Source organism: Fistularia commersonii, chromosome 24 (genome assembly GCF_037954325.1).
Source record: "Fistularia commersonii isolate RoL2024-O1a breed Wild chromosome 24, RoL_Fcom_v1.0, whole genome shotgun sequence".
In the NCBI taxonomy this organism is placed as follows: Eukaryota; Metazoa; Chordata; class Actinopteri; order Syngnathiformes; family Fistulariidae; genus Fistularia; species Fistularia commersonii.
The window spans coordinates 12,319,595-12,447,631 of NC_141307.1; the positions used below are offsets into that span (position 1 = coordinate 12,319,595).

The following is a 128,037-nucleotide window of genomic DNA, read 5'->3' on the forward strand; positions in this document are numbered from 1 at the left end:
AGCTGTCCTTAGCTCCCACTTTTGTGGTGTAACAACATTTACGATCTTGTACAACATCAAACAATAATGGCGATGACATTTGAACCGGCAGCAAAGTCTGCTTCTTACCCATGACAGCAGTTGAACCCGCAGGGCAGAGGAGGAGTTGTTTCCAGACAAAAACCCTCTGTGAAGCCATAAAGGAAAAAATTAGAGTCCCTCTCCGGTTGACGGAGGACGTGGGTTCTAACAGAAGCCATGTGGCAGACAGAGCGAAAATACAAAACGTGTGTTTGTTGCATGCATTTGTTGCAGATGAACGTAGGTAAGGCGTTTTTTTTTTTTTTTTGCCAAACGTCCTCGGGGTGAAGCCGCCTGAACCACCGCCAGACTCGTCTCTCCGCATTGGTGATCATTTTCACGGCGTTGTGGCTTCACGTTCCTGCCGTTTGTACGAAAGGCTGAGTTTGAGTTCAACTGCGTTCAGAAGTGTTACATTTGACCAGGCGTGGCCTTGATACTGTCTGAGTGGATTCTTAGGTCGCTCTAAATCAGGGCTGGGCAAACTTTTTGGCATTGACTTTTAAAATTTGACAGACGGGTTGGGTCAGCACAAGATAAGATTCATATACATAAAAAAAAAAAAAACATTTGTTGACGGTACATATCAGACTCGTCTGACATTTGTCTGAACATTGTCTGAAGTTTGCTTGCATTTCATGCACAAACTGGTTTTTCCCTCGTAGCTTGACGTCCGGCTCATTCTAGAGGCCAAGTAAAGGCTAAATCACAAAGCCAATCTGTGTCATTCAGCTCAAAATTCTCAAGTAGCTCCAAAAAAAGAAACCATCTTCTGTTCGAGCTCACACATTCATCGATCCAATCGTTCACATCAAGTACGAATTCCGTACAAATATTTAGCGGCCGGATTAAAAAGACCAACGGGCCGGATGTGGCCCGCGGGCCGGAGTTTGCCCAACCCTGCTCTAAACGATGAACTGCTTCCAGGAGGTATTTATGGGCTCTTAAGATGCATCTTTGCTTTGGAAAGCAGACCTCGGGCCGTGGGCCATCAGGCCAAAGACGTCCTGAGGTTTCCTTCGGCTCCTGCAGTAAAAATGATCTCCTCATTCCAAGGAGAGAGCAAAGTGAAAGGGACGGTTATTTTTCTCGCTTTCTTCTTTTGCACATTTGAATCTGATAGACGATGAAATATTGGTGGTAGAAATGGAACAGAGAAAAGTGAAGCACAGGAAGACAGCTATGCCAGCTACAGAAAACACACACACACACACACACAGAAAAGGCCAAGAAAAGCAACCGCAGGAGAAAACTGGAGTAGCTGTAGGGACTGCGGCGCTGGCGATAATGCGTACAAGAAGTTGTCTGTTTAACATTTAATGTGGAAAATAAGTTTGGCACACGGAACCGCGAGACTTTCAAGTTTATACCGTGTGTTTAGAAAAACCTGGCAAAGATCAAACCCTTCCAAATCACCGGGAGCTCCTAGAAAAGTCCGGCCGGAACACGACCAGGTGATCACGTGACCAGACGGCTTTTCCGACTAAAATGGAAAAACACTGCTGCAGCTCCTGCATTTCCTCGGAGGTTCGGGTCCCTCCTTTGTGTACATGTCTCTGAATCTCCCTCCCTCCTTCTCATTAGCCTGTCTCAGCATATTCCACATACCCCGGCTCCCCCTCTGCCCTTCCAGTGTTTCTACTGGGTGGAAAAAATGAGAGGGAGGGGGAAAAAAAAGGGCTGTTGTTGGAATATGTGTCAGTTGGCTAAAAAGGCTCCACATGCTCGACATCCGAGCGAGGGATGTGGCAAGATTCATTTTGCTTTTTCTCCGTCCTACTTTTCTCTCCGTAACGATCTCTTTTCTTTTGTGTTTTATTTTGTAACCTCCCGAACACATGATACGGTTTCTTGCCTCGGCTTTTTAATCCCGAGTGCACGTGTTGTAACTTAAAACTGCCGGTTTTGCCGCGGCGGTGGGAGTGTTTCGGCTCGGAGCTCGCCGTTTTAACTTTATCTTATCGCGGCGATAATGCAGGCCGGCAAACTGAGGCGCCCGAGACGCACATTCTGTGTTTTATTGACAAAAGTCTCAGCGACACTATTGGAAGAACACGAATTATAGGCTGGTGCTTCTTTATCAGGGCTTTTGAAAGAGTCCTTCTTCTTCTTTCGGCTTTTCCCGTCAGGTGTCGCCACAGCGAGTCAACTTTCTCCATCTAACCCTATTCTCTGGATCCTCCTCCCTCACACCAACTACCTTCATATCTTCTCTCACTACGTCCATAAATCTTCTCTTTGGTCTTCCTCCAGACCTCCTGCCTGGCAGCTCCACCTGCAGCAACCTTCTACCCAGATCTTCGCCCTGGTTTGGACATGATAAGGGGAGTGTTCATGTCCAAACCATCTCAGCCGTCATTTTGTCTCAGTCATACATGTCCTGCACCTCTCTGACAAATTCTTCTTCTCCTTTGGTCTTTTCCCTTCAGGGGTCGCCACAGCGAGTCAACTTTCTCCATCTAACCCTATTCTCTGGATCCTCCTCTCTCACACCAACTACCTTCATATCTTCTCTCACTACGTCCATAAATCTTCTCTTTGGTCTTCCTCCAGACCTCTTGCCTGGCAGCTCCAATTCCAGCATCCGTCTAGCAATATATTCACTATCTCTTCTCTGTACATGACCGAACCATCTCAGTCTGGCTTCTCTGACCTTCTCTCCAAAACATCTAACATGTGCTGTTCCTCTGATAGACTCATTCCTGATCCTCTCCATCCTGGTCACTCCCAAAGAGAACCTCAACATCTTCATCTCTGCAACCTCCAGTTCTGCCTGCTGTCTTTTGGTCATTGGAACAGTTTCTAGTCCAAACATCATCGCTGGTCTCACCACTGTCTTGTACACCTTTCCTTTTATTCTGGCTGATGTTCTTCTATCTCTTGGTACCCCTGACACTTTTCTCCACCCATTCCAACCTGCTTGGACCATCTCCTCACCTCTTTTCCACACTCTCCTACGCTCTAGACTGTTGACCCCAAGTACCTGAGATCCTCCAGCTTCTTGATCTCCACTCCCTGTAGCCTCACCGTTCCACCCGAGTTCCTCTCATTCACACACATATATTCTGTCTTGCTGCGACTAACTTTCATTCCTCTCCTTTCCAGAGCATACCTCCACCTCTCTAGATGTTCCTCTACCTGTTGTCTGCTCTCACTACAGATCACAATGTCCAAATTGTCTCCGCAACGATCTCTTTTTACGAATCCCATTCTTTTGTGTTTTATTTTGTAACCCCCCGAACACATGATACGGTTTCTTGCCTCGGCTTTTTATCCCAAGTGCACGTGTTGTAACTTAAAACTGCCGGTTTTGCCGCGGCGGTGGGAGTGTTTCGGCTCGGAGCTCGCCGTTTTAACTTTATCTTATCGCGGCGATAATGCAGGCCGGCAAACTGAGGCGCCCGAGACGCACATTCTGTGTTTTATTGACAAAAGTCTCAGCGACACTATTGGAAGAAAGCGTATCATGTGTTCGGGAGGTTACTGCGCTGATGCTTGAGCTGCCCCAGATCAGGTTAGAACCAAGTTAGGCTATGCAGTGTGTGTGTACGTTTTTGTCTTAAAAAAAAAAAAAAAAAACTAACCCCAGCTTACTGTTCTGTATATTTCCTGTGCATCTTGTATTTGCAAGTGTTATTTGCAGTGCTTATGTCCTCTATTGTAAGTCGCTTTGGATAAAAGCGTCTGCCAAATGTAATGTAATGGAAGAACACGAATTATAGGCTGGTGCTTCTTTATCAAGGCTTTTAAAAGAACCTCACACACATTCAGGGGTGCAAACTGGACTGTGTCAGGGCAAAATACCCGCTTTGAAGAATTTTTAGCTCACCGTTTCCTCATTGATTGATTGATGCATGCAGGTACTCTTGCTTGAAATAGAATCTACTCTTCCGGCTGCATCGGAGAGGCCAGTATTCAGCGGGTGCACTCACTGCATCTTCTTGTCTGGGAATCAGACACGTGAGAGTTTTAGGGTTCACTAACTACAACCGCAAGGCTAAAGCAAAAAAAAAAAAAAAAGAATGTTGCAGAAAGTATTTCTTTCTTTGTTGTTGTCACTCACCCCCCCCCCCAAAAAAAAAAAGACCCATTGCACTCTCCACCCGAACCCTTTCCACCCCTTCTTTCACCGCTCCCTCGCTCCTCCATCCCTCATCCTCTTAGCGGAGCAGGGGAGCATGCAGTGGAAAGAACCCAGCCAATAAAGACGCTGCCAGGATCCATCCAACGCCCGCATTTCACGTAGCTAGTGAGGGAAGGAACGAGAGGATGTAAGGACGCCCGGGTTTGGGTTGTTCTCATATTTCTACCTCTGCTGACGCAAAGGAGTACAAGTTGTGGGAGAAGATGGCTTCGGGGAGGTGAAAGAAGTGAAAAGGGAGGTTGGAATTAGGGTAAGAGTGAAAATGGAGAATAATAAGCATGTGACCGGAGTCGGGCCTATCAGGAAGCGGCCGACCCCCTAAAGTGCTTTGTGGAAGTAATGGTCGTGTGGTCAACATTTCTCAGCCGTAGTCATATTTAATTGGCCGCCTGCAACTTCTCCACCAAAACAAACCTGGGGGACGATCTATTCGCTTTCAACGGGTCTTCCGACATCTAATATTGAACACGCGCTCCGGAAAGAGGACACAGAAATTGCGGGGAAACTTGCTGACAGAATCAGGTTGGTCGGCATGAAGCCCGGAACCATGTAAAATCACAAAAATATTTTTCAGAGCATCATATGAAGAAGCATCACGTCAGCCCGTTTAATAGTTAATACCCTGATTTTAAGATTTAATCAACTCAATCGTACACCGTTGTTTTTATAAACCTGTCGATCTGTGATGAAGATATTTTTATTTCGGTGTTTTCCGTTCCTAGTTCTCGGTCTGGTATTAACATTTTGTCCCGCCCGGTGACAATTTTGAACCAGACCGTTCGCTTTAACTCTCATTGCGATTGTTGTCGCGCAGTTTCCTGCGAACTGATTTTTCCCGTTTGCACCGAAGAGCTGCGGAGAATTCGTAATGATGGGATGCAATTTGCATTTGAATCGGCGAGCGCCGGACTCTATACGCCGCTTTTTCTAGGCGGGTTGTGGTTTTGCATATTGCATTTTTGCAATGTGCAATGACGCTGAATTAGACCAAAGTCAAAAAGTCAAAGACAATTTTTTTTTGTTTTAAATATATCATCAGAAACGATATGATTCAGCTCCGTCCCCGTCACTTTCCCCCGGCTCGTTATTAAACGCGATAATGGTGAAAATATTATGCTTGCACGGAATTTCAGAGAAACTAATGGAATATGACGGCAAAGACCAATCCGCTAAATGGAAAATTCTTTCAATTTCTCAGCTGGAGTCGACTATAATGTAAAATTTCATAAAGCCTGATGGTGAAAAACGCATCATCACCTCAAGCTTCAAGTCGTTTTCATGTAGAAGTACGACGATGGGATACGACTTTTACACAGAACTATTTCCAACAAATAATCGGTGTAGAAATAATCTTCAGTATTTCACCAGGCATGGAGAGCAGCGGTGGTGCAGTGGTTCCAGAAGGTCCCTGGTTGGATTCCAACAAGTAGCCTGGAATTAGCCTGTGGAATTAGCATGTTCTCCCCTCGTCCACATGGGTTTTCTCCTGGTTCCACCCCACAGTCCAAAATCATTCAGGAGGTAAACGCTTGCCGATCTTGGAAAGAAAAAAAAAAAAAAAAGAATTAAATGGTTAGATTAATTCGTTATTTGCACTATAAAAGTATTGTTCATTTTACTTCACCGGTTTTAATTCATAATGGCTGGATTTTCGCATTTGCTATTCAAATACTGAGAATAGGCCACACCGTTGAGCCTCGATGTAGATCGTGCAATGACGGCTGACTGCTGGCGTGCTCTGCACCAGAACCGTGTCGCTAGAAAATCTTCAAACGCACTGTTTGTGTGTTACTAGTTTCTTGTGCTAAAACGTCTGCGACTCGTCACTAAGTGAGGCACGCCGTCCTCCTGCCTCACGGTAGGCGCCGCTCGTCTTTCCAGTGGTTCTTCTTGCGACTCCTCGCCTGCAAAATACCGTGACAGCGAGGGGATCGCATCCACGCACGTGACTGATTGTCATCACAAATGTGATGGTGATGAATCACAGCCATGAACCTCAACGCACGTCACAGGAATCACGCCTATCTGGCTTCTCGCCCAACGACAGCTGTGGCTAATGAATGAATATTTTAAGATCCACACCGTGGGTTCGGAAAACTTTTGAGAGACGCCGTTGTTAAATGCAGAGAGAAAAAAAAAAAAGATAACTACTAGTATAGGGACGGTCTAACTTGTAGATCTTTCACAAGTCCAAAAGGTGCGCCTTCACCCTGGAGCTTCTCAATCCAGGCGAGGCCGTGTGACCTAGAAGGTCGCTTGGGGGTGAAGGTGTCATTCCGGGGTCACGGCTGACAGCTGCGAAAGTCATCGCCAATCCTCGATCCTGACAAATCAAAGGGGCTCCGCCGGAACCGACTTCTTGTCAAGCTCGCCTTCTGCTTTTGTTGTTTTCGCATTTATCTTCTCCCCGAGCACGTCTCCGGCTAATGAGACAGTGAAAGATAATGGCCTGGTATAGCCGCCCTCTCCGCGGATGACGGGAATAAATATCTTGAAGATGTGAGCACTCCTCAGTACCTGTTCAGTCGGGGAGTCACGACGTAAATCAAACGCCGAACCGATATTTATTCGTCCGCTGAACTATTTACTTACACACAATAAAGGGGAATTTATGTGGCTATTAAGAGTGTTTCTGAATGGTCAGGGGGCTGCATCACGAGGCCACTTTATGGATTAGATTCTATAAAACACAAAAGCTGTGAACCGGAGCCGTCCCTCATTGGAAAGGTACGATGAGTTTATCACTTCTAACGGTGTGGATTCTTCAGCCTTACGACGGCGCTTTGACCCAGACGGAGCAGAACCGGGTCCCGCTTTGACCCCGGGAGAAGAGGCTGTAAAGAGTTTGCCGGAAGGATTATAGAAATGCCCCGGGCTCCTTTTTACAACCCCGCGGAGGAGGTGATGTCACCGAGGGGATCTCGCTCGGAAAAAAAAAAAAAAAAAAAAAAAGGTTTTGCAGAGAGGCGCGTAAAAGGGACGAGCAGGGAAAACGGCAAAGGCGGAGAGATAACAACTGAGGGAGAAGAAAGTAATCTGAGCCCAAGAGAGGGGGAAGCAAAGTTAGAGGGAGAAATTGGGAGTAGGAAGAGATTTGGAGCGATTGGAGTGCAGAGAGAGAGAGAGGGAGAGAGAGAGGGAGGGAAAGAGGGGAGGGGTAAAAAAAAATTGGACTCGCAATCTTCTTCCCCCAACTTTCTTTTCCTTCTCCCTTTCGCTGTGGAATAAACCTGGAGACAGACAAAATCACCGGATTACACTGGAATTGAATTTCCACCCCTTCGGATGTACGCAAGTTTGTTTTCACAAAGCGGATTCATGTGGTCGTAAACTTTTTTTTTGGATTGAGATCAGTTGTTGAAGGTACGGCACTCATTAGGTTTGTGTTTGCTGACTTCTTTATCTTTTCATATTGAAGTTAAAGTTGATAAACCAAGCATGGAAACTTTTGCAGGGCTGTGCAACAGGCGCGCTGGAAACACTGCAGGGAAGTCTGTGGCAGATCCGTAGAAGCTGACCACAAAGTCCCGACGCTTTCTCTGATTGGAAAATGCTTAACATCATGCAACGGGATGAGTGTTGTTTAGTTTCGAGGCAAATCCCCAGGTTTCTTCAGACTCCCTCCAGCGGCGATCACTTCAGATGAACTGGAGTATTTGGCCTCGCTCGCTCGCTCGCTGGCTAAAGTGATGCTGATTCCTCCCCCCCTTGATTCCGTGCACTGCCGGCCAAGTTGTTACTGTAACTCTTACTGTCTTCTACGCTTTTCATTCAAAGACACTCACGTGGCATGGAAAAGTCATGTGCTTCTCGTCTGACTCAACCCAACCTCCTACACTTCTCCTCAGACAAAAGAAAGGGGGGAAAAAAAGGAGGAAAAAAAAAAAGTGCTGAGCAGGAAGCTTGAATCCCACAATTGCTTCTGCTTTCCTCATTACTCAGCCATTCCATGTTTGCTGGCTTTTGCATCTCCGCCTGCTTAACCCCCCCAAAGCCCTGGTGGGATCTCGCTAGTTTTCTCCACCAAAAAAAAAAAAAAAAGAAATAGTGCAGCGTCTCAACAGAATCTAAGAATCCCATTAAAAAGGGGGCTGGGCTTCTGGAAGTCCAAGGACTTATTTCTCCAGGAGTGATTGTGCTCTACTCCCCCAGCGATACTGCACTGTCAACATTACAATTTGAACTCATGAACCTCGCACTTCATTTTCCCTGCCCGGGGCTGCAGACTGAGTCGGTCCTTGCAGGTCGCATTCTTTGCACGTAAAGCTTTCAATTGTGGTAAATTTAAGCCTATTTTCTTAACCGGATCAAACATTTTGAATAAAGTTAGGTTCATCTTGCATTGCGGTCAAGGACAAAGCTGATCCAAACAGACCTCGCTTGTTAGCCCGGCAACATTTCAGTTGGACACGATCTCTGGCTGTGCAGTAAGACGAGTAAAAACTTGCCTCGGACGATTTTCATAGCTGTGCAGGTTTTGAAAATTGCCTTTGCTGGTTTTCAAGTCTCCATCGCTCCGAGTTAGTGATATCTGGAGCATCTATCGAGGCCTAAGGCTGCCTTTGCTTGCTTTTATTTCCTGTTGCAGAAATCCTGAATTAAGGACTTTCCAGCTTCTCAGAGCTCGGTCGCTGTGCCCGTGTGCTGTGCGTTCATGACTCAAGGAACACAAAACTACCCTAATTAGCCCCTTTGCCCTTTTCTATTGTTGCAGCCAAAGCTCAGGACCTTATCATGTAGGGACACCTTCAAACATGCTACACATTTGGAAGGCGGTCAAATCATCACTGGCCGGTTCTCCTTCTTGTCCTTTGGGCTTTTCCCTTCAGGAGTCGCCACAGTGAATCCACCTTCTCCCTCCTGCATCCTCCTCTCTCACACCAACTACCTTCATATCTTCTCTCTCCACGTCCATGAATCTTCTCCTTGGTCTTCCTCCAGACCTCCTGCCTGGCAGCTCCAATTCCGGCAACCGTCTACCAACACATCAACTATCCCTCCTCTGTCCATGATCCAACCATCTCAGTCTGGCTTCTCTGACCTTCTCTCCAAAACATCTAACATGTGCTGTCCCTCTGATGGACTCATTCCTGATCCTGGAAAATGAACCCGTCGACCCGCAACACGAGTCATCGGTTCCCGGCGTTATTTAGTTTTAATGATTTCATAGAGATCAAAATTTACTATCACAAAAACATCACTCAAGTAAGGTCGGGACAATTGTGTTGATCGGCCGGGCAGCTTTCTAGGGTCATTCAGAAGTACCAGCGATCGAAAGGCAGTCTTTTTCTGCCTCAAAAGTTCACTGACAAGGTCCTCCCGGGACGGTTTTTGCAGTCGGAACACGAAGCGAAGTGCAAACAGCCACAAATGGGCCACGAGTTCCAGCCGTAGAAGCAACATTTAACAAAAAAAAAAAAAAAGATTGCTTGTACCTCTTGTGTTGGAACAAGAGAGGACACTTTGATTGCTCCCGCGTGCTTCCACTTGGTAAATGTTGCCGGTCTGTTTTGCAGTCTGTCCAGTTCCTGCCCTTCTTGGCATCCTTGCCGTACTGTATATTATGTCCATTATTTACGCAGGGCCTCTTTGCTGGAACTCAGATCAAATCCCCTGCAGGGGGACGAGCCTCCCGACAGGTTCATTTGGGGTCACAAGCGCACCGGTTTATGGGTTTCATGAAGAAAGAAGGGAAAAAAAATGATTCAGAATGTACATTTTCAATGAATGCCATTGGGGAGGCTGTCATTCATCCAGCTGCACAGTGCTAAGAGTGATGTAACAATCTGGAACATCACGTATTGCACGGCGGTGTTGGATTTTCCTTGTTATATATATAAATATAAATGATCCTCGCAGCCTGATTTGGTTGGCAGTGTCTTCTGGAAACAGTGACAATGCAGGTTTAAATACGAGACAAAAAAAATCGCCAAGCACTCAGCACAGATTGCCTGTTTTATGCAAGTCTCTATTATTGTCTTTGCATAACGTCGCTCTGTTCAATTTGGGAAAACGGTATAATTTTCGATATTAAAGGGAATTGTAATTCAGAGAAAAGCAGAAGTTTTTCTTTGCACTTTAAATGTCATTTGTGTGAACAGTCGCTGCCACTTTTTCCTCCTGCTCGCCTGCCATGCAGATTTTCATCCCCCTGTTGTTTTGTTTGCTTTTTTTACGCCTCAGTTTTACACCTCCAAGGAAATATCTGTCACATGTCAATATCTAATTAAGATTTATGGTAAGTGACAGTGCATTAAGAATAGATTTTCCACCTTCCTGTGGCATAGACATGACAAAAGCATGACTTTGATTTTAGTTCCAGTTTTTAAAAGTTTTTTTTGTATTTTTTTTTTTTTTTATGGAACCCATGAAGAATTGAACTCCACCAAAAATCTGGAACCCCAAAAGGAAATAATAATTAAAAAATATATATATATGAATGGTTTGGAGCTCAACGCAGACTGCCGTGATTGTCGATGTTGGTAACCAGATGTGCCGCTTAACGCTTGTCTTCAGGCTCTTCCTTTTGGACGACTTTCAAATCAATCATTGTTCTCCTGTCATTTTTTTATTTGTGACCTGATCACCGGGGCGGCGCAGGACACGTCCAATGGCGTGATGAGTCCAGTAGCCTCAGCTCATCCTGACCACATCTGCCATTTCTAACTGCAAAGTTTTTTGGTTGTGTATTGAACGGAAGGAGGGCGCGGCACGAATCTCGAAAGCGATTAAAATGATTGGATTGCGTCCAAAACAATGGCATTGAGTTGTAACGTTGGTTTCTCTGCGCTGACATGCACCGAGTATAATATTCTATGCAAACTTCATTATTGTGATTATGTGGCATGGAGATTATAAAGCGGCAACTTGTCACATCTCAAGTTTCGATTAACCTTAATCTCATCTGACTGCAAGGTGAAACTCAAACATCCAATCTCATCAGCAGTCTGGTGTTGTGATGATCCCCGTAATTTTGTGGCGGCACTGATCTTGACTGCTGGTGTAGTTTATACTTTTATTTGCAACCATTGAAAACAAAACGTAAAAAAAACCACAACCACCGTAAGAGCTTGTGCCCTATTACGGGTTCATATCAAAAGTAGAAAAATAAAACTTCAAATAGAGGATGACGTGACTTTCTCTAGTAAGCGCTCTCGCAATACAACCGTTTTTCCGGCGGAAGTAAGAAAATAAAATAAAATACCAAATTCGGAAAACACAATCAAACATCTTACCTAAAATAATAACACCTTTCAAGTGGTTATTTACCGGTATAATGGAAAATACGTGGCCCCCCGAAAAAAAAATAAAAAAAAAATAAATCAATGTAAAAAAATAGCAGGGCGTTACGCAGAGAGTAAATGTCTCGGTCTTTTCCTTGGGCTTCTGAAATGTTAACGCGGTCTTTAAAATGAAAAAAAAAAAAAGCAAGGAAACAGAACATCATTTTAAGCCAAAATCGAATGCATAATTCACAATACGGGATAAGTCAAGCGACCCTTGTTGTTGGAGAACGTCAGCCGGAACATTGTCCTCCACCGCGCCGCACAGGCGGGTCAGGCTAGGTGGTATTCACACCATGTCTTCAACTAGGCAGGAGTGCCACATTGTGTAACCCAAGGGGGAGCATGGGGGTCATTTCTCTTGGCAGATGGGACAGGTGTGTGTACAGAGACCTAGTCTGCTTGCTTGCCTGCCTGGAAGGCCTTGCTGTTCCTGTAAACACTACACAGAGTTATTGCTTCCTTACACATGCTGAGGGCAAGTCCAGGTCACCTGGGAGGTTTTTTTTATGTAAGTCAGAGTGGGCGGCATGCATGTGCTTATGCCTCTGCATCTCCGTCCAAGACAAAGGGGTATATATAGCGTGATTGCGAGGGGTATAAACGCAATAATGATTTCAATGTGGCGCTTATAAAAAAAAGCGCGTCCGTACATGTGTGTGCTTGTTTGGCCACGTGGAAGCATCTGTTGCGATACAACCAAGACTGCGGTCCAATAGCCTCCAGATGTATTTGTGTTTAGCGCTGTCCTCGCTCTGACTCTCCAGTGTGCACGTCGCTTTGTTCTTCTTTTATTTGCTTCGACCGTAAAATATTTTGACTTCATTTTCTTGCATGCATTTTTTGGTGCGCCGCACGTGATGCGAGGTCACAGCTGCGGGTGAAAGGTCACACAGATGGACAGGATAATGATCAGTACTGTATACAGTTATATTCCTTAATGAGGGACAATCTAGTTAATTCATATGCCACTAACAAAGCCTGCATCTTACCACATAATTAACACATCAACTGTGACTAACTCATAAATATACATCAATGTCTATTTGGAAGTCAAGCATAATGTGCAGCTGTCGACAGAGAGGATGTTGGCAGGAACTTGGCAAGAGTTCACTTTTTTAACATTTCTCTTTTTCTGTGTTTTGATTCATCAGCAGGTCGCTGAGGTGAGCGGAGGAGAGCTCCTGGGAATAAGATCATGTGGTTTCTCAGCATCTTCCTGACTCTCCTGGCCATCGGCTTTGGGACACGTGCCATGTTGACACCAGAACAAGGTAAATGTCCTCCTGCATGGCATCACATTTTGGGGATTTTTCTCCCCGTTGGGTCTTGCGGGCAGCGGCTACCTTCAATAATTGCTTATTAAAAATATCAGGGTTTTTGCATTGCATTTTTCACAATTTATTTTGTGAAAAAGGTTTCTTTTTGTTCTCCCAAAATGAATTTATTTTCCAAATACAGTTATTGGTGAAATGAGATTTGTAATTGTGTTACCAGTCACCTTTTTTTTAAAAAGCAACACGGAATTACCTGAAAATTAAATCAGCCACTACCTTTAAATCAGCTTTCTGAGCTTTTTTTTTTAATAAAATGTTAAACATTAAATTGGTTGGAGTTCATATATTATAAATACCTTTAGTAAACTTTATCATGCTGTGTATTCATGGATCATCACACCGGTCCACCATCAAAACTGTGACCAAAAATGACAGGAAATGATAAGTGTCAATATAATTGCTTTTTTTTTTTTTTTGTCCTATTGACTTTTCTTTCCCCCCAACTGCAATATGAGGGCTTGACTAAATATTCACTCTGGATTTGATAGTATGTATGTATGTGTGTGTGTGTGTGTGTGTGTGTGTTTGCATGTGTTTATGCCCTGCACATCTGACATGACCAAAGACCACAATGAAAATGGAGAATAATTACCGTCGGTTTTGTTTCAGCATGTCGCTCGCTGTGTGTGACAAACATCATGTGTCTAAACATTTAATTCAGATCGCTTTCTGTGGCCGTCAATCATGTTGTCTTTTTAAAAGTATAGAGGAAAAGGCGTTTGCTTTATTTCATGTTTTACGTGTGCACTGTAACTGTAGACGGTATGTAAAAATGTCAACATCCGGCTTTTTTTATGTTTGTTTTTTTCACCGCGTTATGTACGAGATAGATATTCTGTTTGTACATGGCTTTTCTGTGTGACAGCGGAAAAAAAAACAATCAAGAAATACTTGATAAAATGAAATCCCTTTTATCTCCCTGCTTTATTTATTCATGTCTTTCTGAACCGCTTTAGCCCGCATTACAGCGACAGACTTCAAGCAAGAAGTCTGTTGTAATGGAGGTTTGTAAAAGAACACAAATCACCAAATTACTGATTTTATTTATCCATCATAATTTTAGAAAGCGGGACCCTATATCAAAGTGGATACTTGTTGAATTAGGGGAAACATTATCTTCAGTCATCTCTCAGGGTTGGGGGTTAACAAAGTAAAACGTGATTAAAGGAAAACAAAAAGCAAACAAAACTGTTTCCTTTTTATAATTGGAAAAACAACCAAAGTTGCAGAACTAAACCTTTTCAAAAAAAAAAAAAAAAGAACTGAACAAAATTCATTTTTATCCTTGTTTTGAATAATAAACCCTTCTTAATACGGAATCTTTAAACCAAAGAGTAACAGAAACATGCTCACGGAAAAATCGCAGCAAACAGATTAATGTGATCGCGTAACGTGAAACAAAACAAACAAAGTAGCGGGAGAAACCAACCAACCAGCCATCCGTCCGTCCATCTATTCATCTTCCTCCGTTTTTCCGGCGTGGAGTCGCAGGGCAGCAGCCGAAGCAGGGGAGAATCCCCCACTGGATTCCCTGCTGGACACGGCCTAATGACTTTTCCAGGTCAACAAAACACATGTAGACCAGTTGGGCAAAGTCCCGTTCGCCCTGAAGAACCCCGTCGAGGGTAAAGTGCCGGTTCGCTTTTCAACGACCGGGACGTAAGATGCACCGGTCCTCCTGGATCTGGGGTTCAATGACCGGCCGCACCCTCCTCTCCTGCACCTCCAAGTAGTCTTTTTCAGGAAGGCGGAGTGTGACCTCCCTGGAGTGAGAGCACAACCGCCGATCCCCTTTTTTTTAAAGAGGGTCGCCACCTCAGGTTGTCGCTGCCCCCGTCTTCCCCACAAAACTGCAGAGGTGTGTCAGATAGAACCTCTGCCACAGAGGAGTTCTGTGACTACCTCAGCAATGGCAGCCCCAGAAATAGGAAAGCTCACCCCAAAGGTCCCAAACGCAACTTCCCCCTTGCAAGGCATGGCATCTGGACAGAGGAGGCTTTGGAAGTATTCCTTCCATCGATCCCCGACATCCTGAGTTGAAGTCAGCAGTCCACCATCCCCGCTGCACTGAGTTGCTGGACAGTGGACCAGAACCTCCTCGAAGCACTCATTAAACGCCTCCCATGCTTGTGTTTTATGCCTCGGCAACCACCAAAGGCGGGGGCCACTTGGCCTGCCCAAATCTGCCGGCTGAATCTGGACCCCCACAGGCCAGACAAGCTTAATAGGACTCCTTTAGCTTGACGGCATCCCTCACCGGTGGGGTCCACTAACGGCGTTGGGGATCGTCGCCTCGACAAGCACCGACCACTTTACGGCTACAGCTTTGGTCTGCCGCCTCAACAATGGAGGCCCACTTGGACTCAATGCCGCCTGCCTCCCTTGTAACATAGTTGAGGCTCTGCCAAAGGTGGGAGTTGAAACTCTTTTTCAGGGGACTGTCACTGTTGACTGACCGTTGAAATTCCCAAAGTAAGACGAGGGAGTCGCCAAAGGAAGTGCTCTCCAGCAGCCCCTCTAGAAATCCCAAAAAGGGTGGGGAGTCTGAATTGCTGTTGGGAGCCTCGGCACACACACCGGTCAGAACCCGTTCCCAAACCCCAAAGGTGGAGGGAGGCTACTCTCTCATTCATAGGGTTGAGCCTCAACATACAGGCCCTTCTCATTCGGAACAATTAAGAATAGAAAAGTGTCCAACCCCCGTCAAGCAGCCTGGTTCTAGACCACTAGCCGTACGTGGAGGTGAATCCGAGCATAGCTTCTATGGCTTCTGCGGCCGAGGATGAAATCACCGAGATCCCCCACTTCAGGGACCACCGGGCGGACAATAAATCTGACCCCTTTGGTTCCTCCATTGCACGGTGAGCCCAAGGATAGGGGGACCCAGCTGGCCTTTCAGGTTCCGCTCACCATCCAGGCCTGGCTCCAGCTTTGACCCTGGTAACCCATGTCAAGACGAGGGAAAACAATTCCATGGATGTCTCATCAAGGGTGGGGGGTCTTCTGAACCACGCTTTGTCTGGTCCCTCACCCAGGACCTTTTTGTCCTTGAGTGACCCTACCCCAGCCGTAAAGCCCCCGGCAACTTAGCTCCAAAGATCACCGGGACGCAAACAAACCTCTCCACCGCGAAAGGGCGGTGGCTCGATGTGGGGAGAAAGCATCCAAATTAAAATGAACCATTTCATAAACTAAGCAACCCCGCTGGTTTAGAACCAGTTACATCAGCAAAGTCTGTGGAGATGCTCGAAGGACAAAATGTTTTTTTTTTTTTTTTTAGAATGGTGTAAAACAGTCATTGTCATGGCTGTCAGCCCAGCTGACGTGTGCTGTGTGGATGCTCCGATGCATTAATATGTAAACCACCGCATGAAAGGAAAGTACTGTCTGAAACCATAAATGTATCAAACTGTGACCTCAAAACCGAGGTACATGCAGTCCACACATTTTCCTTGACACAAATGATTGCAACTGCTCGAGTGAGGAACGGGATGTCTGCCCTTTTTTTTTGAAGGCCCGGTTACGAACTGAACAATTCCATGTTTGTGAATGTCTACCGCCACCCAACGAACCCAGAGAGTCACTTAATCTTTGAGGGAACAATGATACGGCTGATTGTCCCTCCAACCTTGTCCAACTCTGGAAGGACCTCCCAAGAAACGGTGGTCTTCATCCTTTGGGGAGCCAATTCATGGCTTTTCAGGAAATAAGTGAGCCTCCGTCTCTCCAGACCTCGGCGTTGAGTATTATTTTGTAGTTTAAGTTCTTTCCAAATGTGACAAAGACTCGAAATAAATGCAAATCGATATGTGTCTTCCCCCCCCCCCCCCATCCATTTTTAATAATAAGCTACAGTAAGCTATATGAGCGGAGGAAACTTCCCTCCATTTCTTTTAGATTTGTTAGGAAAAAAGAATGGAAGCTGATACACCGTCAGTGAATCTGGACCTCCCCGTGGTGATGGAGGGGATTTATGCACTGACCCGCTCTGAATCTGCTCACCCCCGAATTTGTATCTGTGCCAAAGTTCATGCTTTACCGTGACACGCGCAGCTCAGCAGGACCAGTTACATCAAAAAGGAAACTTAAATGCTTATCCCACTATTTTCTTTTGTCAGCGTGGCACCGTTCTGGGACCTCCTTGCCCTTCGCTATGCATAAATGCGTAGGCATGAATCGCTGCGGCAAAGAAGCCACAGGTACGGGAGAGGCTGCAAAAGTTACAAAAGAAGTGACATTGATTGAGCCACGGAGCTAAAACAGGATATGGGATGGAGCTGAAACGCAAGGTGGTGTGCGGAGGAAGGAGATATTGGAGAAAAAAGAAATATCATTATCATTATTGCATTATCAGTTGTCACTTGCTTCTGTAGCATTAGCAAAGAAACAGGTTTTTTGGGATTTCTTATCATTAATATGACGACTAATAAGGTCCAGTTGAGGATGGCGGGATGTTTGGACGCGTAATTGGGGTTTGAACCGGTAACTCCTCAGTTAGATAATTCCCATTCCACATCTGAGACAACGTTTTTTGGTAAAGTTCGGTAAACATGTAGTTAAAAATCAACCTGTGAACTTTGGTCTGCAGCGTGACTTTTCACCATAAACAAAAGGATGCTTCCCCCTTAAATGGTTTGCCTTCAGCTTGCAGACTGGATAGTTGAACAAAGGTTATTTTGATGGTTAGTTTACATCTATGCTAGCTCATTTTGCCTGCGGAAATAACCTTTTCCAGCCTCCATAACCGTAGTGGATGTATTAACTGTACATTTATTTGAATACTTGATTAATCCCTTGCAGAAAGTGCTTGATCCCTTGCGATTGAACCCATCGGGTTTGACCCGCGAGCAGAAGGCAGCCACTGAGTGGAGGCCCGGGAGCAGATCGGGGGGGTCGGTGCATTACTCAACAAACTCCTGAGACAGGCGCCCAGGAACTGAACCAGGAAATTTGGGTTCCGAGGCTGCCGCCTGAGCCGGGCCGCCCTAATCACAGCGTAAAGCGGTAAAAGTAGGCATTTAAAAACACACACACAGGATACAAGACAATTGCTGGAACAACAGAATTTAATTTAAGAAGTTCGAGGTACCTTTGGAAGGCTTGTCTAAGTTCATTATTGTAGAAAGCTTGCGGATTTGTGTGTCATTAGTCCAGTCTGCGTGTGTGTGTGTGTGTGTGTGTGTGAGCATAATAAAACTGGGCCAGGGGCCGAGGAGGGGGAAAATGGGTGAGCTCATCCCCCTAAAGCAGTGTTTTAAGTCTTTCCACTCCTCTGTGCTGCCATTTTATCTCTGGAAAACAACCAAGAATGTTCAGTCTTGTCTGTCTTCTTTGCCCGAGAGGAACGGTGAAGGATTCTCTTCCTTCTCGTTTTCTGTCACAGTCCCTCCTTCATTTTTATCACCTCTTGTCACCCCCCCCCCCCTTTATTTTAATGTCATATAGGCTTCACTGATTCATTGTCTTGTATCAGCTTCATCACACATCAAACCCCGCTTTTCCCGGTGAGCCGCAGGAGCTTAATAGCCGGGGGACGTAGGAGACTGAACATCTGAGCGAGTGGGAGGTTTTCTGCTGATCAGCATTCCAGGAATATTGAGTTGCCATTTTGTAAAGAACATATAATAACTAGAATAACCTCCTTATTAAAAAACACACATCACACAGCGAGCACTCTTCTGACCCTTGTTCCCTAATGAAACTACCCTCCCGTTCCATCTGCAGCGGCAGAATTAACAGTCAGATAAAGTTGGCTTTGCATGGACGCTGAGCAACGGAGGGCACGGAAAGGCCATTCCTGAACCTTTTGAACCTCGTCAGATATGATGGCGTGAAGCCAGAGGGGTCGTGAGTGTTTCAGCCGGGCTTTCACGGGTCAACTTCAGTTTTTGTAACTCTGCAGATATTGAACATTAGAAACCCAAATAGTTCCTGACCAATACAATGAAACCACTGGATCTGGGGCTTCTTGGATTTGAATCCATGTTGTGATAATACACTGATATCGGGGGTAAATCCTTTTGAAAAGAGTCTGTCTTTAAAGAAAAAAAAATCTGAAGACAAAAAAACAGCCTGTTTTTTTTTTTTTTCCATTTATTATTTTTTTTTTTTTTTTTTAGTAATTGGCATGGAGGAGAGTGAGATTGACTCTCAGATCTGTATCCTGTTTAACTGCCAGCTAAGAAACATTTCATGCTTTGGCAGGACTCATACACAACCCATCAAAGAGGAAGTGAATCCGGCCAAGACCATCTGATTTTCCTTTTTTTTTAATTTTTTTTTAAGGCTAAATGCCGCTATGGCAGCAGAATCCTGGAGTGCCCCCTCACACTTTGTGCTAATTAGCTTGTCAACAAGCAAATGCTCTCCTTTGATCACAGCTTGAGGGGAAAAAAAAAAAAAAAAAGAGTTCAATCCCTGCAAAGCTTCCGCTGCCAAGATGCTCGATTATGCAACAGTCCACAAGAATATCATCTTCCCTCTAAATTTGGTAGAAAAAAAACTATTTTCCCAATATGTCCGGAGAGGGAGGAGGGGGTGGATGCTGCAAGCCCAGAAACCGCTAGAATTTAAAACCAAACAGAAAATTAATCAAATTTTAATCAAGCAAAGCAACCGACGAAAGCCGAACATATTTTTCCAGTTGCAACTGTTGGTTTAATTTAAAAAAAAAAAAAAAAATATATATATATATATATATATATATAGTTTCAGTGGGGTGGAGATATGATCGCCACAATTTCCTCTTTGATTATTACTGAGCCTTTTGTAGTTTTTGTGGACATATATTTCGAGAAGAAACTATCTAGGTAGATGTGACGAGATCGTATTTTTTAAATGCATGTAGTTTATTTGAGTGCTTTAAAGGCTGTTTAATTTGGAACATTTTGTTTTTGATAAAGTTTGCACTATCGACATTATTCAATGACGAAACGAAATAAAGTGAAACAACATAAAATAATACACCTGGATGTAAAGAAAAAAGTCAAATAGTCTCACAAAAAAAAAAAAAAAAAATCTGTTTGGGATTCTTGGCAGATCTTGTAAAGTTTCTAACAAAATCCTTTACTTTCAAAAGCTCAGTGAAACATTGTTCCCTGTTCACATCATCCTGGGCTTTTATTAGACACGTCATATGTTATTTCATAACATGTTCCACTGTTTGAACATCATCTCAGCACGGGATCGATTTACAGCCAGACGTTTGAGCCGTTCTTGTCACAGATGCATATCTGACATGTTTCTGAAACAAGATTTGAGGAAGGCGTGCTTTCATATTTTTGGGTGAAATGCCATTATTTCCATCATATGTCCATCACCGGGAACCTGATAGGTTTTGGCGTCATGAGAGAATCTAACTGAGTGTTGGGCCGAGTCACAAAGTCACCTTTCCTGAAGTGACCTCAACTCCCCCCCCGTCTTATGACGTGGTTTTCTTATGTTCTGTTTTTCTATCATTTCGACCTTCTCCTTGCCTTTTTTTTTTTTTTTTGAATACTTTCCATTGTGTTTCCAGCTTGCCTCAAGCCAGGATGTCTCTACTCCTGACAAAGCCTTCATCTTCAGTGTGTCTGATGGTAATGGGTTGGTGATGAAAAGAAAAAAAAAAAAAAAGGAGTTGGCTGTGAGGAAAGAGCTAGAACTTGGGTTATCCTGACTTCAAAAAGCCCTGCATATGGAGATATGAAGATAGGCAGTGTGTGTGTGTGTGTGCGTGGAAGTGTCTTTTTGAAAGGCAGCGGCAGTTTACTTTGTGCTGATTTTGCAAAAAACAGGTTTTTGGACAAAAAAAAAAAAAAAGTTGTTTTACGATCAGCGTTTTGAATTTTTTCTCTGAACCACGTGTGTGAACTAAAGGAAAAAACAAAACAGAGAAAAAAGTCACTCATAAGTAATACAATCGCCGCGCTTTTGTTTGTAGGTCGCATTAAGTTCGATTGGCTCAGACTTGTCCCGGCTTCCCATATCGTGTCTACGCACCGTCTGTTTTCCATTACTTCATTTACACTTGCAGACATCCCAGAAACACAGCCTGCAGACGCAACAAAACATGCTGCACTTTGAAACGCTGCCTTCGCGTCCTGAATCCATGTTGAGTCTCAACTGCGGGGTGTTAAAGATGAACTTGATATGCGATGAAGCACTAAATGTGATTTCATTCTCTCATCATCTGGCTTCTGTGAAATTGAATTCCGAAATCTTAATTAAATGAATTTTATCATCGGCTCTGTTTAGCCGTGCTTGTTGGGGAAGGAAAAAAAAAAACAAAAAAACTGAAAATGAACAGAGTCAAAATCAAAAGCAATAGCCGAAAGGTTCGGCTGTTCAAATATATGTGGAGTTTAACATTTAGAAGCAAAGCATTCATTACCTTGTGTTTGTACTTGAAATAATCATAAATAACGATAATTAAATGAATTTTATCACCGGCTCTGTTTAGCCGTGCTTGTTGAGGATGAAAAAAAAAAAAAAAAAGTGAAAATGAACAGAATCAAAATCAAAAGCAATAGTCGAAAGGTTCGGCTGTTCAAATATATGTGGAGTTTAACATTTAGAAGCAAAACATTCATTTCCTTGTGTTTGTACTTGAAATAATCCTAAATAACAATTAAAAAAAAAAAAATATTGGGAACCTTGCCTGTTTGAAACGTAAATCACAAAAATGTGCACTCTGATGGCAGCATCTTCTGGAATGACGCCACAGTAGTGGAAATAGCCTTTCACTGTGACCTTCAAATAAACCCTCTGTCTCTTCTTTTGTTTTTATATTTGCTTTAGTGCTGCTCTGCTATTGGTCAGTTTACTTTCACAACAATAGCTTATCTTAGTTTATCAGAAAAAGGTTTGAACGGACGTCCCCTTTGTTCACGCCGCACCTCCTTCTTCATTGTTCGCAATTATAATGTATATAAAGCGCTGCATATTCTGTCCCAACTATTTAACGTAAATCCTCAACAGTTTTAAACCGGAAGTAAAATCAAAGTCATCAAACAAATCCTTTTGGGTAAATGAATTAAACCAGAAATTCACAAGGGCGGCTTTTGGGGTTGCATTTTTGGGATGAACAATGATCCCCATATTGAGTATAATTATGATCCTGAAGATATATTTAAATAAAAAAAATAAATAAAAAAAAACATCTTAAAGCGGGAACAAATGGTAGTTAAATAAAATAGCTAAGATATAAATAATACTGAGAAGCAAATTTTCCTCAATGTTATAAGTCATTAAGTTATAATTAAGGGAAAAGGTTAGTCATAAAGAAACTAAAAGATGATAACGAAACAGAAGAATAAAGTTTTACCAATCTTGTAATTTAGCAAATCAAAGCAGTAATTTTCAAAATGACAATCAGTGTGAAACATAGACATAATATAACATCCTGCTACGTGTTTCTGTTTGCAAAGTCTCCCATGTTCATTAACTGGAAAGGGTTATGACTGCAGACCATTTTTTTTCAACATCACAAACAAAAATAGAAAAAGTTTTTAATGCATGAATTATTAAATGTCATGAAAAAAAAAATCTACTTATAGCAAGCAATCTGATGTATTTTGAAGATTGTTTGAACTTGTGATTTAGTCAAAGTGTCTCAAAGTCAAACTTTGTATTTCTTACTCTCCCTCTTTTTTTTTTTACTGTTTATACAATTTCCTGCTATTATTAATTATTGTTATGTTTTGCTTGAAACTCTGGCACAACAATTTCCTTCGGGACAAATAAAGTCATTCTTATTCTTATTTAGATGAGCGACAGTCTCTACCTGGTCTCACTTCCTCTTTTTGTCCAGCAACAGGCTTAAAACTTTTTTTTTTTTTTTTTTTTTTAGCAGAGCTATTCTCTGCTAAAGGATTTCCCACAATGCACTTCTGTCTCTCCTTCGGCGTTAAACCTCATCTTTTTCCGAGCTCCCGGGAGGCGTGGCTGCATCTACCGCAGCGTCTCTCCACGCGTCCAGCATTGATCTTTCTATTGCAGCGTTCAAGCTTTTTTATCATCTTGGTAATTAGCATGTGACTGTCAGCGCTGCTGGTATTCGTATGAATAGATCACTTGTGCCTCTCTGATCAGACCGAGGTTTCCGCCCGGTCAAAAGCAGCGTTTCCTCGCCATTTTGCTGGTTTCTGTCTGATTTTAAAGCAGTGACGTTCATGGCTGGTGAGGCGCTGGATTCTGTAGCCTACCTGGCGCCTACCATGAGGCAGGAGAACTACGTGCCTCACTTAGTGGCTCTTTGCAGCCGTTTCCTGATCGCTCAGCTCGAGAAACTAGCAACACACATGCGGCTGTTGACGAATGTAGTTCATGTAGCAAATGTGTTTAAACATTTTGTTAGCAACACGCCGAGAGTAATACGGTTCAGAGCATACCAGCAAGAAGAAATCATACGCGAGGCTCGACTTTCCCCGGCCTCACCGCTCCTCTCTTTTCAGTATTTGAACAGTAAATGTGAAAATCCAACAACTTTGAGTTAAAAAAAAAACTCTAAAAGAAAATACCTTTATAGTGCAAATTACTGATAAATGGAATTATTAAAGAACTATTAAATTATCTTGTCCTCTTTTCCGTTTTAAATTTTTTTCTCTTTCCGTGATTGGTAAGTGAGGCACGGCCTCTCCTGCCTCCCCCGACTGCATGTCACTGTTTGAAAGAGTGGTCCAGACATGCTGCGCATGTAGAGTCATCAGACAACTGCGGTGATTTGTTCTCATATAAATACCATCTAATTTGACATACATCTGTTCATTTATTCCACGTATTTACATATTTCATTTATGCGCGCAAACCCAGTGTGTGCTGGTTGTCTGCTCTGGTTTTCAGCTGCTAAAAGAGTATTAGTAGCCAATGTTTTGTCATGAAACAATTTGTCCTTTGTTAATAATTTGTCATATATATATATATATATATTAGAAGTCAAGAAATGAGGGCTCAAGGTAAATGAGTCCGGCTCGCTTTTTTCCAGCTCACACAGCGTCTGCGCCGGCCGGTGTTGTCCCGGTTCAGGGGCGAGTCGGCGAAACCAAAAGCCGCTCCATTCTGGCAATAGTTTGCATTGTCAATCACACAACCACAACCTTCAGGCGCCAAGTTTTCCTATGAATTTTCATGCATTACTTTATAAATTCATATATTCGGTTTCATGAGAATAGGCCGTACCGACAATGAGACGTAGCTCTATTTTTTTTTTTTTTTTTTTTTTCAGTGTGGATTAGTAAAGTGTACCATCTGCTCCCAGGTTTTTCTCCAGTCGGATTGAAGAAAAAGTGGAAATTCTGTGCCCTGTAGAACGTCTACCTCGGGGCTCGGTCCTCGGCCCCTAAGAGATCAATTAACTGCGGATCACAGTCTTTCACAGGGTTCACGTCTACCTGTACCAGCCCAGTTCTGTTTTTTTTTTTAACACTTCTCACATTTCCCCCTGTAGTTTGGCAGGCATGCTCTGACAGGTAACACTTTTCTCTGTAACCTCCCTTGACGGGGTGAGAATATGTCCATCAAAATGGAATCTACTGCGACAGACAAACCTGGTGTTTCTCTCCAGAAAGCTTTGTCCTCATTTCATCTCGTTCGGTCTGTTTTAGCAACTCTTTCTCCACACTCCGCTGTGACCTCTCTTTTTCTTTAAGATCATTACTGGAATGCGTATATGAATGAAAACCATTGTTCTTTTTCACAGAATCGCCCGTGAGAGAAGTTCTGTAATGACTGTGTGTTCTGGACAGCTTTACAGTGCAAGAACAACATCAGGGTTTTGGTTTTATCTCTGTTTACCTCTTGGAAATCCTTCAACTTCTTTTGTCTCTCTAGATGTACAGTGCCCATCCTTGCAAGTGGATGAGTGGAGATTTCCTCAGGCAGACAGAGAAAATATCAGAGGTAAAATACGCTCAAACATCCAAAGCTATATCTATATATATATATATATATATTGTCCTCGGTTTCATTTCCGGGGCTTTTAATGACTCCATTTTATTCGCAGGCTTTAATATCGTGAGGCAGTTCTCCTTATTCAAGAGTCCGGATGTCAAAAAGATCCGGAACCCTCGGGGACCCACCATCCTCCGCTTGGGCAAGACTGCACTCCTGCAACCCACAGAGTATGTTTTATATATCTGTCAGCGCCTCTCTTTGCTCAGCGAGCGCTCCGAGATGAACACCTACTGTATGCTTGGCTGTAGAACAGCGGCTCTGTGCTATGTGGTTTTAACTGTTTTATTTGTTTGTTTGTTTTCTGATGTTAATCCCTGAAACCTGCTGTGGCAACCGGACTTGGTTTTCCAAGCTCACGCTTTATACCTGTTGCAGTTGGATGTCGGTCCAAGTTGAGGGGGTTGGATATGTTAAGTAGCGTGTTATTTTGCTTTTTCACACGCTTTGAACACCGCGGCTCATTTATGTATTTTCGGGGCTAACAAGTTTCATGCCATCAAAACCTTTAGCCTCGTCACACCGGACCAATGCAATGACAGAGAAATACTGAGGTCGTTCAGTGGTTTTAGTTTGCAGAAGAACAAGACTGCGATCATCTGTTGTAGGACAAAGCGGGGGTAGAAAAACGCATGGACGGATTGTTTTTATTAATAATCTTTTGCTCCAGCCGTGTTGCAGGCGATGTTCGGAAAACTGCATTTCCAGTACGTTCTTGTGGATGTTACTGGTGTATATGAAAAGTAAAAAAAAAAAGTTTCGGTGTAAATATCTCATGTTACAACGTGGATACCTTATCAACATATATTCATGTTTAGCCGGTGCGGCTTATATTCAGGTGAACTCAGTAGTCGTGAAATTACGCTGGTTTGAATGGGGTGGGCGTCTTTGTATGTGACGTTTCGGGAACTAATGTGTGAATTCTGGGGGAAAAAAAAAAAAGAAACCCGTCGGATCTCTCGGGCTGAGGCTCGCTCGAGTCGCCAGGGTCCGGTTCGGCCCGGCGTCGTCTCTCCGTAAACATCATTTGTAAAAACAACACAAGCAAAGTGCCGGAACATCTAAAAGCTCTTCAGGCTGTTGGCCTTCAGTCGACACGTGTCTTGTTTTGCAAACCCCACAACGCCGGTCCTGCTCTGATTACTTTTCCAGAAACTCCACTTCCTCCATTACACCGCCAACCTTGTCTTGCAAAGCTGAATTTCACAGCCTTTTGGCTCTTTGATGGTGACCGCATGAACACGTCCCTGCTTCCTCCTGGCATGTTTGCGTCCTTGCAATGATGCCTTAATTAGCATTAATAAACATTTGCCACTTAAAATGACAAATTACAGGGGAATCGGTTAAATAGATGCATTTAGGCTTCATCTGAACTCGTTTCAAGGCAAAGACACCTGCTGCTGTAAAACCCAGAAGAGCAAAGCGTCTCGCACAACATGTTTTAGGGACTTGACATGTAGCAATTACTCGAGTTTTCACCGTGTTATTACACAGGACTTGAGTGTAGATTGTGTTTAAAATTCTGTGACAACTTCTTATTTATGTTATCTGCAGGTTGTGTTGCAGGGATGTTTTGTTTCATTTGATTTCTGAATTATAGTTGGTGTTTCAGGCAGCTCTCTACCCACACATAAAGCAGTTTTTTTTTTTTTTTTTCAACTTACCAATTGGGTCAGCCTGGAGTATTTTATCATTCTGTCCAGTGCTGTGAGCTCCACTCACTTAAAGGCCCAATAAATCTGTCCACAAAGCAGTCTTTTTCTGTAGAGACATTTTGTTCTCAAAGGGTCTCATATATTGTTTGTCACCAGCTTAGAACACAGCTGTTTCTAAGAAAAGAGCAGAGAAACAAAAAAAAAAACAAAACAAAAAAAAAAAAAAAAATGTCACTCCTCAGGACATCAAAATGTTTGGAGCTGAAAAGGAAAAAAAAAAAAAATCCATGTTATTTCTGTTCGTCCTGAAACTTCCTCTCACCCGCCGGCAGGGATTCACGGTGCTTTTTGGCGTCTGACTATTATATTACATCCCGACACCCCGACAGACCTTCTTTCGTTCTGTCCGTTACGAATGCTACCATTTTTGCGCCATTGTCGCCTTTCCCTGAAGTATGTTAAGTAGGAATACTATGCATCCGTTACCCACAAAAGCATCTTTTTTATGTCATAAATCCCAAATTTTGTGACCGATTCTCCTTTCTGACTTGTCAGGATTAAACCAACATAAAGCAGATGTCACGATATTGTAGTGGTAAAAGATGCAGATCTGGTTAGATAAGATAAGATAAGAACAACTTTATTAATCCCGAAGGAAATTGTTGTGCCAGAGTAACAGAAAATATAACAGTAATGAATAATAAAAAGAAAAAGGCAGAATTAGAAATAAAAATAAACTATAAACTATAAAGTGTCTCAGTGAAACTATAAAGTGTCTTAGTAAGCAAGTGACAAAAACTATAAGTGTCTTAGTAATAAGTGAGGTAAGGAGTGCACCATAGTATGATAAAAGGAAAAATTGTAGTGTAGCTGTTATGAAATAAAATATTGCACAGTTCTGAATATTGCACAGTGAAATGAAATATTGCAGTTTTTTTTTTTTTTTTTTTTTTTTTTAGGTTAAAGATAGGTTTTTTATGGCTATTATATTCACATTTTCTCAAAATAAAGTTAAAAAGACGGGTGCTAAAGCAGACCTGGGTATTTTGCTGCCCCTTGAACGTCCCTGGAGTCAATAAGAACATGCATAACAAAGCATTCTTGGTGAAATCTTGTCGCGGCACCTCGACTTTCTTGACTTGAAGACGTTTCCGCCTTCGTGGCAGAGGCTTCTCCAGCTCTGATGGCTTGCGGGGAGTTTCCAGATATAACCTCCAGGGTTCGGGGTCAACGTTACAGTGGCTGGTTGTGTCAATGGAGGAGTTGATCGGCAGAAACCAGATCTAAGGGGGTTGTTCGTTTCGTTTCAACTCGAATTTGAGAAGAATTCCCCACGAGCTGGATGACTGAGAACCTCGGCAGAACATGACACAGGCTATCGTCGGTTCGGCCCTCCAACAACATTCAGGTTACACATATGGCGCCTTGTAATAATGAACTGCCTGTGCAAAAGTATTTGAAGCATCCGGCAAATAAAGGTGTCTGGAGAAAACAGACATAATGGTGGAGAATGTAGTGTAACATTCAAAGGCATCCAAAAAAACAAAAATGATGCGACCTTATCAGTTACTCCCTTGATAAGTGTTGACGCGCCCTCCCAGTTCTGGTTGGCGTTTTTGTGTAACGGCATTCCTTAATCCGTGCATTAACGATCATTTCGATGTCAGACCCCCGACCCCTTCCTTGATTTTAAACTGCGCTCTTGAAAGAGTTTCATAAAAGGAACAGACCTCCTGTCATTCAGGCGGCTTGTAATTCAGTCTCCAGGTTGATTTGAAGTACGAGACGGGCGTACCGTAATTGGAAAGCGCCGCTTGCTTAGTATGGGGGACTAATCCACTCTGCTAATCCAAGCAAACAAAAATGAGTGACAGGCAAATGAGGACACTTGTTTCTCGCCACTCTCGGTTGTCGGCGACGGTGACGTGGGAGCCCATGACAGCCCGACATATGGAGTGTAATTTCAGCAAAATAGGATTTGATTGCTTTGAGTCTGGCTCTCTCATGCAGCCTCTGCGAGGAAGCGAGACATGGAGGAATTCTTGGCTGTCGCGGCCCGAGGTGAAGATTGCAACTCTGCCTATTGATAACAGAAATGCATTTAAAGAATCTCGGTCGAGAAATTCGGATCCTCAGAAGCCTTTTTTGGAGGAGCCGTTTTCATCGATCTTACGTAGGCCGGGTGATATTACTTTCATTCGATATCACGGCTATTTAAAAACATTGATTACATTAGTTTTGATAAATGGACAATTGAGTTTTGACTTGTTGTATTGTTGCTTTTTAATCAGTCATCCTCACCAAAAGCTGATTTATCTAAACCGCTGACCTGGGGTTTAAACTGTTTGGGAAACTCCTGAGTCAGCTTTCGGCATTTGTCCATGAATTGTCCTATTTCGATGAGGCAGATTAAGACGAGTCGGACAAGATGAGGGAGATATCATTAGTGGCAGCTGTGGTTCAAGTTGGCGGAGCGAGTATCGGTCCAATGGGAAGGTTGGAGGTTCGATTCCCGGCTCTTCCTGTCTCCACCTCCAACTCCCCTTGGACGAGACGCCGCACCCCTCGTTAGCGCTTAGCTTCGCCACCTCTATCTGTGAATTGGTGAACGCCTGCGTTAAAGCGATTTGAAACTGCAAGATTTGAAATTGTTATACAAGCAGAGAGCATTAACAGTGGCCCCTTAAGATATGATTCACTTTATGTACATATTTTATTGTTATCACAATGTCATTTGCAAACATCATGGTCCATGAAGATTTCTGTCTAATATCATGTGTCAGCCTGTCCATCACCACCATGAATGAACGGGAGGCTAATAGTCCCACCTCCACCTTGAACTTCTGTCACACCTGCAGCACAGCTCACCACTGTCTCGAAGCGAGAGTACATGTCCTGCACCAGGCTAACTCCTCCCCTGACACGCCGCCCTCCTCATGCAGCACCAGATCTTCGCTTAGCACCCTGTTGTGTGCTTTTTGCATCTGCAGTGCTCTTTCTAGGCATGAAGCCAGACCATTCCTGGAGTATCCTCTCACTCCTTCGGATCATGTTGAATATCCTAACCAGGAACTCGACTGCCACCTCTCCTGGATATCTCCATACCTCCATGGGTATACCAATGGGGCGAACTGCGTTAGCACTCTTCCTCCTCTCCAATGCCTTCCTCACTTTTCCATTTTGCAACATTTTAAATTCTGAAATACATAACATTTCAAGTAGCTTGATGAAAGAAGCAGCTGAATAGTTTGCATGACTGACGGATTCACGATCATGCAAACACAATTGTAGATTTTGTGAGAATATGCATCAATATGTGCACAGTCAGTTTCCAAAACAACACAATGTAAATCTTACATGACAGTAGGTGTATTATATTGCTCCATATTGTAACTGTTTGCATAAAACTAGAGAAATGGTGATCACTTTGATTCCCTTTTACTATATACATGAAGGGGTCATAAAACGGAGGACAAAAAGAAGCCGGAATTTTATTTTAAGATATAAAATGGTGAAGGCAGATTTACCATCTGTGTAGCAATCTGTCTCTGAAGGGAGACAGTTGCGCAGTTGCGTCTACATCTACCATGGGCCAGCTCTGCCCGTCTGTCTCACACTGGATTTTGGGCAGATATATTTTCCAGTACCGAAGCACTGGAAGTACAACCGTTTCCTCGTTTCCAAAATCAACTGATGATTTTGTTTTTCTTTCCCTGTATTCTGGATTCACATGTCTTTTCCATAATTCGGATTGTACAATTAGCTTATCGGTGTTAAGCTTCGATCCGTCGATCCGTCGATCCGCGTTGCCAAACTACAGACAATTTGGAAAAATCACACTTTATCATAAAAATATTCTTAATTTCCTGGTTATAAATGGCAGAGCCCAGGAGCTGGTATGTAGACTATTTCTGCGTGGAGAAAAAAACAACACTGATTGTGTTATGGAGAGCAGATAAGAGTCTGAAAGAGTCACAAGGTTTTAAAGGCTATTTATTTTCATTTTTAAATGGAAATTGGCAGTTTCTTGTCTTTTTTTTTTCCCATATAAATCTTTTTTTTTCAGGAAACAAGTGACTGATTGGTAGTTGCCCCGTTTACCTTGAGCAGTAACATTCCAGAGCCAGTCGTAATAAACGGAAATCTGCGAAGTAGCAACCTTTTTTTTGTACTATTCATACATATTTTAAACATTTATGACACTCCCCACACTCTTATTAACCTTTCCCATACTCTTAGAAACACTTCCGAGAGTCTTAATCACAGAGTAACAGTACAGGTAGCCATCGCACGTCAATGTAATGCTGTAATAGTATTGGACAAATTTGTGCATATTTTTATTTATCTACTACCTGTTTTATACATTCTACAATAGGTACATCTTTCCTTCTTCTTCTTTTTTTTTTTTTTTTTTTTCCCCGACTTAGTCCCTTCCTTGTACAGTGAGCAGTTAGCCATTCAACCCGGAAACAAATTCCTTGTTCTTTTCAAATTTAAAGTGATTATGATGCTGAAGGCAAGATGTGGAATGCATGCTGTACGCAGAGAATGGTGCTACGGTTGCCGAGCCAATCGTAGCCCAGGATACTGAACTCCACGCTCTGGGTGGTCGACACCAGAGAAAGCGCTTATTTTACCATAAAAATAATTGAAGTCAGAAATAAATGAAATACATTTAAAAAAAAAAAAAAAATAGGATAGTGAAATAAATTGCGATACAGTGAGACCAAGTGATGTGGCAAAGGACGACTGTATCTTCTTTGAATGGTATTTACAGAAGTGCCGGTTAAAATATGCAAATATTCTGAGATGTTATTTTCCAGGCCTGTAACGTGTCTACAACTCAAATATATCAAAAGCACAAAGTCATGGTAACAGTAAGGTGTTTAGAGACATAGTTTCCGGGCCGGCCCTCAGTTGTACCAGCAACCGATACGCTTGCTAAAACAGACGCCGATGGCTCCACCTCGCCTTTTGCGGAGACATTTAAAAATAAATGAAAGGGTTTTTCATTTTTGAAGGTAGGCAGACTCTTCTGTAGGTCCAAGAAGTTGATCTCAGGACGTTCAAGATAAACAGGCATGTATAATCTCAGCTTCCAACTTAATTAAACACCCCAGCTTCAGTTTCTCCATCTGGTTTCTTCTTTCAGTTAAACAATCAGTTCTACATCTTATGAGATAAATGAGATGAGAACAACTTTATTTATCCCGAAGGAAATTGTTGTGCCAGAGTTTCAAGCAAAAATGTAGCAATAATAGAAGATAGTAGGAAGGAGGGAGAATAAGAAATACAGTAAAATATAAATTGTCAATGTTAAGGCTATCAGTCTTTTAAGGTCTTAAGTACAAAGATTTGAAGAATTTGAAGATTCCCTTATCCTCTGTATATTTCTGTCAATATCATATATATATATATAATACACACACACACACAGGGTTTGTTTTGTGCTTCTGCCCTGAATGTAAAAGACAAAAGTCAGTTTCTTCTACTAGGTCTGTGTTTTTGAAAGCTTTTGTGCCCCACAGCGTTTATCACAGATTGACAGAAAAACAGCTAAATTCTGAATATATGTATGTTTTCCTTTCTCGCACCACTTTTGCCGATGCAAACTTCTCATCTTTGTATTTCCTACCTAGTTTTAATAGATTAATCCACCCGCCCCCATGCCTTAACATGTTTCTAAGGTTCTAATATTGCTGTTTAACCACCACATCAATTCTTACATTTCCCCTTTCTTTCTCTCTTTTTCTTTCTCTAGAGTTCCACTTTTAATATTTTCCCATTTCACCTTTACAACAACTCATCCTCTTTTTGTTTTGATGTCCTGTTGTTGGCCGTTTTCCCTTGTATCCTCTCTCAGTCATAAATCACTGTCATCCCAGTTAGAGGGGTGGGATACCAGCTGCCAGCATCAACAATTCTCTCTCTCTCTGCGTGCACGGACTTTGGTGTGTGTGTGTGTGTGTGTGTGTGTGTGTGTTTATGCAAAGGGAGGTAGAAAGAAATAGAGCAAGAGAGAATATTTCAAAAGTGTTCACCAGTTCAGTGAGCTGCATGCTCTGCGCTGGGCTTGTTTGTGAACCCTTCATCTCTCAATACATCTACACACCTCGGTGCAGTGAATAATTGTGTGAGTGTGTGTGTGTGTGTGTGTGTGTGTGTGTTTTATATATGCCAGTGAATTTGTGATGCCCTTGACCAAAACTGAGAGATGGAGCTTGCTGGACTGTATCTGCAATGAAAATTAGTGCCACAGGGTTACTTACACACAGCAGGCTTTATATTGTCTTTCTGAATGTAGTTAAAAAAAAAAAAAAAAACAAATAGTAAGGGATAGTAAGGGAAAATTAAGGGAAAGCAAAAAAATGAATATAGAATATTAAAACGCTCACCCTGGCATTCTCAATTATTCAGTGACCGAATGTGATGTTTGAATATGGGTGGGAGGCTTTGGACGTTTTCATGGATCTTCATGGTTAGAAATGGTTCAGTTCGAATGTGCTACTTACATGCTAAGATGACTCCAAAATGGATGAAAACCATTAAGAATGGGGAAAAAATAGAGATTGTTCAACCCCAGTTCCTGAAATGTGCAGACACACACCACACACACACACACACACAATGCACAATGCTTATGCAGGCTGTACAACTCAATAATGGTTTTGCTAATTTCACCATATTTTCAAAAAGTATGCATCGATTTTGCTCCTCTCACTCATGTCCTGCCATCTAAATAAGATTTATTTTGAAGTTATCTTATTAAATATCCTCACTCAGATTTAGGGCTTTACATGATAAATGACTTTTGCTGGAATTTCTAACTTCATGAGACGGCGCTCTGTCAATATTTACATCGTAAGTTGTTCTTTTCATACGTCTGACATGTCGTCCTGAATGCATTTTATTGTGTGTGAGCTTCCACCTGCTGCAAATGATGAACGTGTACTTTGATGCAGTTTATTATAATTTTATATATTTATATATACACTGCTCAAAAAAATAAAGGGAACACTTAAAAAAACACATCCTAGATCTAAATGAATGAAATATTCTTATGAAAGACTTTGCTCTTTACACAGTTGAATGTGCTGACAACTAAATCACACCAAAATGATCGATGGAAATCAATTGTATCAACCCATGGAGGTCTGGATTAGGAATCACACTCAAAATTAAAGTGTAAAAACAAACTCCAGGCTGATCCAACTTTGATGTAATGTCCTTAAAACAAGTCCAAATGAATCTGTGTTGCTTCCTGAGTGGACACTATGATTTCACACAAGTGTGATTGACTTGGAGTTACATTGTGTTGTTCAAGTGTTCCCTTTATTTTTTGAGCAGTATATTATATATTATATATTTTAATTTTATATACTTAAATTTAATTATATTACAATTTTATATATTATTTATTATATTTTTTTTAATATAATTTTGTTATAATTTTTGAATAAGTCCCATTCACGGATTTCTTATCTGTGATCGTGCAAGTCCATACAAGTCTGTATCATAAATGCATTTTTTACTTCTTTTGCACTGACTTCCAAAATTCCCCGGCCCGTTTGTGTGGAGATGCCTCAATTTCTGTGAATCTCTCTGGGTTCCAGTCAGGTTTTCCCCCACGGCCTCCCCGAGGAGTTCACTCTGGTGTTCACAATGGCATTAAAGAAGTCGGCGCTGAGGGATACCACCTACCTGCTCCAGATATCGGATCCTGAGGGCTACCCACAGGTGCGCCGCCTTCTCCAGCTCCGAATGCTTCCCGTGCTTTCATTTTCTCCCGTTTAACTCCCGTTCCCACCGTTTCCTCCGGTCGCTGACTTTTCCAAATCTGTTCTTAAACTCGCGGGTTCGCCTTTTACTCATCGCTCCTTTTGTCGATTCATTTTCGTCCCTCCTCGAGCGTCGTCATCAACTTTCCTCTTCGATTTCTTCTTTCTCGTCACATCCTCCCGATCTTTAATCCTCCGCGTCCTCCATTTTCTCCCCCTTTCTCTCGGTTCGTACCTTCCTCGATCATCTTCGGCGCTCCTCCTTCGCTCACCTTCGTTATTATTCATGCATGTTCCATGATGAAGCACTGGAGCTCTGCAGAGTCCCCATAATCACTGGAAGTCAGATTTAAGCGCTCGATGTGTATGATGGATGAGGCCAGGTCCGCTCATTAGGAGTGATTGATTGGCTCTACCGGTCGTGTGTGTAATTAATGTCTTCTTCGGCCTCATCTCTGCTGCTATGTTCTACAGCTGTTAGGTGGTGGTTCCACGTCCATATTACATTTCGCCAAAGCCACTGCCAGTCAGACAACTCCACATACTGTACAACTCTGCACATTAAACCCCATGCATAAATCATTTCTTTCTTTTTCCATCCCCCATCTTTCCCGTTAATCTACCGCAAATCAAGCTTTCTCTAGATCTCAACGGCCCAGATGGCGCTTTGTCGTTGCGAGCCAAAGGCGCCGACCCCGACGCCGACCTGTTGAGCGCCGTTTTCGCCGAAGAGGGCGTGGAGTCTCTGTTGGACCTGCGCTGGCATAAGGTGTCCCTGAGCGTGCGGCGAGATTCGGTGACCCTACATGTCGACTGCAGGACCTTTGAGACCAAACCCTTGGAGCGCCGCAGAAACATATCCACTAATGGACACACGCTGTTGGGCATTCGAGCGTCGGACGCCGGGCCGGAACAGGTACTACTTTGGACAAAAAAGAAAAGGAAAGAGAAAAAGGCAGAGAGGATAAAAAAGGACGGCGTTCGTGTTTTTAATTCTCCATACCCTCTGTCTTAACTATTAACGTGTTTAAGATAAGATAATTCTTTATTGATCCCCATAGGAGAAATCATTTTGCCACAGCGGTGGAACAAAAACAATAAATATGAATGTAAATTAAAGAGATAACATAAGATAAGATAAACTGTATTGATCCCCATAGGGGACTTTTTTTTTTCGTCACAGCAGCCTAACAGTTATGTGTCGATAAATACGAATATAACTATAAATACACGATTAGAAGCGAATTAGAAAAAGCAAAAGACATACACAAATAAATAAACAGCAGCAGCAGCAACATCAAGGATAAGAATGAACAGAATGGGGGGAAAAATAGGCAGTAGGGGTGAAAATAAATAACCGAAACTAAACATAGACGGAGTGACAATAGCGTCGACAGGAATAAGATCAAGTAACAAAAATAGGCAGGATGCGAGTGGGCTGAGACCAGCAAGGACAACAAAAATAGAAGAGTGAGGCCGTGACAGGTGAATGGGTGAGGTCGCGGTAGCACAGATGCTCCTGCGTGCCGTCCGGACGGATGGCCGTGGAAACCAAGGATTGTCCGACGCGCTCTTTGCGATGTAAGCTTTAAAAACCCTGCCCTATTCCATCCCCAGTCTGGACACGCTTGGTCATGCTAACCTTCTCACCGATGGCTCCCGATACCTGAAAAGACCTCAAAAACCTGTTGAGTAACTCACAAGCCATGCCTTGATCTTGTATTTTTGCCCCAACCTTACGAAGTCGTAGCTCCGGCACTGATGGTGTCCAATCATTCAATGAAGATTCTTTGTCATCCAGTTCGTTGTTTCCATCAGGTCAAGAGACGTTTTCTCCAGTTGACTGAAACAGTTGCACGGTTCACAGCCAAGGTTGAGCCGATGGGTCTCTTTCGTCCATCCCAGATGGGCTTTAAATGATCCAGTTTCCCATATTTTACATTTACCGTGGAGCACTTTGTAGTATTGCAGCTTTTACCAAAGCCCACGCACTTTATTTCAGTGTTTTCGGTGGCAACTGTGACGGCTATTTCTCCAGACAGCCCCTACCACCACTCCATATTTTCAATTTGAATGAAAGAACGAAATATTTCCAGTGACCCAGCGTTCATAAAAGCCCGTCCATGGAAATGATTTAATCTTTCCATTAACACGCGAGGCTGTATGTGTGTGTGTTTAGGCTTTGCCTCAGAGGTGTTGTTTTCTTTGAGGCAATCTCATTCACACCTGATTAAATACTGAGCAGTCTACCAAGGAGAATGCCCCGTAGAGAGCCGGGACTATTAACGCAGAATAGATCCAGTAAGCTGCGCATTTAGTTTAAAGATCAATTAAGTGCCTTAGTTCGAAAGCATACAAGCTCTTTTACAATACAGAAAGGACGTATTCATGCGCATGCACGTCCCAAAGGGTTTTAATAAACAACAAATGAACCGGTTCTCTACCTCCTTTTACCGACCTATTCAAAGATGGCTTCTCTAACCGTCGAACGTTCATTGGATTTTTCCGTCTCCTCGAAAATGACGCACTTTATGATGTCGCTCTCTTCTGCTCTCTCACACTCAGATGGACATTCAACAGGTGATGTTGTATTGCGATCCATCCCTCGCCGCTCTGGAGGTTTGCTGCGAGATACCTGGAGCTCGGGTGAGACCCATGTTTACTCTCTTTCCGATAAAACGCAGTCCGGAAACGGGATCGTGAACGGTTTCCTTTCCCGCCGTTTCAACGAAACCATTTCCATTTTCCAGCTCAAAGGCACCTTTGCTCACAAGCTTATTGTGGATTATTCATAAAACAAATCTTCTGTTTGCATATTGACATAAGTAGATACTTAGGCATTAAAGCGAGAGCTAATTTGCATGCTTTCATTTTGCGCGTCCAAATTCAGGATCATATAAAGTGTACGTTGCTTTAGATCCGGAGCCGAGTGTCTAATCTTCAGGAAACATCTGTCAATGCAGCTGTTTTAGCGACTTTAGCTCGGCATTGGGGATCGGAGACGTTGGCAAAGTGAACACGAGTGCCGTGCTTGATAAACTACAAAACCTGATTGATCGCTTTAATGGTTTTTAATTACATGATGATTTGAAACATCAAAGAGCTCAAACAAGCGTTTTTATTTATTTATTTATTTTTTTTTTTATACGGGTGTATCAAAGATCTCTGCCGTGAAGATTTTTGTCTCTTAAAATAGACAGCGGACTGGTTAAAACATTTCTGCCTCCAGCAGATTAAAAACAGAGGAGTCGGTTTTATTCTTTCCCAACAGCCATGAATGTTTATTTGCGACTCTTAGAAGAGGCCAGATGGAATAACAGGTGTCAATTCATGTGCCTAAAGCGAAATCTCATTTCAGTCAAATCTGTGCCAGTTAAGGCTAAAAAGAAAATGTAAATTATGGACATGAATACGAGTTTCATTAAAATGTTTAAAAAAATGACAACCTCTTCAAGTATCTTGCGCGCGCACCGATAAATCAACCACCCAGTTTACCAGATGAATGATGGCATTTACTTGTCACTTCAAACATGGAGCCTTTTTCTTTTAATTTTTTTTCTTTCTCAAACTGTAACTTTAATTCAAGAGGAACCAGCTTTCGCATCAATAAAACGTTGCAGCTGCTCCACAATGAGAGTCGCAGTCATGTCCTTGAAAGTTTTTAACTGCAGAAATAGTATACGCAAGTGCTGAGCATGCATTATCGGACCAAACACCGTGAACCGTTTCTGCCTTGGATCAACAGACCTATTATTGTTAATCAGCAGCATAGTTTTCCATGTAATGCATTGTCGTCCATTTTTTTGTCCTCAGCTTACTTTAGGTAGCGGTTATCATAAGACAGAAATACAGAAGAAAGTTGTACTGAACCAAAATGCATGGATGTATCTATATTTTACCATCAGGGCAGCGTATAGATAGACATTCATGTTTATAGAGAAACCGTCTATTTTCCAAAGGCATTTTTGCATTCAGCGAACATTTTCTTTCCTTACTCTCCATGGTATCTGCTTGCCTATGTGTGTTTTTCCATTACGGGGAGATTTTGTGCTCGTAATACAGATTGGACAAGACTGTCCTTCAGCAGTGTGAAAGCACAGTCCTCCAGATGAAGGACATGCTTCTGAAATACCCGAATACCGAAATGGAAGAAAGGATTATATCTTCTCCTTCCCTTCTTTTATTTTTTTTATGTGTGCCGGAGGGCTCCCTTCCGGCAATGTTTCAATATAAAATGAATAGTCGAGGTATACGGGTGTATGTGCAACTACAATCATTCCGATGACATTTAGCCACGAACACAATAACACTGCAAACAAAGTGTGTTGGATTATGATCCAAAATCCAATCCTGGACGACCGGTAATGTGGCAGTCTTGAGTTTTCTACACCGCATAGGATTCCATCGTCTACAAAATTTGAAAATATATATATTTCCAGAAACTTTGCATTTGAGAAACACGGTATCCATTGTCGTTTGAGCTTTAGGTTACATCTCTGCTCTCACGTTCGCATTTCAAATTGAGGCATGCAACCGTTCCCTCTCATCTGCACGCCATATAAGTCAAGCGACCATTAACTCTTCAGGTTTGGACAAGTTTGGGTCTCCAGTGAACCTACTGCATGTTTTGGGACCCAACAAGACAAGGGAAAAACATGGAGACCCAACCGGGGACCTTCTTGCGGTGGTGTGGTGGTGCAGCGATTGACATTTTGCACGGTGATTGTAATTCTAATTTGATTGATTATTCGCACAGTTTTAAATTGATAAATGGGATTAAAAACAGAAACAAACCAAAGACAGGAGAAGCCAGAGAATCGAACTCGCAACCTTCCGATTGCACCGTTTCAACAGCAGTCGGATGATTTGCCTTGAAATTACATTCTTGTATATTTCGATGAAACAAATTCTCTGCTTTTGAATCTCTGACCTTTCCTCTCCTGGATCTCATGGATCCTTTTCTTCTGTTTTTAACAATTTTTCTTCATTTCCAGCCATACTTTTTGGTGTTGTGCAAATTCTCCGTGGCCTGCATGTACAACTTGGCCCATCCTTTACGTATCCAAATCCAAAATCGTGAGTTCAGAATGTGACATGCATGGATAAGCCGGTACTTGGCCCTCCTGTGAAATGACTTCCCTCGGCTGATTCTAGTCTTTGTGCGAAAGTGACTGCATTTGATGTCTCCCGGCAGCTGCCTGCTCAGACCTGACCGGGAGCTGAGCGCACCCTTGCAAACACCTCCACGTCGCTGCAAAACCATGTTGATGTTACGGGAATACTGACGCGTAAATGTGATTTATGACACGGTTGTCGAATGCAAACATGAACTAAAGGTCAATCTTTGGCGCTCAGGTAGATGCAGTTCAGATACGCGGCATGTTTTGGGTTCATTTGAACACAAAAGTTGAACATACAGTCCTTATATCATGCATGTAAAGATGTAAAGAGCTCATAAATCCAGTCTCAGGGGATCGTTTCTGGTTTCAGTGCCCACCTGAAGCCTCCAAGAGTCGACGGGCCGCCGAGAACGACCCGTTGAGAAACACACTCGTCCAGGTAGGAGACAACCGCAAACACACACACACACACACGATGCTGAGGATTTGTCAAGACACACCCATAATGACAATGGCTTGGTGTTTTCACAAAAGCTCGTGCAAAGTCATTTGCAGTCCAGCAGTCTTCTTTTTTATCATGACTCAGCCACAGACTGTGGCAGACAAAGGAACACACATGGCTATTAAAAGCTTTGTTCTTTAGAGAGTTGGAGTTGCCTGAGATGCACTTGTTGGCAAGCAAACACACATCCCGCTGGATTTTGACCAAATGGCATTGCTGTTCTTTGAAAACATGCTTTCTCCTCCACTCCGCTGCGGTATCCAGCACTTACGGGGTTTCCATGACTTCAGTTCAGCTACTCTGCTAGTAGGAATAGTTTTAAACATCTGCAGGCGACGCTGAAACCGTGACAAAATACGGCCTTACGCAACATTTTGGAGCGGACGTTTTCTTAAAGTGTCCATTGTTTAGCGGTGAGTCAGTGCCGTGAGATTCGATTCTTAGACAGAATCAAAATGTTCTTTTACGGCGACTGACTTTTTTTTTCCTCCATTCATACTCATGGGATACGTATCGACCCGTCCGCTCTTTTAATGTTAAACTCGCCGGTATGCAGAAGACCGAAAGTCATCATTTGCAAAAACGGTTACAGCGGAGCAGGCGTGCCATTTCTACCCGTTTGTTTCTTGCTTTCATATGTCATTCTATCGCCGCCTGCTCTGCTCGCTGCAGAGTCTATTAAAATAGCCTTATTTAGCCTTTTCTAGTAAATGTTCCAAGCTTACGGTCGCCATCCTCCTCCTCATGACTGTGCAGCCGAAGAGTAACGAGGATGAAAGCGGCCGCAGTTTTCTGGTTTCTATCAAAGCTTTTCCCTTCTCACAGATATTTTACGGAAACATGCATGTAAGGAGACACAATCCTGATTTTTTTTTTTTTTTTTTTTCGTTCACATTTGTGTTGAACATAGTTCATGATTAATGAAATCAAAGATTCCAGTATGCGTGCCAGATGTTACTGAACCGTAGCCTGGCTTCCATTAAACTAATCTTCACTGAGTGACAGCACATTAAATTCAGAATAAATTGCGTTTCAGGTGCTTCATAAGTGCCTGCTATGCCGTCGCCTGCTCTTTTCTGTTATTGCAGATTGAACCGAGTGAAAACTACGGTCGACTCCTCCTGAAATCTAAAGCCAATCAATGTTCCCTGCTAATGTATTTTGTGTAACTGTAGTTATCATCAGATACCACACATACATCCTGACACAGGTCACAGGCTGGACAAAGACTTGGTATTTGCAAATGATCTCCACTTATGTCGCACTTTGACACCTTGCAGTTTTAAAGCACTTTACACTCGATCGCATTTATTGCACTCACGCTGAGCGGCCGTGCCAGGCGCTAACTCGCCCATCGGGAGCAACTTGGGTGTTCAGTGCCGATATTTCAGCATCCAGACACGAAGAGCCGGGATTCGAACCTTAAAACCTCCGACTGGAGGGAGAGCTGCCTCGCCAACTGATCCACTCTGACCGTTCTTTGCTGTTTTATTGATCTGATATGAAATTATTTGTATTTTGGTACTTCTGTTATCTATCAGAATCAAGAAGATTTGTCACCAATTAGTTAAGTATTGTCCAAAAATGCATTGCATTATTGCAAAGTTCTGAAAAAACAGGAGTGAATAGGAAAGAGGAATAAATGAAAGGTGCATTGCATATATATATATATATATATATATATATATTTTTTTTTTTTTCCATCTCTGCAAATGTAGATACAAATACAAGGCTAAGTGTATGTTCATTCAAGTAGGCTTTGTAAATATCAGAATAATATTAAGCATCTTACCAGGCTGTTGTTGCTTGGCCACACACACACACACACACACACACACACATATAATTATATATCTATATATATTGTGTATATAAAAAACAGTTTTAAGGTATTCCCTTTTTGAATTGCATACAGTGGGATTATTCCATGTGTTTAATGAATTGTCCATTAACCTACACATCTTCATATTAATATCTATTGGGGAACATTGTTTTGTGGTTGTTTGCTACATAGATTTTATTTTACCACAAATCTCCTGAAATGTTGGTGTTTTCTGTTTTTACGCTGCAAACCCATGAACGCTTTCAACTCAGCTTTTGGCTGAAAGGTCATCTACCCTTCAGAAGATCCACCACCTTCTTTATGTTGGCCTTCTCCAGACGGCGCTTTATCTCCATTTTTATACCAAATTCCAATATAAGCTGATTTACGTCACATTATTACTCGTATACGTCCAACTTCTTCTCTAAACTATGGTTTTCTCTTTATACTCAGATGCTCACAAGACGGCCCATTTCTTTACTCACTTGCAAGCCAATTCAATATGAACTACTTTTCTTCCTCCCTGCCTTGCTCGTTCACCCCCCCCCCCCCACACACACACACACTCACACACTTTTTATGTAGAATAACTGTTAAACTGTTAATGACCTCTGTTTTCAACCCAGACGGCTGTTATTTCTCCACTCTTTGTTGCACATCTGATGCAACAATCTGCAACGGGAACGAGGTTCGAATTGATGCACTCGGCTAGAAAACAACAGCTTGCCTATGCCAAAGATGTCATTTGACATTGGTGTTGTGTCGCTGCTCAAATACAATTCCAACCCTATCAGTCTTTAAATAGATTTGGTTTCACACTGCAACACATGTGCGTTTTGAAAAAGATGCTGGAAGTTAATTCAGTCACTTTTTCGATACAGTTTCAGCAAAAACAGCGAAAAGCAACACGATGTTGCCAAATGAAGACATTCGTATTGTTTTAGTGCCATTTAACCTACTGTAAACAGATATAAAAAAAAAATTAAAAAAAATTACAGCAATATTCAGTCCGCTGAGAAGAGAAGCAGGACCGACCTTTCTTTCTCCGCATCAACAGGAAGTCTTTGCATCCAGGAATCTGGCAGGGTGAATAAGTCACACCCACACATATATCAAAAGCGTATGCTATTGCATCATTGAATTTTTAATGAGATCTCCGCCGAGCCCAGTGGCTCGTATCGAAAACCCCATCAGAGTTTTTCCACTGATGATTTTTTAAAAATTAATTTCTTCACATGTTTTTTTTTTTTTTTTTTCCTTAAACATTGTTTTTAAAGTAATTGTATCTTTAAAAAAATGTTTCTATGAAAGTGGTTAGAAAAAGAAGCTCTGTCTATTTCTTGCCTCACCAAGGTCTGATTTACATCTCATTATGCTGCAGCCTCTGTTGGGAGCTGCTGCTGCTGCCTATTAATTTTGTCACTCACCTACAATAGGTATACTTTTTTTTTTTTTTTCACAAATAGAATACAAAACTCCAGATGCTTCATTATGTTGCTCCTGTGAGTGCTCACCAATGCAGCTTTTCACCGCCAATGACTTGGACTATATAGGTTAGCACCTTGCTCTACACACACACTTGCTCCAAAAGAAAACACACACCTCCTCTTTGACTCCACCACAAATTCAATTTTTTGAACATTTACTCACGAGGTAGTTGTACGACATGTGCATGGCGTCTACCTGTATAGTAGTCCAGGGGTCGGGAACCTTTTTCACTCGAAGAGCCATAAAAGACAAATATTTCTAAATGTATTTCATTGAGAGCCATATGGTATTTTTAACATAATGATGATAAATTAAATATGTCTAACTTTTAATGTGACCTCTGGTGCTGCATGGATTTGTTCGAAGTGCCGCTTTATATTTCACGGTTTCGTTGATGCGTCGAAATTTTATCATTGTACAGGACTGTCTCAGAAAATTAGAATATTGTGGTAAAGTTCTTTATCTTCTGTGATGCAATTGCAAAAACAAAAATGTCCTACATTCTGGATTCATTACAAACCAACTGAAATATTGCAAGCCTTTTATTATTTTCATATTGCTGATTATGGCTAGAATCTTAAGAAAACTCTAAAATCCAATCTCAAAATATTAGAATATCATGAAAAAGTAATTTTTTTTTTTAATTACTGTATCACAATATTCTCATTTTCTGAGTCAGAAAATTCTTGATACTAATTCCTGTAAATCCCTCCTTCCACGCAGCCCTTAATTCACGGTAATCATCGTCTTTTTTTTCTTTTTGCCATTTTTTCCGTTACAACGGTTGAAGCGGATAAACTTGTTGGCTATCAGATAAAATAAATTTCTTGACCTTTACAATGACCCGGACGTGCTATTGGTTCCCGACCCGACCGACGGGTGACCCGTGACATTCATCTTCAAAACAATTTTTTGTTTACTTTAAAATGACACCATATTATGAAGACATATCAAAAGTATTTTCAAATCACTTCCAAACTAATTTTTTTTTAACTCAAAATTGTCCAGGATCCATATGCCGTCACCGGGAGAGCCATAGTAGTCCATTGATTAAGCTCGTTGGATTTATTTCTAGCAGCAAAGACAGACCTTTTGTACATTTTTCCAGAGTAATATAATATTCGGAATGAGTGGGATCCGAAGACTTTTTCTTGTCGCTGAGTCAGATATATCAGCCGGGACCAATTTCCATCATGTCAAGCTTCTTATATTAATGCTGGATAGCAGATTCCTGCAGCAGCAGTGACTTGAATGGTTCGCCGCTACTTATTTGTCACCACCGGCTCTGCCGCATCTCGTATGAGCGGCTAACAGAAAAGACCAGATATGTTTTTAGGACCTGGCATGGAGTCAAAAAGGAAAAAAAAAAAACGCACTAAACTTAAAGTTATTACTGCACTTAGATACTAATGCTGACTGATGGTGGAATGTATTAAAAGGCACTTTAAGCCCTTTATATTGCATCTTTTGAAAAACTAAAAAAAAAATTAAACATCACTGTGAGGAGAACAGCCTCTTTACAGCAACTGTCTTTTTTCTTCTCTGCCGCTGAAGAGCACACTCACTTTTGAAATAACAAAAGCCAAGCTTCTGAGGTTTTAAGTGGAACTATGTTATAAAACGGGGAGATGAGTAGACCCACGCGAGGAGACCAGATCTCGGAAAGAGTGACTCGCCGTCGGAGTCAGTCATTGATAGATTTGTAGCTTCTGAGATGGGGAAAATAAAGAGGGTGTGCACAAGCGCACCTATACTTCCAGCTTGTGTGCAAACTTCACGAGATGAAACCTGGAGAGTTTGGGAAATCGGCCTTAATTACGCGCTAAAAAAAAAAAAAAAAAGTCATTATTTTTAATGGTTATCCATATATGGTGTGTGTGTGTGTGTGTGTGTGTGTGGGCTGTCTTGTGAGGAACAGCTGGTCGGCTCATCCTGTGCTCTGGGAATCAGACATTCCTATTGATCTGTCTCCCACGGGAGGTGGTGCGTGCATGTGCGTGCGCACGTGGCGTGCCCGCGTCTGTCTGTGCCACCTCACATCCTGAAACACTTTAGTTTTATGTAACAGGGCCACCAACTGGTAGCAATTTGAATTACATAGTTATTTCCCACATATTCTGAGTATCTCACACAGGCGGTCCATATTTAAGCGATTACAACTCTAGTATTTGCCAGTTGTTTGCTCCTCAATAGGAAGGAGAAGGTAAAAGTCATTGATCGCTTCTATTGATCACTTCAAAAAAGTGATCCTCCAGAGGGGTGACATCTCTGCCTGTGGGTTGCGGGTGATGCATCTCAAGAGAGATTCTTACAAGTGTGTCAGGACGCACGGCGTGCACGACGGGGTTCATTTGACTGGAATGTATGACGTCGTCACATATGCCCACACATGCTTTGTCATGCACATGGAAACATGCGTGCACGTTCCTCCATTCTGATCTCGTCTATTCCATGCAGCCCTTTTCTATAGCGTATTCTAATCCTCCTTTTTTTTTTTTTTTTTTTCTACTCCATCTTAGGGGGATGACTGCTCAGGCTCCCAGGGAGACGCAGTAAGAAACATTTCCATTGTGTCTCACACACACACACACACACACACACACGACATCCTTTAGCAACCCTGATATTTCACATCCAGAATGAGTCTGAAATGTGCTTCTAAAAATGAGTGATCTGAGTCTGCGATCGCTGATCGACTGTTTCCAACCTCAGTGCGCCGGGAGGTCCAAGGGCCAGAAGGGAGAAAAAGGAGAGGCGGTGAGCATCGGTCGTCTTCTCCACGTCTCCACGTGGAGTCCTGCTGACCACCAACCTGATTTCATCTGTTAATGGTCACGTGACCCAGATATGAGTACCGTTAAGCTGAGTGTGAATATACTTGTACATCCACGAGTTATTTCTGAGCATCCAAAGCTACATGTGGTCTTTTTGCAAACCAGTTAATGGCGACAGTAATAATAGAAGTGTGTGTGTGTGTGTGTGTGTGTGTGTGTGAAAGAGAGCAACATATGGGTCCTCCTGCTCATCCCTGTGGTTTGCCAACTGGTTATTGTGGTGTTTGCAATGCAGCGATGGTTGTGGCCTGATGTCTCTCCAGATCCAGGTTCTTGATCTGCACCCTCTGTTCAATCCTTTTCTCCACAGGGGTCGTCCGCTAACTGGGGGGAAGTAGCTGCCTACAAGGTGAAAGTTTTTGGAAACTTTGTGAGAATTGATAAATGTGAAGTGTGAAGCATCAGTTAATTTCACTCTCCCTCCTCCCCTCTGTTTTTTTTTTTTTTTTTTTTTCCATATTTGACTTTGCCTCTCGACAGGGAGAAAAAGGTCAAAAGGGAGATATTGGTCCGCAAGGTCTCACCGGCACCCCCGGGCAGGACGTAAGTGTTCAAATACACTGCTCAAAAAAATAAAGGGAACACTTAAACACATCCTAGATCTAAATGAATGATATATTCTTATGAAAGACTTTGCTCTTTACACAGTTGAATGTGCCGACAACAAAATCACACCAAAATGATCGATGCAAATCGATTGTATCAACCCATGGAGGTCTGGATTAGGAATCACACTCCAAATTAAAGTGTAAAAACAAACTCCAGGCTGATCCAACTTTGATGTAATGTCCTTAAAACAAGTCAAAATGAATCTGTGTTGCTTCCTGAGTGGACGCTATGATTTCACACAAGTGTGATTGACTTGGAGTTACATTGTGTTGTTCAAGCGTTCCCTTTATTTTTTTGAGCAGTACATATAACTTTGCAATCACTGCAATCGGCGGAATGTGTCAACCGGTTAGCCGCGTACGTGCTAACCGAACGCATCGCGGCTTCCGCGCACACACAGCCACGGCTGCTTTATCAGACTATGAGCAGATATTCACTGAACTCACAAGGCGTTACTCTCTAAGCCTAGACTCAGATTGACGCTCCTCCCCTCCACCTTCCGACCCCCGACTCCCGGCCGTAACGTTAAGTCAGCCCGTTAATGCCCGTCAGATTAGTCTAGAGTAACAAAGCTTGCACAATCAATGCTGCCTCATTGACTTTGCTGTTTGTCTCTCACACAGCCTGGCAGCCATTATGGAAGACTTAAACCATTTAATCTTCAATGCCCAGAGCCGTGATCCTGCAGACGCACGAAAAGTTTTTAGCGCTCGTGCTGTGACCTCGCCCCCGAACCTCCCGGAGCATTAGCATGTTTTTGCTGTTCACTTTGCCGAGTACATCCGTCCACGGCAAATATTCGGTTGTTGTTGATGCGACGCCGACGGGACGAGCAGCAAACCACGCGTACGCGCCGCTTCGGATAATACGTCCGCATCCAACTTGAAAGTCTCGAGCATATGAGGAAAAATCCGCGTTGTATTTCACGATATATGGATCGCTTTCGAGCGATGAAAGTTTACAAAGTGATTTCTCGGGACTGACGGGGATGATGTCACCGACCCGTGCCGACGCTGTCACTTTTCTTTTCTGTCTGTCACTATTTCGCAGGGTCGAGCAGGGTCCATCTGTGTCGTCGGCCCCAAGGGACAGAAGGTCCGTCTGCATTAAGTCTGACAGTTTCTACCTATCTATCAACCTGTCTGTCACATGCATTCAGCTCAGTCTGGATTAAATGGAGCTATGTTGAACTTGTTCTCCCAGGGTAAACCTGGCTCAGTGGGTCCCGAGGGCTTGGCCGGTGAACCGGGCAAGCCCGGGCTGCCGGGCCCGATGGGAGTCGGACTGCCGGGCCCGCCGGTAAGTGCATAAAAATTCAATTGGGGGTGAAATTTTTCACGGTGGTGTTCACAGGTTTTGGCAGATTTCCTTAATGCCCCGGTCCCTCTGTAAAGCCTGGGTGTGAGTGTGAACAAATTACATTTCTAACTCTCAGGAGAGGCAGCTTTCTTTGGCCTTCAGAGAAATGTAAAAAGTCTCGAGATGACATTTGAACAGAAATATATTCTCTTTCATGGCAGGGCCTCCCTGGCCTACCGGGTGGCCCGAAAGGAGACAAGGTAGGTTTAATCTTTTACAAACCACTTCTAAAATGTAACGTATCTGTTAAAGCGTTGCAAACCCGCGGCTTGTCAAGCTACTAGCCTTCTTTTCATTGACTGGGTTTTACTCTGAAGTGCACGTGGGGAAAACTCGCGACCGATCGTTGGCCGATTAGTCTCTAAATGCCGTCGGAGAGGATTTCCAGTCGCCCCGACAGCGTTCAGCATATGCATCGGTGTGTGTTAACAGGGGGATGCGGGACTTCAAGGAGAAGATGGATTGTCTGGAGATCCCGTGAGTGAGAGACTTTAAAAAAAAAAAAAAAAAATGGATGTCTTTTCTTTTCTCTGTAATGTGTGCTCTGGCTTCCGGAGACGGTATTCCAGCTGTGCGCCGATTCATCCGTGTTTGACTGGGTTTCTGCTGTTTGCGTAGGGGCCGAGAGGACCGGCGGGGCCTAAAGGAGAGAAGGTATAATGCCCGGAAAACATCGTCGGTAATCTCTTTAACGGCACGTCTCTGCGCTTTTTGATTTGCATAATGTGCGTTTGACTTGCGTTTCCTCGTCAGGGCGACCCCTGCGAAGTGTGTCCCGAGCCGCTTCGAGACCCGGGCGATACAGGGACTCTGCGAGGGGCCCCCGGCCCCAAAGGGGACCCTGGATTACCGGGACTCGGACAGAGAGGACTGCCTGTATGTGCACCGGGGAGGAATGTCGAACTGCGATATATTGCAAAGTGACCTCGCTGCACATTTCACTCGCTCGTCGTTAGATTTTCCGAACCGAGCCTTGAGCTTTCACGATGCTTATTTTGTATTCTTCCTCTTTCGGAAGTTACGGCGTTTATTCCGACCTCGGAATCGAACTGGGCCTTGCGACGGATGGCGGCGCGGTACGGCAAAGGACAGAAATGATCATATGCCGTCATCTACCAAGACAAAGCATTTAAAAAGGGAAATCTTCAAGGCTGAGGGGGGTTTGTGAGCAGGAGCTCACACACACACACACACCATCTGCATTGTGTTCGCTCAGTATCCTCGCTCATAACTGCACCGGTGGTAAATAATTGGTAGGGGGGCAGAAGAAGAAAATAAATCTTAAGACTTATGAGATTGTCTGAGCAACGATTTCCAATAGTGCCGGCATCCATCTGTCATACCTGCTTAGGGCAGGAGGAGGAGAAGGTGGAGCAGCAGGGAGGGAGCATCCACTGTAACCCCCGTCTAACAAAGCTGAACAAACACTACAGCTCCTTCTAACTGAGTTTTTCCCTCCGTCTCCAACCAGGGTCTTCAAGGTGCCGATGGCAAAGCGGGACAGAAGGTATAGCTGTTTTCTTTTCTCTGTGTTTTTTCCTCATGCAATTATAGTTCACTCACATTCAGCGGAATTGTGACTTAAACATCCTCATCTGCATTCCTGCACAGCGACGCACACACACACGCATTTGCATTGCATAGGGCCGGCCTCCCGAAGCACACCGGAGTGCACACACACGTGCACATTCAGCACACCTACACGAGGCCATCCCAACACATCGAGACCCACGTGTGCATGAGAGTAATATACACTGCTCAAAAAAATAAAGGGAACGCTTGAACAACACAATGTAACTCCGAGTCAATCACACTTGTGTGAAATCATAGTGTCCACTCAGGAAGCAACACAGATTCATTTGGACTTGTTTTAAGGACATTACATCAAAGTTGGATCAGCCTGGAGTTTGTTTTTACACTTTAATTTGGAGTGTGATTCCTAATCCAGACCTCCATGGGTTGATACAATTGATTTCCATTTAACATTTTTGTGTGATTTAGTTGTCAGCACATTCAACTGTGTAAAGAGCAAAGTATTTCATAAGAATATTTCATTCATTTAGATCTAGGATGTGTTTTTGAAGTGTTCCCTTTATTTTTTTTGAGCAGTGTATAAGCCAACCCCTGCATCCGTGTCGGTGGGGGCGGCACAAGACTAATTTCAACAATTTCCTTCGGGATAAATAAAGTTATCTTATCTTAATTTGCCTCTTTTGAATGTCTGTTTTTGTATGTTTTGGCAGGGAGAACCAGGATCAGATGGAGTCAAAGGAGAAAAGGTCAGCGAGGCTTTTTTATTAGAATGAGGCCAAAGCAAGAATTGCATATTCACAGCACATTATTTACTATCTATTAGTATTAGCAATTAGCATTGCACTCGGCCGTACCTGTGATAACTTACGGATGTTTTGCCTGAGATGGTGTCTAACTTGGCCTTGTCGTTCAGGGAGAGTCCTGCACCGTTTGCCCATCTCTTGGGGATTTGTCTCTAAACCCGGGACCCGGAGTTGCTCAAACGCTGCAGCTGACGGGCCAGAAAGGAGAACGAGTGGGTCTATCCGTATTCCTCGGGGTGTTTGTGCAAAACAAACGTATTTCGATGCAAAGATAAACACACCCTACGCTGAAACAACAGCAACCTTTTCTTGTGGGAGTGAGGATTTAAATGAAAAAAGAAACAATGTGGTAAAATACACGGGGTGGAAGTAGAGCGGTTGGTTAATTGTCTTTGTTTGACTGCATTTCTATTTCTGATTTTTGTATTTTTTCTCGCCTTTGTACACGGAGATAAGCTATGTCATTAAATTTGAGTATTATCCATTCTTTTTTTTTTTCTTTTTTTCTTTCTGTTTCACAGGGTGAGCCTGGAATTGTAGGACCACATGGTCCTGCAGGAGAGAAGGTAAGTAAAATAAAAAGCCGGGAATGAGAGCAGTTGACCTCAATAGAGGGTACATTCAAGGTTTTCATAGGGGGAATTCAGTCTGCAGGTTTCTGAATCGGCCCCGTAATAGACTTCATGAGGAAGATAATCACGGCAGTGAACTAATTTTGGGTCCAAAACTGTCTGCCACAGGGATTTTACTCAGTGGGGATCTTATTAGGGAGAGGCGTAGATTGTAGGAAAAAAAAAAAAAAAAAAACCTTGCTTGCCTGCAGGGGTGCACCTTTTTTATGAAATATGAATTACCAATTCAACAGACCCGTCCGTTTTCATCAATCTGTGAAAGTCAGATTAAAATGTTTTTTTCTTTGCTCGCCTTTAGGGTGACACAGGGAGTAAAGGAGCTGACGGTAAGCCGGTGAGTTCAGATTTAGTTTTAAAATAGTCTCCCGTCACATTGTCATCCGGTAAAGTCACCAACTCGCATCGCGCCCGTGTGAAACAGGGAAAACCCGGGCCGAGAGGATCCGCCGGCAAGGATGGACAGAAAGGTGCAACGGTAAAAACAATTTAAATGTCAAATATAGTATATCCTTGTAATCCTTGTCTCCCCTGAACCTAAAAAATGTTTTTTTTCACCGCCAAGAGATGAATAAATAAATAAATAGTTTTGCAGTTCGAGCTGAATGGAAGGTCACCATTTTTAAGATCTTGAACCATGCATTATTTTTTTTTGAGTATTTCAAGGCAAAAAAAAATAAAAAAAAATACTACCCATAGGTTTTATCTGGTGCGCTGCATGTATATGTGTTTATATATGAATATACACTGCTCAAAAAAATAAAGGGAACGCTTAAAAAACACATCCTGGATTTAAATGAATGAAATATTCTTATGAAAGACTTTGCTCTTTACACAGTTGAATGTGTTGACAACAAAAATCACACCAAAATGATCGATGGAAATCAATTGTTTCAACCCATGGAGGTCTGGATTAGGAATCACACTCAAAATTAAAGTGTAAAAACAAACTCCAGGCTGATCCAACTTTGATGTAATGTCCTTAAAACAAGTCAAAATGAATCTGTGTTGCTTCCTGAGTGGACACTATGATTTCACACAAGTGTGATTGACTTGGAGTTGCATTGTGTTGTTCAAGTGTTCCCTTTATTTTTTTGAGCAGTATATATATATATATATATATATATATATATGGAGAAATGTAACTCAAATTCATGTGATAACAGGGAGAGCAAGGGCTGCCTGGCCTGAGTCTTCCTGGACTGAAGGGTGAGAAGGTAAGGGAAGACAAACGCCTCCTTCCTTTGTGTCCATTAACCTAGTTGTCATGCAAACTAACTAACCCCCCTTACTCCCTGCACCTCCTCAGGGCGAGTGCGGTGTTTGCCAGCCCGCCGAGGTCGGCAGCGGCCCTGCCAGCATCAAAATGCCCGAGGGAACCCGGGGCGCGCCAGGAGAGCCGGGCCCCCCGGGTTCCCCGGGACTTCCGGGGCTCGGCGCCGAAGGCAAACAGGTGCGATCGCCGTAAAAGATAACGTCGCAAAAAAAGCTGCAAACTAATTCCATGGAAACGGCTAAAAAAAAAAGATCATTTGACATACTCTACGTGTCCCTGTGTGGTTTTCACCATATTGACCGGTCCTTGCATTTGCATATTCGGCAAAAACGCCAGAAAACATGCTTCGATTCGCAATTAGTTGGAGTTACTTATTACTTACGTAGCTGTGAAAAGCATCTCTGAAGCAAAGAAAACCACACATATATATTTCTAACACCGACTCAATGCAGCTGACTTGTTCTGCGCTTCACCACAACTGTCAGAGTTATTTGTATCAATCAGTTACCATCATCACATAATGTGAATTTCATCAAAAATAAAAATAAAAAAAGCAGCATCCAGCTGCTCTATTGTGCCGCAACACAAGACTAAAACAGATTATAGATCATGAGAGGAAATTGTGAGATGCCGTGGAAGGTTTTATCAATATTGGAAAAAAAAAAAAAAAATCCCCTCCGGATATGCAGAGATTCTTTTGTTTTTATAGAGAAAAGTGAAATAAATCTCTGCTGACTGCTGTCACCTCTCCAAATTACACACTTTGTGCTTTGCTGGTTAGCTTTTATCAAGAGCTATTTTACCTGAGAGGTAAAAGCCTGCACACTATTTGCTGATGACTGCATGTGTGTGTTATGTGGAAGTGTGTGTCTTTGTGTTTACGCAGACGCTGCTCGACATGTATCTGCGTGTATTTGTTACATCACTTTCAATTTGCTTACACAGGGACCTCCAGGCCTGGCAGGAGCTAGAGGAGATAAGGTAAGGGAACAGATAGAGATTTCAGATGTCTGTGTATTTTAAAAAATAAAAAACAAATTACCCTGGGTCCACCGGGAATACTGATGAAAACCGATCGCTGCCTGAATACTTTGTTCAAAAATACCTTTTTTTTTTTTTAATATAACCCAGTTTCAACTAAAGCCCTGCCTAAAATAGACACGGCTATTTTGACTCAACAATGGCCTTTTGAGAACGTCGGACCTCTTCAGCTAACAAGGAATCAACCGGACCAAAGGTGTTTCTGGGAAAATCCCAATATGATATGAAATAATGTCTCGGTGAGATCGGGGCGCTCTGTTTAATTCGGGTCACCGGGCTCGTCTCTCGAACGGTCAAAGCGCTTTAACCCCCCCGCTTCCCGAAAAAAAAACAGACAATAAATCTGCAAAAAGTGGAGATCGGCTGTCTTCAATTATTATGAAGCGCTTCTTCAATAAGTTCTCCTGGACTGCAAAGTCAGACTGATAACGAAAGCTTCTGCACGATGCCATCGGCAATAGTGACTTCCATAAATCATACAATAAAACCCTGATTGATGTTTGGTTCTGCTTCAAAGAGATTCTGCTGAAATGCCGGCACTGTGTGCACAACAAAGACATTGTAAAGTTGCGCTCCAAGTTACTTTCCTTGTTAACAAACAACGAGTCTTGATCTAAAATGTCACATATGCTTCATCAAACACCGAGGAGGCCGGACAACAACCGGGCATACCGTATTCATAGATGGATTTGTTTATTTTCAATCCGACGTTTCTCCGTGCGCCTCTTCGGTAAAGGGGTCATCTCATCGGTGTGTTTTCGTCCGATTCAATGTTTCCAGGGAGGCCGAGGAGAGCGGGGGGACCCGGGGATGGACGGTGCGCCCGGAGTCCCGGGACTGGCCGGGGAGCCCGGTCGGGATGGACTCACGGGCTTAAAGGGTGAAAAGGTAGTTTTATCTCCTGCCATCTTGCATCGCGAGATGGGAAAAACCCTTTCCATCGACGCCATCCTGCACCCGACGGACCGGCATTGTGTCTTTCTTTTTGCTGCCGCTGATTCTCTCAGGTGTTTCCCTGATCACTCTAATTTACAGGATCATGGCAACGTAGCGTTGCACTGCTGCCACATGTCGCGTTTGGAACACAATGTTAATTTCATTTTCAAACACATGTTGGTCTTTGTTTTCTCTACACAGAGCCTCAAGAGCTATTCAGAGATTTCTGTTCTCTTTGTAGTTAGGTTGTTGGATTTCAGATCATTTGTTTGGCTTTCCAGGGAGACGCTTGCACCAGTTGTCCATCTGTGGGTTCTGCGTTTGGCGATGGTGCGACTGTGTCGGGACAGAAGGGGGAAAGAGGAGACCCTGGTCCTGCAGGAGAGGGAAAGCCAGGCAGAAATGTCAGAAACATGCATTTTTATTTCACCGCTTCCCTCTATCTTCATGTATCCATGTGTTTATGGGCATCTGGTATGTTTTTAGGGTAAACCCGGCCTACCAGGGGTGCAAGGACCTCCGGGAATCAAGGGAAGCAGGGTATGAATGGCGGGGCGATGTTTACTTTTCGAACTGATACCGACGATTTCCAACGTCGCTGACCGATTCTTGTGTTGTTCTTCCTTCCAGGGAGAATCTGGGATGGATGGCGTCGGCCTCCCAGGACCACAGGTGGGGTGGACAAAACACACCGCACGCAAAAAAAAGCTAGGAAAAGCAATATCTTAAAAACTCTGTCGATGGAATCCGTCCCGTTTGGACGACAATGACAATTTGGTCGCATCTTTTACTGCTCATTTTATTGGTAGAAAAGATGTCCTTTAAATGGTATGGATTTTGAATCATCTCAGGCGAATTGTCGAATATTGCGATAACTCCCCGATAATTCTGTAAACTAAACGAATAACTGGTTAACTCAAAGATGAGTTTGCCGTTTTTTTCATCTTACCGTCCAAAGTGGCGTGTTTGTGTTTGTGGAAAAAGAAGCCGAAGAAACCCAGACAGCCCGAGATAGTTATTGATTAATCCCATCACGAAGACTGATAAGACACAAAGAGTATCAAGATAGTGTCTGCTAAGTTCTCGGGAACCCTTTGAGAATGAAATACAATCACAATTGCCGAATTACAATCCAAACCTTATCTTGGGTCTCGATCCTGATTTGTTTCATTCATTTTGGTTACTTTTGACCGCTTTTCTCCTTCATTTCATAGGGTGAAGAGGGACCTCGAGGGCTTCCAGGTGTTGCAGTAAGTTACACTCATATTTTATGAAGTCCTATTTTTCTTGACTATATATATCCCTTGGCCTGAAGTGAATGTTTTTACTCAGGGTTCTCCTGGATCCAGAGGCTCACCAGGCCCAGCCGGCCCTGCAGGAGAAAAGGTCGCGTAAGATATATTGAGGGAAGCTGCGCTTGTCGTTACAACCTGTTACGAATTCAAAACCCGATATATTAAATATTGCCACACGGTGAGGTTTATCATGTGGGTGTTTCCCGCTCGCAGGGCGACAAAGGAGAAGACGGGCTTCCGGGACCTCAAGGCCCCGTCGGCATGGGAGTCGAAGGGCCCCCGGTAGGATATAGGCTTTATTTTCAAATCTCCTTGTACATCGATGTCACAACTTTACGTACATTTCTTTAGCTTATCTGTAACTAACTGCTTTTTTTTTTTTTTCCTCTCTAACTGCTTCGCTTTTTTTTTTTTTTTTTACCCCACAGGGTAAAAACGGGATGCCTGGTTCGACAGGACCGCCGGGAGCTGACGGCAGACCTGTGAGTCACCTTTGTAAAACTGCATCATTATTTCAAGCGAATCTTGACAAACTTAAGCTGCAAAAATAGCATTGTTACCTCTACCCAAGTAAATGGGGAGATTTTTTTTTTTTTTTTTTTTTAAATTTTCTTTGAGTTTCTTTCAAAAATGTCCTTGATTTTAGGCAGCGTTTATAACCAAGGATGTTTGCCTCGATCCATTACAGAGGCAATGTCTGTTACCATCTCATCCTCTGTCCCCTGATCTGCACTCAGCTCATTGCCCGTTAGCTTTATTTGGAAATAACAAAGCTAAAGTAACTGTGCGTGTGTGTGCGTGCATGTGTGTGTGCGTGCGTGTGTGTGTGTGTGTGTGTGTGTGTGTGTGTGTGGGTGGGCTCTACTCTGTCTTGCAGGGATTTGATGGAGCTAAGGGGGACAAGGTAAGTCTACCGTTTTATTTGGATGAAGGGGTCTTGGAGGGGTTTGAAAATAAAGGGTTAGAACAGATGGTAATCGCAAGAGATGGTTCAACAACCACCTCCCGACACACACTTGTGTGCATGTGGGTGTGAGCACATATGGGTGTGCGCTTGCACCCACACACACACTCGCTGGCTGCAGGGCACAGCTAGACTAGCAGCAGAGGTGACAAGTGTATTGTTGCTGGCAGACGGAGTTTCTGGGGCTCAAGAGAGTGTGTGTGAAAGACTATTAATTACTCTGTGAGGGTGGGAGAGACGAGGAAGTGGAAGGCAGTGCTTTAGGGCCGGGAGGGGTGTGTGACGTGGGACAGGGCCTGTCATAAAAGCAGATTTAAGACAAAGAATAAAGGTTACACCGTGGAGTCTCAAACAAACTCAGTGGAAATTGGAAAAAGGGGTCATTTTTATTTTTTTCAATTCGTTTTCTAAAAATATAACCGTGTAGGAGCTGGTGAGGCAACATATGAACGCGCTACATTCACGGCACTTTAATACAATGCAATGTCTACTAGTTATATGTTAAGTTAGTTGCTGTGAGAAAGGAGGATACAAAGAATAGAAGAGATGGAAAAGGGCTTCATTACATTACATTATATTGCATTACATTACATTGCATTTGGCAGATGCTTTTATCCAAAGTGACTTACAATAGAGGACATAAGGACTGCAAATAACACTTGCAAATACACGATGCACAGGAAATATACAGAACAGTAAGCTGAGGTTATTGAGTTGTTTTTTTTTTTTGACAAAGACATACACAAATGTACACACACACACACACACACTGCATAGCCTAACTTGGTGCCTAACCTGATCTGGGGCATCAGCGCAGTAAAAAGTCCTGAAAGAGAACAGTTTTTACCTGTTTCTTGAAGGTTGAGAGAGATGATGCTAGTCTTGTTGCTTCTGGAAGTTTATTCCACCACTGAGGTAGTAGAACTGAGAACAGTTTTGCTTGAGATGGCTTAGAGCGAGCAGAAGGTGCTGCTAGTAGGTTTGTATTAGAGGAGCTTCAGTAGTTATAGAAGGTCATGAGGGTACACATGACATATCCTAAAGTGGAATTTGGATTTGATTACAAAGAGGAAGGAAAGGTATGCCAGAAATCTCAAAGGATATTTTCCACCGTGTATTTCAGGGCGAGCCTGGAGAGTGCAACTGTCTGATGCCTGTGCACATGGGAGTTGGCGGGCCTGTAAGTACCTGACGCAAACACACACGATAACGCATGATAGAACGCAATTAGTCACATCTCTTGTTGAAATCTTCTCGTCGTGGCGACCGCACTTGAATATCTTCACTTGAAGACGTTTCTGTCCTCATCCGAGAGGCTTCTTCAGTTCTCGGACGAGGGCCGAAACGTCATCAAGTGAAGAAATCCACGTCCGGTTGCCACGACGAGAAGATCTCGCCAGGACCCGGATGACAGAGAACCTCCACATATTAGTCAGACCAGAGCAGCTTTTATACACACTATTATATACAATGACAGGGCAGAAGACATCTTGGAAAAAGAAAGCAAAGTGTATTTCTTTTGCCATAGTTCATTTTATTTTTAACATCACGCTTTGTGCAAGCTCTAGGACGGCTCTGACTGTAACTACATTTTCCTTCCAGGGAGCTCCAGGAACTCCAATAAATACGTGGCAGCCCGGGCCTCAGGTGTGCTCTGTCAGCCACCAGATAACTAAACTTTGAAAGTTTGGTCTTCATTTCTACCTTATAACTTTTCCCCTCTATATAGCTGCCATATTCTTTTAATGCTTTGAGTGTCCGAATCCTTCCGATGGACTTTATTGCGCAATTTGGCCGAAGTAACGGTTTGTTTTGCAGGGGCCTCCGGGACCTCCCGGCCCCCCCGGCCCACCGGGGCCCCAAGGTATAACCGGAATTCAAGGACCGCAGGTAAGAGGGAAATAATGAACGGGATCTCCGCCTGGTTCAATTCAGCAAATTCTGTTCACCTGAATTGAACTGCAAGCTTCTTACGGTACAGGCTTTCAGCATGGGCGGCCGGGGTATTGCAGCAGAGCCTTTTGACAGGCGGTTTGAGTAAAAGTCAGGAGATGCATGTAGGAAATGGAGTCGAGACGGTTTTTGTTTTGAAGAGCCTGCAGCTGTCCGGATGAAATGGTAAAACGCACTAACCAGTCTCTTGCTTCACGGCTTAACCCCTGCAAAGAGCGACCGAGCAAGCGCTGGGGAAGGACATTTATGCAATGAACAGTTGTTTGAAGGTCCGCTTTTGAAAAGCAAAGGATGAAATGCGACATCATTTTTAGAAAAAAAAAAAAGTCCTTCCTGTTTATTTTTCAACCAGTTGTATTTGAGTGGACCTTCAAATAAAGTGTTCTTGGAGTCAGATGTCAGAAGTGGTGATGGTGACTGGATTGAAGGGTTTGTTTTTTTTTTTTTTCTTGTCAATGATGCTGAGTGGACACTAAAATCCAGAATACTAATGCAATACTTCTTAAAAGTGAAACAAGGGTATTTGTTTTTGTTTTTTTTTCCTAACACTTTAGAGGAAATTAAAAGATATAGAATACTGGGAAAGGAGCAGGTTTGGTCATTTCGTCTTTCCCCCTTTTGACACTAAACACAAGTGGAGACGGGAGTGGCTCGCTCTCCATCGGCGACAAATCAGTTCAACCTCAGTTCCTTCTTTCAGGGTATCCCCGGAAACGACGGGATACCGGGGAAACCCGGTTTGCCTGCACACATCGTAAGTAATTTAGAGAGTAAAAGGGGGAGAAGGGACTCTCTTTTACTGAATTAAAATCTGAAGGATCGCTGTCTGTGCAAAGTAGCACAAAAGCACAAGGCTTTGACACTCAAAAGGTATCTTATATATTTTTAGAGCAAGTGGGTGTTGGCATGTTCTCATTATGTAAACAGATTTCATTTTTAACGGCGTAGAAATGGAAAATAATCGGTCATAGGTGACTCTGAGTAGTTACAGAAATGCGCCCCGGGGAAAATTTCCCAATATAAGTCAAACCCGTGGCGGCTGAGGATATGATACGGTGAACTCCAGGTATCTTAACACGATTAACACGATTGCATTGGTGAAAATTAACCTGGAGTGTAAGTGTGTGTTCGTCATCACCGGGTGGGTTTAAGTTACACATGTACACGGAAATGACGGCCTTCTTTCCCTCGAGCAACAGCAGACATACGGTGGTTGTCTGTACGTTTATTGTCTCTGGGCCAATGACCAAATATCACCAAAGTAACATCACTGCTGATCTTACCCCTTCAAACTAGACATGTAATAAGTAGTTCAATGTCAAAGCCCCGTCTTGATTCAATTTTGGGACACATTTATGATCAACTGATCGAAGGGTCTTGAATGACACGTGGATTTGTGCTCTTAAAGTTGTAGGCGAATGAATCTGTCAAGCAATTAAACCAAAATGTGTGCATCTTTGAATTGCCTAATTTCAGCAGGTCCTCTCAGCACAGGTACTTTGACTTGTTTGTGCTCTCCCACATGTTTGTACTGACCTGTGAGATAAAACTATCGATGAAAACTAAAGCACAAAAATCAGGGTTGCCTGTTTTTGAAACGCACACAATATCAGCCCGCCGTCTTCGGTGCGTTAATGTACCGAGCCGTGTTTTATCACATATCACGGTCAATAAGTGCAAGGATTAAAATAGCCTGTCGCCCTGATGGCTCCAGTTTGGACAATGTCAAATGAGTTTCTAATGACTTTGTGGCCGGGCCAGGCGCTATTGATGAATTGTCTCGGTACAAAAGGCCCAACTGTTTTCTTTTTTTAGGGGGAGGAGCTGCTTTTAAACGTAATTGAACTTGTCGACTGAGTTTTTGTGTTTCTTAATTCGGTACAGACAGCGGGGTTCGTCTCTCTTTCGGTAGACTATTTTTTTTAATTGCTTTTACTATTTTAAGGCTGAGGTCGTTTCTTTTGGTTTGTTTTTTGTACATGAATATTGTTAAAGATAGCAACATTTAGTTATCTTGACGTCTCTGTTGTTGTTCACCTATGGAAATGTCACGTACATCCAAAATCAAATCAATGACACAGGTGTATCAACATATGAATTTCCAATTTGGTTGCAAATGTAAGTCGTTATTCAGCATATATCAAATAGTTATCCGCTTTTCTACTTTACCGCCAATCCTGATCTTTGATTTGAGCTACTTTGTACAAAGAAAATGCCCAAAAAATGTTCAAATCATCTGGTTCCTTTGTCTTTCTTTTAAAGTATGTCTGATATATGTGAGCTTTGCATATTTCCAAACATTGTCTTGGGATCTGGGAAACCTAAATTTACATTTCAATTTCGTGCATCAGTCAAACAATTGGTGGATAGACGTGACAATTAAAAGCATTTTTTTGTTGCAGCACTAAATGTATGCCTTAAAACTTGGCATGGGTGTATCTGGCGCTCGATCACAGCGCGGCGAAGTTGCCTCTTTCCATTCATGCGTCACGCATGTGTGAAATGGTTCGAGGAAACAAGTTAGAAAGGTGGTATTTTTTGGTGCAGTGTTCTTTGACGGTAAAATACTGCTGAAGGGATATCAGAGTTTTTTTTAGAGAAAAATAGCGATTGCTAACAATTGACATATTATCCTCCCCAAAAGATCCCCATTTCTTTCATTCCTGCTCTTTGTAGCTCATCTGATTTACTCCTCATGTATTGGTACGTCCTGTGTGAGAACAAAAGGGTTTCGAAATCATAATTCTGCCACATTTTAATTATTCTACGATGACGGTTTGGTTTATTGAGTCCCATCCATAGTCTACCGCTTATCTGGGATTGGGTTGCAGTGTTTGAAAAAGCTTTGTTTCCCTGGGTGACCCCACAATGGGCATAAAGCCCCCCAAAACATGGCTCCTGGGGGTCGCAGGGACACAGGGAACCCCGCCACCAAGAGAAGGTGGCGGCTCCAGGAGCAGTAATGTTGAGTCCTCAATGGAAAAGCACTAGAAAGTCCCTCATTTCAAAAAAAGGGGAAACTGTTTAAAAATGAAGTTGCCAATACAACTGCAATTTTTTCCACTATTTTGAACCGCAGTCAATTGTTTTCTTTGGCTTGTCAACTGCAGAAGTGTTAATTTAGGTGACTCCATATGAAACTTAAATTGATGGATATTCAATTTCCTTGCTTTTGTTCCAGAGCCCTGACATCCAGCGGCTGCTTCAAGATGCTACCGGGGGAGATGATGATGTAAGTACACCTTGTCAGGAGCACTGTCCAGCATCTTCTCCACGTCCTCCGTTCATCTGACTGTCCTCTATGATGCAGGAAACCTGTGTGGACGGGTGCTCCCAGGGGTCCCCGGGGGTCCCCGGTACGACCGGTGCCAAGGGGGAGAAAGGCGACCAGGGCAAACCTGGCGTAACCCCCTTGGATAGCTGTGATCAGGTAACAGAGCTTCTCCATCTTCTCAAGCTTCTCCATCTGACTCTTGAACGTCCAAGCTAGTAGCACAGAGTGTTTTCGTCTTTGAGGAGCAAAAGATGACGATCTCACGTTTCACTTTGTGTCTGAGGTTGAATGGCTGGATGCGAGTCGCTGCCTGTCCAGCGTAACATCACGCCAGCAAAGACCCGTTACTCTGGTAACTCCTTCTCCTCTTCTGCTTGCAGTGTTTGGAGAGGCTGCAGAGGGAGCAGGCCACGCAAGCGGTGGTCAGTTTGCATCGCGATCATCATCCTTGGACACACACACACACACACACACTCGATGGCAAGCAAGCTGCGTGCACGTTATCTGCTTCAAAAGAATGCATTTCTGTCCGTCAACAGGGTGACCGGTACCAGACAGGAGCACCTGGAGTCCCAGGCATGCCTGGACCACCAGGAATAAAAGGAGACACGGTGAGCGCGCACGTGCATGCATCTTTCTTGCAAGCGGTGAATGCATTTTTATGAAAAAATAAAATCTTTCCCTGTCTTTCCTACAGGGCCCTCCTGGAGAGAGAGGCCACGCAGGTCTGCAAGGACATATGGTGAATCTTTACTTTGAAAGTCTCCTAACAGACTCGGCCCAACGACTCATCTAACCGCTGTTCATTCCAGTTTATACACACATCTGGACGCGTCGCAAACATCTACAGACCTACAGCCATTTAGTCTCTCCTCCACGCTCGGGCATTTAAAGGCCTTCATGTGGCGTGCTGTTAGCCTGCGGGAGGAAACTGGAGCAACAGCGGGGGAACATGTGTCTTAAAATTTGTTATATAGTCCCGGATAAATATATCAAATATTCAATTGGCTAATTCATACGTTCTTGTGACAGTAGACTCTACATTCGCCACCTTTTTATTTAATCAATGCAAAAAAGCAGAGAAAAATGACTAGTATTTATTTATTTATTTTTATCCTATTTATTGGCGTATTTATTTATCGATTCATTTTTGCATTCACGCAAGCGTTATGTGAAATTATTTTGTACCGGGTTATTAATAGCTGTTTACTTTGGGGACCTCTGTCGTATTTACTCGTGCAATGGATAGTTTTGTTTTAACAATTGGCTTAGAGCCGATAATGACCGTGTTCATTTTTTTATTTATTTGGCAGATAATGGAAACACCAGAGAGATGAATTCTGCTGTAGAGATATCATATCGTTGTTTGTCTGTGTTGAGAAGTTGACTGGTAACAAAAAAAAAAAAAAAAAAAACCTTTTGCATACTTTGAGGGGTTTTTTTTGTTGTTTTTTTTTTTCTTCTCCCTTCTTTCTAATGTAGACTTAGGAGTCAGTCGACCGGAAAAAAAAAAAAAAAAAAAAAAAATGTTTGAAATCCATAATGAGTTGTAGTCTCTGCCTTAAAAAGTTTTGTGAGGAATAATAATTGATTTTTTTAAGCTTTTAGGGCAGCATCATTGGATTTTTTTTATTTATTTTTTTTTATCAAAGCTTCAGATTTAAAATGCCGACCGAGTCCTTGCACTTTTACTTCCACGAGGTCACAGAGACCCCTACTGGCCTGAAAATAAACACTGTAAAATGTAGTGAAACACACTGAGCCTTGATTTACAGAAACACATTTAACACCTTTTTCATTTCCTCGAACAATCTCCGTTTAATTGTCTGCGTGTTCAAACCATACGCAGTGCTGTCAGGTGATAGATTTCACAAATGGAAGCTTGACTCTCTTGTATCCCCAGTGTTTTTGAAAGTTCCCATTTACCGTCTTTCCCCAGGGACCCCCAGGCTTCCCAGGTCCCCAAGGACCCTCGGGTGCATCTGTAAGTCACGCTCCCAAGTTGGTTTGTTTGTTTTCCGTTTTATTTTTACTTGTCTTCTGGCCAGCAGTCCCGGATGCCGGTGCTTTAACGGCTCATAGACGCGATGGCATTTGGCTTGTCGTGACAAATAGGCTCCGTTACTATTAAGAACCAAATTAAACAGAGGGGTTTAAATGCAGCTGATTATGTCTCTAATATAATCCCATTGCAACTATGATCATAATGTTTTCAGATTTCAGAAAATGAGCACCTTAATGGAAACAGCCTGAAGTTTGGGTACATTGAAATTGTATTTAAGGACAGTACTTGAGTAAATGTATTTCCATTTCATCTCGTAATATCCTCATCCGATCTAATCTTTATTTTTGGCTTTTCATCTTAAATATGAATCGTCTCCCTTTTAAATGAAGCAGTACTTGATGATGCCGCGTCTTCCGTCTTCCCATCCCTCGGACTCTCTCCGTGGCACTTTAATAAAAGTTATTTCGGATGAGGAAAGGCTTTGCTTGTCTCTTTCCCCAGTTGTTCAATTATTTGCCCATCTAGGTGATGGAGTGCGTCGTCGCCGTGCAGACGTAGGCCTCCCCGTATCCCTGCTCATACAGAATTATAGTTTTAGTAGGATTGAAATGCCAAATGGATGAGTTGTGTTTTTGCAGCGTGGAATCCATTTGCAGCGTAGTAACACTTCTAGCAGGTGTTTGCTTTCCCCGTGTTTTGTGGCTTATTGAGAAGGAAGGGGGAGAAAAGTGTGAGAATTTACCCAACACATTACGTCCAATCAGCGATGAGATGATTATTCACAATGACCAGTTGCTAATTAGCTTTCCACTTTTATGATCAATTAGTCATCGCCTCCTCTACGTTTCCACCTCAGCAATCACGCTGTGAGGGATGCAATTATCTCGAATCTTTCGGCTATTTGGTGAATTGCATTTTATTTTTGTTCGAGAGCACTGGATTCACACCCTCCGTTCTCATCGTTTTTAAAGGTGCGATAAGTACCTGTCGACACCGATGTAATCACCCTCCGAAAAGTCGGCATGATCCATCGATTTAAAAAAACAACCAATAAAAAAGGTTTCCTGTAATATAGGTGGCCGAGTAAACATATTATTTGCAGATATTTACAAAGCAAACTGCTGCCTGCGCTCGTCTCGTGCGATAAACCGGCGTCGCATTTTGTTGGCCGTTTGCGGTCTTTGTTATCATCTCGCAATCCGCAACAATCCTGGCATGTTCACCTGAACCCGCTGTGGAAAAAGGAAAGGGGATGGAGTGTGAGGCAACATTTGGCAATCAGAGAGAAAGTGGTTCAGACACCGGTTTGATGAACACCGGGGGAAAAAAAAGCAGGCAGTGATTTACCGCCATCATAGAGAGAAATCATCATTCTGAAGACCCATAGAGGTTTTCGATAAGAGGGCATCAGAAAATGAAGGCAATCCCAAAGCCGAGCGCAGAATGTCAGTAAGATGTTTCCCCCCTCTGTTGTCGACTTGCTTCATCCTTGGATCCGTCGCCGTCGGATCGAGCTCCCCTTCCCGAACATGCATGTAACCTCCCCCGGCTTCATGTTCTATTTATTCTCCCCTCCTCTCATCTTCAGGGTCAGCCTGGTGAACAAGGGCCACCTGGACTCGTAGGACTGAAGGGTGAACAGGAAAGTATCTGCCACTCAATTTCCTGGAACTTGTATCATGTAGAAAAAAAAAAAAAAAATTGGTTTCTGAGTAATTGATTGTGCGATCTTTACCTCAGGGTCCATCTGGGACGCCGGGGTATCCAGGAACCATGGGACCGCCCGGGCTGCCGGTAACTTATTTTCCCAGCCTCATTATAAAAGAACTATGGGATTGACGGCGACCTGACAGATTTAACGGATGGCTACGGTAGTTACATCGATTGTGACCCGATATTGACCGGCCGCCCTAAATTTTGTCAGGGATTGAAGGGTGAGAGAGGAAGCTCGGGAAGCGGCGGCCAAAAGGGAGAATCCGTGAGTCACAACACTGACACTCCGCCGTAAATATCAGAGTTTGATAGCGACGACTAACACTTCCCCTGGGTTTCAGGGTTCGCCCGGAACCCCCGGATACCCAGGACAGGCCGGCGCTCCGGTTGGTGCTTCCTTACGAATCTCACCTTTTCACGATTTTAGTAACAGACTTCTAAATCGGGACGTCTCCCGTTTTTAGGGCGGTAAAGGCGAGGCGGGATCGGCAGGGCCCGTCGGATCCAAAGGAGATCAGGTACGAGTCGGCGAGCTAAAAATCAATCAAAAGAAATGATACCGTTATGTAATATTGATGTTTTTTTTTTTTTCTGTTTTCTGTAAAGGGATTCCAAGGACAGCCAGGTTTCCCAGGAACGCCAGTATGCTAAGTCTCCTCTGTGATTAACACCCTTCGGAACAACCGATACGACTTTATATTATAATGTGTTTTTTTTTCCTTATTTTTTGTTTACTTTTAGGGCCCACCAGGTCTCAGTGGTAAACCTGGAAGGGAAGGACCTCCTGGCCTCAAAGGTGAAAAGGTTTGTCCAGCATTCAGCTATTTTGGGTTCTTTTAGCTTTACAATAAACTTTGCCCTGGAAATGAATAAATAAATAGAGTGTTCATATTACTGTTGATTATCCGGTTGTTGTTTTTTTTTTCCGTCTCTCTCAGGGCAATGATGGATCTCAAGGCTCTCAGGGATCAACCGGACCCCCAGGCTCACCTGGCTCCCCAGGGCTGATGGTATACATATTTGAAATCAGTCTTTGATTTTATTTTTTTTTTCCACGCTTGATCCATCGCATACATCTGCCCTGTCTTCCACTATTCATACGCACCCCTTCCATTCTCCTCCGATGAAAGGGCCCTCCTGGTATCGAAGGAATTGATGGAAAAGATGGGAAACCAGGGCTGCGGGTAGGTTGTACGCACCGTATGGATTGTATAAAATGATTGCCTTTACAGGCATGCCTACGCATACAAAGCAAACCTCGCGCTAGTCATGCCTCTGATAATAAAAAGGGAAAAAAAAAATGTGTACAATAGATGAACTTTGACTCTTGTTATTTCTTTGATAGGGAGAGATTGGCCCACCAGGTCCTGCCGGACCACGTGGAATCCCAGTGAGTTTTACCTCTAACATCTGCATGGCCCGATTTGGTATCTTATGTCATGAGAGTGAAGTGGAAGGGCACTCGTGTCAACGGAAGTGGCCTTCTGACATTTTAATTCAGCACCATTCCACCGGTCAGGGAGTTTCGCATGAGTTTGTTGAGGACAAACCAACCAAGATAATAAACAGACGCATGAATAAAATCTAATAATTTCGCGGTGTAATTGCGCACAAAGAACGTGACCTTTCTCTCTCCACCTGTTTCCAAACATCCAGTGTGTATGCAAACATCTTCTAGATGTGTCGGCTCTATTCATGGCTCCCATGCACTGTATCCTCATCGTGAAATGTTTACCATCAGGATTATCACGACATTTGGCAAAATGGCAACAGCACAGTGTCTCCGGAACAGCTAGCATACTTAGCTGGCAAAAGTGAGATGATGCAAAAGAGCAACAACACCTGCTGCTCACCTTCCCATTAACATTGTCATTGAAAGTTTAGTCACTTGCAGATGCAAAAAAAAGATAAAATAAAACTGCAGTCCTTGGACTGAAAGGCTGTGTCCAAAATCGTAAGTGTGTCATGCGTCAGGTATGAAAACACTGGACACAAATGCTATCGAGTTCTTTATTTTTAGATTTTACCAAAGGGGAAGCAAGGTACGGAGGGATGCGAGATCTCTGCTCGGGTGGCCAGAGGGAAAAATGGCCGGACGGATGTTGGGCTGATTTGTGCGAGGAAGCCTTTCAAAAAAAAAAAAAACAAACAATTTGAAAAGAAAATGCCATTCTTGTTTGTGCTCTGCAGCTTCCTCCAACTTATGGAAAGCGTGCAAAAGTTAAGACTCTAAATTGATAAAGGGTGATCTATTTGAATGTTTTGTGATAATGTGGTAACTGGCGGAGGGTGTAACCTCACCTTTGTCCATGTACGCGAAGTAGATAACTTAACGTGAGGTTTCTTTTGTATTGAGTTCAAAAAAAGATTAGCAAAGCCCAGCATGTGTGATGACACACACAAATATAATTGGTTTAAGAGATTCCCTCCCCTCTTCATTCCCCGTTGGTGAGCGGAGCCTTGGCCAGGAGGCGTAGATGTCATCAGACGGCGCCCTTTGATAATCGGGTGTTTCAAACCCTGAGCCTCCCAGCGGTGGCTCAACAGTGGTGGTCAAATCACTGCCGATCTTATCCTCCCGGCTTCCGGCTTCATTCCTTCCTCCTGCTCCATAATGAGCCAGAGCGTCCCTCTGATTCCTCCCCCGTCCTGTGCGCCGCTATCTTTTTCCCCTTCCCGTCATTGCTATGGCTGTGAGCGTCCTCGGCACCGGCTCTGTGGGGAACCCTCTGCAGGCTACCTCCACTGAGAGCAGCCATGCCTGCCGACCTTTTCCCCTGCAGTCCTTCAAGAGGTCCCGCTATTTTGTTCTCTTTCTTCCGAAGGCTCGATCGCTCCTGTTTTTGGTGAAAAGGATCTTCTTTGCCTCCTCTGACCACAGTACCTCACCTGGCCTCAAGGTTGTCTGGACTAGCAGGGGGAACTGCAGCAGGCTACTTGTTGACTTTTCTCCTTTCCTTACAAACCGGATGGATGTTGTTCTCATGTCGATTTCGTTTTTGCGCCTCTCCTGCTCCGGTGTGTTGGCTAATATTATAAAAGAGATATGGAAGGGTTCCAGTCTCAATAGGTCTGCTCAGGTGATCTTCTTCCCGGCGAGGTCCCATTTAGTCCAGGCTAGATCAGCCTGGCTAGTAAGCTTGACTTGCCCTTGACCTCCATGCTTCCTTCTCAAGGTCTTACACTTCCTCTTGGATCACGGCTTTACTTTCCTCGGGTGCCGCCCATCTATTGGTGATGTGAGGTTCCATGGCCGTGTCTCCCCGTGCACGCCATCCCAACGATGTCACATAACCTCAACATACCAACAGATGTACCGGCTACCCACTTGTATCCTGATCCGGTGGTGGCGCCCGCATATCGGCTTGTTCTTCCTGGGAGTCCCTGGATGTCACTCGGTCTGCATCGCGCCATCGATGACGTAGAGGATGGGAAGATATCGTGCATCTCCAGGTTTTCCCAAATGTGATGCAAACTGGTATCTGGTCACCTTGACGTGCTGGGGGATGTGAATGTGGTCTAAAGCTGCAAAGAGCTCGAGGGCTTGAACCAACACTGTTGGCATCCTGATTAATCTTCATTTTTTACAAATAAGTTATTATTATTACCCACACACACTATTTCTTTATATGTTGTGTCTTTACAAAACCCCACAGCACTGATGCATTTTGCATGCGTTCACTGATTAATAAGCTATTTACAATAACTATTACTATTTCTGCTGCATTGGCCAAGGTCTAACTTGGACAGGTTGCCAGTAAAATCACAGGGTCACATGCAGTTATACAACCGTCTGATCTCACATTTAGACCTCCTGGTAGTTTTCATATTTTAATGTTAAACTTTGTGAACGTGAACCCGAGCAAGGTTGACCACCTTGAAAACCTTCGTCTGGTCTTCCCGTGGAGCAAAACGTGTTACATTTGGGTTTCACTCTCAAGATTTTTGCTGTTAAATCCGTTGTATATTTTCGGTTGTAAAGCAAACTAAGTGTAAATAATTTAGTAAACAGTACTTTTCATGAGAAGGAGATATCTGGGGGCACAATGTGCAAGTTCACTGCTTGTGTCAGCAGAGTCACAGCTCAAGGAACTCTTGAGTAAACGAAAAATAACAACCACAATAACCTTAATTTCCTCAACACAATAAACCGGCTATTACCAGCATTGCAAAGAGCCGGGAGGGGGATTGTCTGTCTGAATATAGGTTTATGAAAGACTGATAAGATGTATGGCTTCATTTGCCAAAAGCCATATTGCAGCATGTAGGAGCAATTCACAAATGTCAGAAGTATATTGGTACTTCGGTTCTACGGTGCCATTAAACTTTTGTCCAGGACGCTGCAAATAACCTGCTTGCTAATCCTGTCATGATAATTATGTGCTATCAATATATACCTACAATGTATTTATATCAAATATTTTTCATTTAGCATTTGTCGGTAACGTCCCACAAATTCACCGGATCCGGCACTTCTAGATATTGTGTCGGTGCTCGCAGCAGATGCTCGCGCCTGTAGCTTGCAGGCTGCCTGTCGGACTGCAGGCAAGAGTCAGTAAGTAGGTGCCACCACTTTGTTTACTAGTTGAAGTTAATGTCTATTGCGGACTAGACTCCTCAAAGGTGCCGGAGACAATTTTAAGTCCCCGTATGACGCGGTCGTAAGTCCCGGCCAAGTCCTGGATGTTATTTGTCTGTGTTTCGTATTGTGAAATTGTGTTAAACCGGTAAACGTTAGCATATCTGTGACGTATATTACCCATGCTATCGAAGCTGTTATAGAGGTTTTGGATCAACGTACAGTTTTGCAGAAGCATGACCAGATCAGCTATTGTCGCCAACAGGAGCCATACGATGTTTCATTCGATGTTTCATTCGGGATATTCGATGTATTTTGGCATGCATTTAATCCGGGCGATCATGATGAAGCGCCATTAATCTAGTAGATGTGACTGACGGTGTGACCTTGTGTGAAACTTCTAAGCTCGCTCTCCTTTTGAAAGATCATACTTTCTCCTGCAACGGTGTGATCTTCACACTCTAAAGTCAGTCTCGCCCTCTTCCTTTTTTCTCCTGTTTTTCATTCTTACTCTGTATCTCGGTTTGTGTGCTACCCAAGAGCAGGTGTTCAGGATTTCAAAGACACGTCTGCCTGTTCTTTGGCAGCCTCGACTTTGTGAATTTTGATACTGTACCAATCTCATTCTCTTTGATGTCTCTCCTCAGGGATTCAAAGGGAAACCTGGCCATGCTGGCTTCCCTGGACAGAAGGTTAGCCAACTCATTGCTGTACCATAACAAAATGTCTCTGTTTGTCCACTTGCAATTGCTTCCCGTTGCTTCTGCTTATGCCAATTTAGTTATATCAAAGTTAGAAATCACGCTGTGACAAAAAGGCGGGATTTCGTTCCTTGTCTCATTCTCCGTGTGGATATCTGTGCGTCCACCTTTCAGGGAGACGTCGGACCGAGGGGTCCATCTGGATCACCCGGCCGACCCGGACATGAGGTGAGTGTTTGCTTCCGATCCAAAGCAGCGTGAGTTTATCTGGATGAACATTAGAGAGAAAGCTTCGAAATCACGTCCAGAGCGAGCTTATACCACAGCACGTGTAACCCTGGAGATCACTAAAGGTCAATCTCTGACCTTTCAAGGGTGATCCCGGAAACCCAGGAGCTCAGGGACGCCCCGGACCTCCCGGCAGCGCTGTAAGTCAATCGCTCCTTTTTCCCATTGCGATTATGGTGATCCATCTCAATTTTCAATCTTCAGCTTTTGTTGTTTATTTTTTATTTTTTTGCTACCCTGCAGGGATTACAGGGCTCAGCGGGACCTCCTGGACCTGCTGGTCCACCTGGAGTGGTGAGAAGGAGCCTCTGTCACATGCAGTCAAGGCTAGGGAGATTCTGTTAACTGCATCTTTTACACTTTAGAGAAAACATGGCTTGTTTCAACAAATAGAATAGAATGGCCCTTTATTGTCATTATACTGGATGTGAAACAAGACAGGCTCTGAAAGTAACCGTTGTATCACCAGTTACACAAATTCCCGACTGGATGACGACAGAAGTAGGTAAAAACACAGCATCTAGCGTCCTGCTATAGCTTGAGTAGAAGTAGGTCTATTCTAAGCATCGCTTTGGGACCAAGAGGGCGTTAACATGAAAATAACAAAATGTTAAATACTGATGAAACTCTTCCCACATATTGGTTATTGTTTTTGAGAGAGAGGGAGTAGCGGTTGATGAGGGAGTAACAATCTACAACAGAATATCCCATTCTTCCCCCGTCTGTCTCCAGGGTATAAAAGGAGACAAGGGCCAGGCTGGAGATAGAGGGCTCCCCGGGATGGTTGGACCTCCAGGAGCACCAGGACATCCAGGACCCATTGTCAGTGCTGGTCAACAACACAGATACATTTCATTCTGAGCTTAACCACGGTCGGGAAAAATGTAATTACACGTCTGCGGCGATGCCGATAGATCTCAATTGACCTTTTCTCTTGTTTTGACTTGTGTCTTTTAGGGAGAGCCCGGGACTGATGGTTCTGCCGGTAAAGACGTGAGTAATGACTCGGATTTCTCCCCGATAAAAAAAGTGTAATGCAGGGACGGGCGTGGTGATTTGCGCGGCTAATTCCTCCACGGCTTTCTGTCGGTCTTTACAGGGAGCGGCGGGCATGCCGGGAGAGAACGGGCAGCCGGGTCCGAAGGTGAGAGATGACCTGACTCGGCGACTCATTACCTCAGATCACCATGAGAATGTTGATAAATGCTTCTGTTCTGGAGCTCCAGAGCGCTTTTGGTGCTCTACAGGCTTCCTCCATGTATTCTGGTCTGCCGGGCGGCCACGCTGTAAATGATCTCAAGTCAGTCACCCTCCAAACCCCCTGCCATTACCCTTTTTATCTCATCCCCGCCTCCGGTCACCCCTCTCTTAGCGGCCAGCCTCGGTTTCCGTCACCCTCTCCTCAGACCTCGGCTTACAGTAGGTGGAAGCCGTGATATAGTTATTCTCTGCCTCTGGGATAATGCTATTAAGCATGAGAGGAGATGCTAGATGAGGCTATTTGTCACGCTGACAGGACGGCTTTGTCAGGGATTGTCAGGCGTTTTAGCAGCACGCTAGCAGAGAACAGAGGAGAGGCGACGAGGACGGACTCCTCAATTCTTCTCTCTTCTCTCAATTTCAAGAGCCGCTTGTCTGTCAGTGACTTGTAAACATTAGACGTCCATTATTGGCTGCTTTGTCCTCGATAAATCACTGTCCCGGATACAGCGGGGATGCTTTCTGAGAGTTTTAATGCTGCTCAAGTGGTGGATTCTGTGTGTGTGTGTGTGTGTGTGTGTGTGTGTGTGTGTGCGGAAAGCGATACACATGCAGTCGAAAGCCGGCCGCTGTTTCTTCCTTGAAATAAGGTCATCGAGATCTTTGTGAATCTCAACATCGGCGCCTGATGGTTTTTATGGTCCTCTCTATATTCCTCTTTTTACAGCGTCTGAAATGGTTATTTGAGCCTTTAATGCTGCGATACAAAGATAATTTAACTTTTGACCCTTTTTTCCTCCGAAAATACAGCACAACATCGCATTTCTCTTATTCATAAAAACAGAGATATGCTCTATTCTTGAGTCTCCCGAGATGACATTAACCCATAACCGCTATTTATAACATAGGACAAGGTTTAATACCAAAGCTCCTTGGATGAGCAAGTAGATCGGGTTAATGTTATACAAAAGCGAGAGAAAACATTGAAATTGTTTTTAACCCATTTCTTGGCTCCTCTACGCCAACAACCAAAATGTGACACTTCCGGTCGTGTTATTTTTCCAACACATTCTGTTAAACTTTCCTATTTAGTGCAATAAAAGGAGGTCTTGATGCATTGATGGATGCGACAGCTACTCTTCCTGCAGTTAAGTTAAAAGTATATTCAGTGGTTGAGATGACCACCTTACCATGTGTTCCCGCAGGGGGAGCCGGGGGCGCCGGGTCTGAAGGGACCCCCAGGTGAGAGAGGTCGACCAGGGCTCCCCGGAGGTGGAGGGTATCACTCCAAGGATGCACAGCCGATGATCGGACCCGCCGGTCCGAGAGGAGAGAGAGGAAGCCCGGGTTCAACGGGACCTCCTGGTCTCCCAGGAACGCCAGGATCACCAGGACATGATGTGAGATACATGCCGGTTTTATTTTGACTGATTGATATTTTGGGGAGGGAAAGGAATGAAGGTTTGTCAAAGCAAGACAGAACATGTGGGTGGGAATGAGAGGATGGAACGGTGAGGCTACAGGGAGGGGAGGTCAAGAAGTTGGAGGATTCCAAGTACTAAAGGTCAACAAGGACAGTGTGGACAAGAGGAGTAAGGTTTCAGGGGTACAAAGAAATAGAAGATTATCAGCCAGAATGAAAAGAAAGGTGGACGAGTCAGTGGTGAGACCAGCGATGCTGAATGGTTTAGAGACGGTGAGAATGACGAGCTGGGGGTCGTAGAGATGAAGATGTTGAGGTTCTCATTGGGAGTGGCCAGGATGGAGAGGATCAGGAATGAAGCCAGAGAGGCCAGACTGAGATGGTTGGGTCCCGGACAGAGGAGGGATGGGGAATATATTGGCAGACAGATGCTGGAACTGGAGATCTAGAGGAAGACCAAAGAGATTTAGGGATGTAGTGAGAGAAGATATTTAGTTGGTTGGTGTGAGAGTGGAGGGTTAGATGGAGAAGGTTGATTCGCTGAGGCGACTCCTGAAGGGAAAAGACCAAAAGAAAGGAAGATGAAGAAGTAGCAGTTAGTTGTGGGTAGCAGAATGATCAGCACTTCTGCCAACAGCAGGAAGGTCCCTGGTTCTGATTCTGCATTTCTGTGTGGAGTTTGCATATTCTCTGCGTGGAATTCCTCCCGTAATTCAAATTCTGTCAATTCTTCAGACATCCTAAACTTCCTTGGCTAGCCTCCTGCACCCCCCTGCACCCCCCAAACCCTGAGTGCAGGATAAGGAAGATTGGATGCTAGTCGAACGGACGCTAACCAGAGTCCCTCACCTCATCCGTCCACTCGAGCAAATAATTTTCTGTAATAGTGGCGTCATTACGGTTTGCACTTACGTTGTTTTTTTGTTTTTTTTTCGTTTCTGTTTTTCCCCCTGCATTCACCATTTCATAGGCCGTCGTGAATTATGATGAAATCAAGAGCTTCATCCGCCAGCAAGTCATCAAAATCTTCGACGGTAAGGGCAGACAGCGATCTCAAAAATTGCATCACGGTGCACAATGCCATATTTTATAGTTTGGAGCGATACTTTCTCTCCGGATGCATTCGGGGAACCGTTCCATTTCTCCTTTGGGACAGATCTTTTTATTGTAACTGCGGAGTCACTCTTTGTTATGGCCCTTTTTCCCACCCCAGAGAGAATGGCCTACTACATGTCTCGCATGCAGATGCCAGTAGAAATGGTCGCATCCCCGGGTCGGCCGGGACCCCCAGGAAAGGACGGGACGCCCGGTAATCCAGGAGCGCCCGGATCACCCGGGCTCCCGGGACAGATCGGTCGACAAGGTCGTCCAGGACCTCAAGGGCTTCCAGGTCAACCATTCTGTGATACGACTCAAACGCTGACCGACGCGATTCTATTTTACGATGCTGAAAACCAATCCGGCCGTGACGTCGGTCTCAGCGTCAACATGAAAACTCATGATTTCCGTGCTTTCACTGTTCCAGGACCACGAGGACCTAACGGAGAAAAGGGAGACAAGGGTGTTGGGGAGATGGGAGATATAGGACCTCCAGGTGCACCAGGTAACGCCTGCTTCCCGTCGTCTATTTAGTAATTGAGTATTTAATTAAAATGTATTTTATTTTAGTTTGTTCATTTTAAAATGTCATTTTAAATTTGAAGGTTATGGCAATATTGTTACATCTAAATAAAATGTTTCAAAATATTTTTGTTGCTCTTAAGCGACTGCACGCAACGGTGAAAGGATGATGGCGCACAGTGAGATTTGCTGCCGGTGGATAATTTTTTTGTTTTTTTTTTTCATATATACAAGGACGACTCAAATAGATATTGAGTATTTTGCTGAAAAGTAACCTTCGACCTGACGTCTTTGCATGCAGAAATGTAATTTCTCAGCAGTAGTTCGATTTGAGAAAAAAAAAAAAAAAAAAAAACACATATTATGTTTATACATAGAATAGCAAAAAAAAAAAAAAAAAAGTTAAATGCTGTGTTTATTCATTTTTTATTTCAAAAGGGTCGTGTGGCTCCTGGTGTTTTCTTTACTGTGGGGAAACGGGTCCAAATGGCTCTTTGGTTGCCGACCCCTGGCCTGGGGGACCATAAATGGGAGACAGCGACGGTTAAATTTTCCAAAACGTTTACTTTTAGTTTCAAATTTAGCTGTAGAAACACTGATCTGCAAGAATCATCCGCTGGTTATTCTCAAAACTTGATATGCACAAAACGGTGGCCAATTCCCGCCACTTGTTACAGAAGGACCTATGATTACATTACAAAATAGCTGTAAATGTTTGAAAAAGTTTGTGTTGATGTTGATTAGTAATTACCATTTGACGAAACAGTTTCCCATCCGTTTGTACAGTTTGCATAAATTAGAGGGCTGATTCACCCCCGGCCTCCCCGAAATCATCATCCGAGATTCTTTAATCACAGACTTCAGATAGCATTGCCAAGATTTGCAAATTAGCATCTGCGGTCGCTCTCACATCGAGCACTTCACATTTTTATTCCAATGATGATTAAAAAAAAAAGAAAAAAAAAACTCCAAATGTTGCATCGCTTTCCTTTCCCTGAGTATCAATATCCAGATCCCAAACCATTCCTTTGGAATGTCATTTATTCATTCGCTTGCGACAACGTTGATTTATTCAGCCGAACGTAACCTATTATCAGTTGGCAAACGTTACCCCGAGCACTTTTGTCATCATTTTGAATCCACTGACGATTATTTCTCTCCGATTCGATCCTCCAGGTATCCCCGGGCCTCCGGGCTACGGCAAGATGGGGCCGCCGGGTCCCGTTGGCCAGCAGGGCGTCCCGGGGATCCCGGGCCCTCCCGGGCAGCCCGGCAACAAAGGAAACGACGGGCGGTGTAACCCTGCGGATTGCATGAGCCACCAAGTAGAGTACAGCCCCAAGGGCCCCCCCATCAAGGGCCCCTGGTAGAGGGCGTGAGGTAACCGGGGCGGAGGGACTGAAACTTCAGATGCAAATCCTGAGATCCAAATATATTCAATCTGACTAAAGATGAATGAAGCAAGTACCTTTGGTGTTTCAAACTATCGCTTTAGGTTTTAGCTGTCGTCCCAGGCAAAAATCCACCATCCCGTTCCGAAGGCGCCACCGGAGAGAGATTGAGACGGTAGTCGTGTTTGCGTCTTCCTTTCCCCTTGAATGCCAATCGTTAGCCAGACCGATTTCTTATTTTGGTTCTCGTCTTTTTATTCTTTTGCCGCGTTTTCCACCGGTGCTTTTTTTTTTTCTCTTCTCGATAATTGGCAAACACCGGGGGCGAGGTGACAAAATGTTTTGTTTGTTTCTTCTTCAGTATTATTCGCCTTAAACTGTAACATGACATTGAAGCTCGCCGCTTCCGCCTTTCACACTTTTGCTCGCAAATCACAGTTAAAGTGCGTCCTGCGCATTCACAAGGTGACGTCTCGGTGGTCAAGGTACAGAACATGTTGTAATTTGATTTGTACGAAAATAGTCCTTGAAATGATTTGTAGAAATAGATGTGTCCATGCCCTATTTGATGGATTGACTGGCTTGTAAATATTCATATTTATATATAATGTTTTTATACTTTTAAAAACAATCGCTCACCGTGTCAGCCCGTTATGTTTCGTCCTCACCGATAGAAAAACAAAATGTGCCCCAAAATGCAAGTGAATTTTGAACTGAACCCACTTTAAGAGACTTGTTTCAGGTTGATTTTTACTTTGATTTATAAGATTTATGAGAACATTGATGTATAATAACATTTTGTCTGTTTCATCGGTGGTTGCAGCCATTTGTCTGAGTCAGAAACATATGAACAATCTTAGAGCTCATCACAAAGAGTGAGGAAAATGACATAAGATTGAAAGAAGTTTATATATTCCTGTTTTGGATGTTTGGATTTCTTCCTCTCCATGTTTGTGATCACCTGGTGCTTTCATTTCATTATCTGTTCTTATAAATTCTGACTCAATCTAACAACGTTCAGCTCTGGCGAGTGTTACGCTTACAAATGAAAAGGCCAAAAACAAAACCGCTTTTGTATCACGTGGCAAAAAAAACAAACAAAAAAAAACAAAATCTTCTTGAGTCTTCGAGCAGCAGCGTTTTTGTCAGCAACACGTTATTTTGTATATTATGTTGTCCAACACAACTGTGTGCCTTTTATATAATGTTTTCCTTTTTTTAAGTAAAGAGAAGTAAATTTTGAAAAGCAAAACATTTGTGGATTTTTTTTTTTTTTTTTATCCTCATTTCATCGGAATAGTCACGTTGGATATTTTACACAAACAGAGGCTTTGCAGCTCAAAAATAAACATAAACACCATCCATACATGCCGTGCTAGGTGAGATAGCGTCCCGCTAAAAACACGCACTTAACTTTCATGTAAAGAAGAACATTGATTTTTACAAAAAGTTTCATGTTTATTGGTTTGTGTCGACCTGTTCAGCCAAAAAGAAGGAAAAAAGAAAGTTGTTTTGTTTTTTTGTTTTTTACAGATGATTGTATTAAGAACAATAAATAACTTTAGTTGATGCAAACGAATCAGTCATTTAATTGCGAACACCCTGTGTTAGAATGACGGTGGCACAAGCACATCCGGAGTCTTAACTACTGTGTTTTGTAAAAAGTCATGATTTCAGCGGGAACTTTTATTATTCGCCGAATTCATTAACACAGGATTTCTGTCGGAGCACATCGCAACCCATTCCTTTTCCACTACATAATAATCAACACACATTTACAAAGATTTACAGCACTGCATTGTGGGTGATGGGAGTGCCCGTTGGGATATGCTGTTGCCAAGCAACAAGAGGAAGAGATAAAGCTAGTCGTTAGTTTCTAAAATGAGACTTGGGCAGAAAGCGGGTATTGGAAGAGGGGGGGGGGGTATTATTCAAGCTCACAAATGAAAATACTACATGTTACAAAGGTACAGTAATGAGTGTAAATTTTGGCAGCAATCATTTATTGGTCCTTTGCACATCTTCAAGGCATCGGTTGCGATGTGAGGCGGACACATGGGAGAGTACTGCGTTTATTAAACCGTCTAAAGCGACGGCGGTGTAAATGTACGTTGCCGTTCACCCTTTTGTCATGCGGTCCACTCGGCTCATAGATATCGCTGTGGGAGACGCATCATCCAAAACACTAGAGAATTCACAAGAGGAGGCGGGTGTCTCCGCGCCGCCGCTGCTGTCATGGTGATGTGGGGAGATTAAGATCGGAGGATGTCCCGTCAGTCGGAACCTCAGGTTTCCACCGGGCGGGGAAAGACGGGATTGTACTTCCGGTCGCTACGCTATCGTCCCCCACCCTTTGCTCGTGATGTTGTCCTACTGAGAAGCTTGGTCTCTTTTCCCTCTCTCCTGATTTTCGCCGAACGCCGACAGAGCCAGAACATTAAAAACCGGGTCCTTTGATGGTTCCCGCCTCCTGTAGTCTCGGGGAGGTGTACGCCGACGCAGCCAGACACATCGCCGCTTCGCAGAACCCCGGGAGTCCCTGCGGTCCGGCTCTACCGGGACGACCCGCCTCTCCGGCCGCCCCTTGCGGCCCTCTCTCGCCGGGCCTGCCGTTTCTCGCCACGCCGTCAACGCCAGGAGGTCCTGGGCAGATAAAGCGGGTTCATGCTAAGTGACAACATCGACCGATTTAGAAAGCACAAACGTTGGAGGGTCCGGCAGTCACCGGATGATTTGTTAACCGGCAAAATCCCGGAGGTCCGATGACATCTCACCGTGACCGCGGCTGTTTTGCACTTTGTCTCAGATTATGCAATCGTTTATATAATTTCAGGATTAAATGTGATTTGGGAGATTAGAAAGGTCCTGTGGTGACGTTTTACCGGTCGCCCAAAACACGCCCAAAAATCTGCGATCGATTTTTTTCAAATTTCCGAATCATTAGGAGCTCCTGTATCAACCGAAGCGCACGTTGAAACGGAAAGATAATTTAAATAACAAATTGCTGAGTGCGTCTTCAAACCTAATCACAAACATATCGGTTATGTCTGTCGGAGACAGGTTTCCCCACAGCTCCAATTTGTTTGTTTGAATCCTCCCACATTGGAGGATGTCGGGGAAACGACTGAAGCCGATGATGCTTCCAGCATGCATCTGAACAGGCCCTCCTGCGCCAGAGTTGTAATACCAACTGCCTTCACGCGCACGCTAATTCCTCTTAACTATTAATCTGAGCCACGCACTGAAAGGGACGTGAATTCAAGGTGGCCGATATCGCGCAGGCTTTGGAAATTCTGTGAGGCTTCCTCTCTTGCCTTGTATTCCCGGGGGCCCCGGAGGTCCTTGGTGGGGTTTACCAGGATCTCCTCTTTCTCCCTTCGCCCCTCTCTTTCCTGGAGATTCAAAATGAAGATCGCTATCAACGTACCGCACAACGACAGCCGGCTATTCGAACACGTCGAAGCTACGCTGAGCGTCTCTACCTTTGAGCCCCGTGTTTCCGATCTGGCCGGGAGCTCCGATCATGCCCGGGATGCCACGAGGGCCGGTTAAGCCGTGAGGCCCCTGGGGGCCCGGCGCTCCGGGGGGCCCGGGAGGACCCGGCGGTCCCATGACACCCGCTCCCCCCAGCACAGCCCTCTTAGCGCTCACCGCAACGGCGGCGAGCCTCTCTGCAAAATAAGACGCAAGCATTTTCATCTCAGCATGCAGAAAGACGGGGAATAGATTACCTTTGATGATGGAAAAGTGATTGCTCAGGAGATTATAGCAGTTTCCGGAAATGACTTTATCTAATCGGCGCTTCGGACATCAAAGTTCTAGCATTTATGTCGAGATGCTCACCCTGCAACATTTTCAACACCACTTCGATGATGTGTTGGTCAGATGCGTCGCGCCCCTGCGGAGAGACGGAGGAGATATATCGTACCTCGCGAAACCTCGACGATTTACTTCTCAAGTCGACTTCTGCGGAAGTTATGGCAAGTTCTCCGGTCCGGACTTACGGGAGAGCCCTGAATACCCAGCATGCCCGGTACTCCTCGTTCTCCATTGAGTCCCCTGGGACCAGGCAGCCCCGGGGGTCCCTGGTCACCGGGTTTCCCGGGGTCTCCGGTCGGGCCGTTGTGTCCGGATTCACCCCTGACTCCTTGCTGTTGGAAGAGAAACATCCAAGCGGAGACGATTTAGTTCCACAAGAGAGAGATTAGCGCCGTCAGCTAAAGATGATGATACAAGAATGTGCCAAACAGGGAAGAAGTAAACACATTATCATCAAATAGGCGGCAGATATTTCATACTCACCTGTCCTTTGGGCCCAGGCTCTCCAGACAAACCCTGTCCCAACAAAGAGACAGTCATTGTTGTATTTCTAGCATCCATCATCATTTCTTTTTTTTTCCCCCACCGACGCGGTGAGTTTGCCATAATTCAATAATGAAAGTCATAGATGAACGTGGAGGGAAAAAAAAAGCTGCTTATTGTGATAATGTGCATCATTGCCTCTGAGTCGTGTAAATAGCTCCTTTTCCATCTGGAACTTCACGGGGATCTATATGCAAATTCAAAACACATACTTGGTCTATTTCGGTTTCTCTGTTTTTATATCTTTTCTTGTTTGATGCCTTAAGAACTGAATGTTTGAATTTTCTCATAAAAAGCTTTCCAATCTGGGCGTTTTGTTGATTCCTCGCCCTTTTTTCTGTTCTGCAGAACAAGAGGCTTCTGTTCTGCAGCTTTGGGTTTTGCCACAATCCTTTTTCTTTTATTTACCTTTTCACCTTTCTCACCGGCTAATCCCTCAACACCGGGGTCACCCTAAAAGCAGCGGAAAATACAATGAGAAAACATTCCCATGCAGATGGAGAGAAAAGAGACGACAAAAGAAAGTTATCAGCCGCAGCGAAACATGGACTGAAAAAACGGAGGTGAAACAATCGAGGCGAACTTGCAACTCACGATGTCTCCCTTGTGTCCGACCTTTCCTTGGAAACCCTGGAAAGAAAGACGGTATTCGTTTCAAAAACAACCTTGTTAAGTTATTTCGAGTCGAGGAATAAATATTGACTCGAGCCACCGATGCTAAATATCAAATAAGAAAATACAACCGTCTCGAAATGTTGATCTTGAACACAAGGGAAAGGATTTCAGTGAGTTACTATTGATTTTACTCATGGAGAAACACTGCCCCCCCATGGGCAATTTCGTGACGCTCGCAAAACAATATTAAATCTCTTATTTGATCCTCAAGTTTTTTTCTTTCACACACACACACACACCTTGTCACCCTTGGTTCCACTGAGGCCCTGAGCGCCAGGAACACCCGTGGGTCCTCTCTCTCCTTTGTTTCCCTGCCAAAGAAACACCAAATCTGGATCGATGTGTCCGTCTAAGTACGTTGAGGAAACGACGACGTTTTCTAAAGGTGGCTTACGGGCATCCCGACTATTCCTTGCGGCCCCACCGGTCCGCGTTGACCTCGGTCCCCCTGTGAAGGTAAGCTGTGATTGAGTCCGGTTTGCGCCCGCACTCGCTCGTCGATGTAAACGTTCGTAACGCCTACCTTGGGTCCCGGAACTCCTTCCATTCCGGCCTCACCGGGAAGTCCAGGCTCGCCCTGTCGATACATGGTCAGTTGAGTCACGTTACCGGTTTACCTTTGTATGTGTACAACCGCAGTTGATGAAAACAAGTATGGATTATATTCTTTAATATCGTAGGTCGTACCAGAGGTCCGGGGGCGCCGGGCATGCCGGCATGACCCCTCGGTCCAGGTTCGCCCTAAAAGAAGACGAAGATGAATAAAGGTCAGTAAATGTCGATTTAACATGAAGTCGCAGGGCTCGAGAAGAAGGCCTACCTTAGCTCCGGCTCCACCTTTTGCCCCCGGACTACCGGGTAATCCCTGCAAAGAGAATCGAAATTAGAATCACATCGCCGTCGTAGATGCAGATGTCGCGGTGATCTAGCTCGCGGCCGAGAAAGTTTATCACGTCGGGAAAAGTCCAAGCTAAATGTACCCTTTCGCTAAATGAGTGGACGGCATTTGTTTGGACGTTTAGGTAAACTCTGCTCGAAACGTGTCGGGTTTAATGTGCATCTTCGTTCGCCGGTGTTGACGGGCGGTAGTAATTCCCGGCAATATCGTAATCTGGCTGAGTTACGGCCACGGCCGTATACCTTGCGGCAGGTTTCCTCGCAATCATTTTGTGAGTCCGTGTGCCGAGGTATTTATATTGCAATATATCACAGCGGAGCGTAAAGCAGGCTAAGTTATGGTGTTTGACCACACAGCAAAGTGTGGATCTCATGCTTCATTACCTCTTCGTCAGAACGACGCACACACAAAAAAACAGTATCGCCGCCGGTCTGATAGTGATAAATCACTTGCGGTGGGAGGGAGAATGCTATTTCAAGGTGGTTTAAATTCGAAAACAGATCAGGTCACGGGGTCACCGTGAACCTGGAGGAGTGCCCGGAAAGCAAAACCCGCCAAAATTAACAGGGCGCCTTCGGCCTGTTTATCCTGCCCGCACTCTTCTTTCATTTACCTTCCGTGACACGTCGCGCCACACCACATTAACGGTTCACTCACCGCTGCTCCCTGAGGACCCGGCGGACCGGGCATCCCGGCCTGGCCGGGGCCGCCCTGCAGACAGAGGAAACAGTACAAGCATAAATTACCATCTTTTATATCCCCAGATCGAAGCGCTCCATCAAAATCACCCGCGTCTCTTTACCTTGATCCCGGGGATGCCGGGTGTGCCATCTTTTCCATCAATACCAGGCAGACCCTGAAAAAAAAAAAAGAAAAAAAACGGCAGATAAGTCGGCAGACTTTGTTTGTCACTCTGTTGGAGTACGCTCGACATTGAATGGCGCACAAACAGAAAGGCTCTGGCTCACATTTTCCCCTTTTTTGCCAACCGCACCCTGTGGGCCCTGTATGCCGTGGCTGCCCTGTAGAAGATAAGTCAATCAGAAAGGTGTTTGCATCGCACATCGGGATCGTTGCTTTTGTTGTCGAGTTCGAGAGGCGCTTTACATGTGAAACATGCTTATCCAATAATTTAGATAGGAGTAGGAAGCCGGCATACTTTGTCTCCTTTATCTCCCGCCTCTCCAGGGGGTCCCTGAGGTCCCTCCTCACCCTGAAATTAGTAAAAATTAAGGACGAGACATCAGTGCGTGACGAGTGCGTCTGGATATTTTGTAACTGTACCCGGGTATGTTCTTACAGGGGGTCCGGGAAGTCCTACCGGCCCACCGATGCCCTTGTAGCCACGAGGCCCCTTGAGAGAGGAAAAGCGGCATTAATCGCCTCAAAGTAAGTGTACAAAGTCCTTATATGCCGCTATCCGTTTTAAAATGGAGTAATTACCGTTTAACTCGCGTGACAAGCGGGAGCCTCGCCGCACCGCTTCTCGGGCTTTGGCACAGAGCCGGGGTGCTAACTTTGCTAGCGCGGCTAATGTTAACAGTAAGACGGATCGCTACGGCGGATCATTAACTACAGATGGAGGCACCGTGGACCCAGACAACCCCAACTCATTAGAGGACGGGAGAGATTTGTGTTAGCATCATTTCCATATGTCCTCATTGCTGGAAATGGATGATGTTTGCGCGGAAGGAGCAGTTCTGACTGCGCCGGCTCGGACTTATCAAAGGAACCTTTTCAGAAAAAGAGGGCAAAACAAGGCGTGCATAAATATCAGAAAGGAACGGGCGCTCACCGCTTCCCCCTTCGGACCCATCATTCCAGGATAACCCCTCAGACCCATCGGACCCTTTGGAGAACAAATACAGAAACCAAGTCAACGGCGAGGGTCCGTAAACCTCGGCAGGCACGGGATAATGTCAGGGCGATTCAACAGGAAGCTAACGAAGCAAGATTTCAGATTTGGCAGGGTCTCGACATACAGAAGGTCCCGGGATGCCCTGCTCCCCGGAGATGCCCACTTCCCCCTTCAGGCCCTAGTGTGGGGAGAAAAAAAAGGCAAAAATTGGGGTCAGCGATGACATTTCAGGTATATCTGATTAGCATTTTAAACCTGCAGAGATCACGTTCTAGGTGGAGAATCTTGACAACAGTGCTGAGACGTTCGCATCAATTAGAGGAAGTATGACACTAAAAAAGATGCCGGACAAACGTTGAGTGAAAAGCCCGAATTCCAGTTGTCACCTCAAACCCAAATCCTGTAGGCCGGTAGTCTCAAAGGGTTTTCTACATGCGACGCATCGTGGCAGAAAGAAACCTTTGGGCTCTTAGGTGATGAATTATAAATGGAGTTTGAATCTATATCAAAGGGGGAAGCTTACTAGGGATCCGATTGTCAGCGGAGACTTTGAGGTCAACCATGGACATCACTGCCTCACCACCATAAAGCACTCGGTTGTGTTGTGAAAAACAAACGAAACAATCGAAAGCGCATCGGTGGTCGGCCCTGAACAATAACCGACCCGCACACTCCCGTAGAAGTTCGTCAATCGCATCCTCAATCGATCTGGACTGAAATCGTGTCTCGGATTTTCGTGGATTCTCAGTTATTCTTACCATTTTTTTTTTCTTTTTGGTTTTATTTACAATTTCTCAAGCGCGAGACAACGACGAGCGTATCCGATACCGTAAACCCGAAGTCGTCGCACCTTAGCACATCCTTGAGTTAAGGGCTGTTTCGTATCTGATTTGGAGAAATCCTAACTTTGTGCATTCAGTGTTCTAAGCACCTAAGTGCTGCCAGAAGCCCCCCTGTGTGGGAAGATCAGAAAATTAATTCCTAGGATTTGGCAAGCCACTCTCTAGGAACCCACTGCGTGCTCATTAGTTCTGCTTAACACGGCGAGGTAAGGAGTCTGCGTGAACCGGGCCGCTCTTATCCTCCCCCTGCATGTACCTGATGCTTCTCCACCCCTTTCGTTTGGTTCACCGCGAGCTGACGCCGGGGCCGAGGCCAGGCCGGATTAATTGCAGCCAGATTAGTTCTAGTCACGAGTCTCGGGGGAACCGAGGGGAGGTTTCGTCGGCAAGCGTCTCCGCCACTTCGGGTGTGCAAGATATGTTTTTTTTGGTCTCCTGAAAGACCAGACTCACCAGCTGTCCGATGCTGCCGGGGTCTCCGAGAATACCGGAACGTCCTTTGTGTCCCTACAGGGGGGAAAACCGGTGAGTGATCTGATCTTGTCGTTTGAGGAAATGGAGAGGACTTGAAATAGTAAAGCAAGACGGTCACCTTGACCCCTTGCAGTCCTTGGGGGCCCTTAGGACCTGCCGGGCAGTTGAGCGGACACTGTTGAAGAAAACAAGCAAACATTTTAAAATCGCTTCAAATCGGACATGTATAAAAGCGGACGCTGGCGGATCCAACCTGAAAGTCCGCACTGCCCTCCTCTCCGCCGATGAACTTCCCTGGCGGACCCTGAAATGGCGCAGAGAAGTAGCTCGTCACAGAAACCCTCCCGGTCACAGCGGCATTTGCTGAGCGTCCCGACGCTCTTTGTATCTCCCGCCTCAGTTTATATAGACCGAGTTATAAGGTAAGCGTCTCAACAGACGCCGATGTTGTCCTGACACATTTAGATGAGAATCCCCGCGATTTAATGGGGGTTTATTTACTCAGGGCCGCACTAAAGTTAAACAAATTCACCCCCTCGAGCCCGGAGCATCACTCTCAATGAAGATGCAGGCTTTCTCGGCATCACCCACCGACGCACCCGGGAGGCTTCGCACACCAGCGGAAAACACACTTAAAAATCTGACGCTCTTAAGGCGGCACTTTAGAGCCGCGGGCCGTTCGGGATGCGAGACGCAACGAGGTCCGGCGGCGCTCGATTATGAAACGAAAGAGTTCGTCAGCTCACCGGTGTCGTGATTCTGTTCAAAAGGAGCAGATAAAATGTAAACAATTGCCTTTGTGATTCACCCGGTGATTCCGTGGTAACAAGCTAACAAAAACATTCGTGTACAAAACATGCTCGACTAAGCCCTTTGAGCTTTTCACAGCTGATGTCGCCAATCTCATTTCTCAGCTGGAAATGATTCACTTGTCCCGTAATGACATTTATTCACGGGGCGCTTTTTCCCGACGAACGGCAGCTACCCGATACGGGATACACTACGTCAGGTGCAATACATCATCCACACGTTATTAGATTAAGCCGTGCGATTGATTGTTGATTCTACTAAGAGCGCGCAAATGAATTTAGCAGGATATGTAACGGCTCTAAATTTTCATTTGAATTCCTCTGCTATGGATACGGAAGGAAAATATATATTCAGACACCAACGATGAGACGCCGCATTTGCTGCGACCCAATCGTTTCTTAGCCTTGCTCATCAACATTGGCGACGAGCATCGGGTTGTACAGACGTCTCGAAGTAACGCGGCACCTCTCGTTTCTTTTGCCGCCCCTTCGAAGTCACTCTTCATCGTGCCGATCTCGGTATCGGCATGTTTTCAAGACACGACGGGGTCGGATGATATCGACGATAATTAATGGCCCTGCGATCGACTGGCGAACCCCGCCTAGCGATAGCCGGGTAGGCTGCGGCACAAGCGATGTAGAACGGAAATTTTGGGGAATTTCGTACCATTTTACATCAGTTAAAGAACTCTAAGATTATCATGGCTTCATCAGTTAATTCTTACTGGTTTGCCGGGAGGCCCGGGCAGTCCTGGAGGCCCAGGTGGTCCCATGACACCCTGGAAAAAGGAAAAGCCAATTAAAGAACAAGTGGGATTCTGGCAGTTCCTAGTGGATTAACCTGTTGTGGGATAAAAGGTTTCCTACCTGTGTTCCTGTTTGGCCAATTTCCCCGGGAAGACCGATTGGTCCTGGAGCCCCCTTGACATAGAGAGTGCGGGTGTGTTAGCGTGTGAGCAAGACGATCGCGGCCACGCAGTCGCGTTCACACTCGGAAGCGAATCCATTAAGCGATAAAAGGTTTCATTTTGTGACACCACGCCAGCTACTTACTGCCAGTCCGGGAAGGCCGGGTCCCTGTGTGCACGGAAGGGACAAGGGGTTAAATGACTGGATAACAAGTGGAGCCGATCCATCAAAGTATCAATTGACATTCACAAAAGCCAACTAATAACGGCAGCGGTAATACGGCGGCGCGTGTATTCAGTGTCAGCATGAAGGGTAAACGGTTCCTTTGTGGAGTGAGTATACACATGCGATTATGCAATTTGTTCACGTTTGTGGTCCCTTTCGCACGGAATACATGATAAATAGTTGAATTAAGTGTGCGCATCTTCTTAACAATAGCCACCGGGAGCAGCCTTCCATATTGGTAGCGTGAGGAGGCTCTGCGCCCGCAGGCTTCGGACAAATGTCCGTTCCTAACGGTGATTCATGCTGCCTTGTCAGAGGGCGGTAAGAGAATATGAAGATGGGAACGGTGCCTTTCAGATGGAGCCTGACCCCCACCCTGTGGAGCCGGAGTGTATTACAGCCGGGGGTCGTTCGAAAATCAACATTGGACTCGTGAACGGATATGCGTCGCGGAGTTCGCGTCGACGTCGGCTGTTGCAGAAGTTAATAAAGTCGTCTCGATACTCGACGTTAAATGAACATGTGAAATTATTCGGAGATGTTGGTGCAGACGTTCGTTCAGGAAACTACTATTCCAAATGATCGTAACTGTCTCGCAAGCCAAAATAGCCGTGTTGCATCTACAAACCCCTCAAGTCACGCTGAAATATTCCAAATGTAGTTTGACTCGTATCAGCGACGCGTTAGCGAAATGACCCACGGTGAATAATACTTACGGGGGCACCGGGCTCACCGCTTAGTCCGGACTGACCCTGCAGAAGAGCAAAACAAAGAAACGCATAAATTAACGATTGAAAAAGATACAAACATGTCAATTCTACTTACCGGTTACCCTGCAAAGTCAGATATCACACACACTTCCTACGATCAAGCGATCAAATAAGAGCATCGATTGTGAGCGACTTCCCCTTCCTCCATCTCTGTTACAACTGTGGCGGCGCTTGCCTTTGGGCCGGGGCTCCCGACGGGACCTCGATCGCCCTTCGCTCCGATCAAACCCTGGACAGAGAGGGAACAGGAACGGGTTAGCAGGTGTTTGGGTCGTCGTGCCAACGGAGATGAAAAGGAGATGTCAGATATCATCGCTTCCCACGAGCTACACGTGATGAGGAGTCGGAGCTAAGCATGCTTATGATTCAACTTGACAATGTTCCTTCTGGTAATTAGGAAATAAACTTGAGATTGGGATTCCAGGACGGATTAATGGCTTAAGCACTTTGTGTGTGTGTGTGTGTGTGTGTGTGTGTGTGTGCGCGCGCGTTATTCACTTAGAATGTGACCACAACAACAAGGCCATTTCTCTGTACTCTGGACTTCTTTCAGCAGAATTCTGTGCAGAAAAGCTGCGCCACTTTCCTTTTTTTTAATGCTAAAATAACTTTTTAACTCATCAAGTCGCACCTGATGCCTCCTGACTTGCTTTACCGAGTAAATGTCATTCTGGCTCTCGCTGACCTCATGACACTTTTCACTCCATGACCGACTAGAAGACAAACCACACGTTCAACAAAGTAGTGAACTCTTAGTGACCGGTTGACCTTGAGGTAACTAAAGCTACTTACCAAGAGAGGAAGAAGTGGATGCAGCATTCTAACATTTTTCTTTTCCCCGTAACGCACGGACCAGCAGGGTGTCTGGTCTGGTCAACCGTTCAAATTAAAATGTGCGTTTGACGGTTTCTGATTCTGATAATTGTCCCTGCAGTGTGTTGATGTACAGAAGAAAAGTTCATTGTCTGATGTTTTGCAAGTGATGTTACTCTACTTGTGAAACTTTCAAGGTTCTGCAATTGTATTTTTTTATTTTCACTTGCCAATATTTGCATCAGTTTTCATAGGTATCTGGCCACTTTGTATGCCTTGAAGGGGACTCGTGTTTTTGTTTATTTTTTCCACAACATAAAAACCCTCAGTCCAAATCATGAATAGCAAACGATGTGACGAACTTTAGAAAAACGACAAAAGACGAAGCCGCGGTGTTTTATTTGAGATAATGAGAACATTTCCTGTTTCTTTTTGTTTGTCACGCTAGAAAAGCATATTTTCAGACACCTTTCTGTCAATTTGACATTTCATCGCAAGCCGAGGTGACACGTTACACGGTTTCCACGGCAACAACCGTCCGCTTTGTTCCCGTGAACCAGTTTGTGTGGTTTTATCGCAGACGACCGGCCGTTCCAGCGGTCGGATGCCTCGCATACTCAAACAAACTGACTTTACAGCCTGAATCCGTGGCACAGTTTCATTTCATCGCTGAATTTTTAGGATAATGTTATTAACTATTCAAATGTTCGGATCAGAATGTTGAGGTAATGCGACATTTTCCATCGTATCAAAGCGACGCCACCGAATCTCCCGTTGAGTTTGGATTCTGTCGCCCCGTTGCATTTTTCTTCATCATAACTTATTTCCACTCTTATTTTACTTACATCGATGCCATTCTCTCCAGGTGTTCCATCAGGACCCGGCTCTCCAGGCTCTCCCTTTAGTCCCTACAACAAAACATACAGTCGTATCAACAAAATTAATTGCATGTTACTCAAATATATGTTAAGTTTGACAAGGTTCTGTTTTTTTTTTTTTTTTTTAAGACGGACTGCAACTGGCAATACTTACTGGAGGACCAGGAGGGCCGGGAGGTCCTTTATCACCCTGAGGTAGGAAAGAGACGTTATATGTGTCATTTGATGCTGTCGCAGCTCCATGTTAACAAATAGATGATCACATTTGCTTCATCAGTCATTTTATTCGGCATGCCTTCAGGGAAATGAATATCGTCATGTAGATTTAACCGATTCTTAACGATTGGTTACGTGCGAGTACGAACATTTTGTTTGACAGAGTTCACCGCTCTAACAGTCAATTGGAGTTGTCGTTCAAGCCGAACCGATGCTCAGGAAATTATTTAGTTATCCTGTTGGCGTCGGCTTGTGGGACTTTTACGATGAGCGAAGTGCAAACGTCCGATCACAATTGAATTTCTGTCGCGCTCTGAGATACGCATTTTCCGATCGGCCCATTTGGACCGTTACAAATGTCTCTTTAAGGCTTTAAAATATCTCAAATGTATCACATTACTGTAAGATAAAGAAAGACCTATTCCTCAGGTAGAGCTGAGGGTCTCCTTTCATAAACCCTCTCTCTGCAGGGAACAGAGCTCTTTTGTGCGGGTGTATTTTCATTAACAGCGCCTTCTGCTGGTAGACTTCCAGCACCGCAGCGCAACGCCAACTTGTCATTTCTTCGCACAAAGATGGTCTTTGTGACGACCCTTCAGGATACTCACGTCGATGCCGTCCGACCCGGGGGTGCCAGAGGGGCCCGGTGGGCCAGGCTGGCCCTGCGGTCCCGGTGGACCCCTCTGAAATGGAGGTAAAGCAAAATATTTAGCTTACCAGGTCAATCCCCGTAGTTTTATGAAGCTCACTAAATGGCCAATAACGTCCTCGGGTTTATTGAACACATCAGGTTAAAATAGCTTAAGTGAGTGTGTTTTGATACAACAATGTGCGGTCAGTCTATAACCGAATGTCATGAGAATTTATTTTAAATCCACGAAACAGGTGTTGAAATCCATTTTTTTTCCAACGCAACCAAGTGTTGTGGGAAAAGATTGATCGATTCTCCGGCGGCTTCTATCTCGTATGTCCGAGTAAAGTGCGGGAGAATTGGAGCTACGAGTTTTAAGTAACGGAACAATGTGAAGTCAAATTGACACAAGAGGTGGGAGGAGGGTCATGAGACCGGCGGTGTTTACCACCCTTCCCCCTCGGCTCCCCCTTTCTCATTCTACATTTTTTTATTCAGTAGATCAAACAGGGGCGGATTGTAAAAGTAATTTCTTAATCCGGTGTTTGTGTGCGGGAGAGAGAAGAAAAAACAGAGAATAATCCAACAAGTTGGTGCCAGTTTGAATAGGGGGTTTTCACACTCTGAGTAAAGTCTGTCTGTGGCTCAAACTCCATCGTTTGGGGATCCGATTTTTACCCGTGAGAAAAAAAGAGGAGGAACAACATTTTATACTTCCAAACGCTTGTTTGGGGAAAAAAAAACAAAAAAAACTTTATCCTGGTGTAACAGAAATCCTGTTCAAAAGCATCCCTTTGCAAATAAAAAAAAACAAAAACAAAAAAAACAATCCCCATGCAATCAAAAAATGTTAATCCGAAGATAAGAATCCAGCATCTTTTTCTGGCCGCAGCAGAACCTCCATCCCTCGCATGTCTTTCTGTGACCAGACATTCGGGCGATCCGTGCACATCGCAAAAATGTACAAAACATTTTAAACTTTAAATCCTCCCGGCCGCAGCTCATAATATCACCACGGGGTTCAGATTCGAACACCCGCGGGCCGTTATTTCTTTCTATTTCTTATTTCTCAATACCCGCGGGCCAAACACGTAAAGCTCCCCTCGGAGGCCGGTCGATCCACTTACCACTTGGGCCAGAACCAGGCATGAGGTCTGGAGAAGAACCCAGGTCTTCAGCAAGGCAGAGAGAGTCGCCATGGTCCCTCTACCTTCTCTGCCTCCTCTCGGTTCACCGAATCCTCTCTCCCAGCTCCTCTTTCCGCTCCCTTATTCCTTTCCAGGCCGGCACAGCGAGAAACTGGTGGGGAAAAACTGTCTGAGAGAAGGGGGTTGTTGGGGGGGGTTCGTGCACAGTCATGAAAAAAAAGAAAAAAATCCAGAGCAGAGAGTTGAGTGCAAAAGGGATGAATGGACTTAGAGGTAGCTGGGAGGGTGCAGGATCCAGAGGGGTGTTAATCCTGGTTCCTTAAAGCTCCAGAGGAGACAAAAATAATAAAAATAAAAACACAAACAACGAGTGGTTAATTGTTCCGGTGAAGACGACCCGTCCTGACGTGGACAGGACTCAGACTCAGCAGACTGTTGAGCCGCATTTTGTAATAAACGTCCAAAATGTAATCATTTTTTCATTTAATTTTGTAATAAAGCCGCATTTTGGAATAAACTGCCCCGACGCATTTTGCAATACATTTTGCCGCATTATGTAATAAGTTATTACATATTGAGAAGATTATTACAAAATGCACTTGCAACTTTTTTATTCTCCAGGAAATGTAATAACATAGTGCATTATGTAATAACAATTCTAAAACATAGTTTATTCGTTTGTTAATTGTATTCTATTTTACTTTAAAATATTTGTAAAAGCCAGGCTTATTATTAGTATCACTGTATTAGCCTGGTAGCAGTACTTAGCAATTACTATCAGTGCACTATTCAAAGGTTGCATCAACAGAGAATATTCTATAAATTCCATGTTATTACATTTCCTAGAGAATAAAAAAGTTGCAAGTGCATTTTGTAATAATCTTCTCAAAATGTAATAACTTATTACATAATGTGGCAAAATTTATTTCAAAATGCGTTGGGCCAGTTTATCACAAAATGAGCCAGTTTGTTAAAAAATGCGGCTTTACTACAAAATGAAATGAAAAAGTTATGACATTTTGGACGTTTATTACAAAATGCACCGTTATTATAGAATGCAGCTCAACAAGACTCAGCAGACTGATTACTTATATACAATAACTTGAATAGTAAACAGTAATATATATATATATATATATATATATATATATATATATATATATATATTTTTTTTTTTTTTTTGCATGGACGCTAAAACGTTCACAGAACGGGACCAAACATGAAAAGTAAATGTGCAGCCAACGGTTCAGACAAAACAAAACTGCATTCTACTCTTCCAAAATGATTTATACGTAAACCACGCAGTTAGTTTGCTCACAAATTGTTTATCTGACTCGATACCTGACAAAACAAGGTTCTGATTTATCCTCCGAGGGCCTTTATCTTTGATAATATACTGACATCTGCTGGTCATCTCCATAGGAGCAGGTTTGTGTTTGCAGTAATTGGAAGTGGCTCTCAGGTCCAGGGTAAACAGGTGAAACGGGCATCTGGAAATTGACTTGACAGCGACTCCTGCAGTAAAGAAATCACATTTCACCCAAAAACTAAATAAACCACTGCTGTGACCACTAGATGGAAGCAAACACATTCACAAATTCCTGCTCGCTGCGCTTTGAGCCGGTTGAGGCCGTTGCACAACTGGGGACTTGACCTGTATTCTTAACAAGCAGGGTGCGGTTCAATATTTTGACATATTTTGACAACATATTAATTTGGAATCCATCATGTGCTCAAAACCCAGGTCCCAACGTGGCTCATAGAAATATGCGAGGTTTTCACCACTTTCACACGGAATGGCCGGGATAACTCGGGGGCTGCCGTCAGAGGGAACTACGTTTAAGAATTGAGATTTATCGGCAACAACTCGGCCCACTCGGACGACATCGGCATCCTATCCTGTATCGCTAAATATACAAAAAAGCTACTTTTTGTTCCGACTCATTTGGCTTTTGGCTCGATTTTTGCCGGTACCCCATGAACCCGACCCACAGAACCACCACTTGCGGAGCCCGAAGGTGAGAAGTGATGGTAAAATTCCTGATCCTTCCATCATTCTAGGCACCAGCAACAAAGAGAAGCAGCGGGAAGTTGGTGGATCCAGGATGGGCAGCATAAGTACAAGAATTTTAAACGTAACAGACGCAAAGTGAACGCCTGCCGCTCCAGTGTTGTACAGTTTGGTGTGAAAAGGCCTCACGATCCACAAAGCTGATGTGTTGTCCAGATACTCGCTTAATATATGCGTGAAGGGGTTACATTTCTAACATCCAGAGAAGCCCTTAAATATAAGCATGATCTCTGAAAGGTAAAGGGCAAATATTCACCGTATATGCAGTTTATATTGCTTGTAATCAGGATCGCACCTCACGAGGGTCAGGCCTCCTTGAACATCTGCAAGCGGTTAGAATGTCAACCCTGCATCATCTCCCACCGCTGAATTCTCAAACGAATCACGATTTTACGGTCCGGTTTTGGACACAATCTTTCGGTGACCTGGCGCTGGCAATTTCTAAAAAGTCATTGTCGCGTAAAACATAACGGTTGCATGGAATGTGTTCGAAATGTGACTTGCTCTGTGTTTTCCTGGCCTCAGGACGCCCAATCGGACGAACGAAGTTGCTTTTGCTTGCAAAGCGATGAAACGACAACGCTGGACGTGGGAAGTGACGGCAGGACGCGTGGAAGCTTCGGTGAACCGCGGAGGCCGAGGAAGCCCTCGGATCATCGGTGACTGGGTGACAGTTCTTAACGGGAAATATTTGTCAACGGACATTGTTTTTCGGAGTTTAGCCAGGTGGTCAATTTGAGTATTTTCACTTTTAGTTTTCAATTCTTTTTCTGTGACGCAAACCTCTGTGACCCCTCCCTTCCCCTGACACACACACACACTTTTACACCTGTGGGATTTCAGTGTAGAATTACTTTAAAATATGCATTTCTATTCAATTATGATATAATGTATTGGAAGCAGTGGGAATAGAACAAAAGCACTACCTTGAATGTGAATGTTGGTATTTTTAGCCATTTTGGGGCAAATCCCATCGACGTATTGACTGCAGGGTCCCTCATTGTCACATAGGAATCTGCAAATTTTGTAATTCAGCCTTGCACGTTGACATCGCAGTGCGAGGAAGAAAGCAATAAAAGCATTATTGCACAAACCCAAAAAATAAGAGATGAGATGCATGAAAAAGGTTTCCTCATCCAGAAAAACCTAAGACAGAATTTGACTCGGGCCGCAAATGATTCCCCGGATCTTCTCCCAACCTTGAAAAAGCCAAAGAAAACGTTCCTCCATTTTCCCTCTGCCTTTCATATTTTACAAGGCGTCTAGTTTTCGATCGAACGAGACTCTCGTCATACACCTTTCCCGGTCTTTGCACAAGTGCGTGGAACTAATCAGGCCCGCGAACACGCACGCTCGCGCATTTAAATGTCACTCGATTTAAATATTACGAGCGACCGGGGAGGTTCGCGTTTTGAATTCATCTCTTATTTTTCCTGAGAAAGCCGTGTTTCACACACTCCGGCCGTGACCACTCCCCGTCTAATTAGACACTAGAGAAAAGGGAGAGTGGAAGTCATCATAAAAGACAGGAAGACACGTAACACACATGCAGATACACGCAAACCGCACACGCATGACAGACAGGGTAAATATTATTCTTGAGCGCAGGTGTGAGGACTGGTAGCGTAATGATAACAGAGGAGGTTGTCGACAACCCAGCGAGGGCCGCGGTTGACCCTGAAGTCCCGTACCGTGTCGAGACTTTACCGTCGGAGCGAAAAAAAAAGGGGTTTTCACTTGACAGGCTGACGATATACAGGTGTAAGATTTTATTGTGTTATTTTCGTATTGTCTGGTGTGAAATATATTCATTCAGGGTTTTGTTTTTGGTCCAAAAATCACTCGAGCACTCTGAAGAAATTATGCTCGCAACCAGAAATGAGATAGCAGTATTATATGTATACATGAATTTCCAATGCAGCGACATGTTTTCTTTTAAACGACAATCATATACAAATGCAATGACAGAAATGACTGATCATGAGAACTTTGATATTTTTGACACAAATGTCATTCAGTGCATGCTAGCCGTACTTAATTTGACAGAGCATCCAAATCGGGCCGATATACATAATAGTGGTGATGGTGTCGGTGAGCCTTCCATCCAACATTACATTACATTCCAGTCATTTTGCAGACGCTTTTATCCAAAGAGGCTTACAAAAATTGCAATTCAATAAGATCCAAAGTACCAGTAGTTGTTATTCAGAAGTCACCACTCTGCCAAACAGCCATCTCAAAACCATATACATACATACATTCATTTCTTTGTTTATTTTTTTATTTTTTTGGGGGGTCACGCTTAGTGCAATTAGCAGGGTAGTGCTTGGTGAAGAGGTATGTTTTCAGCTCACGGCGGACGATGGGCAGCGACCCTGTTGTTCTGACCTTTTCCGGGAGTTGGTTCCACCACCGAGGAGCCGAGATCAAGAAGAGCCGAGACCGGTTGGATCGTCAGCCGGGGGCTCGGAGTGACGGGGCGGACGGTCGCCTGGAGGGGGCAGATCGGAGGGGACGGGTAGGGACATGTGGTTCCACCATATCCTGGAGATAAGACGGGGCCGTCCCATCGGCGAGCACCAGGGTCTTGGACTTGATGCTAGCGGCTACCGGGAGCCGGTGAAGGGACCTAAGAAGGGGAGTCGTGTGGGAGGATTCGGGACGGCGGAACACCAGGCGGGCTGAAGCTTTCTGAAGAAGCTCCAGACGCCTGATGGTCACCGCTGGGGCGCCGGCAAGGAGGGAGTTGCAGTCGTCCAGACCAGAGACGACTAGAGCCTGGATGAGTATCTGCTCTGTATCCTCTGTGAGGAATCTGTGGATCTTCCTGATGTTGTGAAGGAGGAATCTGCAGGAACGTGCGACGGCTGCGACGTTCGCTGAGAACGACAGTTGGTTGACCAAGACCACACCCGGGTTTCTTGCAGTTGTGCTTGGCCAGGTAGCAGTAAATGCTAATGTTCTGTGTTCTGTGTAAGTAAACTGAGGTTGCACAACAACGCAGTAAGCATATGAGTTCACCGGATTTTGAAAACATTAGTTATCAGAAGGGGGCGGCGACAGAAGTCATGGAAAGTGTGAGGACGCTTGACACTGTGAATTGGAGCGCAAATGTTGACTGTGAGCGGCGGACGTTTAAGCAGCGTTTCATGGCGCACCTGACGACCCTCGGGCTGGAAACCATTCCAGACGCACAGAAGATACACTGCTTCTCATCTTCGCGGGACCTCAGGCAATGGGAGTATACACTAACGTTGGAGTGCGCCAAGGGTGAGGATGATAAGTTTGACACAGTTGTGCAGAAGTTTGACAAATGCTGTTTACAGAAGAAAAAAAATAGACTTCTAAATAGGACTGTTTCGCGCACGTGTTTAGCAGCAGACAGAAAGCTTTTACACTTTTATGATGGACCCATGGCTAAAAAGCTGCAACTTTGGAGTGTTAAAGGATTCCATGGATCAGATGGTGTTTGTAGTTAAGGACAAAAGAAGGGCAGGAGAGACCGAGCTAACTTTAGCTGGTGCCATGAAGATCTGCCATGCTAGTAAATTAGCCCTGCGGCATGCTAAAAACACAGGGAAATGGCGAAGGACAAATACAGTGCAGCAGTAGCTGTAGCTGGACACTGAGACCGAGAGCAGCGAATGCTAAACTACATAAGGATAAAGACCTTTGTCCAGAAACCATGCAGCAAAACAGCGCCTGGCTTTTAGAAAGTCTGAAGCAAATACAAAGGACAAAATCCTTTTGCAAAGCAATGGTTCTCCAGAGATAAAAAGGTGAACGCATGTGGACGGTCAAAGAAACTGCTCTTGGTGACACATCCTTGAATGAGCTTGATATGAAAGTAAAACCAGACATTCATCCAAGTTGGAGGCTGCTTGACGCTCACGATGGACAGCCCATTAATATCACAGGAACATGCAAAATAAAAGTCAAAGTAAAAGCACACAGCTTCGGGTTTATTGTCGCTACTGGGGGACGAAGCATGTGGAAGACAGGGCTTCGTGAAAAGAGTGCACAGCGATTAACACAGCAATTAACCAAACAGTGTGGAGTCAAGTACCCAGACATCCTTAAAGGCTCTGGTGTTTTACTATTCACTTACAAGATACAGCTAGAAACAGATGCAAGGCCTGTCATTCATGCACCGCGGCATGTCCCGACACCAATGCTTGCCAAGGTAAAAAAGGAGCTCGACCGAAAGACATCATTGGAGAATGTCAAAAAACTGTACCGGTGATCTACGCTTCTGCATGGATCCCAAAGATCTAAAAGAGAGCATTCCGGATTCCCACCCGAGATGAAATTATAAGTGAAATGATCATTGCACAGTACTTCAGAAGGCTTGATGGATCCTGAGACGGCAGCAGATACACCACCTTCAGGCCGCCACTCCTTTCAGAGGATGCCCTTGGGAATTTCCTCTGCTTGCAAGGTATTTCACAGGACCTTGAAGCTCATCATCCAGGGGTTTGACGTGGTCCGGGTGTACGCGGTCAACATGGTGCTCTCCAGGTCTTTGCCCGAGCAGCTCAACGGGAGGATCACCAAAGTTTTGCGCCCCATCCAAAAGCAAGGACTGAAGCTATAAATGATAGTTTTTAGTGACTGAAATCGGAGGTTGAGCCAGACAAAGATCGAGTGAAAGCAATACCGGAGATGCCACGCCCTGAAGATAAAAAACATGTCTTACCAAACATTATCGGTGAATAGAATCCTCAAAAACATCGGGCAGTTGTTGCCTGAAGGATGCAAGTTCAAGAGGACAGACAGCCGTGAAAAAGAGCAGTCACATTTCTAAACTAAACTCACGACAGACCCGGCGCTGGCATTTCATGACCCATCCAAAAACACAAAGATGCATCCAAAATGGAACCGGAGCAGTACCAGTCCAGGCTGATGGAGAGGACCGGAGGTCGGTTGCCAGCGCCTCGAAATCAATGGCGGAAGCTGAATGTCGCTCCTCAAATTGAGGAGTGTTTGATGCGGCATTCCACAGCTACGAATAGAATTTCCAAACATTTGTTGCCGATACTGGTGATCGACAACATCGAGAAACACCTCAGCCGAGGTGTCACCGTGCGAGATGAACCGCCACGTAAACCTGTTCATCACTAAATCCAACAGATCGCAGCTGAAACAGACAGATACATGCTTGTGGAGTGTCATTAAAAACATGAATCCAGGCTGGCCCAGAGGCGAGAGTCAACAGAGTAACACTATCAGCGCTGAGCTGAGTGATGTCAGCAGCCTTCTGTGCAAAAAGGACAGATACGCTGGAAAAGCTGCTGGCAAGGGGCATCTGGACACTGAAAAATGCAAGAGAAGGGCGAATAATGGCCAAGAATACACGCAAACCTTGAGAGGGTGGTTTCAAGTCAAGAGAGCCCGTGATGAAAATTGGCCAGGAGGGAAAAAAATGAACTGCTGGTGTCAAACTATGCTGAGATAGCGTTGCTTCCCAGCATGGATGCAACGTGTTATCAAACACATGAGGTTCATATTTGAAGGAATCCCTCAAGTCGTCCGTAGCGACACGGGATCCAGCTGTTGTTTCGTTGATTTTTGACATTTGACTCGAAGCGCCAGTCGAAAAAGATGTGCACTATGTAAAACAGTCACTCATGAAGGCACAAGACAGCAGCTCAGACCCTTATCTAGCTCTGCTGAGTTACAGAGCCTCACCAGTAGAACAGGGTAAATCTCCTGCAGATGCAGGCGACGCACCAACCTTCCCTGCACGTTCTCAACAGAAGCAGCACAAGGCAGAAACTGAAATGTCCTCAAATGAGACAAAGTGCATTAAGACACGTCCTCAAGGCATCCAGCTCTGAGATACCACACGGGGGGAGCCGAATATTCCAACAGCTGGAGCAGAAAAGCTACTGGATCCTACAAGGTCCAAACAGGACAGACAGATACTGAGAAGGAATCGTAGTGGTTTGCTGAGAACGCAACAAGAGGCACGACAATTGAGAAGATTCAGCGCATCAGCTGACCGACCATCGCCTCGAGCAGGTAGAAGAGAGACGCTGAGGAGACCCACGTGCACCCGATAGACCGAACATCTAAAGAGACAAATACAGGAAATGGTTTTATCCTATGCTGTTACTGTTTTCATGGGAGCAGGTTGATAATTTTAGATTTTTTATTTACACTGCTCAAAAAAATAAAGGGAACACTTAAAAAACACATCCTAGATCTAAATGAATGAAATTTTCTTATGAAATACTTTGCTCTTTACACAGTTGAATGTGCCGAAAACAAAATCACACAAAAATGATCAATGGAAATCAATTGTATCAACCCATGGAGGTCTGGATTAGGAATCACACTCAAAATTAAAGTGTAAAAACAAACTCCAGGCTGATCCAACTTTGATGTAATGTCCTTAAAACAAGTCAAAATGACTCTGTGTGGCTTCCTGAGTGGACACTATGATTTCACACAAGTGGGATTGACTTGGAGTTACATTGTGTTGTTCAAGCGTTCCCTTTATTTTTTTGAGCAGTATTTTTTTTTGCAGTAGATATTGCTAGACTGCACTTTGGAGACTGTAATAATGTAGGGTTAACTTCTAAAGAGAAGGGGGTGTTGTGATGGGTTGTTGGTGATCCTTCCGTGATCCTGCATAGCAACACAACGTAGCAGGACGGTAAACCCGAGCTCATATGAAAACACAATAAACTGCTGTGTTCGCCAGTCCAACATTTTTGGATGTTTTTTTGAAAACATAACAGCAATGTCTTTTGTCCATTGTCAAAGCTCTAAACTTGAACCTGTTTATTGATACGGATAAAGACAACAAAATTTATTGAGAGCCATGGAAAACCACGCAAGCATCACTACCGGTATCTGTTTTCCTAATATGTGACAAAAACACCATAACTTTCCTGACTTTCATTGAACTTGCAGGGGCAGAAAAGAAGTGTATTCTGTCATGTTCCCGCAAACAGAATTAATGCAAAGGTTTGTAGATGCGAGTGATATTTTCCACGACCTAAAAGCAAATCACAAGCACACTGTCGTTTTTTTCTGATATGTTGTAAGATTTTTTTTTTTTTTTTGTAAGGGTAGATACATTTTTGATTTAAAAAAAAAAATTTAAAAAGTTGGAGGAAGATGGTCTTTTGTGGTGTTTCGGCTCAGTCAGTTTTCATTTTGAATCTACGCCGTCCTTTAATTTACAGTGGTTCACTAAATATGTTAAATAGCTACGCAGTAATGTTAAACATGCAAATATACAGTGTTGATTTGAAACTTATTTCACATTTGCTGAGATAAATAATGCCGCTATTGTATTTTGGCAACTTCAGGAAAAAAAAAAAATGTATAAGTGTAAAAATATATAATCCAATTTTATACCGTTTCGTGTTTTTTCGGCGACAGCAAAGCGACAACCACCCCGGTCACCGAAGCGGCGAATCCCTGATCGAGATGCTCAACGCTGCCCGCAACCCGAGTGAATCCGCTGCGGCGGTGAAGCCCGGCTGTGTGTGTGGAGACGAGTCTCTTAGTCATCGGCTGCCGAGTAACGGCTGACGCAGAGATTAAAAACAAACGCTGCTTAGCAGTCACTGACCCCAGACGGAGAAAGGTGAGGTTTCCAAGCGACCGGCAAAGACACAATTCCATCTCGGACCGCCTTCCCCAACAGCCTCCCTCTGTCAGCCACGCAGTGGGGTAACCGCAGGTTTTATGTGTTTACGTTGGCCAATATAATGGGATATTTCACGCTATGACTCGGTTGTTGCAACGATTCAAAGCCTGTCATCGCCACGAGTTTTACAGATGACGAAATCCCGCTTTCTGTGAACGCGACCGGCTCGTGAAGGCGGTCTGACACGAAACCACGGTCTTTAAATCCTACTTGAGGTCTTTGTTATTTAGGATTTAGAGATCTGACAAACGCTAAATCCAACATATTACGAGAGATTTGTTTTTAGATGTGAATTGGAAACGGTCAAATGCGTTCAAGAAATACTTTTAGAATATGTTGTGTTTCGGTGTGATTTGATGTAATATTTCTGTATTTATTAAACATTGAAAACCTCGCAATGATGACTTTTAGTTTTATTAGCCGTTAGATTGTAGACTTGCTGATGTGCATGAAAGTAATATATAGCTGCCAAATTACAAACACAACATATAATATACAAATATACAAAATTTATAATATACACAAATATACAGAAATGCATGCAAGTATTTCCTTTATTTCATTTTATTTAGCTTTATTCCATTTCCATCCCGTTTTATTTGTTTATCATTTTCTATGATAACGTCTGTGTTGTAAAAAGATTTAATTGTGAAATGATGTGAACGGGTCATTTTCAGCGCCTCTGTGCAAATATGTACAAATATTTTCTTGTGTGGAAGCCAAGCTCTGTAACCGTAAATTAACATGAACTCTCATCTAGCAGAGCGCTAACACCCTGCTGTTAGCCATCTCCATCCCTGCCAAGAACAAGTCCAGAGATTCTGGCTGGGGGTCATTTGGACTCCCGTTCTGAAAAAGCACACGACACGTGCCAGCCACGACAGCCGTGCAACCGAGAAACAGGCAATATTTCGGCGGAATGCAAAGAAAAACACAATCAAGCCCTGCTAGTCCAAATGCGTAAAGGGGACTGAAGGGTGTCCGCCCGCCCCCTCAATCGATTCAAAAAGAATGACCGAAGGGGAAACCAAGTTTCAGTGCAAGAGTATAACTACATCAAAAAGATGCCTCCTCGTCTTCATTCTCCGTTGGGGAATGGAGCCTCGGCCAGGAGGACGGTGCCGTTTGATCAGCGGTTGTTTTGACCCTGAACCATAACACCCTCCCAACGGTGGGGCAGCAGCGGTTGCAAATCACCGCCCGTCTTGTCGTCCTGGCTTCCAGCTTGATTCCTCCACCCTGTTCCATCAACAGCAAGAAGGTCTCTCTGCTGCCTCCCCCATCCTGCGAGCTGCTATATTCCCTCCCTTCCTGTCATTCCTAAGGCTGTTAGCGGGCTCCACAGTGAATGCACGGGGAACCGTCTGCAGCCTACCTCAGCTGAAAACAGCCAAGCTTTCCAACCTTTTTTCCCCAGCAGACCTCCAAGATGTCCGGGTATGTTATCCTTTCTTTTGAAGACCCTTCCTCCTAACATCCACGAGAAAGGTTTTCTTTGCTTCTTTTGACCACAGTGCTGCATCCGGCCTAAAGGTTGTCTGGACTAGCGAGGGGAACCGCCCCTTTTCCCACATGTGCAAATTTGCCGGGGTCGAAAGTGTGTCGTGCAATGACCGCAACAGGAGGGAGATATGGAAGGGTCTCCATAGTTCTGTCCAGGTGACCTTCGGGGGAAGGTCACCTGGACCTCCCCTGGTCACCAAGCACATTGACCTTTGTGCTTCCTCCTCAAGGTTACGTACTTCCGCCTGGATCGTGGCTCTACATTTCGAGGGTCCCACCGTTTCCGATGTGGCTGTATGATGTACCGAAGGTACTTATTGATCTTTCTCTCCACTTCTTCGACACGTCACAGGGACCTCATACACCGTCAAGCCAAGTTGTCAGACTTCTTTTCCCAGGCTCTTGATTGGATTCTCGTTGATCGATGGAATCAATTATCCTTGCACTTGTAGCTTGAAGGCGTTTGTTATATTTCCTCTTCAAATCGCCCTGCTCTTCTGCCGCGTCGTCTTCCTTTCGTCGTCTTATGTTGTCTAGCTTCACTCTCACTTCTTTGCAGTCACTTGATCTCCTTCTGTCTGTACAAGATGTAGCGTAACTGCATGCTCTGACATCCACTCTTATAGTTTACCTGAGATTCCTTCTTTTTTCTGAAAAAGAAAGTATTCACTACAGCCATTTCCGTCCTTTTTCATAGTCTACCGTCATCTGTCCTGCTGTGGCCATCACCACTGCTGCTTGCAACGTTCACCACTCTCTCTTATCCCCGGAGATCTCCTGCATCATATCCCTTAACTCACTTTACAGTTTTCCTTCTCCTCCAATCTCACCAAACTGTTAAGACAAAATAATAAAATTCTCACTTGTACTCTAGTTCTTTTCCTTTCTGTACCACGCCAATTTAAAATCTGGCCCTAAGTTTCTGGCCTTGCCACCTCTGCAGCTGGACTTCCTAGACTTGTCAACCATCTCTCATCTTCGACCCACAGTATCCCAATTGCAACCATGTAAGACACATTTTTTTTTTCAAAACCAACCACGCTCAAGATCTTTAACCCCATCTGAGAGGACATCTCCAACTCCAGTGTTGTGCTGAGTTATCAAGGGATTTTAAAATCAAGCAAGCAACTGAGAAGAAGTGTTTAGGTTTTTGATGATCAATATCCAAGCAGACTTAAAAAGCTGTACATACGTGGACCGGATTTCTCATGTGCATATGTACCGTTAGTAGGTCCCTTTTTAAATAGATGTTCTTCTACTTGTCTGGTTATGTCCTGATCACTTATTGAATTAGGTGATTTTATGATTCTTTAATATAAACTCCCTAAATATTTCTCGTCATTTATCCATGCTGGTTTTAATGAAGGAAAAAAACAATTTGAGAAGGTCCAAGCCACATAAATAGCTGGTACCGGAAGGCAGCAGTTGCTTTTGTCTCAGATTGCAGGTCAGTGTGCGTTTGACAATTACTGTCTGAGGCCGTGCTTTAGATCTAACTTGCAAAGCCATTCCGGGCTCAGACCCAAACCCTTGAGTGTGTTCAGGGGGGCAACAAGTCACCTTCAAAACAAGCAAAAAAAATCCTTTGAAATAATTAGAGGACAATAATTACCCCCAAGGATTATGGGGCTTGGGTTGAAGGCTAAATGTCTTCAAAATCCAAATTGACTTAAAGTAGCAAGGAATTATTTCATCTTGACAGAAAATCTGCAAAGCAAAAAAAAAAAAAAAAAAAATCAGGTTATGTTATTTTTGTCCATGCCCAGTCCCATCTGATGACACTTTTGAGCAGGAGAGATCTACCTTTAGGCAGGAACCTCGGAGAGATTCGAGCTCAATGTTGGGCGTCCTTTTGCCTCGACCAATCGGGACGGAGCAGACCCGGGCATTTGACGGCCCAGGGGCCAATTGTGGCCCTTTAGTCGTCCCTCAACGGCCTGCGGGAGGTCAACCAGAACATGGTGACAACAGCTTCAACTATCCAAGATGGCCGCATGTGCAATGTCCTTTCAGTGTCTCTCTGGGTTAAGTCGTTTTTAATGATTTTATTGCATTTAAATATTTTTTTTTTAATGAGTTGCTGTTGACATTTTTACTAAAATCCCTTCACATGCTACAAGTGCCGTGTGATTTTAATGAACTGAGTGACTTTTAACAAGCTTGGCTAACAAGCCTGGGCTTGTACCTCCTGGAGCCTGAGCCAGCTTCATCCCCCCTTGAGACTGAGCTGGGAGGACTACACTTCTCTTGGAGCAGAGCTAACTGGCTTAAGCTTCCTCATCCCCCTGGAGACTGGTGGGGGGCTACACTTCTCCTGGAGCCGAGCTAACTAGCTTGAGGCTACTTCCTCCCCCTGGAGACTGGTCTGGGGGCCTACACCTCTCCTAGAGCCAAGCAAACTAGCTTGAGCCTGTTTCATCTGCCTGGAGGCTGGTCTGGAGGCCTACACTTCTCCTGGAGCCGAGCTAACTAGCTTGAGCCTGCTTCCTCTGCCTCGAGGCTGGGCCGGGAGGCCTGCACTTCTCCTGGAGCCTGCTACGCTTTTCTTGGAACTAAAGTGGAGGACAATGGCTTTTTTTTTTTTTTTTTTCATTATTTTTGTATGCTTGTTGGCAACCTGTGACATGAGACCAAACAATGTTTCCTGGGTGAGTACCCATAACAATGTGTTGTGTTTTTGGGACACTTACCATAGTGGTGCTGATGGGCAAACACAGAATTATTTGGTCTGGTTCTTAAAGTCCTGGTCAGATGTATCGAGGGAGCTATTTAAACTTCAAAATGTTCTTACTTTGTATGATCTCACACTTAGTGAAAAGAATTGCTTGGAGTCAACAAACAAAAATATTGTTCCAAAAAGTAATCTGAAGCAAAGATTCATGATTGTCCTGCTTTTACTTTTCTCTGGAAATGTGCAGCCTAATCCTGGTCCTGGACTGCAATGTATCGAAACTTCTGCTGATTTCAAATCAATGCCTGGTTTCAAAAGTGTTCATTTTAATGTGTGTTTTAGTTTGTTACTTAAAATGGAAATGGTCAAAATTTGGGTTAAACCAACTGATGCGGATATTGTGATAATCTCTGAAACATGGCTGCCAAAATCTATCACAAACTATGACATTAGTATAAATGGATATAATGTCTATCGCACTGACAGGCCTAAAAAAGGTGGTGGTGTTGCCATCTATGTAAAATTAAAATTTAATACGTCAGTTGTCCTGTCTGAGTCCATTTCAAAGCAAATGGAGTTTCTGGCCTTGAATGTAGAAATTGCCAAACCCCTTTTCTATAACTGTTGTTGATTATTATAAACCTCCGTCTGCCACCAAAGAGACACTGTCATCCTCAAGGAAGATTCTGTCCAAATTAAACTATAATGAGTTTTTAATGGCAGAACACCTCAATTGGGATTGGTTAAATTCAGCCTCTGAAGAATTTAAACCCTTTTGTGATTCTGTAAATTTTAGCCAGTTGATCAATCATCTAACTAGGCCACATGTTAAATGCCCTGAAAAGTCTACTTTTTTAAACAAGCCTATCATCATGATTTGTCCTCGGTCAATTGGGAACAAATAGGCCTAATACCGGATGGTGAGCTCGCTTGCACCTTTTTTTGAGGACCGCTTTGAGAAAATTGTAAATAAGCATTCTCTTATGAGGAAATCAAAGGGGTGAGAAAAGCCCTGGTTTTCTCCTGAACTATCTGATCTCATTCACCAGCATAATGTGCAAAGACAGGAAAAGTGATTCTGCTCGTGACGGATCTATCTTTAGACAACCGAGAAATAAATGCACCTCCTTTTATTAAAAGGCTAATTCTGAATATTACTTGTCTTAAAGTGATTACAAATGCGATCAGGTGCTTCCTACTTTTGTTTTAAAAGATTCAGTCCCAATATATGATAGAGCTGAGATGTTTAAACTGTTTTAATTATCATTTTGTAGCATCTGGTTCATTATTTGACTCTCCAGGAGTTACTTCTGTGCCTCAGCATACAACCACTCAAATATTTTCAGGAGAACCCTTTGCATTTGTGCCTTTTTCTGTGCAGCAAGTTCATTAGGCTCTAAAAAGTTTGAATCCCATAAAGCCCCCTGGGCCAAATCTAATTCAGCCTTATTTTTTGAAAATGGCTGCTGATTTTATTGCACAGCCTCTTGCAGTGCTTTAAAATTTGTCATTTGAAAACAAACAAATTCCTTTAGTTTGGAAGTCTGCTTTAGTTGTCCCTCTCTTAAAAGGAGGTGATCCAACAGTTTTAACAAATTATAGACCCATTTCAAATTTGTGCATTTTGTCAAAAATTCTTGAATCTCTTGTGTGTGATCAACTTATAGAGTTTCCATAACCGAATGAGCTTCTATCAAAGCTGCAATCAGGCTTTAGGAGAAAACACAGCACTATTACTGCTGCAACAAAAGTGATTAATGATATACGTGTAGCTCTTGATAAAACTTTTTATTGATTTGTCAAAGGCGTTTGACACCGTGGACGACACAGTCTTAAAACAAGGGCTCATCGGTTTTGGTCTTTCAGAACACGTCATCTCCTGGTTCACAAATCATTTGACTGACAGGACCCAGTTTATTAAATACAATGACCTGTGTTCTAATTTCTTGAGCATCTACAAGTTGAGTCCCAAAGAGCTCTGTATTGGGCCAATCCTACTCATTATGTACATAAATGAATTTGGACAAAATGTCTCCAATGCTGGCATCCATTTTTATGCCGATGATACAATAATTTACTGCTTTGGCTCATCAACTGAAGCTGCTATTGAATCTCTGCAGAAATCTTTTAATGTTCAGCAACACACACATTTGCAACTAAAATTAGTCCTTAATACTGACAAAATCAAACTAATGTTGTTTCCAACCTCTAGAAAGAGGCTGCAAGTTATCCCCACAGTGTCCACTCTTGAGGGAAGTCAAATTGAGGTGGTTGGTGTTTACAAATACCTTGGTGTCTTGCTTGATGACACTTTGTCTTTTAAGCCTCATGTTAAGAATCTTGTGAAGAAACTGAAATTGAAACTGGGTTTTTTATTCCGAAATAAATGTTTTTTCTTTTGAGGTCAAAAAGTGAATTGTCACTGCAACTTTTTTTTTAATCTATTTTAGATTATGGAGACCTTTTGCACATGAATGCTTCAGCTCAGTGTCTGAGTAAGGTTGACTCAAGCTGATTTGAGGTTTGTTTATAACTCTGGGGCCTGAACCCGTCACTGTGAGCTGCATTCTGGAGTGGGATGGTCTTTGTCCACCAGGAGATTTATTCACTGGTGCACTTTCATTTACAAGGTTGTGCTGGGACGTAATTATACAGAGAAGTGTTGATTCTTATGGTTTACCTTCTCATGATCAGCTGTTTCTTTCTGTTCCATTTGTCTGCTTGAAACTGGGAAAAAAACGTTTATATTTGTGTTGCAAAAGGACCGGAAACTCACGGGACTTGTTTCATTGATCCGCTTTAAGTCCAGATTGAGACGACTTCACTGATTTGTAACTGTTTTATATGATTTGTGTGTAATTTTAATCTTATTTTAAATGTAACTGTATTCTTTTGCTGCCTCTTGGCCTGGACTCCCTTGAAAAAGAGGTTTTTAATCTCAATGGGACTTTCCTGGTTAAATAAAGGTTAAGAAAGAAATAAATGAAAGAACATTTATTCGGTTATTGTGTTGCTTTTGTCTTATTGTTGATTCGACCCTCCAACACAGTTTAGGTTTATTATAGAGCTGCGTAAATATAAATTGCCAAGCCATAAACGTGATGCGATAGCGTGCGGTGGAGACGGAGGGTGTGAGAGTTGTGAGGGACGTCGCCAAATTATCTAAACTACTAGTATTCTTACCAATACTATGAGATTATTAGTATTTTGCTGTCTCTTATTGTATTGATCATTATATTTTTTAAAATTATTATCATATTATTTTATTAATAATTGTATAATTAATATTTGTGGATATTGCGATTATAAGAGGCCAAGGTAAAAACAGATATTTTGGTGCATGCTAATAGCTGAAATGCTACAATAATAGATTTTTAAACATAAGATAAATGACAATAGTTGGACACCTGTTGAGACGCCCTTGGGAGCCTCCCAAGGATTCGAGGGAAGATACGAGGTTCTTATCAGCCATCGATGATGAAGCGACATGAGAGCAGACAGGCTGAGGAGAGCAGGAGGAAGCAGAGGTGCATCACTGGATACCACCTGCACCAGCATAGCTTGGGTGGTCTTTTATTATTATTGTTTTTAATTCTCCTGCATTGTCCTGATCAGGTGCAGGGGGGTTGCATGGTGTGATGCTGGGTCACGATAGTGTGTGCGTGTGTGTGTGTGAGTGTGTGTGAATGCAAACAAAGGGAGCAGAGATTGCTGGATAAACAGTGAGGGAAAGACTGAAATTGAGCAGGAAAGTATATTATATATTAGTCATATTAGACTTTGATGTAAATGTAGTTTTTTCAAAAAAAAAAAAACAAAAAACTTTCTTCGAGAGAGGAACAAGGGTGTTTGGTTGATTTGAAGTGTTGTGGTATTCTTGCTCAATTTTCAAGAAAATAAGATCAGCCCCGCCTCCAGATACTCCATGCTGCAGCCGGATTGATCCATTGCTGGACGATAGTGCTTTGACCCCCCCATCCCTGGACCGTACCACTCCACCTGGGCCAATTTGATCCAAAATCATCTGAAATTTAGTTTTGGCTTTTTTTAGTTTGTTTGTTTTTCTCCTGAACCATCAGCCAAAACCTGCTGGCATTTCTTTTAAAACCAACAACAACATTTTTTTTTTTCTTCGCTAGTGATGGCAGCACACCAGTTAATCAGGTTAATGCAGTGCAGCCGAGTTCACCTTCTGTCCAAAACGTGCAGAGGTTTATCTGGTGAAAAACATAGTTGTACATGCTTGTTCCCTGTGTGTGCATTAGCAGTATTTTTAATACGCACAAGCACATACACACACACACACACACAACAGTTGTGTATTTGTTATCCTCTGTGTCACAACATGTCCAATGTGCCTCTCCTTGCTGGTGACCCAGTTCCTTCCCTCAGGAGAGCCTTCTTATCTCCACCTCAGCCTGATCAGCAGACCTGTTCAGCGGGGGCTGCGAGACATCCCCGTCTTTTAATCCCCCTATTTTTAAATCTTTCAATACTACATATTATTCAAAAACCACAGATTCTCCTGAGCAGGACTGGAGGAAGAAGACCATGAATGCATGTCCGGGCATCCTCTGGTTCAGCTGGTCGGTCCCGGGTTGTCAGGCACCAAATGCAGACAAGATCAGACACATTGAACACACACGTTTGACTCTAAGCTTTATGTTTAATCTGTGTGTGTGTGTGTGTGTGTTTGTGGGCTGCAGGCCTCCATGATGGCCTCCAAGCTCTGCATCATCCTCATCGCGTACTTCACCCACCATCCGAACCATCACAAAGCACTTCCACGTTCCAGGAAAATACAGATACCAGGTGAAGGTGTACCACTTGTATACCTGAGTCCTCGTCTACACACCAGGTGTGTGTGTTTGTGCAGGTGTCCTTTCTGTTTGCCATCATGGGCCTGGTGTTGGACTTCTTCCTGCAGATGTTCTTCATCACGGTCCTCCGAGAGTCCTGTTTCGGAGCTGCTAATCACCCAAGTCCTCATACGAGAACATTAGGATTCTTATCAATCTGGACTCAGATCGGTCTCGAATCTGATTGATCTTTGGACAAACCAGGTTACTTTTTCCCGTCTTTCTGGCAATGACTGCTTTTCAGATGCGTTTTTTTGGGTCAACCGATTTTGGTTTGGTCTGACTGATCTTGGCGGCACCACCATTTCAACCAATCTGTGTCCCATGAGGTGTTAACAAGGTGTGTGTAGCTACGCAGGGTGGTGGCTTTGCATCTTGCTACCGGCCCTCCTGCTCCCCTGCCTGACTTCTGCCAGGCCATTTGCATCACAGACATTTGTTTAACATCAAGACCGCTATTTGTTAGTTCTTCTCATTCCATTTCTTGCACGTGTCTCTTTGCAGGCCCCATTAATTGTTCGCTAGAACTTATTTCTCTATTTGATGGCCGTGTATCTTGCTTGCAACTGGCATGTGTTATATTCAAGTCGTAGTTGTTCATAATACATTCGTTTTCCAGCATCGGATAATGAATTCTTCTTTCTTCCTCAAATTCTTTGAAGCTCGATTCGAAGCAGGAAAGGAGCAAGGCCAGAGTTGTGAATGATCTTTCCCCCTCTAGATATCAGGGGTTGTTTCTCACATTTGAGCGTCACTATCTATCGGTCAATGATCTTGGTCTGTATCCACATATCTAAGTGGGATTGTGTCTCAGAACCTATTTGATTATTTTTCCATCCCAACCTTGCATGGTCTCTTTTTTTTCTTCAGATGCCAATGCAACTGTTGATTAGACCTGAAGCGTCCAATGACATTTTTCCAAATGAGGTAAATTACGGTGCTCTAATGGCAGAGACCGGAATACAAAAAACAGCCTCAGCAGGATGAATTCTTACCTCTAATTTAGATTGCTACTTTCCATTTTGCTTGTTATGCTGTTTAGGTCCATTAAAGGATGAGTCCAAAACAGATGTTTTGCAGATAGTCTGGTTTTTGACATACAGAGACAGAAGAAAAAATGCTGTAACTGCCAGGCAGGAGGTCTAGAAGAAGACAAGAGCCATGATTTATGGATAGAGTGGAATGAGGTTAGATGGTGGAAGATGATTTGCTGTAAACGGCCCTGAAGGGAGCAGCCTTCTTTCGGTAGATGAGTCTTGTTGAGTTTCTTGCTGTGTCTTTTCTGTCGGTTGAGTGAAATGAGCTCTAAACATTGAGGGAAACCCTTGTATGTTTATCACAAAGAATAATCCTGCTCTTTGATGTAGTTCTCAAAGTGTATCTCCTTTACAGATGTGCCTTCGGGTACCTGGCGAGAACAACATCTGGTCTTGGAACACTGAAAAATGAAAACTTTTGTTCAAACTAATTTCTCAACCTGTTCTTGGAGGAACGATTTGAGCATGTCGAGAGACGCTGTGTTGTGACTATCGTGCCAGAAAAGGACCGTGTTCAGAGATGACTTGATGATGTGTTTGACAACAAAAGCAAAATTTATCTTTTCAAATGTACCTGTTTTGTAGTTATTGGTCTTCTGACAGAGTTCAGAATTGTTTTTTTATATTTGTTTCCGACATTACCGACAAGAGTCTTTAAATCCACGTCAGTCAAGTTCATTTAAAATTCGCAGATTAAAAAGAGTGGCCATTTGTCATGATCAAGTACATGACAAAATATTGCATTTGGACTCAGAAGAGTGGAATGAGAATCCAGAGAAGAGCTTCTTATCTGTCTGTGCCCAAGACTTTTTGGATTTCTCCGTCACCGCGGTCTCTGAGGTGTTCTGGAAGTTGCTTTGCCTTTAGCTTTTCTGGCCTCTTGCGAGGTTCAGGGGAATTCTGTCAGTACCACGGTTTGAGTTGTCCAGATGAGAGAGGAAAAAGAAAACAAAGTGAGTTTCTTTACAAAGATGTTTGTGTTGAGTCTGGACTTGAAACATCTCAGCGTATGGGGGTCCGGCAGCCCCACGGGAGTCGCTGTTATTTTTCGGGGGAAAGTATCGCCGTTTGAAATGTCAGAACTCTTGCTTCCCAGAGATGTTGGTTCCTGAAGTCATCTTACCGAACCTCAGTGTGCTCTCTATGAAGTTCCACCTTTGGCTCATGTGAGTTTTTTAATAAAAATAATACATCTGTTATTAATCCCCGTGGGTAAATTCATGCTCTGCAAGGATGAACCATGAACAGCGGGCATGCCCTCCGCCAGCGCCTGGGGAGCAGTTGGGGGTTCGGCGTCTTTCCCAACAACACTTTGACACACTAGGAGGAGCCGGGAATCGAACCAGGAATGTTCGCTACGCCACCCCTTCTTCCTGCATCTATTTTTCTACTCCACTGTTTCACGTCAAAAAAAAATTTAAAAGTTGCAACTTACCCACACTCGCCGTTTGCGGTCGAAGCTACCCTTGGCAATCGGACTTTGTTACACAAGCAGTCGGCAGCGGGGGTCAATCCGAAGCGAGTCGTCGTGATGACGCAGGGCAGCGTGAGACGCAGGCTGTTGCAAGAAGCTCGGCATAGAACATAAAGCGCAGAAGCGATAATAAGCTGTGAAGCTTACAGATGTGCAACAGTGGTGGAACTATGCAGAGACACACAATTTCCAGTACAAGAGGAGAACCTTTGCTGACTAAAAACTTGTTGCAAATATTTTTATGAATATTCAATGGCAGGTTGACAATTACCAAGTGTTCGCATAATGTGCTATGGATGGTCCACAGGTGGTGGAGGAGGTTTCAACATAGAAAAGCACTATTGCAGAATCCCCTGCTCCAAGTGTGCTGTACTTTTTGTGGAAGCAATGCGTCATTTCCACTCGACATGTTGTGGTTCTGTCATAATATTATGTACATAGTCCATACAGCTGGTTGATGATTCAGTGTTGTTACTCTGGAGTGGGAGCAGGTAGAGGACCAAAGGCTAGTCGCAGAGAGACAGAGCGGGTAAATGAGAGGAAACCAAGTGGAGCGTTGAAGCTACAGGGAGTCGAGATAAAGATGGTGGAGGATTGAAGTACTACAGGTTGTTTGGCTGAAGTACTTAAAATCCAGAGTCCACTTTGCAGCGTATGAGAGGTGTGAGGGTCCATGGAAGTCCGTGTACAGCTCTGCCGTCCATGTACAACTCTGGAACCGTGTTCTTGATAAAGCCCAGGACTGCACACTTACCCAACGTGGAGGGGTGGCTGAAGGTGCAGCATCGGTGCACACGGAGAATAGCTAGGAGGAGAAAACACAACTTTGTGGAGCTTGGTGGTTGTGGGGCCGACAGATGGCTGCTGACCCGCACTTGTTGCTTCCTGCTGGTGAGAAAGTCTGTAATCCGCTCACAATTTGGGCGGCTGTACTTGCAGCTGTAGCAGCTTGGTGTGCTTGCTTGGGAGAGTGGGGTTGAAGTCCCGATGTAGGAAATCAGCCAGTCTGGGTGCTGGAGTATGTGGTGCAGGCTGAGGTTGATGGCATCATACACTGAGCGGTTTGGTCTGTAGATAAACTGTTGAGGATCCTGCAGGGGTCAGTAACTGCCTGAAGGAAGGACAGACTCAGTCTCTCAAAACTCTTCCAAGGTTTACAGATGTGCCTTTGGGTACCTGGCGAGAACAACATCTGGTCTTGGAACACTGAAAAATGAAAACTTTTGTTCAAACTAATTTCTCAATCTGTTCTTGGAGGAACGATTTGAGTATGTCGAGAGACGCTGTGTTGTGACTATCGTGCCAGAAAAGGACCGTGTTCAGAGATTACTTGATGATGTGTTTGACAACAAAAGCAAAATTTATCTTAACAAATCTACCTGTTTTGTTGTTATTGGTCTTCTGACAGAGTTCAGAATTGTTTTTTTTTTTTTTTTGTTTTTTTTTGTGTCCGACAAGGTACTCATGAAGGTATGTTGTACCTTGCTACGGTTTGGTTAGGAGGCAAAAGCTGATGTAGCTGCATACTGTGTCAGCAAAACTGTTAATGTCAGGGCCTCTCAGTGACTCCCCGACTGTGGACTCTGGCAGTCCTGAAGCATTGTCTCTAGAGTCCACCTCCTGACCGTGGACCCGGATGGTTTGACCGACTTTAGTTGCTGCCTGAATGTGGGGAGCATCTGTTCGATGAAGTGGTCTGAGTGCTTGGCATGTGGAGCGGTAAGAAGGTTTTATGGTGGAATAGAAGTGTATTAACATTGCATGTGGAGCGTATCCCCAGATGTTTGTAGGTCAACAGCCCCTGAGAGAGGTAAAACGAGTTAAAACCTCCCGTTACAAGAGCTACCGAGTCTAGCCAAGAGTTTTCTGTCGCGGCAATTGGCTCTGCCAGCCGCTGTGATTCTCTGCCAGCCACTCCAGGATACCACAATAATGTGGGTTTGTCTATTTTTTCGGGAATACGAGGAAATTCCGGTCCTAAATGCGGCACACGGTGGATAAAGTCCACTAGAAAAACATTGCAAAAAAACAGTGATAAAAACCACTGCGAAATATGATTTAGATAATGTATAGAAATCCAATATTGCATTTGTGGCAATGAAACTCTGCCTGTTACCGGGGAAAAATCTTGGACAAAGGCCTTCTGTCTCGACCACTTGGGGTAGAAAGAAAGAACAAAAGTGGGGTCTGAATGACGGACAGGCTGCAACAATCCCACACCATATATAGCAGTGCCGACAGCTACAAAGTTCTGTGGACAGAATGCAATAACGCCTTCAATTTTCGTGGATGAAATAATGATGGGTCTCTGGCAAGACGGCTGCAGTCGATCAACCCACGCCCCCTGGGAACCTGCAAAATGAGACAGCCAGTGACGTTGGAGAAGACATGTGGTTACCATCTTGCAATCATGAAGAGACCTGAGTGCAGACAGGATAGGACCAGTTGAGAGAATGAGATAAAATAGGATATCCTCCTGCAGAGTGTGCCTACAGCACTGCTACTGAGGGCTAGCCTAGCGCTAATTATAAGCTCTTTACAGCTTTAAGAGAGGGTGTCTGCCCCAAAATTGAAATTGGAAAACAGAAGTGCTGGGGAACCGCTCTGCTTTTTTTCTAAAAGCCAAGGGATCATAGAAAGACCCGGCCTGGTTCTAAAAGTTATTAGACGCCGTATAATTCTTTGTTTATAAATTAATAAATGGCTGCCGAGAGAAAATGTAGATACATCGTCATAGGATAGATGCATGCTTATTCATACATAAATGCCTGCAGACATACACATTCACAGAAAAATGCACATTCGTACATGCGTGTGCGTATTCACACATATGCAAACATGAACACGTAAATACATACAACATACTCCAATACACATGCCACTGCATCCATACATACTTGTTGCACATATAGATGCAGACACACAAACACATATATACATGTTTATATTCAAATGTGCATGTAATATACGCACAGAAAATAACACACACACGCACACACACACACACACACACACACATGTATAGATGCAAGGATTCATATACAAGTGTATACACATAAACACTTACAGATAGACACAACGTACACATTCATACATAAATGCCCATGGAGAAAAAAAAGACATGCATGCCTGCGTGAACATTTTAAGCACTTTCATGCAGAACATCAACTTCACATTTTATTTTTCATTTTTATTAGCCACTTACCCAGGTGTCTGATGCTTAGAATTTGATTGAACACATGGACCTCACCCAAAGGAGCGAGTCTGCATCTCGGGCCAAAGCAGACATCTGAATCCAACTGTAGCCACGAAAGCTCTGCCAGACACAAACATTCACCAGCAGAATTTAAGTCATTAAATAGAATAATGATTTCAAACATGGACATCAATTGCGCTGACACTACTATAAAGTTGTCCAAACACTGAGCTGAGATGGAGACATATTGTATTACACTGTCTTTTTTGAGTGTTTTAACATCCGTTAGCCTGGGGCTGATATCTCTTTGGTTAGAGGTTTCTGATTTTGTCATTTGGGTGCACGGGTGTTTTCAGCTGCATGAATTAAAAGGAGAAAAAAAAAGGCAAAAATAAACCCGAGTTTGTGTGTCCAATTTCAAGTACTCTGGACAAACCGTAAGAAATCCTCACCATACACACCTGCTCAAACACTTGAAGTCAACGGACTTTCGGGGAGTCCTGCACACATCTTGTCGCTCATTCCCTGAAAATCTCAATTTCCATTGATACTCATACTGGAACTCAAGCCAACTAATGAAATTTACTTTTTTTAAATAATAAACAAGCCACTCAACCAACATTAACACTTCAATTCCACAACTTTTAAGGCGCTCATAACATCACATTACCAGTAGTTTCTCTCCTATTTTGTTTGTTTTCAACCTGCAGACAGATTAGATTGTAAAATAAGAAGCTAAGATGAACACTTGACCCGACCTTATCTTACGGCTTTGGGTCGTCTCAACCGTCTCCTTCCTTTTCCTCCCTCCATTCCAACTCGTCTCCTTTAGGTTATCTCCGATCGAACCGCTTCTCTGTCAACTCTCCGGCCTCACACACTTCTGTGTCTTCTACTATTACATTCCCCCCTCTTCACCTGATAACACAGCTTGCAGAGCTGTGCGTTTGTCCGTGGTATTTTGGACAATCCCCTCTTTACCTCACTTAAAATCAGTGGCCAGTAATCAACATTGCTGACAACATCTTTACACGAAAGGATGAACTGGGCTCTTCGTTTCTGAAATCTCTGTTTCAGCAAATATCCAGCCTTCATCATCGAGTTTCATTTTTCAGCCAGACTTATATCAAAAAGGCGCAGGATAAAGTCATTCAGTGTGATCAGAATAATTAAAAGCAAGGAAGGGCGAAAGAGTGCTCCCCCTGTGAATGAGTAGGAAACAGATTCATTGGAGCCAAACTTAATTGGCGAACAGGAACTCTTCTCGGGTTCAGCCAAAACACGGCAGACGGCTGACATTAAAATACCTGTTATCTTTAAATCGTTCAGCAGTGCGGCCGTATTGCTATAGACATTAGCAGTCCTTCTGGCAGCACAGCTGCTCTTTGCGATGATGAAATAGGTTTTTGGGCACAAATAAGACTTTTTTTTTTTCTGCTTTAAACCACCAAAGTAACCCGAGATCAAATACTGTGCTGAAATGAGTGCTTTTAACATTGTAGACATTACTTTTACGGACAGCCCTAACGCTACTCCTCAGCCATTAATGAGCTCCTGCATTGCCAATCTCTTTTACTCTCGCATTTAATAAGACGAGAATATTTCTCAAACTCAATTATATGATTTAAAACTATTATCGGCAAACGTTATAAAATTCTTCTTTGTCTTTGGCTGTCTGCAGTACAGAGTTCAAGACAAGACACTGTTCCATGACCCAAAGACGCCTGTTTCATGGAAAAAGCTTAACGGTAGCAGATGATGCATTCAAACGTTATTTTAGAGGATTAGAGCGGAATTACGTTCTGATTTCAGCGCAAGAGATGACTGACAATCCTCGATTGTACATTTGAAAGGTTTGATCCATGTTTCTTTGTAATATCTGCCAAATGGCTGGAAATGATGTGATTTGATTTCATCTTAGGTGGCAGTTGCAGTATCTGAAACAACAAACAGAAAGGATATAAATCTTCTGAAAAGCTGCACACTAATGAGCTCCAATCTCTGGTAACTATACCCCCCCCCCCCCCCCCCCACACACACACACACACATGCACACACACACACATGCAAACACATGCAAACACAACAACCCCTGAAGCTAAAAAGTGCAAAGTGGAAAACTGCACCCAGGTGGTGTTGTTAGGAAAAGGAAACCGACTACTGAAGGGTCAGGGGTCATGTTGCATGTGTTTCACATGAAACTGAATGCTAACTATGGACACGGAAAGCCATTTGTGGATGTTTGTGACTCTTCAAATAGTTTTTTTCTTCCGCACACTGACAGCGACACCTCGAGCATCTGATGACGATAGCTATCCCTGGAACGGCAGACATTTAAGAGCCGCAGGATATCCCACGTTTCTGCGGGCGTTATTTTACTAAGGCGACAATCAGAAATGGCAGATGATTTTCTAAAAAAAATTAAAAAATTGATGCAAAATGTAAACCAGCTGCTTTCAATATGTGGTTCACCAATAAAAAAGTGAGGCACCTCCTAATCATGAAGTCACCCTTGCTCATTAACACCGTGCATTTTGAAATCACATACGAAGCACATTACATCTCCTTCGTAGATGAATCACATGTGGAACTGCTGAAATTCTATTTAACCCGGGTGTGGATCCACGAGGAGCATCGAGGGGATCTGCTTGTATATGTTTATGGTATATGTTACTTTGCAGTCAGCTGCAATGTGTTGTCATTCTGGCATCCTTTTTGGCCCTCGCTGCTGTTTCCGATGCTCTTATTTGTTTGCTCATCAGTAAAACGCATGGATTGAAATGACAAGGCAATGTAATTGGGGATTTCTTTTTTCATTTACTGTGTATTGTAATTTATTTACTACTGTTCAGCAATGAAACATGCTAAGATTAAGACAACCTGAAACTGTTTTTTTTTTTTTTTTTTTTTTTAAATCACAACACACTTTTGTTAAATACAAATGTGCTTCTTTGCTTTGTTTGAAATTGGATGTGGTTCGGCCAAAATGCAGCATGTTTTTACTTCTGGAGACGAGGTATGGTTAGGACGAGTTATAGACCTGATTTCTAGAGTTCAAACCCAGTCGTGACATAAAGTCAAGTGCATTAATTTGAATGCGCGTTGATGGCTGTCGAAAAGACAAAATAGACCGGCAAGCGTTTGAAAATTGATTCATCGAGGGTCTAGATGGTTCATTAGGGGTAAAGAATGATCCATCTCTCCCTAATGCACGGATAAATAAGAAAAATGCATCTCTCTGCTCATCTCACCACAAATAGCATGCCAAACATACAATTTTCCCCAAGACTTGGCGCATCCAAGCGGACAGGCAGCAACAGCGGTAAAATAAATTACCAAATTGCTGTCATCTGTCGATTTCTCTATTCTAACGCATTCAGACTTGGAACAGGTTCTTCTGGTGAGACCACCAGATATGGAAAATGGTCTTTGGGCCTGGTAAAGAGGCAGCTCTCAGATAGCAGACTATATATGCAACGGATAAATAGGAATTTGATCTTTGATGTGGATTTATTTGATGACGGCGCTGCTGGGGAGAAAAGTCTATTTGTTTTTCCCATTCAAGAGGCGGATAAATCTCAGCAGGACGTTTAGCGTCGATGAAAGATGGACATGTGCTATGTTCATCTGCAGGTTCTGCAATGAGCTAACTTTCTGCATGGGTAGATGTGGTTAAAAGCCGAGGCAGGCGGGAGTTCAAGACAAACTACAGCATGATCTGAACCTGCTTTGCTCAATATTCCTGTTTAATTCCTGCAACATGCTTCCCCCGTCTGCTTTTGATTTTCAACTAACCTCAAACAAACCGCTCCATCCTAAATGCTGCTTTGTCATCGTTATCTCTCCGTCCACACCACCCTCAGTCGCCAGGATATTTCAGGTTGTAATACAGATTCTGAGTTTGTCCAAGCGTTATGCCGTAATCCCAGAAAGGTGAAATTATAACTTGAAAATTCTTGTGGACTTGAGCACAAAGAACTGCTCTCTCTCTTTGGTTTCACCAAACAAAATTAATTCAACTCAATCTTTTTCATGGATCAAATTTAGCAATGTTGAACTTTTCGTCCTTGTCAGAACCGCTCCCCTGGGCTCACCGTTGCCTCCAAGAAACAACGGTGAACCTACACTATTATCCTCATTATTGTTATTAATATTATTATTATTATCAATCCAGTGAAGGGGCAGATTGAGTTGCAAACTAATCACATTTGTCTCATTTTCCAGTATGACCGAGCAGAGATGGAGCAACTGGTTCCTTTGGGAGCACCGGCCTGCAGAGATGATGGTGGCGAGTGCCGAGTGTTTCATACCGGCCCCGAAAAAAACATTTAAGAGCGAATCTGCAGCGGCGTTGCCCTCTCCTGCTGCTCCACGCCGCCCTCCCGGCTGCCACGAGGATGGATACTGCCCACCAGTCAAACATTCGAGCTAACCTTATGTTTTTCCCGTTTGTTGATACAGCCGTCACATTTTCATCCATATAAAACCTCCCTCTGCTCCTATTAGGAGGGAGTTGGGGGCCGGAGAGGGGGTCGGAGCGGCACACGGCGCAGACGAGTAAGTAATTTCAGTTGCGATACCCAGACCAGAGGGAGGGAAAGCTCAATGTCACCTTGAAATCTCGCACATGGTTTGATTCAGGGCCTTCAGGGAGCGTCGGAAAATACCCAGCCTGACAGGAGACACTAAACTAAACAATCACCCGTCCCCAGAGAGAACATTAAACTGCACGGCACGATGAATTATGGACCCTATGCAATTTCTTTTCACGTCATACTTTTCTTTTTATGGCAGAAAATGTTTGGAATTTTCAACGCTCTCTTTTTAGAGAAAGCACATGAAAAAAAAAATGCACATATGTGCATATAAAATAGACATTATGTTAGCCTCTGGTTAAGTGTTTTATCTGCCATTTTGCTGTCTTCACAATGTCAATGTAAAGACAGCCTCACTTAAATAAATGATGTAACATCAGTGATGCAATGTCACTTTTTATCAATTTATCGACACAAACATATATAGCGCAGAAACAAATACATTTTTCATCATCTTTTTAATTCCTGAAATACTGAAAACAAAGAGCCTGGATTTTTTTTTTTTTTTTTTTTTTTTTCATTGAAAATAATTTGGATCCTACTCTGGTCCATAAGAGTAAACACAATCTGCTTTGTTCTGCTAAAATATAATTTTGTATTGTAATACATGTATAATTTACACATAATTTATTGTCTCCCACCAGTAGGATGATGATAGTGCCACAAAGTACTTTCTCTGCTTCTGTTTTTCATGATCAACCACCAACAGGTCCACAAGTTCTACTCGGTATCCTGTAAGAGATGTAGGTAAACACACAACACACTCTCAAAATGAAACCCTCGTCTCTCAACACACTCTCAAATAAACGCTTGTCTCTCAACACACTCAATATATGAACACACTCAACTAGTCTCTCAACAAACTAAACACTCGTCTCTCAACACACTCTCAACTAGTCTCTCAACATATCGACGACACACTTGTCTCAACTTACGAAACACTAGTCTCTCCACACACTCGTGTCTCAATAAATTGATGACACACTCAACATTGTCAATATATTGACAACAAAAGAAACACTAGTCTAATATATCGACGACACACTTGTCTCTCAACACACGAAGCACGTATCTCAATATATGAGCAACAACTCCTCACCAAGCAAAAGGTCAGCCATTTGCTTCCAACTGGTCCAACATGCCTCTTTCGATTCTCGATCTATTCATGACTTCCCAGAAAGCCCCCCAGAGGGCCCTGGATTGTGGCCCCCTCCACTCGTCGGCCTCGAGGGGCTTGTATTGACTGGCATGGACTTTGAACCAGCTGTCTCCACAGACAGCGGCAGTGGCTCAAGGCACTGGGCGAACCACCTCAGGTACAGAAGTCTTTTATAACCTTACACTGGCACTGAACTAACCACCTCAGGTACAAATGCTGATAACTCTTATTTTATCTTCCAGTTCTCGCTGCTTGGCCTCCCTACTCCTTGCAAGACAGCTCTTATATATGCCTTACTACAGTCCAACCGTATCATGGGCTTGGTTTCCGGTGATGTGCGAGGATCGACATACTTTAATTCTTCTATGACAACGATGAATAAGCCTTTAGGTGTGTAATGTCTATTACACACCTAAAATCTCCTCCCATCAAGAGTAAGCCAGTAGTCATTTGGCAGACCAGAGGGAGAGAAGGCTCAATGGCCATGTTTTAAGGAAGGTGCGCTTGACCCAAACGCAAGGACACTCAGGAACGAGGGTGTCTTAAGGGGTTTATTGAAGAGGAAGTGAAGGTGAACGGGAGCTGTGTTACGGCAGGGTTTTCTCCTGGGGGGGGTCTTAGGAACTAGGAGCGGGCCAGGGGTGACAGAAACCAGGGGCTGCCAAGGAGAGGCAGAGTCGGGACTCTACGAGAAGGTGGTCTTTTGGGGGAGAGGCGGTCAGCGGAGGAGCGGTTTGGCGACCCGGAGCTCGAATCGGACGCTGGGCTGGAGGATCTCGGACTATGGAAGGAACAAAAAACATTTTTTTTTTGTCTTTTGCAGTGATTTTGTCTGGCCGTGTATATTTTGATTCTCGATCAATAAAAAATATGTAATAGTGTACCCGTGAGTTGTGTTGTGTTGTTTGTTGTACAGAACAGTACTTTGTGACATCCTTTTTGACTGCCTTTCAAACACTTTTGACAGCGTAAAATGGCTACACAGAAAAGCTATGAAATGAAGTGAACAGACCATTTGGAATTATTTAATAAGTATTCATGGACAAAATATATATATAACGTTTGTGATTCAGATATTTTTTGAGGCCAGCAGAGAAGGCCTTGCAGGCCCTGACGGCCCACCACTGGTATATATATATATATATATTATATATATATATATTTTTTTTTATGTACCAAATAACCCTTACAGTGTGACTTGGCAGATCCTAAGGGCGATGGTACAAGTCCACCATCCGTAGGGAGCTAAGTAATCTTATCTATCATCCTCTAACAACTCGCAAGTCCAGTTTCACTGATCAGTAACGGACGCGAGCCATTTACTGAACAGCAAAGTAATATTTGGCTCAATGTTAAGTACTCGATAATACAAATAGTTTGTCACTAAAGCTGACTGGCCACCGAAGCGATTGCTTATTGGATTTGAGTGCAGACCAACAAGCTTGAGGGTATGGAACCTTGTGGGATGTGTTTGTTCTGCAGACTGTCACAAGAGTGTTTGTTCTTGAGATTGTCCTGTAGCCGACCACAGATGGACATCACTGCTTTACCTTTGAGATGGTCTTCTCCACTGTCAGCAGCTGAAGACATGGGTGTGGACATCAAGTACTCTGCAAAATGAGGGTAAGTGAAGTCCTCAATCTTTCTTGTCAATTCATTCAGGGCATTTGACGGGACTGACTTTACTGAAGTCATGTTATGCCCATGGCTCTTTTGTGTGTGTGCAAATCAACGTTGTGTGTTTAATTGTAAGTTGTTGTTTCACACTGCATCCCAAAATGTTGAGTTGAGCGTAATGTTGAGCGTATCCGACACAGGCAAGGTAGTGTCGGCAATATGGATTTTTTTTTGTGGAGTTAGCAAAGTGTTTGAGATGTCTTTTTTTTTTTTTTTCTTTAAATCCTGCATGTCTTTCTTAGTTTTAAATGCTTGTTTTAGTTTATCGGCTGTTTGTTTTTACTCGTATTTTATAGTTGTGCTGTTTTATTTTTTTTTTATCTTTTTTTTATCTTCATCTTCTCTTTTTTATTTTTTTTACTTTTTATATGTTGTTCTATGTTCATCTTTATCCAAAAACAAATCAAGTATGTACGCTGGCTTGTACTGTGTCCTCCTACTATTCACATACACAGCATGAGTAGCTTAAGGCACTGCGCTAACCAGTCTTGTAGAGAAATCAGGGTTGCACGTATATAACGTTGCACTCTGAGAGAAAAAGCACTAAGGAAAAAAAAACCTTGGGACACTGGTGGCTTGAACCAGCGGTATCCACATACAGCATCGGCGTCTTAAGGCACTGAGCGAGCCAGTCGGTCTCAGAAATCTGGGTTGCACGTAGATGGACTTACACTTAGAAAGAAAAACAAAATCACCAAAGTCATTCAAAGGATGGCCAAAGTTTAATCTTTCCAGTTAGAAGGCTGAGCAGAGGCTACCGAGCAAGTGGTAACTTTCTGATTGTTCAAATAGTCACTTCTTTGTCCTGCAGTTTTAAGTTCTCCCGGCAACATCAACTCGTAGTTGGGCTCTTGTGGTGCACGCAGACAAGTTGGCGACGGAACATATGAGCTTAGGGGGTCTGCATGTGAAGGGTCGGTGTCACAATCGCCCATCAGAGGAAACACCTCCTTGGAGAGGGAAAAAAGAACCACATTGGTGCACATTTGGTGAGTTAACAGAGTTCCAGCTCAGGTAGTTTTTTTGTAAGTGTGTATGTAAGTATGTATATGTGTAAGTATGTATGTATGTATGTATGTATGTGAGTATGTATGTAACTATGTATGTATGTACATATATATGTATGTAAATATGTATGCATGTATGTGTTATATATATATATATATATATATATATATATATATATATATATATATATATATATACATATATATATATATATATATATATATATATATATATATATATATATATATATATATATATATATATATATATATATATATGTGTGTGTATATATGTATGCGTGTTTGTATGTACGTATGTATGTATGTATGTGAGTTTTTGGATGTATGTATGTTTTTGTATGTATATATGTATGTATGTATGTATGTGTGTATTTGTGTATATTTTTTGTATTTATACATGTATGTATATTGGCAAGTATGTATGTATGTATGTATGAAAGCATGTATGTAAGTGTCTATATATCTATATTTTATATATGTATTCGTGTATGTATGTATGTATGTATGTATATATGTATGTAAGCATGTATATGTATATGTGTGTATGCATGCATGTATGTATGTACGTATGTGTGTATATGTGTATGTATTCATGTGTGTACGTATGTAAGTATGTATGTATGTACAAATATATGTATGTATATATGTATGTATGTATACATGTATGTATGTATGTATGTGTTTATGTATGCATGTGTGTATGTATGTATATTATTTGTATGTTCGTATGTATGTGTGTATGTATGCATGTATGTGTGTATGTATGTATGTAAGCATGTATGTATGCATGTGTTCATGTGTGTTTGTAGGTATATGTATTGTATGTATATATTTTATATGTATATATGGGTGTATCTGTGTATATGTTTGTGTGTACGTATGTATATATGTATGTATGTGTGTATTTATGTATATTTTTGTATGTATGTATGTATGTGTGTATGTACGTAAATATGTATATATGTATGTATGTATGCATATTTGTATGTATATATGTAAATGTATATATGTATGTACATATATATGTAGGTATATGTATGTATGTATGTATGTATGTATGTATGAATATAGGTGTGTATGTACATATTTTTTGTATGTATGTATGTATGTATGTATGTATGTATGTATGTATGTAAGTATGCTTTTATATTTGTAGGTGTGTATGTATGTGTGTAAGTAAGTATGTATGTATGTATGTATGTATGTATATGTGTATGTATGTATAATTTTGTATGTGTGTATATATGTTTTCTGTGTATATAAGATGTATATATTTGTACATGCATTTTTTGTATATATACATGTGTGCACATATGTATGTATGTATGTATGTATATATGTTTTTATGTACAAATATATGTATGTATATATGTATGTATGCATGCATGTATGTATGTATGTGTGTATATATTTCTTATGTATGTATGTATGTATATATGTATATATGTCGGTATGTGTGTATGTATGTATGTATGTATGTATGTGTGTATGTAATTATGTATATATTTATATAAGTATGTATGTCAGATGTATGTATATATGTGTGTCTGTATGTGTATGTATGTATATTTTTTCTATGTATGTATATACGTTTGTTTGTATGTATGTATGTAAGTAAGTGAGTTTGTAGGCATATATGCATTTATATTTGTATATATAATTGTTTATGTATATGTATATATTTTTCTGTATGTATATTTGTATGTAAATATGTATGTATGTATGTATGTATGTATGTATGTATGTATGTATGTATATTTTCTTGTAAGTTTTTTGTATATTGTAGGCATGTATGTTTGTATGTTTCTATGTATGTATGTATATTTTTTATGTATATATATTGGCATTCATTTATGTATATGAGCATATATGTATGTATGTATGTATATATGTATGTATGTGTGTACGTATATTCTTGTATGTATGCATATATGTATATTGGCATGTATATAAGTATGTATCTATGTAAGCATCTATGTAAGTGTCTGTGGTTCGATATTTTACATATATATTCGTGTAGGTATGTATGTATTCATGTATATATGTATGTATGTATGTATTTTTGTATATATGTATATATGTGTGTATGTATATATGTGTGTATGTATATATGCATGTATTTATGTATGTATGTATGTATTTATGTATGTATGTATATATGTATGTATACATGTGTGCACATATGTATGCATGTGTTTATGTATGTATATTATTTGTATGTTCGTATGTATGTGTGTATGTAAGCATGTATGTGTGTATGTATGTATGTAAGCATGTATGTATGCATGTGTTCATGTGTGTTTGTAGTTATATGTATTGTATGTATATATTTTATATGTATATATGGGTGTATCTGTGTATATGTTTGTGTGTACGTATGTATATATGTATGTATGTGTGTATTTATGTATATTTTTGTATGTATGCATGTATGTGTGTATGTAAGTAAATATGTATATATGTATGTATGTATGTATGCATGTATATTTGTATGTATATATGTAAATGTATATATGTATGTACATATATATGTAGGTATATGTATGTATGTATGTATGTATGTATGAATATAGGTGTGTATGTACATATTTTTTTGTATGTATGTATGTATGTATGTATGTAAGTTTGCTTTTATATTTGTAGGTGTGTATGTATGTGTGTAAGTAAGTATGTATGTATGTATGTATATGTGTATGTATGTATAATTTTGTATGTGTGTATATATGTTTTCTGTGTATATAAGATGTATATATTTGTATATGTATTTTTTGTATATATACATGTGTGCACATATGTATGTATGTATGTATGTATGTATGTATGTTTTTAAGTACAAATATATGTATGTATATATGTATGTATGCATGCATGTATGTATGTATGTGTGTATATATTTCTTATGTATGTATGTATGTATATATGTATATATGTCTGTATGTGTGTATGTATGTATGTATGTATGTATGTATGTGTGTATGTAATTATGTATATATTTATATAAGTATGTATGTCAGATGTATGTATTTATGTGTGTCTGTATGTGTATGTATGTA

At 43.2% G+C, this 128,037-nt stretch overlaps 2 protein-coding genes across 4 annotated transcripts; one reads left to right on the top strand and one right to left on the bottom strand.

Annotated features, from left to right (window-relative positions):
- The first annotated feature begins 7,400 nt into the window (after positions 1 to 7,400).
- On the top strand, positions 7,401 to 78,112 carry col16a1 (collagen, type XVI, alpha 1). 3 transcript variants are annotated; one of them, XM_086171216.1, is made up of 68 exons: positions 7,401 to 7,567; positions 12,642 to 12,761; positions 24,633 to 24,701; positions 24,805 to 24,922; positions 34,021 to 34,144; positions 34,820 to 35,101; positions 36,751 to 36,831; positions 39,676 to 39,744; positions 45,637 to 45,669; positions 45,830 to 45,874; positions 46,262 to 46,300; positions 46,432 to 46,494; positions 47,611 to 47,655; positions 47,764 to 47,859; positions 48,081 to 48,119; positions 48,352 to 48,396; positions 48,538 to 48,573; positions 48,673 to 48,795; positions 49,391 to 49,426; positions 50,163 to 50,198; positions 50,366 to 50,467; positions 50,777 to 50,821; positions 51,186 to 51,221; positions 51,309 to 51,362; positions 52,051 to 52,101; positions 52,194 to 52,337; positions 53,106 to 53,141; positions 53,982 to 54,089; positions 54,419 to 54,541; positions 54,624 to 54,677; positions 54,768 to 54,809; positions 55,352 to 55,387; positions 55,470 to 55,523; positions 55,646 to 55,714; positions 55,861 to 55,914; positions 56,310 to 56,336; positions 57,520 to 57,576; positions 57,999 to 58,043; positions 58,215 to 58,286; positions 59,050 to 59,103; positions 61,531 to 61,581; positions 61,660 to 61,779; positions 62,004 to 62,045; positions 62,163 to 62,234; positions 62,321 to 62,365; positions 63,563 to 63,607; positions 65,217 to 65,267; positions 65,366 to 65,422; positions 65,553 to 65,606; positions 65,683 to 65,727; positions 65,806 to 65,859; positions 65,948 to 65,983; positions 66,083 to 66,145; positions 66,280 to 66,351; positions 66,472 to 66,525; positions 66,687 to 66,731; positions 70,568 to 70,612; positions 70,796 to 70,849; positions 70,996 to 71,049; positions 71,153 to 71,203; positions 71,642 to 71,731; positions 71,867 to 71,902; positions 72,009 to 72,053; positions 73,315 to 73,509; positions 74,503 to 74,566; positions 74,746 to 74,922; positions 75,058 to 75,135; positions 76,329 to 78,112. In XM_086171216.1, the coding sequence occupies exons 2-68, from the start codon at positions 12,686 to 12,688 to the stop codon at positions 76,520 to 76,522; spliced, it is 4,707 nt and encodes a 1,568-aa protein (XP_086027342.1). In that variant the 5' UTR covers positions 7,401 to 7,567; positions 12,642 to 12,685; the 3' UTR covers positions 76,523 to 78,112. The 3 variants fall into 3 exon arrangements, with proteins under 3 accessions (XP_086027342.1, XP_086027343.1, XP_086027344.1); XM_086171217.1 differs by having other exon boundaries at positions 12,645 to 12,761; XM_086171218.1 differs by lacking the exon at positions 59,050 to 59,103 and having other exon boundaries at positions 7,402 to 7,567.
- A 417-nt stretch (positions 78,113 to 78,529) lies between these two features.
- Positions 78,530 to 92,214, bottom strand: col9a2 (procollagen, type IX, alpha 2). Its single transcript, XM_086171219.1, has 32 exons — positions 92,031 to 92,214; positions 90,881 to 90,955; positions 90,211 to 90,246; positions 90,024 to 90,086; positions 88,541 to 88,594; positions 88,312 to 88,347; positions 87,515 to 87,538; positions 87,329 to 87,382; positions 87,187 to 87,240; positions 85,906 to 85,956; positions 85,771 to 85,827; positions 85,632 to 85,685; positions 84,461 to 84,514; positions 84,274 to 84,327; positions 83,779 to 83,832; positions 83,638 to 83,691; positions 83,447 to 83,500; positions 83,281 to 83,334; positions 83,136 to 83,189; positions 82,401 to 82,445; positions 82,268 to 82,321; positions 82,104 to 82,157; positions 81,975 to 82,028; positions 81,820 to 81,891; positions 81,500 to 81,535; positions 81,314 to 81,358; positions 80,846 to 80,878; positions 80,548 to 80,694; positions 80,387 to 80,441; positions 80,026 to 80,214; positions 79,858 to 79,935; positions 78,530 to 79,186 (listed from the first exon to the last, which is right to left on the bottom strand). The coding sequence occupies exons 1-32, from the start codon at positions 92,100 to 92,102 to the stop codon at positions 78,981 to 78,983; spliced, it is 2,076 nt and encodes a 691-aa protein (XP_086027345.1). The 5' UTR covers positions 92,103 to 92,214; the 3' UTR covers positions 78,530 to 78,980.
- Positions 92,215 to 128,037: the final 35,823 nt, after the last annotated feature.

What these genes read in the sequence shown, in the direction of transcription:
- col16a1 (XM_086171216.1), top strand. Translation starts at nt 12,686, where the DNA reads ATGTGGTTTCTCAGCATCTTCCTGACTCTCCTGGCCATCGGCTTTGGG. An exon ending in TGAGAAACACACTCGTCCAG is followed by an intron (nt 39,745 to 45,636) that starts GTAGGAGACAAC and finishes ACTCCATCTTAG; the next exon opens with GGGGATGACTGCTCAGGCTC. An exon ending in TCGGCGCCGAAGGCAAACAG is followed by an intron (nt 52,338 to 53,105) that starts GTGCGATCGCCG and finishes TTGCTTACACAG; the next exon opens with GGACCTCCAGGCCTGGCAGG.
- col9a2 (XM_086171219.1), bottom strand. Translation starts at nt 92,102, where the DNA reads ATGGCGACTCTCTCTGCCTTGCTGAAGACCTGGGTTCTTCTCCAGACC. An exon ending in AGGGCAGTGCGGACTTTCAG is followed by an intron (nt 85,828 to 85,905) that starts GTTGGATCCGCC and finishes TTTCTTCAACAG; the next exon opens with TGTCCGCTCAACTGCCCGGC. An exon ending in CGGAAACACGGGGCTCAAAG is followed by an intron (nt 79,936 to 80,025) that starts GTAGAGACGCTC and finishes TTGAATCTCCAG; the next exon opens with GAAAGAGAGGGGCGAAGGGA.